Source organism: Pocillopora verrucosa, chromosome 5, assembly GCF_036669915.1.
Source record: "Pocillopora verrucosa isolate sample1 chromosome 5, ASM3666991v2, whole genome shotgun sequence".
Taxonomy (NCBI): Eukaryota; Metazoa; Cnidaria; class Anthozoa; order Scleractinia; family Pocilloporidae; genus Pocillopora; species Pocillopora verrucosa.
Window position 1 is genome coordinate 4,249,113 of NC_089316.1, and position 144,179 is coordinate 4,393,291.

Consider the following 144,179-nt stretch of genomic DNA (forward strand, 5'->3'; position numbering starts at 1 on the left):
TTTTTCTTATCGAAGTCACTCATTCTGCCGGTTGTGGTAAATATTAGGGATGTTAACGTTCCGTGTTCAATGTCCAGAATTCTCGGCTCATTATGTCGTTGTATGACAAATCCGCCTCGTTTACAAATCATGGCGTTGTCGAACGTACATACTTGTCTGCATACACTCGTGGGTACATGGAGGGAATACCATCGACTGGCCAGCCACATTGTAGTTTGACACCATTACAGAACTCCTGTTTAATCACAACACCGATGACCCTTTTACAGCTGCCAGGTCAAGCACTAGCTTAATCTTTGGTTGTGCCCTTACCCTGGTGTCTTTCAGTTTTCCTGGTCTTCGGGAACTGATTACGTTGTGTGCCGATTTACTAAGAGACTCGTCGGGTAGCTGGTGTGTTAAAGATGTTCGAGATGCTTAACGAGGTGCGTTATCACTTTGAATGATGAAGCGTACTCTCGCCTTGGATTTGCAAGGCACAGGCGCCTCCCAGGCAAATAGGAGCGCTGGATGTCCGTATCTAGCTGATTACACTTGCGTTTCGTTATCCCAGTAATTAGTCCCAGAGATATTACATTCTCCAGTGGCTCTAGAAGTTCCTGGCACTTGAGCAGTGTTGCCAGAAAGTAAGTCCATCGATGTTTTAAGCCGAAGGTGGAAACGGCATGGCATTCCTGTGGCTGCGTCCAAGCGAACTTTGCCAATTAATCTATTTCATTGACCCAATCAGGCACCTTCTTACTGACGAATTCCTCTTGATACTCTCGTGACCCTATTGCCGTGCCCCGTTGTGCCTTCCATTCTATACTGTTATTTTAACGTCCTTTTCTTTAAATACTTCCTTCACACTTTCCATCTTGTCCGGCTTTGCGATAATCCATCACTTCTTTTTGTTTGGGAAGAAGCCAAAATCTGGACCCAAGGTACTTCGCATGCCCTACTATCTCATTTATGTAAAATAACCTGTCCCACCAGCATCATTGAGGAACCGGCACTGCTTTGCTGTGGACGCCACCTGTAGACACGTGATCATAGGCTGGACGTTAAGAATAAAAAAAGCCATAGCGACCAGATCTCCCTGTATGACTCCTTCTGCTCAGTGACAAGATCTTTTTACCGCCAGTGACAAGTTAATAATTGTCTCCATGTCTTAGCCACGAACCTACCTATAACGTTTACTTTTGTGTTGTTCGTTTTTTTTTTGTTTTTTTTTTTTTTTGTAATCGGTCCTTTGATTATTACCACACTTTGATTTCGAGTGGCCTTGTCAATCTGTACTCTTCATGTTTTTTGAATCTTGACCCTTGGCTCAAGCGGGACTGATTTTTGAGTTCCTTTGTAATTTTTTTTAGATTACTTTTTATCGTTATGGGCAAACAATACAAAATGAATGAAGCCTAAAAACACATCCGCTAAGAAACTAAGATTCTTATCGATCCTACCTTTCTCTTCTTTAGAGGCAAAGCAGAAGCCCCTGATATCCTGGTTTACCCGGTAAACCAGGATATCGAGGGCTTCTGACCCGATACATGTGATGAACGTCGCTGCTCGTAGTCTTCCAGCTTCGAGTGTAAATGGAGGGTAAATTCCATGTTTGAAGTCAATTTTTGCAATTGTTTTCTAAATCTCCCAAAGATCTAGCCTTGGTGGAACTGGCACAAAGAAGCGAAGATTTGCTTCGCTGTTTGTGGCTGAGAACTGATGTTTTGCTGCTGGTATCTGCTTGCGACGTCATATTTGTTAAGGTTTGATGGCCTACCAGTTTGGTCTTTGAACCGGTTTGATGGCCTACCAGCTCTACAGCACATAATTCTTCTAGGTCACGATATCTAGCAACACACTCCTACCATTTCAAAACCCTCTTACAATTTGGAGGGGAAACAACGTAAGAGGCATAATTTTATCTTTATTTTTATTTTAAATTTAAAGTCAAGGTTAAAATTCTGCATTGGATGTCTTACCTTCATAGTATATCACAAATACCTTTTTCAGGTTTTCTTCAAACTAGAAAATGTAACTTGCTACTGGTGTCCACACCCGATTACAAACGGTTATAATGTAAATGAAGAAATGTAATCAGTGGGTATACCACTTGACAGCTTTGCTTAATAATTATTCTAACATAAATAACGTTTACTTTGTTTTATATAGATTGTCGTTTTATCGTAGAATTGAAACTTGCAACGCGCATTCAAGAGCGATGATCACAATCTGTGGATCAAATGCACAGAGGAGAGGACTCTTAGAGAGCCTTTTTGAGAGACTCAAATAAATGATATCTGCCTGCCTGAGTTTTCTTGTTGTCTCTCCTCCTTTCTTGTACATTCATCGAAAATGAGTACTTTTAATGGGCTTTAATTCATACGCTAAGTAGTACAGGTTTCACCGGTGATTACTTTTGTCCTTTAGAGTCTTAAAAAACAATTCACAATGAGATAACTTTTCGACTTATTTTTGATGCTGGGATAAATTAGTAACCTGCGTACTTAAAATGTGACCGAAAGTTGCTTTGATTTGTCTAGCAGTGGCTAAAAACTTTGTGATGTTGACCCCTCGAGTAGATGAAGGCGCATCTTATTAGGAAAAAACAGGTTTTTGCCCTACTTTGCATATTGCTTTTCGCTAAAACTATCATTTTCGCGAGACGACTGTGTTATCTGAAGTCAAGCATTCTTAGCCAATTCCGCCGGTTGTGGTAAATATTAGGGGTGTAAATGTTCCATGTTCAGTGTCGAGAACTGTCCTTGATTACTGTCGCTTCCTCTCATTCTCATAATTACCATAGATATTTTGTGGCTCTAGGTTCTTCCAGGACATGGTGTTTGGTTGGAAAAACCCTGACGTCAAAGAATGCCCATCGTTGGTGCTCGCAGAATCCATGTGCAAGAATGACCAGCCTTGTGCTTTGTTAGCTCCTCTGTTCAGTTGTTCTCAGCTGATGTCTTGAAGGACGGGTTCGCCTTTAACATCGTTGCATACCGCACTTAAGAGTTCAGGGTCCAGGTCTCTCAGCTCATTATGTCGTTGTACGAAATCATGGTGTGGTCTAACGTAAAGACTTTCCCGCATACACACGTGGACATGAGGAGGGAATATCATGGACTGGCCAGTCATATTGTAGTTTGACAGCATTACGGAACTCCCGTTTAATCTGGCTGATTACAATTGCGTTCCGTTATTGCAACAATAAGTAAAAGAGATATTGCATTCTCCAGTGGCTTTAGTAGATCCTGGTTCTGAGGAGGTAAGTCGACAGATATTTTAAGCCGAAGGTGAAAGCAGCATAGCATGACTGTGCCTCTTTTCTGAGCGAACTTTGCCAATTAAACTACCTCGCTCACCCAATCAGACACCTCACTGATGTAATCCTCCTGATACTCCCGTGAGCTTATCGCCGCGACCAGATGTATCTTCGCTTTCACTCCTATGTTAATGACCGTTTCCTTAAATACTTCTTTCACACTCTCTTACGTGTTCGGCTTTGCGATAATCCAGCGCTCTTTGCCGTTTGAGAAGTAGCCAAAGTCTGGACCCAGGGTACTCAACATGTCTCACTATCTCTTCATCTCTGTAGTAGAGCCCGTCCCACCTGCATCATCGGTGAACGAGCACTGCTTCGCTGTGGACGTTACCTGTAGACTCGTGATAAGAGGTTGGATGCTTAAAGCACAAAAAGCCATTGATAGCTATCCGATCTCCCTGTGTGATAATTTCTGCTCAATTACAGGATCTCTTTACCGCTAATGATAAGTTAATAATTGTCTCTACGTCTTAGTCACGAAAGTACTTACAATGTTTACCTCTGTTTTTATGATTTTGTAATCGTTCCTTTGAGCATCAACAACGTGCATATAAACGCTGAGTTAGCATTCCTTTAAAGTAGTTTTCCCATTGATTTCGAGTGGTCTTGTCAACCCTGACCTCTTGAAGTTCTGTAGATGGATACCGATAAAGGACAAGAGTGGAAAATTTAAAAAAAATGACACAAAACGTCTCAATAGTTATATCAAAAATTATAAACAGCGTGTTAAATTGAGCAGGTGCGAACCAGAACGCTATGTCCAGGTTTATAATGCCAGGTATAGTCATGATTTAAAATAAAAACTACGTTTAAAATAATTTGCTTCGGACTTCAAAAGAGATGATTAAAAGAAAACCGGCATGTTCGTCTCCTGATTAGACTTCGTGAAGCAAAATTTGCATGCCTTACAGTCAGTGATATGTACTCTGTGGCTATGAACTCTTAAGCGGTAGATGGGTGGGGTTGGTAGTCTATAGTCAGCCGCTGTGGCTTTGTCTATTTGTTAGGTCGTATTGTAGCGTCTGCTAACGGAGGTGCTTGAGGCTCGTCTAGAGCGGCTTGGATGGATGACTGCTGGAAGATCATCTTTTGTATCAGGAAAGCCATCCAAGGCTGGCTCACAAATTTCTCTCTCTGAGTATCATTGAGTTGGTGATCCGGAACGGAAAGGAAATGGTTGGTATGAATGCGATCGACCACTTGTTCTGCGCGGGTAAGCTCCCAGTCCTTCATGAAAGCTCTCGATAGATAGCCGGCCGGCAGCATCCTTTTCCTACGCTTGTAGCTTATCTCGTAGTCATACTGCTGAAGTGGTAACAAGGCACTCTAGCTTCTTGGGTGCTGATGCTAAGGGCTTCTGCACAATAAAGACCAGGGCTTTTTGATCAGTCCGCAGGATGACTTTCTTAACGAACACATATTGGTGGTTATGCTCCGTGCCAAGGCCGGGAACAAAAATTACTTCTCGATCTTAGAGTACTTCCTCTCTGCCAACGGGAGTGTCACTAGTTCACCATGCCGCATTAGTAAAAAGTCAAGTCTATTCTTGGACGTATCTTCTTGGCCCTCTGCTGGGTCACCCTTTCTGAAGTACTTGAGTTCTGCCCCTTTTTTTAACAGCGTCTTTGATCTCTTCGAAGGCATCTCTCTGGTCATGAGTCCAGATCCACTTACATTCTTACATGTCAGTCCGCTCTACTACGACTGAAATTTGTTTAGCGCTCGAAAATTGTGTTCGTCTTGCCAAGCAGTAATTATTCCACATCTGGAAGACTGTATCGATGCTACCTTTCTCTTCCTTGGAGGTAAAGGTTAAACCAGAGTGTATATATCGAGGGCTTCTGACGCGATGTATGTGATGGGAGACACTACTCGATAGATGTCCAGCTTCGAGTGTAAATCGAGGGTAAACTCCATGTTTGACAGGTTTGATGGCCTACTAGCCTAAAAACGCATGGTTCTACAAGGTCACGATATCTTGCACCACAGTCCTATCATTACAAGACCCTCCTACAATTTGGGAGGAAAAACAACAAAACATGCGTAATGTTATGCAAGTCGAGGTTCATACATTGGATGTTTTTCGATCATAGCATATTATAAAAATCCTATTCGGATTTTCTTTAACTGAGAAATTGAAACTTGCGACCGGTATCTGCACTTAATTACAAGCAGATGTATTGAAAATGAAGAAGATGCGACTAATGGGTACATCTCTCGACAGCGTCGCATAATCAGCATTCCAGCATAAATAAATTTTACCTTGTTTTATACAGACTGTCTTTTTATCGCAGAATTGAAACTTGCAACCCGCATTCAGAAGTGATGGTCACATCCTCTGGACCAAAATTAATGCACAATGAATAAGACTCTTAGAGAGCCTTAACGAGAGACTCGAATAAATGATATAGTGCCTGAGTTTTCTTTTCATCCATCGAAATCAAGGACGATTGAACGACACAACGAGACGCACTTCCCTTTGGGTAGTAAAAATAGGCCTCTAAGGGCTATTCACCCACTTCCCCCTTTTCCAAACTAACGCTCCAAAGAAAATAAGGCTGAGAAGTGCTTGAATGGATGACTGTATAAATTATTAAAGATTAATTTGATTTTATTGGGGTCAATAATCACCAAGTAATTAAAAACTACATCCTCCCTGCATGTAAGATGGATTCCGATCTCAGCTTTTTATAGTGGGGGCTGATGGGTCTATCAAGACTAATGTATCAAGCAATAATACAAATCTGTGACTTTAACGACACAGTCTAATTATTATAAAGCCTTGAATGTCACTAATTGTCCCTGAAATTATCTGTTTACGTTCTATTGTCTTCCTTTTAAAATGTCAGCAGGATTAAAACTAAGAAGAATAGTCCTTACTTTTTACTTTACATATATTTTAGTTTAATATTGGGGACATATGAAACAGGTCTATAAAAAGTCAGAAGACAAACTATGTGCCTCCACTTATGAAAGTTAAGTACAGGAACTGTGTATGCCAGAAATTTCTTATTTTTTAATGTTCTAATATCCTAACAAAGTCATATTCTACAAGAACCGATGTCTTCTTGTCCTTTTTTTACATAAAGAAACCTAAGGTAGCATTACGAATAATAATATGGCTCAAAACTAATTGAAACTTGTTAGTTTTTTTTTTAATTTTTAAGCACTGAGAACAACTGAGTGCTTTACACATTGTAAAGCTGGAAAAGTGAGATAACATCTCTTCGCAAGAAGGTTCAACTTGAATGTTAGAATAAATTTGTGACTTGCATAAGTTAAATTCGACCTGACCAGTTGTCTTATTTTGTGTTGCTTCATTGATGGTCTATTGTTTATTTTTCTTTACCTAACAAACGTATACTTTATGGCAGATTTAAAATCAAGCGCAACAAGAAGAAACTTTCTCCTCTGAAGGCATTCTTTACAAACAGAAGAAAGAGTCCGAACTTACAGGTAGTACAGCTTGGTATTGTTACTGAATATGCCTGATGGTAATTCCTTCAACTGATTGTTGCTTATATTCCTGCCAAGAATAGATAGAGGGTGGTATTTCACGATGTATTCAACAATTACGTTGAATTGAAGGGTTATCCGGTAATGCTGTATTTCCTTGCATGTTATGATATGATAACTATCTTGCCCTGTGCGAGATGGATCTTAGGCATTCTTTACAAAAAGAAGAAAGGGTCCTAACTTACAGGAGGGACAGCTTGGTATTGTTACTGAATATGCCTGATGGTAATTCCTTCAACTGGTTGTTGCTAATATCCCTGCCGAGAATTGGTAGAGGGTGGTGTTCATTACCATGTATTCGATAATTACATTAAATCAAAGGGTGCATCCGGTAATGCTGTACTTTCGTGTGAGCTTTGATAGGGGGGCTCAAACAAATCTATGTAATCATTTCTTTTCTAACCAGAACTGTAAGTGAGCTCGATCCATTTTCACGTTAGGTATTTTTTCTTTATTTTTAGAGACTGGGCCTTAATTCTTAGATTTGGGAGCTCTATGTAAACCCAGAGCCTGAAGGAGGGGGAGGGGGCATTGGTTAAATACCCATTAACACTAAAAAAGCAGGGGTGGGGGGGATTTCGCAATCTCTAGCGGTGAGGCTCCCCAAATTAAGAAGAATTTATCGGGTAATTATTATTGTCCGGGTGAAAGTGGTGCTTCGAAGGATTGTGTTCGGAACCAATTCCAACGTTTCGATAAGTCCAGCGGAGGTTATCCTAATGGTCGAGTAAAGAAATATTGTCAGTCGACAACTATCCTTCGCAGGACTACCCCCATCCGGACGATCAGGCCACAAGACCACACGTCAGTCCGTGTCATTGACACAGTGACTGAAATAATGAGTTCAGGTACACTTCAGGTGTTCATGTAAAGGTTGGGCGAAGCTAGTCATGATTTTTGGGAGCTAGAAAGACTCAACATTACAACCGCAGATTACTCGGGGAGGAGTCCTTTAGTTCACTGTTACTCAAATTCCTATCAAGAATCATTACAAACGTGTCTGACACAAATAACAAATAGTCTTGGCTTACAGCCACTCCAGCTGGGTATAATTACTGAAGATTCCTTGGGGTAAGTCCCTCAGCTTGTTGTTTCTTAAGTGCCTATCAAGATAACGTTAGAACGTGTAAAGTACATGCTGAATACAACCGTTACGATATGTGTGCTGCAACCGTTGTTGAAATCGAGAGTTAAGACTTAAAATGAGTTTAGATTCTTCGTTAGCGTGGCTTGACAGCTAATTACACTCTTTGATCAACCCGATAAAGCAAATCCTTCATTTCCCACTTTGTTATTAAACTACACGCTGTGTTTATAACTGTTTAATTACACTCACAATTTTGACAAAGCAGGCGGAAATTTCCATGCAATTGAATTAAAGCTTTTTCCACGGCAATTCACACTAACGATAGTTTGGTGGAGGACGTCACATTCGCAAGAGCCTGGGCACTCTAAAATGAGGCAAGAAATGATTGGCCGTTAAAATTCGTCAACAAAGGCTTCAAATTTGTAAGACTTAAGTCAGTTGTTTGGGCAACGAAGAATATTTCACTTTGATAGAACATTACTGTAAAATCACAATTACCAAGATTAAACGAACACTTCAGAGTTACGATGTAAATTAACTGATCATGAGTCAAAGATGAAAACTGGATTGAAAACACGAACTTCAGGTACACTCTATGCAGGCGCCAAAATCGACAAACTGGTAAAGTAACTTCACTTGGAATAGAAACAAGTTTACGCGTACAAATGTGAATTTTCTTTGGTTATCATCATATACGCCTTCCCCTTCACCAGATAACTATCATACCAATAATTAACATTCAAACCTAAAAACAGCATACAAATTAAATTAAAGGGATATAGAAAGATCACTTTTGAAAGGTCAAATAAGATCCAACCACCAAAGTAGCTTAAACGTTTTTGGGGTGGTTAGAATTTTGAGCAAATGAAAAAGTACAGGTTTAGATAATACAATTATACAAAGTACTGATATACCTCAACAAAACAATAATACCTCACCTTCAATTCTGAGGCTGATGTTTCTTCTTAATACCTCTCCATCTCTTCTTACCTCGCAGCTGTAATTTACGTTGTCTTCTGAAGTTACTTGAAGCTGAAATGTTATGCTGGTACTATTTTGAACAGTGACACCATCTTTTCTCCATACAATGTATGGAGCTGGCGCACCTTTTACTGGGCACCACAGTTTAGAGGTTCTGTTCAAAAATACATACTGCGTATTTGTAGCTTGATCCAACGTAGGATTGACTATATTAGATTTCAAAGAAAAAAGGAAAAAAATTGTTGGAATTATTATGGTGTATGTATGCAGAAAACCTTAGAAACAGTTCGGGAGGATAATTCGTATACATGCACATCAAAAAATATTATAACTCTGACACAATTCAGTGTTCAGGCCAAAGTAACATACGGATTCTATTTGTATCCTTCCCCTTTCTTTGTCTCCGCCTGTCTGTCTGTGGATTTAAGGATACGGTAGACCTTCGAGTGCCAACTTGCCTGTTTCATTGATGGATCTGGCGGTATAGAGTACGTCGAAGTTATAGAGATCTGTCCGGATAAATTTCAACCACATGTATCGTCCACTGGATCTCACTACTCCAGTTCCGTAATCTCCACAGAATTCACCAAGAAGATTGGTTGACTGACTACTGCCATCACGAATTTCAAGATTAAATCCCCCTAGACATAGTAGTGGAAAGCCGCTGCGTATTGTAAAGTTTAGTTCCACATAATTTCCCCGTGAAACTGAGAAAAATTTTTTCCCGTCAAACTCCTGGACTCGTTTCCAATCTTGTGCACGTGCTTGCTTATCATGCTCAATCAAACCTGCAATAACTGCAACGAGTCAATTAGTCTGGTTGCAACAAAAACAGTTGATAGTTATTATGAAGAAATTATAAATGATACATTAAGACCAAGAAAAAAGACAGTGGCTTGCAAAAAAAGCTGAGCTCTGTCTTGCGAGCACAATTACTCCATTTATTGAATTTTAGACCATTAAACAAATCCTAAATAAAAATATACTTTACTTTATTTTATACTCCGCGCAGGAGAGAGTGAAGTAATACCACAAATCGACTTCTGCTCCAGCTGGGACAAAACGAATGATGATTTCAAACATTCGAGTTAAATTAAATCTTAAAAAAATCCATTTATTACCCCGCAGAGGTTATCCTAGCTTGACAGAAACAAAACAAACAAAAGCTAAATGAAGAAATAAGCACAGACATTGTGTGAAGTAACTAGCTCGATAACACAACATAAATTGTCGGTCAGGGCTAGGGCTCACCAAGCTTGGAGTATAGCCACTGCACCAAAGAGTCTCCGATTCCAAATGGAAAAAGTGCCAGCGATTTAGAATTAAGACCGTTAATCTAGTTTCCTTGTGAAAAAAAGTGTATCGAGGATAGAGAAAAGTTGGTTTATCACTGGTTTTCAAATTCATTTTATTGGAACTATTTCATTGAATTTTAATTTGAGTTAATTTTGTTGAACTTGAAAGAGATTGAAATCTCATAAAAATTAGTGCACCAGCAAAATATGCAAGAGATCCTTATTTCAACCTCAGATGAGACAATCTTGACGTCTTGGACAATTTGTAACAAAGAAAGCGCCCATTTCACATGCACAGTTTTTAAACCTAAAAGTTGCATGATACATTCTTTCAGCAGATGCCGTCTTCGTTCATCCTCTAACTCTTCAGTACCCTCCTTCGTCGAATATCCCACTCATTATCTCTGTTTCCTTCCCAGTGGCGCCCACCCCACCCATGGAGCCTCCCCTCCTTCATAATTAGAAAAAAAGAATGAGAAAGCTTAAAATTTTTAGATAATGGTTGTAAACAGCCAAGGCGCTTACAGAAAACAAGGATGAAACTCCACTTGGCCATTGAAGATACCATCACAATGTTGTGTGCTCTAGAAGTAAAGTTCATATGCTTAATTTTTCCTTATTCACTGTAAGCTTACATCAAGCCAACAGATATTTGTAAACAAAATACATGTAGACACAATGAAATGCAATAATTGTATTCAAATAGAAAATTATGTTTATGTATGCTTTTATCTTCGACGAAATTGATTGACATTTTCTTTTCTATAGACCATTACTTCACCTGAGTTTTGGAAATCATTGCTAGTGTGAGAGCCAACTCTAGAAAAAAGTGTATTGAAAAGAAGCCGAATCTCTTGTTCGGTCCATTACGTAGTTTGGGACCAGGATTGAAAACAACAAGATCATTTATTATACGGTTTATTCTGGATAGTCCATAAATGATGAATCTTGTTTTTCTCGACAACTATTTCCTGAAAAAAACATGTTGATATGTTTAGAGAGTTAACTCTTTTTTAAATCTGAAATTGAGGTAATGTACTTTGGTTACTGAGGCTGATGTCATCTAATATCAGCATAAAAAAATATTAATTCTTGGAACCCTTATGACTGATGGATGACTTTTCTGCATTCAGAATCTAAATAGAAATTGAATTCGAATGCTTTCTTTTTTTAAGCTTTAAATATTTCATGGTAAAGGAGAAAAAAGTCCCTGTCTATGGTCAGCAAAAGCCAACAAGAAAGATTAATAAACCGGTTGTAAAATCTTTTGTTGGACTAAGAATTCCAAAATAGGAACACGAAATAAAAAGAAAAAATAATTGAAAGAGCAGCTTTGTGAATATAAGTTTTTGTCTTGTTTTGACGCGTGGAGTGATATATGTATCTAAGGAAGCTGTAGGATTAGGCTTTGCATTGCATGCTGGGTTAAAGGTCGGCCATCTTGAATAAACCTCGTGCTAGCTTGTGTTTACTCGGAATCTCCTTTCTTCTTCGTCTGATACTACAGAAGCCATATGTATTCACCTTATAAGAAAGCAATTTTTATATTAACTTCATCTATATAGAGTCGGCAATTTTCGAATAAAAATCGCTATTTCCTTTTTATTTTGATCATAGACAGGTAGTAAAATAATCCTTTATTCACTGTAATTACTAAAAATATTTACAAAATAATGATAAAATCTATAAAAATCGAAAAATACATGAAAATGTCAAATAAAAATTTAAGAACAACTAACGAATACACGCTTCGTTTACGTTTACTTCTTGAACTTTGAATAAGAAGATAATTGGAAAAAAAAGTAATAATAGTAATGTGAAGAATATTAAAAGTTTTAATCCTAAAAAATCTTGGTAGTTCGCTATCGATTCCAAAGCCCCTACTAATCCTAAATGTGAGGAATAGTAAAAGGTAGTAAAAGCTTGTTCCACTTTGATTCCCTATCACTATTCTTGTCTTTTTTAAAAAAAAAATGACCTCACATACACGTACAAAATTTTGTAGAGGGGATAATTATTCTTCCTTTCCTTCCTTAGCCAAAATATCTTGGAAAAGAGTCCATTCAAAGTATCTCGATAAGTTCATATTATCAGGTTTAAATTACGCAGTCCATCAACATGCACCCGAAATGAATCAGTCTCTCAATTCTCGCTTACAGACTACTTAACAATCCAATAAAATAAGAAATAGGAATTCCAATGTCATCACAGAGCTTAGTTATAATTCAGTTACGAGATGAGTCATTGATAAACTTATTGCTAATTCATGGCGACCGATAAAAATATTCCATACTATATTTGGCGCTTTTCATCCTCTAAACATGAAATATAAAGGTGATTTTTATTCTTTTGGAAAAGCTGAACAAAATCCCGACCGCTGCGCAAAGTAAATATTATGTTCATGCATTTTTAATGTAAGGAAGAAAGAATGTACAGATTTTTTGGAATTTTCCTTCCCACAAAGAAAGTGCTTCTCGTTTCCCTTGGGGTGTTCTCCAACCTCTTCGGCAAGAATACTGATGACGCATTTAGAGTTTTGGAGGAAATAAATTGAAATCCACGCGCTGTAAATAGTTATCCTTTTATCCGTCACTCAACTGATAATTTTACAAGCTTCCTACTTCCTGTTTGTGCTCTGATGTCATTTGAATTTTTCATTTGATCGAGTTGATCGTTTTCCAAAATTCTCAACACCATTTTTCTTCACAATATAACGATGTTGGTAGAGGGAAATGAGATTTCGATGAATTGAATGAAGTGCTTTCATGAATTGATTCAAGTTTTAATCATTTTGTCGTGTACTGGTTTTAACAGGGCGTAAAATGCACATCTAGAGCATAACTCACAGATACTATGGTTATAAACTGAAAGGGATCGAGTTGATTTTGCAGTGGAAAAAGATTTTAGACATATTAGAAACTATATTGCGGTAAAGCACGTAGCATATTCATCAACAGGATCGACATCTGTACTGACTGTGTACATGTAGTTATCTTGCAATAAAAAAGAAAGGCTCACCACCTTTAGATAAAAAGAGCTCGTAATAGAATAACTAGGTCCTTCATTGTTTTAAAATTTATCTTAAATTCGAAAACCGTCACTATTCGTTCTTTTTGGCAAAAGAACGGCTATTGCTATTTAAACAACAGATGTTTCAATATCTGTATAAATATACTAGTTATATTTTGCATAATTTATGGCGCGAACGTCGCGAGAAACTATTTAAAAGACAGGTTTAGTGTTTTTTAATCTTTAGATGAAGAAAAGCCGCAGAAATGTTAGGTTTGCGATTTTGTGGTTTAACAGGTCTCGTTCTTATCAAAGTAAATCTGTTCAATATCGTCATATATTGAAGATAGAAGGAGAAATTGCGCTTTTATCACTCTACTGCAAAAATTGGTAGACAGTGCATCATCAAAGAACTGACAGAAAAAAGATCTGTAGGCGTCGCGCGCTTTCTATACCACGTAAAAGGATAATTATTTCAGCAATTTTTCAATTTCTCATCAGGACAGATTTTGAACAAGGCTTCTAGAAAGACTCCACAAAATCGAAGAGTTGTAAATTTTTTTTAAGATTATGTCCGTTACTCTGTGAATATAACTGTTTATCGTTCACAAACTGACTTCTTCCTGTCTTTTTTCTCATATGCCATTTGACTTTCAAATTAACGTTTGATTAACTTACAAGGAATATGTTTCCCTTTCAGTAAAACTCGCATCTCTATTGTAAAATACCACTACATAACATACATTCTTGTTTATTATTTCGGGGATAATACTACTATTTGTGTTTTTCGAAGAATTAAGACTCTTTTCTACGTCGATCAATTAGTTAATTAATATGTTTAACTTTTTTCGTGTCCTTTGTTGCTCAAAAAAGGCGGAAAATGCACCTAACAATAACATAAAAATCACAAAAATGGAGAAAAAGAAACTAAAATGACCGAATTACAGAACTTCAGAAGCTAGAATAGTTTAAGATAAATATTGTGGTAACAAACAGAAAAAAATAATTTCATCGAAAGGATCGCCATCTGTCAACATCTAGAAAGCTTATTTCCTATCAACAAAAAACATCTCTCTACTTTCAAATCTAACTTTTGTACCGTATAGTGAGCGAGAGAGATGAATTAAACTATTATGAAACAAGAACAGAAAGAAACGAAGCGCTTATGTTTAGTACCTGAATGTTGATTGTCCCTTTACTCTTGTCGAGAACGATTTCTTTATAATTAATGATTAATGTTATAAATTGTCACACAATGTAACGAAATACTGGACTGATTGTAACGCGAATAGGAAGATTTCGTGACATGATATTTCACAACGTTGTAAACAAAGTTCAGCACTGATTTGCATGCGTACAGTGAACTAAATAAGGGAAAGAAAAGTGTAATTGTGAAATTGCAACTAAAATAGGGTATATTACAGTACTTTGGGATTGGGAATTTACTGAACTCGTGATTGTGGGAAAATTACTTTATTTCGCAACTAGAACTGTAAAACGAAGTAGCACTGAATTGTAAGAGAGATTGGTATTAGATCGTTAGAGTGTTAGTATGTTCAGATTGTCAGGAGTGATGGAAGAAAATAAACGCGTTTAGAAAACAAAGAAGTATACAGTCCTCTTGATTCCGCGACAACTCTGAAAGAATCTGATCGCGTTTATCCGCATAAGCAGAAGATAATTAATTCACACAAGGGTAAAGGGTTTTACAGCTGTTTTAACTGTTGTTTTTAACAAATTAAGTTTTAAATAGACAAAAATTTCCATCACGTAATTTTCTAAGTCCACGTCTACCTCAAAAGAGGAACTGAAATAAGGTATATTCGTTTTTTTTTTCTTTTCCCTTTTCTCTTTGAGCAGTTTTAATAACTTATTTATATAATGTTGCAATGAACTGAATAAACTGACTAAATTATATGACTAACGTTACTCTTCATCGGCAACCAACGCTTTTATTATTTTATAACAGTATTTGACTTTCGAATCCAAATTATGCCAAATGTTTTACCCTTAATACATTTTTTTTTTATTTTCATGAACACTGACTTACTTTTTTGAACCGAGAATCCAAAACTACGGATCTCATCTCAAAAGCATTTTCATTTTCTTCTTTCATCAACTTCTCGAAAACGAAACTTATTTCCGCGATATAATGTCCCTGGATTGAAAATGACCCGTCAGTGGAAAGATAAATATGTTATTTACCGACTGGGAGGTTCTTAGAGTTTAAATCTCCGTTAGAGGGCAGGATTTTTTTAAGTTTTCACCACAAGGACCTTCCTCAGCCGGTTGATAGTTTACCATCACTTTCTCTTTTTTTCTCAGTTCGTGAAGGGGGGGAATTTTACAATTTTGTGATCTGATCGGTTCTAGGAGCGGGCAGTCCCGCTTCTTCCCTTACCGCCCAACCCCCCCCCCCCCCTCCTCTCACACACCCACACACGCTCACAGCGGGTGATATCCGTCAGGTGATGAGTTGTGTTATATGAAGATATCCATTTTTCGCCAGCGGGGGACAGCGTGTTTAAAGCCTTTCTCATAGATCACTACTACTAGGGTTGACCTTACAAATGACTTATGTAAAGTTTTGCTCCTCAAATCATTTTCGTTGTTTGCGTAAAATTGGTTTCCAAACAAATTTGTTATCGCAAATATATCATTGATTGGGTTATAACTCTTGACACGCGGTCTAAACACCATAGGTATTTTTCACTCCTTTGCAAAATGACTTGGAGAGGTATTTATTGGCATTTTAATTAATAATTCTCACGTTCAGTCATTTAATGCCTGGATTCTCCTAATTTTTTCGGTGAACAAAATTTAAGCACAGTTATGAGTTCTTCTAAACTAAACTTTCGGTAAGTTCTTTCAATTCGGGCTTCCACATCAGAAACCGAAAGAATTCAGTGAGTGAAAGCTGAATTAAATGCCCTCGTTTCTTGTAAAGTTATCTCTTCAGTTAACCATGGGAAGAGAGATAACATGAAGAAGCGCCATTACGGCGAACAAACGAACAAATTCTATTAACCGTGACATTCCACGTCATTTCGTGAATAACATTACCATTAAGTAATCGTTAATAGCAGCGGATAATACTTTCCGATAGATAATTTGACTGGTTCTTAAGAAAATGTAGAGCAATCTTCGCTGTCTAAAGTAAGTGTGAAGTGTCAAAAGCAAGCCAAGTTCGCTTTGGGTTTGCTTTACTGCGCTCTGTGATTGGTCCAGAAAACTTGCACCATCCTCTCAACCAATCAAATCTAAATTAAAAGCTGGTCGCGAATTGGTCAGTCGCGTTTGCCCGCGCTTCAGGCAACGTACTTTAACCCTTTAACTCCCTTAAGTGATTACCAAGTAACTTCTCCCTCTAGTATCCATACATTATACAGCAAACAGGTAATGAGAACACTCAGACTTATCAGGTACAATTTATTTCCTTGATTGAACACCTAATTCTCTTAATCAATTAACAAGGAAATGTGTAGTAGCTAGAGGGGAGAATTGACAATCAGATCTTGGGAGTTAAAGGGTTAATTGTCACTTTTCTCAATCACTAACCGAGTTCTGGTTTCTACGCTGATTGCTCCAGAGTGGTCAACGAACTTCAAGCGTTGGAACGTTGCGCATGGAAAGTTTCCCAAATTAGGGTACAAAATCGTGTCATAGTCAACTGATGCCGAGTAAGAGGCATACTGTGATATCATTTACGAATAACCTCAAATAAAAAGGTTCACAGTTTTATTACTTCCTTTTATTTTTCTTGCTCGACTTTGTTTCAGGCTTTGCAGATTTCTTAGATGTCTTTCTATACAGATAGTACAAAATCACTCCAGCCAGGAGCGGCCAAAATCCTATTTGCAGCAGTAACTTTGGATCGAACAGCGACTTCCTCTTAATGGACATGAGCTCGGTGGTAAAAATTAGTACAGAGTCGGCTATGTGTGAATAGAGCAAAAATTAGAAAATGTTAGGATTTGCTGTTTATTCAGTAACGTAGAATGATATTAATATCATGATTAGCAGAAAGATTTCTTTATAACCCCATACTATTCTAAGACAAATCAAAGTTGTAGTGCTAAAGGCAAAATATTGTTTCTGCCATTATTTTCTTTCTCCATAAACTATCTGTATAATGAAGAATGGGGCTCTGCAGAAATCTTGCAAAGAGAGCAAAAAGGAAAGGCTTCTTAACCATTCCCATCTGTGTTATAACAAGAAATTCAAAAGAAATTTTTTTCCTATTTGGCTATTACCACATATCCAACAGATATCTTGTTCATGATTGGTCAATGACTCATGCCCAATAAAATAGGTTATAGATTGCAACACAAGATTTACATATTACATGTGCTCAGAATTAAAGACAAACAAAAAATGCTAAGTTCTAAATATTTCAAAAAACTTTAAACTTGGTTGAAATGTCATAATTATTTTATCAAATTGCCATTACAAAGAAAATATGAGCATTTTCCAACTTGTTGGAAATTTCTTATTTTAAGTAATGTGTGCTGAGGACAAACAAAGAGATTTGAAAAATGAATTTTTTTGATAATATAGTAAATCAGAAACTCATACGAACCAATTCTGCATTTAATATAATTATATTATTGAAATGTTTTGGTCATCCAAGTTCAATTAAGAAAACTTCCCAAATATCACCTGTGTCATAAATTAGGACTTGCGCTTGCGTTCAGACCATTTTCTGTACTTATACATGTAGGCCCCCTTAGTTCCTCCATGGTCATTGTTACAATCAATATTTACTTACAAGGAATAACATTCTGAATTCCACGAGCTCCATACCCTAGGTGAGGAGGGATGATCAATTTTCTTTTTTCACTGCAAAAGAGAAAAAGCAGAATCATAGTCTATTGAAAAATATCAGCCTGAGCACCGCTTCTGTAAACTTGTTTGAGGGAGCCACAAAAATGATCAACCAAAAGGGTTTTTAACTTATTTGTAGAGAATAAACAATGCGAAAAGGGGGATGGGAAAGGCAGTTAAGACAGTAAGGGGCTTTGAAGTCCAGAGGGAGTTTTACTTTTAAGTAACTCTTAAAAGAGTTGCCATGCCAATGTTGTTGTCAGTTATGCTTGCAAATAGCTTATTTCAAATGAATAGAACTTGGAAAATAGTATAAATCCATGGGCACAATTTTTTGCACCCCAACTTGTCACTTAGAAGTAAAATTTTAAGCAGGTATTTTTTTTTCAGTTGAGGAAATCCTGCTAAGCTAAGCCCCACTTTAGAAGAAGTACCCTCCTCGATAGCACTAATTGCTGATTACAAAAATCTGCTCATGATGAAAATATTTGACCTTGTTGTTGTTTTTTATCATATACTGTAGTATGTATAGATGGTATATTTGGACCCAACATATTGACCAGCTCCCAGTTGGCTTGTTAGCTCAGTTGGTGGAGTGCTACACCAGAGGCGCAGAGGTCATGGGTTCAAATCCCATACGGGCCTGAAATTTTTTTCAGGTCCTATTTTTAACTACTCGTTTCAGTAGTGTTCTCAGCTGCGAGGATCTCTTACATTTGTTTCTTCACCACAGTGCAAATAAATGAATTTCACATATCTAAAATCATTATACATACTGTAGTATTTCTAAAACTTACCCTATGCACATTCCTTTTATACCCATCTCCCAACCTGTAAAAAAAAATTACAGAAATAGGTGAAAAAGTTAAGGTGGCTATTACTTGTAAAGTGGTGAACTTTCTGTCACTGCGGTTCACATAAAATCACAATTCGGGAAATCTTAACAACTCTAAAAGGGCTTTAACTGGGAGCTTTTAAAAAAAGTATTACCAACCAGGCAAAAGAAGAACTCATGTTGGAAGTCATTATTATTCATCACCTGGATGGTTTATTTGGACCCAACATATTGACCAGCTCCCAGTTGGCTTGTTAGCTCAGTTGGTAGAGCACTGCACTGGTATCACAGAGGTCATGGGTTCAAATCCCATACAGGCCTGAATTTTTCTCAGGTCCCATTTTCAACTACTAGTTCAGTAGTGTTCTTAGCTGCAAGGATCTCCTAAATCTGTTTCTTCATCACAGTGCAAATATATGAATTTCATATATCTAAAATCACTATACAGTAATTATTTCTTTTGGTTTTTATTTTCAATGATGCTCAGTCTACATTAGATATCACAAAAGGTAACCTCATATAATCAAATTCACCAGAACACTTGACTGAGGACAGTGGTTCCTTTCTAGTCTAGCTTTTAATGTTTCCTCCTTATAATTTTTATACGTCACTATGTATGTATACATGACCAACAAAATGTCACACAGTTGTAAGTAAAACTTTAGTAGCTAAATAATTCACATATTGTGAGTCAAGAGAATATTTCATTTACGTGAAATGAAGAATTGGGATATCTTCGCATCTCTAAAATGGTTTTAACTAAGAGCTTTTAAAAAATAATCAGAAACCAGATAGTAAAAGAAGTCAAAATATTGCAATTAACCAAGTTTAATTTTATGGTTTCACTTCAAGTTTCTATGTGATTGGTCATGCAAGAACACTTGCTCCATATTCTCAACAAATCAGATTTTAAAAAAAAAACCAATTGCCAGTCAAATGCTCACTTGAGTGTTCTCATGCTTTATATATTGCTGCTAAACTGTGTTCTCATCAGCTCATGATTTTAAATTTTTTATTTTTTTTGCTATAGAGCGCAGTTGACTGATAACTTTGGCTTAATGGCTTTATGAATCCAAAACTAAATCACCCTCAGATAGCATTGCAAAATAATCAACAAGGCCTGGAGCGAGTTACCTTTTATAACTTTCCCTTTTCCCAACTGGAACTCAAGTGGCTCCCTTCCTTTTGCCAGGGATGAGTCAAACATTTGTCCATTTTCCAGTGTACCCTAAAAGAGTTTATTGTCAAATTAAGGAAATTCAAACATTTGTGATAGCCACATCTTTAATAAGAATTGAGAAGAGGTTTTTACTTTTTGTTGTTGTTTACTTTGTGTTGTTGTTGTTGTTTTTTTAATTTCATTTTGGCAGTTTATTTTTGTCTTTTTGTTTAGACAGTCTAATTTCAAATGATAATAGAAAGCTAAAGGGAGAGGATGCCAAAATCTATTTATTAATAACAGCTTGGCACCCAGGTGATTAAAACAATTTTGGTTCAAATTTCGGTATCCGGTTAGATCGCTCCATGGTTAGATCGCTCCAAGTCAGATCGCTCCATACCGCAGTCAGATCGCTCCACTCGAAAGTTAGTTCGCTCCATCAAATAAGTTATTTCGCTCCATACATAAGTTACTTCGCTCCATGTAGAAACCTAATACACTAACTTACTTCTGATCTACTTCTGATGATGTGTATTGCGTCTTGCGATCGGTTGAACTACCGATGTTGGAACAAGTGTTTCAGTGTGTAATGAACGTAGAAAACTAATAACCTAACTTACTTCTGATCTTTGTAGTTTATAGTTGATGATGTTGCTTGCGATCAAGTTGCTGAAATATAAAGTGATCGACGATTCGTTCACTTGAACCCACCAAAGCGAATTACCAATGATGAAATAAGTGTTTCAGTGTGTAATAAATGATGAAATTTCCCTTATCCTTCTGTCTTTTATCAACCTTCCACGTTAGTTTTCTTCATGGAGCGAAGTAACTTATGTATGGAGCGAAGTAACTTATTTGATGGAACGAACTAACTTGCGAGTGGAGCGATCTGACTTCGGTATGGAGCGATCTGACTTGGAGCGATCTAACCATGGAGCGATCTAACCGTAAACCCAAATTTCCAGTGTACCCTTCAAGAGTGTATTGTCAAATTAAGGAAATTAAAACATTTGTGATAGCCACATCTTGAATAAGAATTGAGATCAGGTTTTTACTTTTTGTTGTTGTTTACTTTTTGTTGTTGTTGTTGTTGTTTTTATTTTGGCAGTTATTTTTGTCTTTTTGTTTAGGCAGTCTAATTTAAAATGATAACAGAAAGCTAAAGGGAGAGGATGCCAAATTCTATTTATTGATAACATGTTGGCACCCAAGTGATTAAAACAATTTTGGTTCAAATTTCTGGCTTGAAAAATGTAAGGATGTGAGAACATCCTTTCCTTAGGAATTCACTGTAATGCTTTCAAGTAAGAAGCAGACAACATGAAAGTCATATATGTACATACTGTATAGTGAACAGACACAATGTCGCCATTATCTGCTTTGTCCTCACAGGTAGCAGGCTTGTACTGGAATAGAAAGATCATATGATTTTATATAGAATACTTCATGAAAAGTCTGTCCATATGGTAATTATGCACAAGTCAGCAGTTAAAATATTCAAGGACTGAGATTTCTGATATAAAACCAAACAAGTATACAGACAGATAATGATCACATATTTACTAGCTCTACTAGAAGCTTCTAAACTGAAAAAGAATTAAAAACTCCAAATTTCATCTAGTAGATTAATTAGTCTTCATTTTTGCATTCTTTCCTGATTAGTGTGCAAATTTCTATAATTTAAGAAATTAAATAACTGCATTCTGTGCAAACCCTAGAGGGAATTTAAGTTAATTAATTTGATTTTGCCCCCTCACTTAATTATATTTACAATACTCATCTAATTTAACACAATTTACTTGATTATGTCCATTGCCCACCACTTTCCAAATTTGGCAGTAAAATAGTTCATTGAAAAGAACACCAAAAGCCATCACAAAGCAGAGGATATTCAGATTACTGTGCAGACCATCTTTTCTAATGCTAAAAGTATATAGTGGCCCAAGCTTTTTTTTGTTTACAACTATTTTGAGAATATTCTTAACAAAATTGTTGTGTCACTCATATTCTACTGAGTTTCAACAACATACTTTGAATGAAAATTCTAGTAAATGTTTTAATGAGACTGTAGGAATTTCCCTTCTCAACTCCATTTTGTTTGTCTTAATTCAACAATATATACACAGTCAGGTATTTGAACTACTCTTCAGAAATGCACAAATCATACTTTTTCTCTAATATATATTACAATTAAAATCTTGTGCTTATTGGATTGGTACATGTATTAATACAATTCATTGTTACATTGTATGAGTTACATTGTATGAATCACATGTGAACCAGTTGCACCCATCTATTGAAGAACAGTCTACAGATTTCTAATAAGATCTATGCTTTTAAGTCCTTACAAATTATATTTCATGTAAACTAGAAGATCAAAGCCATGGTATTAACCTAATCACTGCTGCCAGGAGACGAAATTTGTAATAAATTATTAATTTCTAGCATCACTTTAGACCACCTGTCGTGACACTCCTTCTCAAATAGCCCAGACTATTACATGTAGTGTGCATGTATTTGAACAAAAAAAGCAAAAATGTTGATAGTTATTTGATTTTCCACTTTTTTTCCATGAGGAGCGCTTGAAAAAATATTATTTTGAATATCGATGAAACAAATACCGCGATAAAGGACAAAAAAAAAAATAGCGCGTGATATTTTAGTATCTTTCGCCCGCGAAGGACTAATGTCGTTCACATTGGTACCACAGAAGTGTTATCAACTGGCATACACAATACATATCAACAGTTTAATCGATATTCCAACAACAACCTTTACCTTAGCCTCTTTTGGCTAACAAACGAATATGGATTTTTTTTCAGTATAACATATTTTGCTATAAAGTCCACCCAAAGTCCTCCCGTACGTACCGTACGTATGCAAAGTTTAAAAACTTAAGCTTCTAATTTTCTCGACTGCATAACAAAATCCGCGCGGGTAGGTTATCGCGACAAATTTCGTGAATTTTCCCTCAAATAATACCAATTTCACAGACTTTATAAATGCTCGCTTTTTTTTTCTTCGAAGAAAGATAAAATCCAAATTCAAAATTGCAGAAATTAGCACCCGATCGATCACAAAGAAATACTACCAGTAATTTAAGCGCAAGAAGCTTGTCTGAGATTTTAATCTCTTCACATACCTCAACAATAGTTTATAGATCCTTTTTCTTTTTGGCTTCAGCAGCATACCCACATGAAAAAAAAGAGTACCACAGAACAACAATCTTAAGTTGTTCTTCATTGGAGATCATTATCCAACTTACGCGATCTATGAGTGAAATGGAATGTAGGCCGTAATCTAATCGTGGCAAGCGGAGGCAGGCGCACTCTTCTTTCACCTCGAGAAAGCCTGGGAATGAACCTCAACTCAATATGGCGGACGAAGAGAGCCCAGAAGAATCGGAGAAAAAGATTGACTCTCTGTCGCATCCAGAAGTGATGGTTCTCTTTGGTGAAAAAATTTGGGGAACATAGTGGAAGATCCACTCCTTATATATATATAATTTTATATGCCTTTTAATAAACTTTCAGCTGTAGTTGTCATCCAAAATGCGACAGTGCATCACTTAAAGAAGGCAATGCAAAGACACATCTTACTTAAACTCTCCAGGGAAGGAGGTCTGCATATTGTCTCTTGGTAAGTGGATAAGGAATCAAATAATGTCAAGTTTACATAGTATGGTTTTACATAGTTTTATATTTCTGATTGATGTAATCAGATGGCCCCTATACACTGTACTTGCAAAATCAACATATCAGTCCACTGCATTGTGAGATTGATACATATTTATGTTTTCAGCCATGAAAATTTGATACTGAATCAAACAATATAACCTGATATTCATTAATTCGACCATTAGCCGACCATTAAGGACCTGTCTTCTTATTAGCTTTCTGCTTGAAAACTTGTCAATATTCATAGTACAACACTCAAGGTGGTAGAGGGTTAGATATTAACTTTAACTGTTCAACTTATACACAAATCTAATACGTCAATAGAGATGATGGAATTGAAATGCTTACTATCAAATAGCATAACAGCTGATCAGTAACAAAGTAGACCTTTAAGGGAATAATTAATGAGTATCGAAATACTCCAATGACAGCAAGCTATAATCCACCAATAATTACAAACCAAGTTGCTACAAATAGTGACATATCAACTTTCGACCTCAACACCTGATGAAGGTGTTGATGGATTAAATAGATGTTGATCTATCAATTAGCCTGACTCTGACATCATGAGACAAACAGTTTAATGTTTGTTTACCAGTACACAAATCATAATGTAATATAATTTTGTAAATAAAAACTAATAGGAAGTACATTTGGAAAACTTATTGGTTGTCATTTGAAGGATAGAAGCTAACAGAGAATCATCAACCTCTCACATAGTAAGTCAACAGTAGATGTAGTTATGTAGAATTAAACAGTATAATAGTTTGACCCTTTTACCCCTTAGACTGACCAACATCTAATTTCTCCTTACAGTATCACCCCTGAATCAAACATTAAGGTCATGAGAATTAAAAAATGATCAACAAATACCAGAGCTCTTGATTGTTAAGCAAAATCTCCATGTCAGCACCGTAGGAAATGTATAGAAAACAGCAAGGAGAATATGCACACTGATCTTTGGGTGTAAAGGGTTAATTATCTGGGTGAAGGGCTCCTCTGCCTTTTTACCTTCCACTTTTCTTATTTTTAAGTTACAGCCATTGAATGTATGGTGGTAAGATGGTGACAACTTTGCTTTCCATAGTTTCATGTCTTTGCATCCATTTTGTTATTAACTTCCTTTGATAACTGCAAGGCGATTTTCAATGATAAATAATAGATCTTATATTCATCTGGTGGTGTTAGACTCCTTATAAAAGTTAATGTACTTCTTTTCTTTGCAGAAGTCTGTAAGGAAAATGAAACTCACAAGATTCTACCTGAGGCAAAACATAGAACCCTTGGGCAGTTTATGCATTTGCATTGGTAGTCTCCCAGTTGGCCTTGACACAAGCAAATACAAAATTTTGATTGGCAACATTCTAGGAGAAAGTAAGTTATGTTTTGTGTGTTTTTTAGATGCTTCTAAACAAGTACCTTTGTTTTACGAGGGGCTAATGTACATTTCCTGAGTCATCATTTCCCTGACCAACTGCCATGTCCATTCAGCTATTTAAGAGTGACAGTGACCCTGGTAACAAGATTGACAACACCTTGGCGAACTAATATTTTACGTATTAAAATACTCAAAGGGAGGCTTTTGGTTGTTCTCATATTTTTTCTTGTAATTGTTTTGTAGCCATGGAATTTTGTGAGGTGAAAAGTGTGTTTTCAAGTTGTGGTGAGTTACTAGTAATCCAAGAGCTCAGTTAATGTATCTAATAATTAAGACACATTATTATACCACTGGCAGTGCCCATGGGAAATATTAAGCGAATTCTGTGTTCTTTCTGTAGAGCATTTCCTAGAAGTACTTTAAAAAACAGATGAACTGAAAAAGACTGACTGGAATCAAGATTTCTGTTTCTTGCATATCGGTATTCTCTTCCTACAGTTAAGGAGTTGTGCCTATTTTGATTTTTTTGTTATTCCCTATAGCCTGGACTGTTCCCCCTTGGAAGCCAACCCCTTCTAGTACTGGTAAACTCCAAAAGTGGTGGCGGTCAGGGGGCAGACGTGTTCACAGCTTTCCAGAGACTGCTTAACCCTAATCAAGTGTACAGCCTCTTAGAGGGAGGCCCATTATCAGGGTATGTTAAACTCGCTCCCCCTCCATATCGAGACGAATTCCCACCCGAATTTGTTGAGGTTACACGGAAGTTGTTTACTTAGTAAGAACTATCTCCTTAGACTCATGTGTCCACGAGAATTGACCGAGGCCGAGCTAATCAAGCCATAGTGCAGATATGGGTGGGTGCAGAATCTTTCCAGTGCAGATTGCACCCTTTAAAGGGCGATACCCATATTTACATGAGATAACCCAATGTCTCCCCCCCAAGCCTCGCTTTCAAGATGAAACAAGCAAGGAAGTGGTAAAGATTGATGTAAATTTTTTAGTCCAAAAAAGGCATGGCGGTTAGTTTTCCTTATGTGACGTCGTCCTGCAGAAGAGCGATTTATATTTTGTTGTATAGGTTGCTTCCCAAATTAATCATTTACAGCTATTCTATACTCAAAACTATTAGCCTTGTCTTCTTCTCTCAGCTTTGTCCCATCATCTTTAAATCTCTGAATATCTAAAATATGAATCGATTTTTATCTTTGCTTCAGAGTTTATGCTTTCAGATCTATTTCTGATTTTCGTGTCTTGATCTGTGGTGGTGATGGCACAGTTGGCTGGGTGCTGTCATGTTTGGATGATGTTGTTCAAGAGATAAAGTGTAAGCTACCTGCATCAGCAGTTCTTCCTCTTGGCATTGGTAAGTGGATTTTTTACAAAGTATTCGTGTTCCCCACGATTTAAAGAAAATTTATTTCCAGAGTCAAAAGTACCTTTGTACGTTTTGTTTTTCTGCGATATGTCATAGATTTCAAGACTCGTTCGACAAACTTGGTCAATGAGATGGAAATCTGAAACTAATCATGACTTAGTCATTCGTGTTTTCTAAGCGATAGAGACCCTGGAAAGTCATGCAGATTTTCCCTTTTTAGGCCTGAAAAGTTTGTAGTATTTGAAAGTAAATCAAGTAGTATTGATAACTGAAAGTCTAGAACTCTATACGGTAATTATATGCATTTTCAAGTTACGATTAATAGCAGAGGTTTAAATTAGTAGAAATACCGTTATAGCGTATTTTGAAAAGCTGCCGTTCGGGTGTTGTAGCAAAGTGAAAAGAGAATGGGTGGGAAATTAAACGAGACTCTCGTATGAATGAATCTCTTTCGTGATTTCTATAGTAACAAGAGAGTTAGTGGGAAATTGAATGAGATTCCCAGCTTATATGTATTCATCTCTCTCGTGATTTCCATAGTAGCTAGAAAATGAGTGGTAGATTGAACGAGATTCTCAACTTACAGGTAATGATCTCTCTCGTGTTCTCCATTGGGGAGGTGGTTACTCTGGTGGCGGGAGTCCTGCAGGGCGTGAAATTGCGCCTGATACAGGCGCCAGTGCGACTAAATTTTTAACTTTGGCGGCCAAATCCTGAAAGTTAGTCGCCAAATTGGCGACTAGAACGTTTCATCATAACTTTACCAAGAGAGATAGTGAATTAAAAAGATTTGCAAAGATAAATCCGCGGCAAACTTCCTCGTTAAGTTTGTTTCCAAAACGTAGCACATGCATCACGATCGATAACTAGACGCCATCTTGGATTTAGATGAGCCTGAACGTTGTATATCATCCATCCTAGTGTCCACTTTGTAGCACGTTAAAGATCTTTTCCCTAACTCAATTTTGGAGGGTCTATCTAGAACGCTGACAGCGTAAAGAAAGATTTTGTTTGTCTTTGAAAATGGCGACCAACTTTTTTTTAATTGGCTACCACTTTGAAGAATTTAGGAGCCAAGTGACTATCAGAAAAAAAAGTTAATTTCACACCCTGGTCCTGTATCGCTTCTCATGGCCGTTGATCAGGCACACGAAGTGTTTCTTGATAGATGGTGTGTCATGTTTGATTCAGCGGACACTAACGACAGTGCGCTTGGCTCGATAGGAGGAAGAGAAGACGATCCTAGTATTTTTACCATGAATAATTACTTTGGCATCGGAATTGGAGCTGAGCTTTGTTTAGATTTTCATCTTCAGAGGGAGGAAGAACCAGATAAATTCCATAGCAGGTGAGGATACAAAGGATTCAATTTACAGGTTACAAAATTAGTCATAGTGCCTTCGATTGAAGAAAAAGAGTGTTGATTGCGAAAGCCATTGGATGGTAACAAAGGTTCCATTGTCTTCTGAGATGTACTGTTGTTTCATCTTTACTGCGTTTAATGTACTCAAACTCAGGATAAATTTTAACCTCCGTTGAAAGCTCTTTTGAAAAGGGATAGGTTGAAAAAAACCCCGACTTTGTGTTTTGCAATTTATTGTTAGTGCGACTCTGTTGAATCTCTAATTCCCCCCTTTTTTTTTTTTTTTGGGTTTCTTTTTGTTTCAGGCTTCATAATAAAGCTTTTTACTTTAGAGCAGGTATCAAGAAAATGGTCAAAGGCTACTCGCGGACATTTACTCAAGAGGTCGAAATCGAGGTGATTAATCTGTAGAACGATGGTATTGAATGGCTGATCACAATAAAAGGGGTGTACCGCTGACTATAAGACCTCTTATTGCCTTTTGTTTACCCTTCAAGCGGGCTCATGTTTGGGTTTCACCATACTGCCCCTTTTCGGCCACAGCCGCCTATTTTACCATCGACAGCTGCTTATGGAAAAAGGTTATTGAAACCCCTGTAACAGAATTTACTTTCTTAGCATCGAGTGTTGGTCCAAATCATCGTCTTTCAGTTGTATTCAACTCTTAATGATTGCATGCGTATCAGTTGCACAATTTTTTATTTCATGCTCCAATCACACCTGAGCGTTTTGTTTTGGCGTTTGCGGTGCTTGTTTGCCTTTCGTCCTCTTTAACTTTCCAGGGACCAGTATCTTATTTACTTCCTTTTCGCTGCAGATTGATGGCAAAAAACTTGACTTACCAACACTAGAAGGAATTGTAATTCTGAACATAGGCAGGTAAGTAAAAGCTTGAAATCGAGGTCAATCAAGTTAATTCGAATTAACTTTGCAGTGGTTAGATTTTCAATTTAATTGCAAGAAAATTGCTGCACATCGGCTTCAACAAGTAATTTTTAGCTGCACAGTTTTTATGCCCGGTGAAAGTATGATTCGTGTAGGTCAACATTATTTGTTTCATATAATTATGATCTGATTCCTTTACGGGAACGAAAAACCTTTTAAAATTTGTCTCACTCACATCACGTGGCTTCGCAGCAGTCCCCAACTATTATCTGGGAGGCCCGGGTTCGATTCTAGTCAAAGTCTGAATTTTTAAGGCTTCTTTTCTGAGATTACTTTGATAGCAGCTGACCTGCGATTATCAATTCATTACTTGTAAAGTCTTTTATTCTTTTGTATAAATTTTGCGCTTTAACTTTTTTTAAAATTTGTTTTCCGTCCAGTTGGGGAGCAGGCACAGTTGCATGGGGACCAGACAAAGAAGATGTATGTAGTACTTCATGAATTTAGTGGTGATATCTGCTCATATTCTTAGCACCAAACAACTGATAAAATAACCATGACATGTTGTCCCTAGAAGATGAGGTCTGGAAAAGACTCAAAGATTCAGCGCATTAGCTATAAAGAAGTCAATAAGTACGAAGAGTAGAATTGTCCAAACCGCCAATAGCGCGGGAAGTAGCAAATGACCAAACCACTGTTGGTTTTAGTTTTGCCCGTGATTGGTTCGGAGAGTGGCTTGAATTATCTGGACCAATCGCAAAGCAAAGTTAAACGAAATAAATGCAATCCCGGATTCCTTTTCCACGCACAATTGAAATTGCTTGAATATTTTTGCAGGGTCATTCCCCAGCTTGTCACTGTGACGGTCTTGTCGAGGTGGTTGGACTTCAGGGAGTAATGCACTTAGTGAGTCAGAATCACCACCATCTTTACCCTTCACATCCTAACGTCAGCAGGCATATGCACCATACTGTTCTCTCCAATCTGCTCCGCGTATTTTTTTCTATAATTGCCACAATTTTTGTATCCTGCCTTTTCCTTTCTTCTTAAGTATTTGCATAGGAAACGTTTTTATTTAGCAATAAAAATGGTGCATTAGTTCTTAATTAAAACGAATTCTTTATTATAAGGGTCAGATTCAAAGTGGAATCAGGACTGGTATTCGGCTAGCACAGGGAGCCCAGGTATAGATGTCTGGTTGTAATACAGTAAATAACATAATGAAGCCATAAGTTGATTATCCTCGTACTATTCTCTTGTAATTTCTGTTTTTCACGTTACTATGTTCCCACCAGTGGCGTAGCGTCATTTTTTTCTGCATATTTACTTTATAAAATCAGTTGATAAAAAAAACTATCATGTAATACCACCCCTTCCCTTCCCCCCTCCCCCTCCCCCTCCCCCCCACACCGACGCAGAACCACAATTTCTTTAGAAATTTGCCCTCTTCGCTCATCCGCTTCAATGCTTTTTTTTTAATTGATGACAGTTATTTTTACTTTATTACAGATCAACATCAAATTAAAATCAGAGATGCCCGTACAAATAGATGGTGAACCTTGGATGCAGCCTCCTGGTAATGTGATTGTACGGCCCATACTAACACAGGTATTTACAGAAAACTGTGTAACGACGCTGTAAAAGATTACCGTTTGGGGAAAATGAAAGGCTTGTGATTGGACTCGCATATCTCAGTGTTAAAAATGCACCTAGAACATTTCGAAAAATCAACTTAGTTCTATCTTTTTACCTGAGAAACTTTTTATTATTTTTTTTTTGTCAACATTTGCATCCAAGAATTCAATAAAACATTTATAACCGGACGACTTTGGTTCGGAATTCTTTGGAGAATTAAGAAAATTTCGCTAGAACCCAAACGGCCATCGAACACTTCTAGAAATTTCATCGTAAGTTCACTCATTTTTTTCTTTAGGCGCTGATGCTATCGAAGAGGAAGGTTAAAGTAAAAAACAAAAGAAGACCCACAAGTTCGTCTCGCCCTCCTGCAAGCCCCAGCGCAACAAGAACTATTTTTTATGATGATTAAACACTTACCCCGGGCTTATGGCAGCTTAATTAGAAACCATACTGGATATTTTTTCCAACTCTGATTTATACTTAACTTGGTAATCTTGTAAAGTTTCATCCAGTTAAGTATTGCTTTAGCCGAGAAAATGTAATTCGAAATTGTAAAGGAAATTACTGTCATTTGCATCGCTTTGGGTATACGCTGTATTGTAAACAGTGCAGACTAAAATTCCATCTTTATAGTGCGTTAAATTGAACCAAATGTGAAACTCTACCAGTACGAAATGCATGCTGGTTGAGAAATCACACGAACATCACGTGCTCGTCATATAGGCTGAAACAAGGAGAGCGGCTCAGTCCTCACCATTCGAACCTCTTCAGTGTACATTACCATTCGTGCTATTGGAGTCAATTTCTAACACCGGCCATGATTTGTTTATCGAAGTGGTATATACTGATTCTGAAGTAGTCTCGGCCACATTCTGTCTCTCCCCGTTCCGCCCGTAAATGCGCAGAGGCGTTGTAGTAGACGCTACGTGCTAACGAACCAAACTCGTAACCTGGTATTCCATAGTCGTATGTAGGAAAAAAAGGGTGGCGCGAGATTTCTAGACGAATCACAGTTTATTAAAGATTTCATGCTTAAGAAAAAAGTGAGAAGAATACGATTAACTAACGCAATTTCAGATAGGAATGAAAACACTTGAGAGTCGACGATACGCGTACCCTGGTGTTCCACAATCGTATATCACAGGTGCGAACTAAAATGTTGAAATCTCTGTCTCGAGGTGAAGTTGAAAGCTTAGCTTGTCCCGTCAATGGAGTTTTTACAGAAGACACCGGTGAATTTGAGGATAATATAAGTTCGAGTATATTCCAAAAGAATGTTGTATTTGTAATTATATGTAAAAAGTGGTTTAACTGCGGAAGAATTCATTAACAAGCTAATATGCATGAACGCCTTCTATTGATTTACCTTTTCTCCATATGTTTCATTTTATAAAATGATCAGTTCATGTAGATGTGATCCGCGTGAATTAAATTTGTGAGAAAACCTTTTTTTTCGTCGTTAAAGGCATAGCTGGTGATAGGCTCACGGTAAAAGGAGAGAAGAATAAAAGAGAGCGAGCAAAAATCGGCGAGGTTCTGGGAAGGTATGACACCTTCCTCCATTCTAATTCGATTTTACTCTCACTTACCCCAAGTTTATGCTCGTCCTCACTGTGTCAGGCTTCCAGAGGCAAGGTTAGCTGTGTAGCACGAGGAAGAGTGTAGAATGGAAGGGAAGATTTTCCGGTTTGCTTCTAGTGGGTTGTACAGACGTTAAGTTATTTAAGTTAAGTTAGTTCCATTCAGGTTTGTGGCTCGATTTACTCAGGTTTAACTGAAGGCCTCTTTCAAGTGTGGTCATAATTAGCTGTGTATCTCTACATGTTACACCTTCGAGTCCTTCACTGGAAATGTAAATTTGGAGTGCAAATTCTAGTCCCCTAGTAAATTTAACCGCAATGGCAAATTATTGAGTTTCTTAAGTTATCTCAGCGGTTGACAAGAAGGAAATATCACAAGCAGTCACTAAGGACAAAAATTCATGAAGAGTCAACGCCCTAAAAGGCAGAACAAAGGGTGGTGCGAGATTTCTAAACCAATCACAGTGCAGTAAAGATGTGATATCTGAGGTTTTTTTAAATACTAACCGTCGCTCCCACCCACCCTTGGTGGAAGTCTTTGGATAGAAAATGAAAAGCTTAAAAATGTTTCCTAACCTCCCGGAAATATATATTTGTTACGCCTTATTTTACATGGGGGAGGGGGGGGGGGTAACCAAAAACCCTCAAGAGAGTCGCGTCAAGGAGATACATTATGGTGTCAAAAGAAAACGGTTCAGCTTTTTGGAAAAATTCAAACTGAATAATTCATTAAAACAAAAAGTTCAAGATTATGAGAGATACAGAAAGCAATTTTGTATCAGTTTACTTGTCACAGGTCATTGTGGTACATAATCCACACTGTGGATGAACCTGAAGCATGACTTAGATACCTTTATAGAGTAAATTGAGAACGGACTCATGTGTAAGGTCTTAAAGATGTTTTATTAAAGTCTTCGTTAACGTTTTACAGTAGATCTTGAACCCCTGTTCGTAACTCTGTGTTAATTCCCTCAAAAAGCCACTCACACATTCAAGTTATTCTTACTGTAGAAGCCATGTTGAAGATCACGTTTGAAGAAAGATATAAATAAAATACCACATACTACAATGAACTAGAATTCTCGTTGTGAGTTAAATAAAATCTAGAAATGGGCTACAAATTAGACTTAAAAACACTACTAAATATCTTAGTTAGTGGTATTTAAGACCCTTTTCCTTTTTTCCTTTTTTTGGTTTTCAGGCTAATGTGAATAATAATGACGAATTATGTAAAGAAGCACGCTTCAGCTATGACAGAGGTCACTAATGACTATAATTCTCGCAAACGAACTATAAAAGCCCCAAGACATGACCTATTTAAATCATTTTCATTCTACAAAATCTCTAACAAACGAATTCTGACCTAGTCTATTTTCCTCGAACAATTCTAAACTTAGTCTGCATGCAAAGCACTTACAAGCTTGTTGTGGAAGTGAACTATTCAGATTGTTGTCGTACCACTTAATATCCTATTTTAAGGAATTTGCATTCATAAAGAACGTAGTAACATGGCGAACATAGACGTCACTCTACCTTTTAGCTATCATTATGCTCTCATACGAGTTATAAAAATTCTAGAAATGAGCTACTCAGGTCATTCAATATATTGTTAAATCTCTAATGCATGACGTCTTATCCAGTAACTGTTTCTCTTTTTTTCTGTGACATTTTGACCTTTTTTTTTCAACTAGAGATACTGAGGAAATTAAGCAACTCGACTCGTACTCTGAATACTCGCTGGACGAGTTGTGGTAATGTTCGAACTATTCAGATTATTGTTGTACCGCCTAATGTCTACTAACTGTGGAAATCTTAACCGCAAGTCTAAGTTCTTTGATATAATATCCAACCCAAAAGTACCGTCACTTTAACTCCTTATGACTTTAATGCTCGCGGATGAGTTCTAACATGTTAAGAAATGAACTATTTAGTTTACCAGCGTATCATCAAATATCTATTAAGTGGACGTGTTCGACCCATGCATTTGTCTAAGTTTTTCTTGTCAAATTTCAGATTATTTTTCGTGTTTAAACAAAACCTAGAAATGAGCTATCTAAATAGTTGTTATACAGATAAATCTCTGATAATTCTTATTCAAGCCCCTTAGTGTTCTATTATTATCACATTATTTGCTCTTTTCTATATGAGGAACTCTAAAAGAAAGTTCTTCAGGGACATCAAATCCCCTCTAAACTAAGAGTAAACTCCGAATAAACCCAACAATTTCCATGGAAATGAACTTACACATTACTTTTAAAACCAGAGGCATTCCTAATCAAAACATTTACTCAGCTATATTGTAATTAATGATGGAAAGATCAGCATGCAGAATAGAATATCTTATCACACTAGGAGCATAGCCAGCTTTTCGAATTGTCGTGGGCCTATACCCTAAGAAAGTTCAATTTTTGTTTCAAAATTTGCACGAGTGATGTGATAAAAGTTAAGAGGTACAGGACTCTAGGCTGGCTACACCCCTGATATTGTTGTGTTCCGTCTTGAGCCATCCGACTTAACTGCGGTGTAGCAATCATGGTCTTTAGAAATACGCTAAAACTAACAGGCTAAAAGTGTCAGGTAGATGTACATGTTACAAAAAGAAACAAACAAGAAAACCAAAAACGGTCAAAACAAAACAAAAGGAAGATGGACTGATAGATAGAGTGTAAGGTATACAATGATTAGCTCGGACAACAAAGTTGCTAAGTATTGTTAACATTAGATCTAAGAAAAAGAAATTACACGCCCACTCAGATATAGCTCAATATGTTCTACTTCAACTATACCTTGTTACCATACAATGATAAGTTCAGACAACAAAGCTACTGAGTATTGTTAACATTAAATCTAAGAAAAAGAAATTACACGCCCACTCAAATATAGCGCAATATGTTCCACTCCAACTATATCTTGTTACCATACAATGATAAGTTCAGAAAGCAAAGTTACTGAGTATTGATAACATTAAATCTAAGAAAAAGAAATTAAAGACTAAGATGTTACCATAGACAGTATGTATTGATTACTAGAATTATTTTTCTCCATTTCCTTGAAATGTTTTAGTTTTTCTCTAGCCCTCGCGGTCTCCATACTAATGGCAATGTTTTTGGCTCTTGGAAACTGTTAGAGGCAAAGGAAAAAGCACGCTTATCAGTGAACGCAAAATTAACTTATCGATTAGTTGTTTGTTTGATCTACGGACCCGAAATTCAGTCAGTCAAGCGTTGAATGTTTGCATGTCTGTATTGAAGTGTTTTGCAGCCATAATCTAATTCAGTTAGTTATAATCATGCCCAATGGCCAGGTGGAGAGTCCAGCAGACAGTCGGGCAGACAATCAGCCCATCTGTGAGTCAGCCAGTGGTCATAGCTCAGGTTGTCAATTCAATTTGACGGCTTACCGGCCAGTTGCACAGATAGTCGGGTGACCAGACTGTCAATCAGGAAGCTGGTCAGTGCATTAAGGACAGAAGGCAAATTTGAATACACAAGCATATACAAAGAGAGCACTCATCAGTGCAGCGTATTAGCCACCCAGAAGTTTTTTTTTTTTAAGTTATACTTTTTCAAATCATAATCAAGCAGAGAAAAAATTGATTAGTTTGAAAATGTTTTGATAGCCTTACTGCCAACAATGAATGGGCTGCCTGAAAAAATTTCCAAGTGACTTTGAAAAAGACAAGCAGTATATTATAGCTACAACAAATCAGACTTCATCTCCTTCATCTCCAATAACTTCAACAATTAAAATTGCAGTGAAATCTCTAATTTGAAACTGATTTAGTTAGCCAAGGAGTAAAAAAATTTAGGATAGAGTTACGCTTGTGAATGGCATCAAAAAAGTCACTTTTGATTCAGAATATAGATCGGGTTCAACAAACTGATAGTTAAAGTAATCATGAGTCAACTATACATGCATACACACCGTAACACATCAAAGATTTTCACTCTAAATCTCAATATTACACTTATTCTGATTGGATACAGGTAACAAAAAAAAACTACCTTCTTTAGAGGGATTTGTTTTCCGCACCCCTTTAGTCAGCGGTATTCAGTATTAAAGCAGACGTAATAAGCATTTACCTTGAAAGTACTAAAGCGGCCTGGTATCAAACACGTCTTCTTCCCCTGGACGGAACACGAAAAGAGATAGAAATGCAACGCGCTCATTTTTTATCAAGCGATGCAGTACTAAATTGCACAAGTACAGAAAACAAAGCTGCCACTTATTACAGCTCATTTAATTTTGCTTGCTTGTGTTGAAGTGTTTTGAAACCTGAGGTACACAACATCAAAGTCATTATTTCCATTCAATGAGTTGTGGTAAGTGGCGGTTCTGTTTTCTGTATCTGGGCAAATTATTATTGTATCGCTTAAAAAACAAACAAACATGTAAAACGGCTCAATAAATTCATAAATGTAGGATTTTAGCATTGTATAAAAAGCTATGGCTCTTCGTTACGAGGAGGTATAATAATACTCAAGTGGTGTGTTTTTTTCCTCAATGTAATCAACTCCTGATGTGAATCGCGACCCTTCGACAGAGCACTTCAAGTGATCTTCAGCCAATTGAGTGGACTGATTATGCGTCACCTTATAAAGCATGTGTGGACCAATCTGAGTTTATCTCTTCTGATTTATGAAAAATGTTACCTTCCTCTACGACATCCATGTCAGGCTCATGCATCTCCTCTTCTTCTTCAGCTTTTCTAGCTTCTTTGAAAAAAGATTTATTTGATACAATGTAAGTTAGTATACAGTCATTAAATTTTGTTTTTGTACTTAGGAATTAAAATCATAAATGTTTCACCAATTTCAACACTAGAATTTTTCCAGTGACTACCAAGGGAAAACAGATGTTTTAATTACTCATAAAATGCCTTACTCTCTTGAGTGACCAATCAAAAACCATTATCTCTTTTACCTTTGTTACTGGGTACTGAAATCTCTTCAATTTCCACGTGCTCCTCAGATTCAACAGCTGTGTGAAATCAGATTCATTGTTAAAATTCATAAGGTTAGACAACGCAGCCCATTGCCCGCTATCAAGTCAGAAAATTAGCCTTGTTGCTACTTACACTGTACGGTGGAATAAATGAGACCCATGTGGGACAAATGTTCAGTTCCTAAAAAGCAATTCATTGTTTTTACCTTCCTCAGTTGTCTTTTTAGGTTCATGCTTACTTCCTCCTTCTTCACCTGCACACAAATATTAAAGATATCTTGACATTATGGAAAGTAAAGTATTGTGCTCACTGAAATCCGCAACAATCGCCTTATTCTTCAACTATTATCAGAAGCTATAAGTAACACTGAAGATGAGTGTCCATCATTAAAAAGGTTCTTGTATGTAGCTTAACCTTCGATCACTTCTGATAATTTTTTTAAAACCTTTCATAGGGTAAATTGCAATTGGAACTAGTGGTTCCTTAAAACTGGGCGATTCTCAACATCAAAAACTTCTGTTAGTGTGTAGAGACACTCCTACTTACAGAAAATGTCAACTATTACCTTCTCTTTGTGTTCTTCGTCGATACTGGCTCGCGATGATGAACAGTGATTGCATTAAAGAATACCATCCATTTAAATAAACCGCAAGTTATTCCGGAAAGGCTCAAACGTTAATAACGCAAATAACAGCAAACTTTCCGACAGGACTTCTTTGATTGCATAGACCCGTTAGGTTTAGTAACTGAGGAAGGGTTTTGTGCCTTACGGGAAGTAGTGGCCAAAAAGCTGCTCTCGTTCATTTTTTGATGAGACAGACTTAGAATCTGTGATTTGATTGGTGATTACGTGTTAATATGATAACCCTAATCTTATTGGTTTGACATACAAAACCATGCAATCAAGTATACCAAGTGCGCCAGCTTGTTAGCACCAGCCACCTTTCGCTGTTTAGTAGAGTTATGACATTTCTTAAAAAAAAATGAAAATTGAAAAGGTGTTTACCTTCCACAGTCTTTGCAGAGGCTGGTCTGATGTCGAAATCATCCTCATAATCTGTTTTAAGGAACAAATAGAGTAAAACATGACATAATGCTCATGGTTCATGTTTTATTCTGAAATAAATTTCTTTACAAATGTATTTTACGTACGTAAGATTTTCATATATATATTCAAGTATTCATTGATTGATGAAATATCACTGACTTACAAAGCTCACATTTAAATCTCCAAGTTAATTAGTGCGCATGAAAATGGTAGCCGGAATAATACCTCTGCCAAAGACAGTCGGTTAAGACGCATTACCTTTCTTCATTTTGGCGATTCTTATGATCGGTTGTAAAGTGCAATATGCAGTTGAAGTCACCTTGTATAACTGTGATTTTTGCAGTATTTCTTTTGTAAATAGAGCGGTTGTCTATGCCTTCTTTTGATATTTATTTCATAAATAATTTTTACCTGAGGAAGATGGATTCGCATCCCCCTCACAGGCTTGTTCAATCTCTGCCAACAGAGCAAAGAGTTATCTTTAAGTTATTTTTCATATAATATAACTGAAAACTGGAAACAACGAATAATCATTGTCAATATATACGTATCATTCATTTACTATAACCACATCATATGGGGGACGATGGTATCTTCCTTCCATACTGGAATACTACATACTTTGGCACATTACAGTTTACTAACGTAAAGGAATGGTGATATCATGAGTGGAGGTGTTGAAAGTGCATAAGGCAATTTATCACCAGAATATCTGGAGGTAACTTATCAATCAAAAGTAATCCAACCTAATTAAATTACATTTGTGTCATACGATAAACCCTTCCTTGATCTCTCCTTTCTCAAAGTGCACCTACAGCAACTATCAGAGCAGAAAAAGAATACTGTGGTTTCTGGGCATCTTATTTGAAAGAGCTCATATTTGATAGATTAATTAATTAGACTATACACACCTGGCAAGAGAGTTGAATTACAAAGTCAATTACAACATTGTCTTTGGCATAAAAAATTCTACACTTATTTACTGACCTGGCTGGGGAGCAGGCAATTCAGGGGCTTCCACTTCTGGGATTTCGATCTGTGCTATTAATTGCATTTCAATCTGTTCTCCTAGGGGGGAGAAAAATAAAAAAAGGAATTAAGTACAGAAAAGAGAAAGGAAAGAAAAGTATCGCACATAGAACCCTACAGAGGTGTAGAGAAGATATGTGATTAGATTGAGAAGCACTATATTTTTTACCCTCCTCGACGTTAGCATGTTCATCCCCATTTCCAATCTGTCCCTGCTGATCATTTTCTGCTTCTTTGATATAAAAAGGAACACCAATAAAAAAATAATGGTCATTGTCAGGTTTATCCAAAGGGAAAAAAAACGCTCAGACAAACAATTCAGAATGGATCGTCATCTAATAATTTCAGACAGAGGTATAGTGATTCAGATTTTGAGAATTGTTTGTAGAATGAGGTTTTGCTAGCACCTTATTTTAAAAATTTGTCGCAAACGGCACCTATTAGTCTCAATGTTCCTGATGGTTAGTATCTCTAAAGCTGTGTATTAAAGAAAATCGAACTGAAATCATGATTTCTAAACGTGTCGTTGCCTTCATTAAACTTGATGATTTATTACATTGATCCCCTCTCTATTTAGAATCATTCTGGTTTTCTCCTCTACGTCTGCTACAACTTTACATATTGTCAGTTTCACCTTTGTGGTTTCAATAATTTGCTCAGTTTCTTATTCGAAAAAATTAAAAAATACATGAGTTTTCTACGATTTCATACGAGTTCCATCCTCTCCCCCTTGAAAGCCTTATGAGTAAAAATGACATATGATACTTAAAGAAAACTGGGTTGCTAATACTCAATTTGGTGAAACTTAAAGTTTGTTCATTTCAAGGTTTGGAATACAATTATTGTTATCATGGTATTTTTCAATGGAGCTTAAAACTGTACCTTCTTGATTTTGTCCTCTGCTGAAAATTGATCGAACATTGGACCACAGCTTCCTCAGTTTTGCTTTCAACACAGGCTGAACCTAGACATTCAAAATATATTGAATAGTTTACGTAAAGACTTTCAAGTAACGTATTTAGAAGTAACGTTGGTCTCTATGGTTAAAGTTAACGGTGGAGAAGCTAAAACAATCTGTCCGATCATTTACTTTTTCATGCTTCTTTTGTATGTCAATCGTTACAATTACAAAATTAAGTTGCCAGCCTGCTCTGACACGAAACCAAATTTGAACATAACGGTAGGTGCTATTCCAAAGTAACCAAAAAAGAAACGTTACCTGTGGAGTAGAAAGCGTATACAGCAATGGGTTGATAGCTGAATTGATCGGCAGAGCGAACACTGCAATCCACACTGCCAGATCACCAGGAGGATCAAATGTTTTCTCGACGTGGGACCGGATGCCGATAGCAATGATTGGCATCCAACACAAGAAATCTGTCAGAATAATGAAGAAGACTCTTTTGGCAAGTGCTCTTTCTCTTTTAGCTTGTGCACTTTGTGCTCTTGCTCGTATTTCACGAATAGTTCCATGTGCACCAAGCCGTCTGCTTGACGACCATGATTTCCATAAGATGGCAACGTAAGCAACCGTGATGAAGATGAATAGGGAAAAATTCAAAACGATAAAAATGGAAGTGGAGTATTCCCAGCCTTCTTGTAATTCAGGGGAAAGCTGCAGGGGCAGGCACACTACATTATTGCCATAGTACCACTCGCTGAAATAGTGCATTCCAGACAAGGGAAGGAATGCCATAACGCCTCCCACCAGCCAGATAACTACGCACATTAGACAGGTCTGCCTTGGGGTAATTTTTGCAAAGGTGTAAGGAAACACGATGTTCTTGAGTCTGTCCAATGCGATCAGAGAAATCATCATCACTGACACTTCACTTGAAAAGACAGACATGGCACCATTGAAATGGCAAAACCAACCGGTGCGCCACTCATAGTCATGCAGGTAGTATTCCCCTGACCATTGCAGGTCTTTTATGCCTATAATGATTAGGTATATACCCATGATACCGTCAGATACACCCAGATTCACCAACATGATAGACTGGACCACATTGTTATCAGGGTAGAAATACTGCCACCCAACTACGAATAAAGACCCTAGCAACGAGAGAAGACCGACAATCCAAAGAGTTCTCCTTGGAGCATGGTGGCGGAACATGGAGTGGCAGCTTGCGAAATTGTCATTGAAGGAGTATTCGCAATCAGCATCCTGCCTGAAAAGATCGAGATGGCAGCACATCAGGTTGGTGTCCAATGTTCTAGAATTCGAAAAAAGAAGAAAAAAAAGAAGAAATAACACTATTATTGCATCGTTGAAATACCTTAATGATCATTAATTGATTAATAACATAGACTATTATTAAAATAATTGTTTGAAGGGGCGAGTGAAGGAAAGGATCGTCATGGAATCTTACACTCTGATGATGTGCGTCAAATGCTTGAAAAAGCCTTTGGGGAGCTCGGCCATCAGGTTGTAATGCATGAACCTGTGATTTAAAATAATCATAATGTGAATTTTAAGTTGGTTTATATTATGAATAACCTAAAAAAGCGAATTTCAATAATAAGATTCATTAAGTTAATGTTAATGTTCAAATTGACTGTCCAAATAGACAAAATCAGGAACCCTAGCTGAGGATCTTCAGTACGGACCTTAGCTTGATGTTTTCTCAAAGATTCTTTCAAAAGTAGTCATTTAGCCTTAGATAAGTCTCGTCTTGCTTTCTTGGAAATTTTTGATGGCTACTGATTTTATGGACGTGGCAGCCCATTCGGTTGAGGTTTTTCGCTGTACAAAAGCCTCTTTCCGGACTCTTCCAGGGAAAAATTCCTTTAGTATATTTATGTTATTTTCCAAAATTACTTTGCACGAGTCTTTTCCTTGACAAAACGAAATTAAAAGAATGTTATCTGATTTCAATATATGCAACTAAGTTTAGTTGCCTAGATAAACATCTGTCATTTGCAGTAAACTTACAACATTCGCAATTCGTGGGCGTAGTTGAAAGTCGTGCTGGTAACGTTTTGGATCCTATTGCCGAAGATATTCCTGAAACGAAGAACTTAACTATTTACAACTAACACCAAAACGGGGACTTGCAGCAGTCACATTCCTCATTCTAATAAATTCTCATGGAATTTCAGTTAAGACTACATAGATCTCCACAATGTTTGTTTCCGCTTTTTCATAATATCCACCTAGGTGCACAAAAAGTATGTTATATAAAGGCACATTTTTAGTGCAATATAAATTTAAAAAACGTTGCTTTGTTGAGGAAGATAACTGGCACCACCTCTGTTCTACATCGTGGTAAATTTGTAGACAAAAATCTCAGGTTTTGAACGCTGATATCATATTCATTCTATCACTTCAAATATTCTGGAATGTTTTGTATGTGATTAACTGTACTTACAGAGATCTGAGCTTTTTAACGCCCTTGAAAATTTTATCAGGCAGAGCCTCGATTTTGTTCTCCGAGAGATATCTTAAACAAAGGAAACAGACAAGGAAATAAATATTAAAGTACAGTAACATAATATGATTGGGTAAGGCAAATTTTATTTGAGCAATGACGGAGTTAACAGTAAAATAATATTACTGTATACGGTTTGAGATTCAGGTCATTATGGAAAATGGTTTAAACTCTAAATGCACTTACAAATCTAATAGCTCCACCAAGCCCTGGAACTGATCTTCATGAAGCTTCTCAATTTTGTTGTACTCCAGTTTCCTGGAGAAAGCATGATGGGAATTTTAGATTGAAATATGCTCATGTGGTAGCGATATCTTTAGCTCTACTTTTTTTTAAGTAAAATCTGTGGTTAAGGCAGGGAATGGCAACGTTTTCCAGTAAAATAGCTCCCAATCTTTATATCGTAATGATCAAAGAACACACTAGACATATTTATGATGATCTCAAGATTAAGCGCGAAAACTCTCAAGTTCACTCTCTGTTACAAATTATAAAATTAGTGCTGTAGTGTATTGCGTTACCTAAGCGTTACTATAGTCACGCTATATCCTGTAAAACACGATCGGTACATGATTGTAAAAGTACATTCCTGTGTAAAAGTAGTATTACTGATTCCTAGTATTGTATTGTGAATATAGCTTGTTGATTCTTTAATAAAATTCAGTTGAGCAATAGCAATGAAAGGAGTAACTTGACTGAGTCTAGACGACACAACATACTGGCGACGAGGATTAAAAGCCAATAACGCAACGCCGCATAACTTCAAAATCGCCGATATCGTATTTTGCGCAAACATGAAGCCAGCAAAGTTAGATTCTCAATTTCACCCGGCTAAGCATGTTATCATTCAGTCCCAGGGGAGAGACACTTTTACCTTGGTCAACGCAGCAACTGGTACCACTCTTATTCGAAATGCAAAATACTTGAAGCGCGCACCCACAAATGAGAATGAAGAAATCGTAGATACTAGCAACGACGAACAAAGTAATGGGTCTAGTAGTTCTAGTGATTCAGCGAATGTTGAATCTAGTGAGACCATTCACAAACATTCTGATGCTTGTATGGAAAGTGATCATTCCGATGATCAAGCCTCTCAGAATAAAGGCAATGTCACGACTAGGTCCGGACGTGTAGTGAAGTCTACACAAGATAACGAGAACTTCGTATATTATTAGCTGATTAAAATAGTTTAAAAAGATAATCTTTAATTAACTTTGAAATAGAAACCTTTGAACTTTGTCCGGGAAGGATGTAGTGTATTGCGTTACCTAAGCGTTACTATAGTCACGCTATATCCTGTAAGACACGATCGGTACATGATTGTAAAAGTACATTCCTATGTAAAAGTAGTATTACTGATTCCTAGTATTGTATTGTGAATATAGCTTGTTGATTCTTTAATAAAATTCAGTTGAGCAAAAGCAATGAAAGGAGTAACTTGACTGAGTCGAGACGACACAACAAGTGCCAGGGTAGTTTGATCTGGCAATATAACAAATTCTGAGATATTGTCAACTCGAATATAAAGGAAACTAAAAAACCTTTGCCTTCAAGGAGTAAATTACAATGTAAGTTGTCTTTTACTAAGAAGCTATTATAGTCACCAAGTGCTGTTATTTTCAAGAAAATCCTTTAAAACAATTTTTAATATTTTGGGCCGATATCAATCTTACTTACAGAAATTTTACCGCTACAATGTTTCTGAAAGCATACGCTGGCAGATTTTCAAGTTCATTGTTTGATAAATCCCTGAAAACAATTATTACACAGTTACAAAGATTTCGCTTATGTTAGAGCTACCAACTGAAATCTGGGAATCGTTAAGGTTGCTATTTAAACAGAAGCTATTAAATTCTTACACCACAAAGTAACTTCACATTACTAACCAAAGCACAAGAAATACATAAGATAGCATCGTCTACTTCAATTAAGATTTGCAAATACGAGCTGGAAAACTTCATGATGTTTCAACTATGATGGCTGTGCTTTTAAAAAAATATATTTTAAGAATGATCATTTGGTTTTGTCCAATTATCTCCTTGGTTAAATAGCTAACTCACTTACAGATATGTCAGCTTGGAAAGGCTGTTAAAAAGTCCGTCTGGTAGACTCTTCAACTTGTTATTTGACAGATAGCTGATAGGAATGACGAAACAAGAAAATGCATTTTCATTAAGTCTGCAAACTGAAATTTATAGGTAAAAATACATGAAGATTCTGGTCATCAGAAACAACCAAAGAACAAAGAGCAGTACGTAGTGATACACATGCAATGTTTTGTCTTATAGTACAGAGAATATTCAAGATTCACTTCATTCATTTAGTTCGGTCAATATTATGACGAAAAGCAATTGAAGGCCGCTGAAGACTTGAGATCTGCGTGCATACTGAATTCTTTTCCCCAACACTGGCAATGGCTGCCTCTCTTGGATCAATAATGAAATCATTAAGCTCGTTATCTAAGAGAGAAAGATAACCCATAAAAACAACTCTGATATTCATAACATTGTGACGATAGGTTTTCGCTCGCTAACCGGAAAACTGAACCTTCGCGGACGGCACAATAACAACTGGGGGAAATAACTCTGTAGAGACGACTTGGCAGCGAGAACGGAAACTCGTCACGATTTCCTGGTACACGGAGATCTACTTCGAGCGAGCTTATACGGACGTCAAGGATAAGACAATCTTTGGTCCCACAGTACTTTTATTCTAGGTCAGGCCATACTCTAGGTTGTAATCATCGAAGCTGTACAAGGTACTTGCTTAAGAAGTAACTGGTGTGAAGTGCTATTGTTACACAAATCGCAATATTTGAATAAGGACACAAAGGAGCGGAAAAAGTCTCTTTGAAGTTAAACGAAAACTACTTAAATATTCCATCTGTTTCTACGACGGAAAGAATCTCAAAAATTAAAAAGACGGATGCAATAAACTCTAGGCCATTAAAGTAGGAAACCTAGGTGCGATTTTACAGCTCTGATATAGAAAACAATACCTATCTTAATTGCAGTAGCGCAGCTCAAGAAATAAAAAAACGGAAAAGCAATTAAAAGTTTCTGCTTATTTATGCAAGGTTGGTTTGGAAACCATCGCAAAAAAAGAAATTAAATTTACGCGTTTAAACTCAGCTGCTATCTACCATGAAAACCAATGTTTCCAGAAAGACCATCAACACCCACATTTACTTAAAGAAAACCATGTAATAAATAACAAAAGTGCCGACAAGCAGGTGCATATGATGAAAGCGAGTAACAACAAAAATCTATTCTAAAAGCTACTGTGGTTTTTATGCATTTTTTGATTTATTAAAATGAAAGGACTTGAAATGATTAAATGTGAAAGTTTACGAATAAATATGTACCGAATAACACACACAGGAAAATCAGTAAATTTTCCCGTAACAACATGCATGAATTTCATTGTTGTATGTATGATCGTTGTCACTCAAATGTCAGTTCAGCAGCAAACACAAAATTCCAGATGGTTCAATTTTAAAATGTGTTACAAGTGCAGATGGGAAGATTTTATAATCTGCAACTGGAAAAATTTTCTATATGCTCTAATTAGTGAAAGGGAAGAAAAGTATGATACTACCAGAATCTGTGTTAAAATACACTAGCTGTGATTTAACAAAAGAAAGGAAAATTTTACTAAGTGTTGGAACACTTTATGTAGTCATTGAGTTAAAACAAGGGAAAGCTTGGAATGAAAAAACTTACAGTTCTTTCAAGTTTTTTAGATCTTGGAATAAATTAGGAGGAAATTCCGTGAAGTTGTTGTCTTGCAACCATCTGTGTTGAATTAAAAAAAAAATATGTGACCTGTATATAAATATGTTTAGTTTTATTAAAACAGTTATTTACTGACTTGTCTTTTGATCACTGAGGGGAAGGGAAGAAAAGAGAAAGGAAAAAAGTTAATTTGAAAAACAAGTATAGACAAGGCGGTAAGAGAGGGGAATGCTGCTGCGTTACAAAAACAGTTTTCCCTCCACAACAGTATTGATATATTAACTTACAGTTCCTCTAGCATTGTCAAGTTTTTGAAGGCAGTTCCATTCAACCCTCTCATGTCGTTGTCATTCAGGCGTCTGCGTTATTTACCATATTAAACTGACAATTAGTTTAAAGATCCACTAGAAGTTTATCTGCTTAGATAGGGGTACTACTGAAACCTTTCAGGGCTGTTGTCGAAGACAGTTACGGTTGTTTTGACTTGTGAGCAAAAGTCGGCATCACTGTCATTGAGCGAAGAGTTGTTTGTGCTAACTTAACCCTTAACTCATTTTACAACATAAGATTATAATTAAATTTGACATAGATATGGAAATTTGTTAATGATGGTAATCGCAATGATCTTTTTATTTAATGAAGGCACTTCTTGGTGCCTTTTATACAGAGGATAGAATCTCATAAACGGTTAGTCCTGGACAAAGATCCAGAAAGTAACAGTCGATATGTGATCTTCATGATATTTCATACTAATTCTTGATTTACAAAGCGAAACGAATAATCTGATAAATTTAATAAAACAAGGACAGCAACAATAAGGAGTAAGAGGCCAGTACAACTGTTGTGCAACTGGTCTGAGATTATAGTTCTTAGTCTGCAGGTGCGAAAGTTGACTAGTAGTGTTAATTACTATTTTGTACTTAAACAGCTACATATTATGAATGAAATATTTGCAAATTTTGTCAATCTTATTAACGCTTACATTGCATCACTAAGAATCTAGGAGCGCGGATCAGACAGAAAAAAATGAGGTTACTTACAGAAACCTTAGCTGTGTGTTCTTGTCAAAGATTCCTGGAGGTAGGTGGTGCAATTGCATTTCAGACAAGTACCTATGAATTCGACGAAAATTTAGCACACTAAATAAAGGCCAGAGCTGGGATGCATATAAAGTAATAAACCAGATGACTAGTGGAATAAACTCAGTTTTGAAATGCAGCTTGAGGATTTTGTAGACAACTCAAAATGATTGTTACTGAGATTTTACCGTGAAATTGAAATAGTGCAGCTATTTACATGTATTTTAATATTCTCACTTGTCAAGACGAGCAAGGTTTTGTCTGTCGTGCTTATCCTAACTCAGTTATGTACCCTTTGACGGAGAAACAAGCTACTCATAAGGCCTCAGAAACAATCCCCCAACCACATCGTTCTTAGGCCACCTTTCGGGCTTTTTCCCATGATAGATGAATTGAAGCAGGCTTTCTTTTTTTTTGGCGGTTCTTCTTACGATAATTTGTGGTTCCCAATCTGTTGCTCCAAAAACATATAGAAAAGTTATCTTTCCTGATTCTCGAATGCACCATCGTATTTTCCCCTTCACATGATTCCAAAAGTTCTTGCGATATCTTGTCTTGTATTTTGATCCTATTTTCTTAAAAATAAGTTTTATTTTGACCTGCAGATGAAAATCAAGTACAGAACTGATCTTCGCAGGCGCAGTTGTGAAATTGCACCTTACCTGCGGGGATCGCTGCATTGATTGATTTTCATCCGCAAAATTCATTTCATCAAAAATATGATAATATTCCTCTGCGGGAACGAAGAGAAGCTCAGTTGGTTGAAGCACCCCACTTGTTTTGGGGAGGCACAGGTTTGAATCCTGTTGAAGCCTGGATTTTTCTTCGGGCTTCTCAGTTTTTGCAATTGTGTAAAATACAGGTCAACTACGAGGATCATTTTTCAATTTATTTTATTTTATACTCTTTTCTCAAAGCCTTCCTTAAGTCGTCATATGATCTGTTAATATCAGCGTATAATCATAATATCAGAGTGAATTTTTTCTTTTTTTTCAAGCTAAAAGTGGTTCCCAAACATTTCACGTAACAGTGAGTTAGTGTGTTTTAAATTACAAAGACAAATATTGTTTGATGTCCCTTAATAGAGGAAATATTAACTTACAGCCAAATCAATTTAATATTTGTAGCGAAAATTTCAGATGGCAAACTCTTCAACGGGTTATCAGACAAGTCTCTAAAAGATAAAAAAACCAAAAAAATTAGAAATGCAACTTTAACTTGTTAATAGTGGCCTTGTTTAAGCCGTCAGTTTGGCATTGTCAAGTAAAACATCTATATGCATAAAAAATTTTGTCTTTTTTTAGAATTTTCTAAAGGCTTGCTTTTTCCTCTTTCAGTTGCTTTTAAGTGACTTTGTAAGATGTCACCTTGCTTTCCATCTCCGCCAGATTAAGTTCGAGAACCCCCCGATTATCTCCATCTAGATGAATTGGTTGGTTCATGATCAGTTGTTTCTTGATGAGATTGATTTCCGGCTGGATATTTTGGACCTCAGAAATAATTCCACTTTTCGACGGAGCCTTCGGTTGCCCGGTGCCACGCACAAATTTCTCGTGGTCCTTGTTCACACTTTTAGGTCCTACCTGAGCGTTTTCAACTATCGTTGTACTTCTTGAAGTTCATTAGACTTATTGCGTAGAGAATCTCTGTCTATCTATGGGCGATTTCTTGAAAATTGCCAGGTGTTACAAAGAGAGAGAGTGGGCCTTACTTGGTATTGCCACTGTGGGTTTGTCTAGCTCTTTAGTCTTATTTTTGCAACAAGGAAGCCTTCCAAGATTGTTCAAGCTCTGAAGTGCTGAGGGACAATTCGTCTCTTTCTCCCTCTGGATTTCATTGAGTTCGTGGTCTGAAAAAGGAAGGAAGTGATAGGCATGAAAGCGTTCGACCTTTACTTCTGCGGACCAACGCTCGCAGTCCTCTATGTAAGCTCTTGACAAAGTGTTGGCTGTCAGTACACCATTCCTAGGCTTGTAGCGTATCTTGTAGTCATACTGCTGAAGTCGCGACAAAAGCAGTCCGCAGGATGACTTTCTTACCGAACACATATAGGTGGTTACGCTGTATACCAAGGACCCGGGCAAAAAAATTCCTTCTCGATCTTTGAGCACTTCCTCACTGCCAACGGGAGTGCCCCACTTCTAGATGTCACTGGTTGACCATGCCCCATTAGTAAAAAGCTAAGCTTGTCCTTGGACACATCTCCTTAGTCCTCTAAGTAAAGTAAAGTTGCTATATGTCTTGCTGAGAATTTGCCACGCCACCATTAGCGTTAGCAGCCCGACATATCAGAAAAGACAGGGTAAACAGAGCTTTAAAAAGGAGTTGATGGCCTACCATCTCAAAACACATGGTTCTACCAAGTCACGATAGGACTCTTAGAGAGCCTTACTGAGAGACTCGAATAAATGTTATGAGTTTTCTTGTTGTTCTCCAGGCCTTGTAAATTCATAGAAAATAGACACCTTTCATGCGCTTTACTTTGTACGCGAACTAATACAGGTTTAACTGGTAAGTAGTTTTGACCTCTAGAGGCTTCAGTTAAAAACCGGTCACATTGAGAACATTTTTTACGCTATTATCAATTAGTAACCTGCGTACTTAAAATGTGACCAGACTTTGTTTTGATTTGTCACATAGCAGCCTTGAGACTTTGTCATGTTGCTGCATTGATGTTTTTTGGTTTATCTTCCGGCCTAAGTAACGAACTTTTCCTTGTCAGCACATTCAAAATCAGGCTCGATTGAACGAGACAACGAGACGCCCTTTCCCTTAAGTAGCAAAAGTTGGCCTCTGGTGGGCATTCACTACCCCCTTTTCCCAACTCGACGGTCTTAAGGGAATCAGGCTGAGAATTGCTTGAATGAATTACCATATATTAATCATTAATGATTAATCAGATTTTATTAGGGTAAATAATCACTAAGTAATTAAAAACTATATTACTCCATCATATAAGATAGATTACAAGCTTAGCATTTTTTCTTCGGAGCTGAAGAGTCATCAAGACTGATGTATCTTACATTAATATAAATCTGTGACTTTGGGGACAAAGTCTATATATTTTAGTGCCTTAAACGTCACTAACTGTCCCTGAAATTATCTCTTCATGTACTCTTCTTCCTTTTAAAAAATTAGTAGGATTAAGTCTGGGAAGAATGGTCTTCACTTTTGACCAACAGATATTTTAGTTCGTTATTTGGGACGTATGAAACAGCTCTATAAAACGTTCGTAGACAAAATAAGAGCGTCCACTTATTGAATTTAAACAACACATGTCCAACTTGGAAACTCATTGCGATGGCTTAAACCTAAATAACTTTGAACAGCGAATTCCTATAGAAACTACATGGCAAATATTAACGAATGACTAAATGATACTAAACGAACTAGATACTTATTTATATTTTGAGGTCTCTTCTTGTGCAAGTTTAACACCATAAGTGTCACTAGCAAGTACTTATGACTCTCATATGACAAAGATAAAGAAATAGGTAAATTAAGGAGTGCTCCACTGAACATTGACCTGACCCTGCTTCGATTTATTGCATGGAGTTTAGAGATCGACGCTGTGTAATGATGCTTCATTGAATAGATTTCTTTCTCTGGTCTACTTGGTTTTCTTTAAAATGAGCTATGCCACTTTTTTGACCGAGGAAGCTTACCATTAAAAAACTTGTAAAAGGCGAAACTTAGAAGTGTAGTATTTGACAAGGAGATTGTGTAAAAAAAAAATAAAATAAAATAAAAATAAATAAAAACCCAGAGATAGAAAGGAATTTTCGTTCAGAGCACTAACTTCAGGACATACTAACTTTAAAATAGACGTCATAAGTTTTCTTTGATATTTTGCAGAACGACCAAATTAAAAGATCCAAAAAATTTAAAGATTCGTAAAGTAGTGTTCAGCAGAAGTGAGGACAGGGACGTAACACGGGGGTAGGAGGGTGGTGTCTGAGGATGCACTTAACCCACACCCATACCCAATTTTACTTGCAGAGGAAATAAATAACATGTTTACGAAAATTAAACATTCTTACTTCGTAGCTGATATTTATTTGGAGCCAAGACAACGCTGTTGGTATCTGCTGGTTTTTTTTTCCACCAATGCGCAATGGATTTGACGCGTTCCTTAGACAAAAATAAAACAGAGTCCAAACTTACATATATTCAAGCTCGGTGTTGCTAATGATAATGCCTGATGGTAATTTCCTCAACTGGTTGCTTTCCAACAACCTACCAAAAGTAATAGAAAGAGGGTGTCGGGTGTTAAAATGTCGTATTTTTCTTAATTTTCTTATCTTCTAACAAAATCACATGTCCAAGAACCGATGTCTTCTTTTCAGAATAGATAAGGAGACCTAGGGTAGCGTTACGAATTAAAATCTGGCTCAAAACCAATTGAGACTTCTTGTTTTTTTTAAGCACTAAAATCAACTGAATGCCTTACATATGCCTTTTCTCCTTCCTTTCATTGCCCAGCGATGCAATACGTAAGGCTTGTATTTCAGAATAGTCTTCATCATGAACCAGGCGACATCGATTGCAAGGAGGGGAGGGTAATATACCGCGACACAAATTTTCTGGATAGTTTTGTTTTAGTTTACATACACAGTGTCTTCAGCACAAGTGATAACGCCATGTTCAAACTTATTTCAAATTGTTAAAAATTACAAATTGTTTTCCACTGAGACTCTTACAAACTTTTCTTAGATAACTACAGTTTACAATCTTTATCCACGTGATGCCACGTGAGGGAGCCCGTGAAGAGAGTGGTGTTCAAGGTTAGAAATCAACATTTTAAGCATATTAATGGAAAGCGGAAAAATTATGCCTCAGAGAAAGATTGAATAATGTATGTTACGAGTGACAAAGGACTGTTGTCGGTCGCAGCGGACTGTTGTAGAAAAGAGAGATGGAGAAATCTTTGTCAGTCACCCAAAGCCAAATGTTTGTCATCTCACCTATTAATCGACCGAACGCCGACAGATCGCAGCACGGTTATTTGTATCGAAATATCTGTTTCAGTAAAAATTGTTTTGTTTTAGGTGTTGATAAAACTTTCTTAAGTACTGTCTGGTCATATCTGTTTTGATATAATCCTACGTGTCGCAAAAACATTTGAACAGCATCACATAAGAGGCTTCATGAGGTTTGAAGATACGCTCGCTTTGTACCCCAAAATTAAGTCATTTCACCATATTAGGGCAGTGGGAAGCAAAAGTGTGAATAAGCACTAGAAATATTGCATTCTCCAGTGGCTCTAATCGATCCTGGATGTCGGGCAGTGTTCCTAGAAAGTAAGTCCAGCGATGTTCAAGCCGAAGGTGAAAGGCGTGGCATGCCTTTGGTTATATCTGAGGAAACTCTACGAATTGAACTATTTCACTGACCAAATCAGACACCTTCTCATTGACGAATTCCTCTCGTGAGGCGATCGCCGCTCTTTAATGGTTCTTCCCTTCCATTGTCATATTAATTTCTGTGTCCTTAAATATTTCTTTCACACTTTCTTTCTTGTCCCAGCACTTCTTGGCGTTTAAGAAGTAGCCAAAATCTGGACCCAGGGTACTCAACATGTTCCACCATCTCTTGATTTCTGTAGTGGAGCCTGCCCCACCCGCATCATTGGCGAACCAGCACTGCTTTGCTGTGGACCTCACCTGTAGACTCCTGGATAGAGGCTGGATGCTAAGAGCACAAAGGGCCGTAGCGATCGGATCTCCCTTTGTGGTCCCTTCTTCTCAGAGGCGGGATCTCTTAACCGCCAGCGATAAGTTAGTAATTGTCACTACGTATTAGTCTCGAACGTACTTAAAATGTTTACTTATGTTTTTATTGATTTTGTAATGGGTCCTTTGAGCATCACCATGCGTATATAAAAGCTGAGTTAGCATCCTTTTAGAGAAGTTTTCTTTTTGATTTCGAGTGGCCTTTTTTGAGTGACGTTTTTTGACTCTCAACCCTTAGCCCACCTTCGTTATTTTGTTGAGGTTACGTTTAATAGTTATGGGCAAAAAATACAAGAGAACATATATTTTTTCATGTTCTACCTGAGGTCCTGGAACATACCCGCTAACAAACGTTTTGTGCTAATGTTACTTTTTAAAGAGTGGGACAATTTAAAATAATAACACAAAATGTCTCAACAGTTTTATTTGAAATAATGCCCGTAAGACACAGCGACAAAATGATTGCGCATGCTTCATTACTTGTGCCTTTTGAGCGTTTAGGGCTACCATTCTTATTCCTTTGCAAACAAAGCTGACGCTGGTTTTCCACCAAAAAAACAAACTTTTGCGCCAGGGATTTGGCCACCGAACAGGCGATGACGTAAAGAAGCGCTAAAGCCGGTGACACACCTGGCGATTTTATGCGCCGATCACGGTGATCGGCGAAAGTCGCCAATTGTGCTCGGTGCGGCGATTGCGATATTCGCCAATCCCCGCGATCGGGGTATAAAATCGCCGATATCTGGCATGTCAGAAGAACGTATGGCATCTTATTTTTCATTAAGTGTGGTTGCTTCGTAGGTTTAAAGCTGCCCGTATCCCAAAGTTTACTTGATCAGAAATACAATTGGTAGTGGGCCTGAACCTTCAAAGGAAACAGGAAAAGAAAAAACCCTTGAAAGTCTTCACGTGGAAACACTGTCGTGATGAGTGTATATAGGCATTATTACTACTAAGCCCTAAGCCCTCGGAAAAAAAGACGCTTTAACCCTTTAACTCCCATGAATGACCAAGACAGAATTTCTCTTCAATATATCCTTACAATATCAAGTACACATGTGATGAGAATAGAGAAAAAGATGATTTAGTAGATTATTAGTCGACCCAATGCCAAATTCTCCGCACTAACATCATAAGGATTTGTGGCAGACAGTAGAGAGAGTTAATGATGAGATCTTGCGAGCGAAAGGGTTAAAAACACTTGAAAGCTAGGGATTGTTGAGAAAATCTTTCTTACTTCATAAAAAAAATATCTTATGATTGATTATGGGCCGCTTACAAAATCTATCATTGACGGGAAAATAGTATGGGCTTTCTCATATTTCAAGGAGACGTCAAATGGGAGAACTTAAACATAGTTTGAATTCTGTTGAAAGGTAAATAATATCAGGGTCATTATGTCATTAGTTAAAGTATGATGATCGTTTCAATTTAATTTTCATCTCAGGAAACTAACGAATAAAAACGTTTAGCGCTTCAGCCAGCAAAAGAGGCTCGCAGAATCTCTGTGTGCTGATAGTATGTGCTGTGAGAGCTCTCCTAGTGCCCCTTGTTGTAACGTCACGGATTCTTCGTCTCGGTGTCAAATTTCGTAGGGAAAATAATGAAATATATTAGCAATGTTAGCAGTCCAAAATATCAGAGGGGACATGGTAAACACGGCTTTGATCAGGTTTCCTGGCCTGCCAGTTCAAACCAATAGGGTCTACTAGGCCACGTGACCTCACACCACAGGCTTACTATTACATCCATCTTCTCACAGAAAATGGTAAAAAGGCACAATTTTAACACTTTTGAAGAAGCTTAAATTTAAAAAAACTTACTGGGAATCTTTCGTACGAGTAAAGTCAGGCTCTATGTATTCATTGTTTCCCATTTTTTTAGATTTTGGGCGGTCTGCAGTCAGCCATTCGAATATACTTATGCATAGTCCTGCAAGTAACTTGATGGCTTTTACAACCGTCGAGATCTAGTGTCTCCGGCTTCCACTTCTTGGGGCTTGCCAGGTGTTGCAACTTAGGAAAAGCCTAATTTCCCACGGTCACAGCAGAATAAAAGAGCCGTAATTAGTGTCATTTTATTATATGGGAACCGTAATGAATATCATTGTATCACTAATACCGATGAAGAACAACTGTAGCTGCAGTTTAAGCTGTCTCCAGCATAAGTACCGTTATCACAAACACACAACTTTAGCTTACAGAGGATCTTACTTGAAGGGTTAATAATCTTTCGGGACATATAAAACAGCTCTATAAAAATATAAATAACATTCTTTGCAGTGGCCCTCTCATTTCTAAAAAGTTTTAAAGAAATATAGAAAGATACTTCCTAGCTCTATGAATCTTTGCGCTGATGATGCATCTGCTGGTCGCTCCATTTTGACTGTTGCCTCCGATCCATTGTTCTTCATCACATGTCCAATGAATAGCACTTCAATGTCCAATGAGTGGCAATTTCATTTGAATTCGAACCTCTCCTTTTTCAGCTAGATGAATTTTGCTCCACAACACTCGTGTTCTATTATCACTGAAATTTGTGTAGCGGTAGAAATTGTGTTCTTCTTGCCTACGCAGTAATTATTCTACATCTTTACGACTTTCCATGGCGGAAAAGGGTAAACCAGAGTGGATGTCGATGGCTTCTGTCCCAATACATGTGATCTCCTGGAAGACCTGGCCTAGAAATGGAACAGTAGAAGTGAAGATTTGCCGCGGTGTTTGAGGCTTAGAACTGATGCGCTACTGCTGCTATCTGGTTGGAACGTCATATTTTTCACTGTCATATTTGTCACCATTTCTCTGTCCAAAGTCAGCTTAAATTCGTGCTTTATGTCTTGCTGAGAACTTCCCATGCCCTCAAATGATGTCACGCCTAGCTTTTCTTGTTGTCCCCCAGGTCCCCAGGTCTCATGCATCCATCGAAAATAGGCACCTTTCATGGGCTTCCCGTATGTAGGTCTCACCGGTTAGCACTATTGACCTTTGCGTCCTTAAAAACCGGTCACATTGAGCTAAATACTTAAAATTTGACCTGAAGTTGCTTTGATTTGTCACATAATGGCTTGAGACTTTGTAATCTCGCTGCATTGATGGTCTTTTGTTTATCTTCCGGCGTAACTAACAAACTCATCCTTGTCAGAGTATGTAAAATCAAGCACGAATGAACGAGACAACGAGACGCCCTTTCCTTTGGAAAGCAAAAATAGGCCTGTAGTGGCCCATCCATGCTTCAAGGCCGAGAAGTGCTCAATGGATTACTATAAATTAATCATTAATGATTGATCAGATTTCATTTCGGTAAATAATCACCAAGTAATCAAAACTACAGACTTCCTGCATATGAGATAAGTTCCAAGCTTACCATTTATATTAGGGGCTGGCGGGTGTATTAAGACTGATGTATCAAACAATGATACAAATCTGTGACTTTGGTGGCAAAGCCTTATTATTCTGATGTCATAAATGTCGCTATCTGTCCCTAAAATTATCTGATTATGTCCTCTTCTCTTGCTTTTTAACAGTAAGTAGGATGAAAACTACAAAGAAGAGTCTCAACTCTATGACTTACTGATATTTTAGTTATTTATTTAATACGTATGAAACAGCTCTATGACAAGTTATTAGACAAACTATGCGCTTCCACTTATGGAAGTTAAACAACACGTGTTCAACTTGGAAACTCGTCTCGATGGTTTAAACCTTCGGACTTCGAATTCCTATAGTAAATACATGCCGAATATGAACGAATGTCTAAATCGTAATAAACAAACTAACTACTTGATAACATTGGAACGCCCCTCCCTTTGCAAATGAAACACTATAAATGTCACTACCTGTATTTTTTACTTTCATTTCACAAAGATAAAGCAATAGGTAAATTAAGAAGTGTCCTAATGATTATTGACCTGACTCTGTTTCGATTTGTTGCCTGGAGATCGACGCTGTATGATGTTCCTTCACTGTATAGATTTCTTTCTCTGGTTTACTAGATTTTCTTTTCGACGAGCTACGCCACTGTTTGACCAAAGAAGCTTATCATGGGAAAACTTTTAAAAGGCGAGACTTGGGAGTGTAGTCTTTGACAAAGAGATTACGCAATATAATAAACTACGATAAGAAAGGAAATTGTTTTTTAAAACACTAACTTCAGAACACATTAACTTCGGAATACACTTCACAAGTTTTCTTCGATAATTTATAGAGTGAGCAAAATATGAAGATATATAAATGGGAATGGTATGTAGTGTTCAGCAGAAGAGAGGAGAGGGATGTAGCACAGGGGCAGGAGGGTTTAGTCAAAGGGTGCATTTGACTTACACCACTACTCCATTGTACGTGCAGGGTAAAAAAATTTCATGTTTACAAGAATAAAACATTCCTCCTTCGTAGCTGATTTCATTTGGAGCTAAGACAACGCTGCTCGTATCTGTTGTTATTTTTATCAATGCGCGATGGATTTAACGCGTTCCTTACATAAATAAGACAGACTCCAAACTTACAGCGATCTCAGCTTTGTGTTGTTACTGAAAATACCTGATGGTAGTTTCTTCAACTGGTTGTTGTTCAAAAACCTAACAAAAGTAATATAAAGGGGTTTTAATTACGTTGTGCTTATCAACATGGTACGGGCAACGTGTATGCTCGAAACTGATGTATAATTTAGAGTTATAATCTGCTAACAAAGTCATATCGTCTAAGGCCCGATGTCTTCTGTCCGGTTTTACATATAGAAACCTAACATTGCACACTGTCATTTAGAGCAGTCCTCATTATAATCCAGGCGACATTGATTGCAGGAAGGGGGAGTTTAAGAAATACCAAGACACAAATTGTCTAAATAGCTTTTTTTCAACTTTACATACACATTGTACTCACTTGTACCAGCACAAATGATAACGCCATGTTTAAACCCTTTTTTGCTAATCAAACTCTAGATTGGCGCGGTGTGATGTTCCTTCATTGTATAGATTTCTTTCTCTGGTTTAATAGATTTTCTTTTCGACCAGCTACGCCACTGTTTGACCAAAGAAGCTTATCATGGGAAAACTTTTAAAAGGCGAAACTTGGGAGTGCAGTCTTTGACCAAGAGATTATACAATATAATAAACTACGATTAGAAAGGAAATTGTTTTTGAAAACACTAACTTCAGAACACATTAACTTCGGAATGCACTTCACAAGTTTTCTTTGATAATTTATAAAGTGAGCAAAATTTGAAGATATATACATGCGAATGGTATATAGTGTTCAGCAGAAGTGAGGATGGGGATGTAGCACAGGGGGCAGGAATGTGGAGTCAAAGGGTGCATTTGACCTACACCACTACTCCATTGTACTTGCAGGGGAATAAATCTCCATGTTCACAAAAATGAAACATTCCTGCTTCGTAGCTGATTTCATTTGGAGCTAAGACTTCGCTGCTCGTATCTGTTGTTATTTTTATCAATGCGCGATGGATTTAACGCGTTCCTTACATAAATAAGACAGACTCAAAACTTACAGCCATCTCAGCTTGGTGTTGTTACTGAAAATACCTGATGGTAATTTCTTCAACTGGTTGTTGTGCAACCTCCTACCAAAAGTAACAGAAAGGGGTTTTAATTACGTTGTGCTTATCAACATGGTGGGGGCACCGTGTATGCTCGTAAATGACGTATAATTTAGTTATAATCTGCTAATAAAGTCATATTGTCTGATAACCGATGTCTTCTGTCCAGTTTTACATATAGAGGCCTAAGATTGCACACTGTCATTTAGAGCAGTCCTCATTATAATCCAGGCGACATTGATTGCAGGGAGGGGAAGTTAAAGAAATACCAAGACACAAATGGCCTGAATAGTTTTTTTCAACTTTACATACACAGTGTCTTCACTTGTACCAGCACAAATGATAACGCCATGTTTAAACCCTTTTTTGCTAATCAAACTCTAGATTGGCGCGGTGTGATGTTCCTTCATTGTATAGATTTCTTTCTCTGGTTTAATAGATTTTCTTTTCGGCAAGCTACGCCACTGTTTGACCAAAGAAGCTTATCATGGGAAAACTTTTAAAAGGCGAAACTTGGGAGTGCAGTCTTTGACCAAGAGATTATACAATATAATAAACTGTGATTAGAAAGGAAATTGTTTTTGAAAACACTAACTTCAGAACACATTAACTTCGGAATGCACTTCACAAGTTTTCTTTGATAATTTATATAGCGAGCAAAATACGAAGATATATAAATGGGAATGGTATGTAGTGTTCAGCAGAAGTGAGGGGAGAGTGTAGCACAGGGGATAGGAGGGTGGAGTCAGAGGGTGCATTTGACCTACACCACTGATCCATTGTACGTGCAGGGTAAAATAATTGAAATTGGTAAAAAAAAAAACCTGGTTGTTGTCCAAAAGCCTACCAAAAGTAATAGGGAGGGGTTTTGATTACATTGTGCTAGTCAACATGGTGCAGGCCCCGTGAATGCTCGAAAATGACAATTTTTTAGAATTATAATCTGCTGACAAAGTCACATTGTCTAAAAACCGATGTCTTTTGCCCAGTTTTACATATTGAGATCTAAGGTTACACACTGTCATTTAGAGCATTCTTACAAGCTAGGCGACGTTGATTGCAGGGAGGGGGAGTTTAACATACCAAGACACAAATTGTCCGAATAATTTTTTTTAACTTTAGATACACAGTGTCCTCCCTGTGATTTTTATCTCTCAAAGGATGGATTTGTCATTGAAAGACTCCAAAAAATGATGTTATGCCTGAGTTTTCTTCTTGTCTCTCTAGGCCTCCCGCACTTATCGAAATAAGCACCTTTCTCCACTTTACAGTGAACATTTAGTTCTTTCACTGGTATGTACTTGGGACTCTTAGATCCTCATGAACTTGTCAGATTGAATCAACTCTTGGGCGCAACAAGGTGCAACTGGGATGCTAGGATAAATTAGTAACCTGCGTACTTTAAATATGACAGGACTTTTTTTTTTATATGTCACAGGGTTAGAGACTTTTTGATGTCACTCCATTGATGGTCTATCGTTTATCTACGGCGTAACTAACAAACTCATCCTTGTCAGCAGATTAAAAAACAAAGCACAATTGAACGACACAACGAAGCACCCTTCTTTTCGGGTGGCAAAAAATAGGCCTCTAGTAGTGACCATCTCCCCCCCCTCCCCCTTCTCCCCCCTTTTCATAGAATGTTCATTAACTCTTTTTCTTTCCCTGGCGTTGCATTTTATCTTTTCTTGCCTCATTAAATCCTATCAAATCGAAATTTATCGCATTTCAAAGAAAAGGCAGCCGGTGTTAAGGTTACCAAACAAGGGCCCATTTTGGGGAAAAAAGCAACCATAGCAATAATAACAATGATGATGATTACAAAGATACAATTATGGTACTACTTTCGAGTACTATCATATTTTGTTTCGTGTTAAATGTCGAGAGCTGTCCTTAAGTAGTGGTGCTTCTTCTTATTCTCATGCATATCTGTGGGTTTTTTGTGGCTCTAGGCTCTTATAGGACTCGGCATTTGGGTGGCAAACCCTGACATCAAAGAATTCCGATCATTAGTGCTCGCAGAGTCCACATGCATGAGTGACCAGCCTTGTGCTTTGTTACATCCTCTGTTCAGCTGTAATATCATCCACTGGCCAGTGATGTTGTAGTTTGACAGCAGCACGGAACTCCTGTTTAATCAGGTTGGCGCCCAATTCTCGGAAAGGAAGTATTTCCAGCCTTTTCCAGGTACTTGGTCAAGCACTCTCTCGATCTTTTGTGGTTTTCCTGGTCTTTCGAAAGTGACTACGTTCTGTTCCGACTTACTACGAGACTCCCCTGTTAGCTGTTGTGATTGAAATGTTTGAGATACTTAACGAGGTGCGTTGACACTTTGACTGATGAAGCGTACTTCCGGCTTGGATTTGCAAGGCACAGGCGCCTCCAAGGCGAACATTAGAGCTAGCATGGTCGTAGCCAGCTGATTAAACTTGCGTTTCGATATTCCAGGAATAAATCTCAGAGTTCTTGCTTTCTCCAGTGGCTCTAGTAGATCCTGATGCCTCGGGCAGTGTTACCAGAAAGTGTGTCCACCGATTTTTTTAAGCCCGAGATGGAAACGGCATAGCATGACTGTGACTGTGGCTGCGTCTGAGCGAACTCCGCCAATTACCCTACTTCACTGACCCAATCAGACACCTCACTGACGAAATCCTCTTGCTACTTTCGTAAGCCTATGGCCGCGCCTCGTTGTGCCTTCCACTCTATTCATTTCTGTAGTATAACCTGTCCCACCAGCATCATTGGGGAACTACGTCTGCTTTGCCGCAGACGCCACCTGTAGACACATGATCATAGGCTGGACGGTAAGAACAAAAAGAGCCACAGCGATCAGATCTCCCTGCGTGGTCCCTTCTTCTCAGTGACAGGATCTTTTTACCGCCAATAATAATTTAATAACTGTCTTCACGTCTTAGCCACGAACGTACCTCTAACGTTTAATTCCAGTTTTTTTTTGTTTTTGTTTTTGTCATCGGTCCTTTGAGCATCGCCACGCGCATATAAAAGTTGATTCAGCATCCCTTTCAAGTAATTTTCCCTTTGATTTCGAGTGGCCTTGACAACCAGGACCTCTTGATGTTTTTTGACTCTTGACCCTTGGCTCAAGCGAGACCGATATGTAAGTACCTTTGTAAGTTTGTTTTTAGGACTTTTTCTACAGTTATGGGCAAACATTACAAAGGAACATATCTCCTTCATGTTCTACATGAGGCCCTAAAACACACCCGCTAACAGACTGATTTGTTGAAGATGCGATGTTTTCCCTTCGTGTTTCATATTAATGCCTTAAATAGATTATAAAGCTGCCCAAAAATGCAGAACTTGAACATTAGGAGTGAAGATTTGCTGCGATGATTGTGGCTTGGAACTGATGCATTTCTGGTGCTATCTGCTCTCATTTGTCTAGATTCTGTCGCTGTGTCTAGGCCTAAAGTCAGCTTAAATTCGACTGAAACAGAGATTTAACTAGAGCTTCACTTCAATAATTATGTGTGGAGAAGTGCAATTATGATCCCAGTATTTCTCAGATTATACGGAGGAAGTCGTTCCTTTCAATGAAATTGGACTTTAAATATTCTAAACTATTTATATTTTGACGTCTCTTCATGTGCAAGTTAAACAACATAAGTGTCACTAGCAAGTACTTATGACTCTCATATCACAAAGATAAAGAAATAGGTAAATTAAGGAGTGCTCCACTGAACATTGCCCTGACCCTGTTTCGATTTGTTGCATGGAGTTTAGAGATCGACACTGTGTAATGATGCTTCATTGAATAGATTTGTTTCTCTGGTCTACTTGGTTGTCTTTAAAATGAGCTATGCCACTTTTTTGACCGAGGAAGCTTAGTATACCATTAGAAAACTTATAAAAGGCGAAACTTAGAAGTGTAGTATTTTACAAGGAGATTGTGTAAAGAAAAAAAATAAAAAACCAGAGATAGAAAGGAATTTTCGTTCAGAGCACTGACTTCAGAACATACTAACTTTAAAATAGACGTCATGATAATTGATAATTTTCAGAACGAGCAAAATTAAAAGATCTAAAAAATTTAAAGATTCGTAAAGTAGAGTTCAGCAGAAGTGAGGACAGGGATGTAACATGGGGGTTGGAGGGTGGTGTCTGAGGATGCACTTGACCCACACCCATACCCCATTTTACTTGCAGAGGAAATAAATTACATGTTCACGAAAATTAAACATTCCTACTTCGTAGCTGATATTTATTTGGAGCCAAGATAACGCTGCTCCTATCTGCTGGTTTTTTTTTTCACCAATGCGCAATGGATTTGACGCGTTCCTTAGACAAAAATAAAACAGAGTCCAAACTTACAAATATTGAAGCTCGGTGTTGCTACTGAAAATGCCTGATGGTAATTTCCTCAACTGGTTGCTGTCCAACAACCTACCAAACGTAATAGAAAGAGGGTGTCGGGTGTTGAAAATGTCGTATTTTTCTTAACTTTCTTATCTTCTAACAAAATCACATGTCCAAAAACCAATGTCTTCTTTTCAGAAATAGATAAGGAGGCCTAGGGTAGCGTTACGAATTAAAATCTGGCTCAAAACTAATTGAGACTTCTTGTTTTCTAAGCACTAAAAACAACTGAATGCCTTACATATGCCTTTTCTCCCTCCTTTCATTGCCCAGCAATGCAATACGTAAGGCTTGTATTTCAGAATAGTCTTCATCATGAACCAGGCGACATCGATTGCAGGGAGGGGAGGGTAATATACCGCGACACAAATTATCTGGATAGTTTTTGTTTAAGTTTACATACACAGTGTCTTCAGCACAAGTGATAACGCCATGTTCAAACTTATTTCAAATTGTTAAAAATTTCAAATTGTTTTCCACTGAGACTCTTACAAACTTTTCTTAGATAATTACAGTTTACAATCTTTATCCACGAGATGCCACTTGAGGAAGCCCGTGAAGAGAGTGGTGTTCAAGGTTAGAAACCAAAATTTTAAGCATATTAGTGGAAAAGCGCAAAACGTATGCCTCAGAGAAAGATTGAATAATGTATGTTACGAGTGACGAAGGATTGTTGTCGGTCGCGGCGGACTGTTGTAGAAAAGAGAGATGGAGAAATCTTTGTCAGTCACCCAAAGCCAAATGTTTGTCACGTCACCTATTTATCGACCGAACGCCGACAGATCGCAGCACGGTTATTTGTATCGAAATATCTGTTTCAGTAAAAATTGTTTTGTTTTAGGTGTTGATAAAACTTTCTTAGGTACTGTCCGGTCATATCTGTTTTGATATAATCCTACGTGTCGCAAAAATATTTGAACAGCATCACATAAGAGGCTTCATGAGGTTTGAAGATACACTCGTTTTGTACCCCAAAATTAAGTCATTTCACCATATTAGGGCACTGGGAAGCAAAAGTGTAAATAAGCACCAGAAATATTGCATTCTCCAGTGGCTCTAATAGATCCTGGATGTCGGGCAGTGTTCTTAGAAAGTAAGTCCAGCGATGTTCAAGCCGAAGGTGAAAGGCGTGGCATGCCTTTGGTTATATCTGAGGAAACTCTACGAATTGAACTATTTCACTGACCAAATCAGACACCTTCTCATTGACGAATTCCTCTCGTGAGCCGATCGCCGCTCTTTAATGGTTCTTCCCTTCCATTGTCATATTTATGTCTGTGTCCTTAAATATTTCTTTCACACTTTCTTTCTTGTCCCAGCACTTCTTGGCGTTTAAGAAGTAGCCAAAATCTGGACTCAGGGTACTCAACATGTTCCACCATCTCTTGATTTCTGTAGTGGAGCCTGCCCCACCTGCATCATTGGCGAACCAGCACTGCTTTGCTGTGGACCTCACCTATAGACTCCTGGATAGAGGCTGGATGCTAAGAGCACAAAGGGCCGTAGCGATCGGGTCTCCCTTTGTGGTCCCTTCTTCTCAGTGGCGGGATCTCTTAACCGCCAGCGATAAGTTAGTAATTGTCACTACGTATTAGTCTCGAACGTACTTATAATGTTTACTTATGTTTTTATTGATTTTGTAATGGGTCCTTTGAGCATCACCATGCGTATATAAAAGCCGAGTTAGCATCCTTTTAGAGAAGTTTTCTTTTTGATTTCGAGTGGCCTTTTTTGAGTGACGTTTTTTGACTCTTAACCCTTGGCCCACCTTCGTTATTTTGTTGAGGTAACGTTTGATAGTTATGGGCAAAAAATACAAGAGAACATACATTTTTTCATGTTCTACCTGAGGTCCTGGAAAATACCCGCTAACAAACTTATTGTGCTAATGTTACTCTTTAAAGAGTGGGACAATTTAAAATAATAACACAAAATGTCTCAACAGTTTTATTTGAAATAATGCCCGTAAGACACAGCGACAAAATGACTGCACATGCTTCATTACTTGTGCCTTTTGAGCGTTTAGGGCTACCATTTTATTCCTTTGCAAACAAAGCTGACGCTGGTTTTCCACCAAAAAAACAAACTTTTTCGCCAGGGATTTGGCCACCGAACAGGCGATGACGTAAAGAAGCGCTAAAGCCGGTGACACACCTGGCGATTTTATACGCCGATCACGGTGATCGGCGAAAATCGCCAATTGTGCTCGGTGCGGCGATTGCGATATTCGCCAATCCCCGCGATCGGGGTATAAAATCGCCGATATCTGACATGCCAGATATCGGTGATTTAATTCGCCGGCATTCGCTAAGTCTGCCCGTTCCCCCGATTTTCTCGCCTTTTTACTCTGGGAATCGGCAGTAAAATTAACCAATCAAGTTGGGCGATATTATCACATGATTTTTCAAAATGGCGGAAGGCATCGAAAATTGTTTCTGAACCGAAGAAAAAGAGGTAAATTTGACCACATTGTGGTCAAAAAAGCCATGCTTATTTGGTGTAACGTCGAGTGACTACGGTAATCGTCTCAAGAAAGACTCTGCGTTTCAATAAATCCATGTCTTTGACCTTACTTTTCCATTGTCCCACTTTTAAGAACGCTTCCTGGAGCACTTTGGGTGCAAAATTATGGCAGCAGCCAACAATTTTTTCGCTTCGCTGTCGCCATTCTGTTTGTTTATATTGGTTCGCACAATTTTCAAACGTCAGCCTATGGAACCTAGGATGAAGCGCCACATTGTCGCGATCGGCGAAAAAAATCGCCAAGTGTGTCCGCAGCTATCTGTGGCGATCAAATTGGCTGCAATTGGCGCATAAAATCCCAAGGTGTGTCGCCGGCTTAAGGCAAAAGGTGCTACGAACTTTGTAGCCATATTAAGGATGCTCTACTTCGGTTGATAAATCCACACCTACTTCTGCAACATCTTTTTATTTTGTGACGTAGAAGGTTTTAAGGTTTTAAAAGGTTTTAGTAACGTAGACGGAAACTTTCCTGAAATCGGTAGTCTTGTCTGTTTTGGTTTGGGTTTATCCTTGTGAAATGAAAACAGACAATGGGAATTTAAAAAATGCCGCCATTTTGCCTCGATAATTATACTATGTAAATATTGTCGTTCCTATTCCTTTACGCGCGTAAAATTTCTCGTGTGTTACAAGCATGTACACTCATTTATCCGCTTTGTGTACACCGCGTGTTCATTTGAGCATGCGCAAATGAAAATGCTATGCTTTGGTTTAACAGGTAATTTGGTGTCATCAACTGACTTCAAAACATAAGTCGGCCCCCGTAGAGGGTAAAGCCTTTACACTCTTTACGGTGGCCAATTTACGTGTTCAACTCAGTTGTTAACACGAAATTACCCTGTTATACTTTCCCACCAACGCAGCACCACAGTTTCTTTAGAAACTTACCCCCTTTATTCGTGTTTAGGTTTATATTGCCAGCTATTGTCATGATAATTATAAAATATGTATCCTGTTTAAAAAAATCTGTCTGAGACTTTAAAAGAGATGATTAAAAGGGAACCGGCATGTTATTCTTCCTTTCAGGCTTTATGAAGCATAATTTGCATGCTTTATAGTCAGTGATATATACTCTGTGTTTTTGAACTCTCGAGTGATGGATAGGTGAGGACTAGGCACATTATTTCCTCTTGGAGACGAATAACGTCAAAGATAGTGGTCCACAGTGAAGAAACCATGTTGAATATAGCTGGTTCTATATTATTTTTCAAAATATTTGAAATGAAAATACCCGAGGTTGTTTAACCACAAAATCTCCACAAAAAATTCTCTCGGTATCAATTTTTTTACACCTTTCTAATCCTGTTAATAGCCAAGAAGCCCTCACATCTTATTTTTCATTAAGTGTGGTCGCTTCGTAGGTTTAAAGCTGCCCATATCCCAAAGTTTACTTGATCAGAAATACAATTGGTAGTGGGCCTGAACCTTCAAAGGAAACAGGACTTCACGTGCAAACACTGTCGTGATGAGTGTATATAGGCATTATTACCACTAAGCCTTAAGCCCTCGGAAAAAAAGACGCTATAACCCTTTAACTCCCATGAATGACCAAGACAGAATTTCTCTTCAATATATCCTTACAATATCAAGTACACATGTGATGAGAATAGAGAAAAAGATGATTTAGTAGATTATTAGTCGATCCAATGCCAAATTCTCCGCACTAACATCTTAAGGATTTATGGCAGACAGTAGAGAGAGTTAATGATGAGATCTTGCGAGCGAAAGGGTTAAAAACACTTGAAAGCTGGGGATTGTTGATAAGATCTTTCTTACTTCATAAAAAAATATCTTATGATTGATTATGGGCCGCTTACAAAATCTATCATTGACGGAAAAATAGTATGGGCTTTCTCATATTTCAAGGAGACGTCAAATGCGAGAACTTAAACATAGTTTGAATTCTGTTGAAAGGTAAATAATATCAGGGTCATTATGTCATTAGTTAAAGTATGATGGTCGTTTCAATTTAATTTTCATCTCAGGAAGCTAACGAATAAAAACGTTTCGCGCCTCAGCCAGCAAATGAGGCTCGCAGAATCTCTGTGTGCTGATAGTATGTGCTGTGAGAGCTCTTCTAGTGCCCCTTGTTGTAACGTCACGGATTCTTCGTCTCGGTGTCAAAATTTCGTAGGGGAAATAATGAAATATATTAGCAATGTTAGCAGTCCAAAATATCAGAGGGGACATGGTAAACACGGCTTTGATCAGGTTTCCTGGCCTGCCAGTTCAAACCAATAGGGTCTACTAGGCCACGTGACCTCACACCACAGGCTTACTATTACATCCATCTTCTCACAGAAAATGGTAAAAAGACACAATTTTAACACTTTTGAAGAGGCTTAAATTTAAAGAAACTTACTGTGAATCTTTCTAACGAGTAAAGTCAGGCTCTATTTGTTCAATGTTTCCCTTTTTTTAGATTTTGGGTGGTCTGCAGTCAGCCATTCGAATATACTTATGCATAGTCCTGCAAGTAACTTGATGGCTTTTACAACCGTCGAGATCTAGTGTCTCCGGCTTCCACTACTTGGGGCTTGCCAGGTGTTGCAGCTTAGGAAAAGCCTAATTTCCCACGGTCACAGCAGAATAAAATAGCCGCAAGTAGTGTGTCATTTTCTTACATTGGAACCGCAATGAATATCATTGTATCACTATTACCGATGAAGAACAACTGTAGCTGCAGTTTAAGCTGTCTCCAGCATAAGTACCGTTATCACAAACACACAACTTTAGCTTACAGAGGATCTTACTTGAAGGGTTAATAATCTTTCGGAACATATAAAACAGCTCTAGAAAAATATAAATAACATTCTTTGCAGTGGCCCTCTCATTTCTAAAAAGTTTTAAAGAAATATAGAAAGATACCTCCTAGCCCTATAAATCTTTGCGCTGCTGATGCATCTGCTGGTCGCTCCATTTTGACTGTTGCCTCCTATCCATTGTCCTTCATCACATGTCCAATGAATGGCACTTCGTTTCATTTGAATTCGAACCTCTCCTTTTTCAGCTAGATGAATTTTGCTCCACGACACTCCTATTCTATTATGACTGAAATTTGTGTAGCGGTAGAAAATTGTGTTCTTCTTGCCTACGCAGTAATTATTCTACATCTCTACGACTTTCCATGACGAAAAAGGGTAAACCAGAGTGGATGTCGATGGCTTCTGTCCCGATACATGTGAGCTCCTGGAAGACCTGGCCTAGAAATGGAACAGTAGAAGTGAAGATTTGCCGCGTTGTTTGAGGCTTACAACTGATGCGCTACTGCTGCTATCTGGTTGGAACGTCATATTTTTCACTGTCATATTTGTCACCATTTCTCTGTCCAAAATCAGCTTAAATTCGGCTCAAACACAGTTTAAAATGTGCTTTATGTCTTGCTGAGAACTTCCCATGCCCTCCAATGATGTCACGCCTAACTTTTCTTGTTGTCCACCAGGTCTCATGCATCCATCGAAAATAGGCACCTTTCATGGGCTTCCCGTACGTAGGTCTCACCGGTTAGCACTATTGACCTTTGCGTCCTTAAAAACCGGTCACATTAAGCTAAGTACTTAAAATTTGACCTGAAGTTGCTTTGATTTGTCACATAATGGCTTGAGACTTTGTAATCTCGCTGCATTGATGGTCTTTTGTTTATCTTCCGGCGTAACTAACGAACTCATCCTTGTCAGAGTATGTAAAATCAAGCACGAATGAACGAGACGCCCTTTCCTTTGGAAAGCAAAAATAGGCCTGTAGTGGCCCATCCCTGCTTCATGGGCGAGAAGCGCTCAATGGATTACTATAAATTAATCATTAATGATTGATCAGATTTCATTTCGGTAAATAATCACCAAGTAATCAAAACTACAGACTTCCTGCATATGAGATAAGTTCCAAGCTTACTAGTTATATTAGGGGCTGGCGGGTGTATTAAGACTGATGTATCAAACAATGATACAAATCTGTGACTTTGGCGGCAAAGCCTTATTACTCTGATGTCATGAATGTCGCTATCTGTCCCTAAAATTATCTGATTATGTCCTCTTCTCTTGCTTTTTAACAGTAAGTAGGATGAAAACTACAAAATAGAGTCTTAACTCTATGACTTACAGATATTTTAGTTAATTATTTAGCACGTATGAAACAGCTCTATGACAAGTTATTAGACAAACTATGCGCTTCCACTCATGGAAGTTAAACAACACATGTTCAACTTGGAAACTCGTCACGATGGTTTAAACCTTCGGACTTCGAATTCCTATAGTAAATACATGCCGAATATGAACGAATGTCTAAATCGTAATAAACAAACTAACTACTTGATAACATTTGAACGCCCCTCCCTGTGCAAATGAAACACTATAAATGTCACTACCGGTATTTTTGACTTTCATTTCACAAAGATAAAGCAATAGGTTAATTAAGGAGTGTCCTAGGGATTATTGACCTGAATCTGTTTCGATTTGTTGCCTGGAGATTGACGCTGTATGATGTTCCTTCACTGTATAGATTTCTTTCTCTGGTTTACTAGATTTTCTTTTCGACGAGCTATGCCACTGTTTGACCAAAGAAGCTTATCATGGGAAAACTTTTAAAAGGCGAAACTTGGGAGTGTAGTCTTTGACAAAGAGATTATACAATATAATAAACTACGACTAAAAAGGAAATTGTTTTTGAAAACACTAACTTCAGAACACATTAACTTCGGAATACACTTCACAAGTTTTCTTTGATAATTTATAAAGCGAGCAAAATATGAAGATATATAAATGAGAATGGTATGTAGATCTCAGATGGGTGTTGTTGCTGAAAATGCCTGATGGTAATTTCTTCAATTGGTTGTTGCCCAACAGCCTACCAAAAGCAATAGGGAAGGGTTTTGATTACATTGTGCTTGTAAACATGGTGCAGGCCCCGTATTTGCTCGAAAATGACATTTTTTTAGAATTATAATCTGCTGACAAAGTCACATTGTCTAAAAACCGATGTCATCTGCCCAGTTTTACATATTGAGACCTAAGATTACACACTGTCATTACTGTCATTTAGAGCAGTCCTTATTACAAGCCAGGTGACGTTGATTGCAGGGGGAGGGGGGGGGGGGGTTAGTTTAACATACCAAGACACAAATTGTCTGAATAATTATTTTTTTTAACTTTACATACACAATGTCCTCCCTGTGATTTTTATCTCTCAAAGGATGGATTTGTTATTGAGAGACTCCAAAAAATTATGTTATGCCTTAGTTTTGTTCTTGTCTCACCAGGCCTCGTACAGTTATCGAAAATAAGCACCTTTCTTCACCTTACATTGAACGTTAAGTTCTACACTTTTCACTGGTGAGTACTGGTGACTCTTAGATCCTCATAAACTTGTCAGATTGAATCAACTCTTGGACGCAACAAGGTTTAACTGGGATGCTAGGATAAATTAGTAAACTACCTACTTTAAATATGACAGGACTTTGTTTTGATATGTCACATAGAGGTTAAAGACTTTGTGATGTCACTCCATTGATGGTCTATCGTTTATCTGTGGAGTAACTAACAAACTCATCCTTTTTAGCAGATTCAAAACCAAGCGCAATTGAACGACACAATGAAGCGCCCTTCTCTTCGGGTGGCAAAAAAATAGGACTCTAGTAGTGGCCATCTCCCCCCCCCCTCCACCCCCCTTTTCATAGAATGTTCTTTAACTCTTTTTCTTTCCCTGACGTTGCATCTTATCTTTTTTTGCCTTATTAAATCCTATCAAATCGAAATTTATCGCATTTCAGTGAGAAAGCAGCCGGTGTAGAGTATGAGTGTTAAGGTTACCAAACAAGGGCCCATTTTGTGGAAAAAAAAAAGCAATCATAGCAATAATAACAATGATAATGATGACAAAGATACAATTATGATACTGCTTTCGAGTACTATCATATTTTATTTTATCGAAGTCACTCTTCCTGCCGGTGGTGGTAAATATGAGGGATGTTAATGTTTCGTGTTAAGTGTCGAGAACTGTCCTTGATTAGTGGTGCTTCTTCTTATTATCATGTATATCTGTGGGTTTTTTGAGGCTCTAGGCTCTTATAGGACTCGGCATTTGGGTGGCAAACCCTGACATCAAAGAATGCCGATAATTGGTGCTCGCAGAGTCCACGTGCATGAATGACCAGCCTTGTGCTTTCTTAGATGCTCTGTTCAGTTGTAATATCATCCACTGGCCAGTGATATTGTACAGCAGCACGGAACTCCTGTTTAATCAGGTTGGCGCCCAATTCTCGGAAAGGAAGTTATGTCAGCTTTTTCCAGCTACTTGGTTAAGCACTCGCCTGATCTTTTGTGGTTCTCCTGGTCTTTCGAAAGTGACTACGTTCTGTGCCGACTTACTAAGAGACTCACCTGTTAGCTGTTGTGTTTGAAATGTTTGAGATACTTAACGAGATGCGTTGACACTTTGACTGATGAAGCGTACTTCCGGCTTGGATTTGCAAGGCACAGGCGCCTCCAAGGCGAACATTAGAGCTAGCATGGTCGTAGCCAGCTGATTACACTTGCGTTTCGATATTCCAGGAATAAGTCTCAGAGTTGTTGCTTTCTCCAGTGGCACTAGTAGATCCTGATGCCTCGGGCAGTGTTGCCAGAAAGTGCGTCCACCGATGTTTTAAGCCCGAGATGGAAATGGCATAGCATGCCTGTGTCTGTGTCTGAGCGAACTCCACCAATTACCCTACTTCACTGACCCAATCAGACACCTTCTCACTGACGAATTCCTCTTGCTACTCTCGTAAGCCTATGGCCGCGCCTCGTTGTGCCTTCCATTCTATAATGTTGTTTTGATGTCCTTTTCTTTAAATACTTCCTTCACACTTTCCGTCTTGTTTGGCTTTTCGATAATCCATCACTTCTTTTTGTTTGGGAAGAAGTCAAAATCTGGACCCGGAGTACTCCGCATGCCCCACTATCTCATTTCTGTAGTATAACCTGTCCCACCAGCATCACTGGGGAACTACGTCTGCTTTGCCGCGGACGCCACCTGTAGACACGTGATCATAGGCTGGACGCTAAGAACAAAAAGAGCCACAGCGATCGGATCTCCCTACGTGGTCCCTTCTACTCAGTGACAGGATCTTTTTACCGCCAATAATAATTTAATAATTGTCTTCAAGTCTTAGCCACGAACGTACCTCTAACGTTTAATTCTAGTTTTTTTTTTTGTTTTTGTTTTTGGTCATCGGTCCTTTGAGCATCATCACGCGCATATAAAAGTTGAGTCAGCATCCCTTTCAAGTAATTTTCCCTTTGATTTCGAGTGGCCTTGACAACCAGGACCTCTTGATGTTTTTTTGACTCTTGACCCTTGGCTCAAGCGAGACCGATATGTACGTACCTTTGTAAGTTTGTTTTTAGGTCTTTCCTACAGTTATGAGCAAACATTACAAAGGATTATATCTCTTTCATGTTCTAAATGAGGCCCTGAAACACCCGCTAACAGACTCGTTTGTTTAAGATGCGATGTTTTCTTTTCGTGTTTCATATTAATGCCTTAAATAGATTATGAAGCTGCCCAAAAATGCATGTAACGGTAAGGTTATGTTCGGTCACGTAGTGTTGTCTTCATAATGTGCCAGAAAACATTGATTGCAGGGGAGGCTAGGGGTTGATTGCCGATAAAGGAAAAGAGTGGGGAATTTTAAAATAACGACACAAAATGTCTCAATTGTTCCATTTAAGATTATATGAAGCGTGTTCAATCCAGCAGGTGCAAAGGAGAACGCTACGTTCAGGTTTATACTGCCAGATATAGTCATGACCTAAAATCAAAATTATGCTAGTTTTATAAATAAAAAGTTCTAAATTATCTAGTTTTTTTAAGAGTTCAAAAGAGTTAATTAAAATAGAACCGGTATGTTAGTCTCCTGACCAGGCTTTATGAAGCATAATTTGCATGCGTTATAGTCACAGATCTAGTGGTCCGGCGTCCACTACTTAGGGCTTGTCCGGTGTTACAGACAGAGACTGGGCTTTGCTGGTATTGCCACTATGACTTTGCCTAGTTGTGAAAATAATATTTGAGCGTCAGTCAGCAGAGGTACTTGAGGCTTGTCTGGAGCGCCTGGGATGGATTGCCGTAAGGCGATCATCTTCTGCAGCAAAGAAGCCGTCCATATTGGTGGATACGCTCAATGCCAAGGACGGACGCCAAAAATTACTTCTCGACCTGTGAATACTTCCTGTCTGCCACCGAGAGCGCCCCACTTCTATATGTCACTGGTTGACCATGCTGCATCAGTAAAAAGCCAAACCCATCCTTGGACGCATCGTCTTGTCCCCCTGTTTGGTCGCTTTTACTAAAGTAATTGAGTACTGGTGCTTTAGAGACAGCGTCTTTGAATTCTTTGAAGGCATCTTTCTGGTAATGAGTCCATTTCCACTCAGCATTCTTGCGTAACAGGCGGCGTAGTGGCTCTTACATTCTTGAAAGGTTTTATAGGAATTTAAAAAGGTACCTCACTAGCCCTTATAATCTCTTCACTGCTGATTGTGTTCGTCTTACTTAGTAGTAATTAATCCACATCTCTAAGACTTTATCGATCCTGCCTTTCTCCTCCTTAGGGGTAAAGGGTAAACCAGGATGGATATGGAGGGCTTCTGACCCGATAAATGTGATGAAAGACGTTACTCGATAATCTTCCAGCTTCAAGTGTAAATGGAGGATAAATTCCGTGTTTCAAGTTATTCATTTCAATATTTTTCTTGATCTCCACGAAGTTCTAGCCTCGAAAGAACTTGAACATTAGAAGTGAAGATTGGCTGCGATGTTTGTGGCTTGGAACTGATGCATTGCTGCTGCTATCTGCTCACATTTGTCTAGATTCTGTTGCTGTGTCTAGGACCAAGGTCAGCTTAAATTCGGCTAAAACACAAGTTCAAAGCTGCTTCATGTCTTGCTGAGAATTTCCAAAGTCACCATGTAGCAGTAGCGGCCCGAATTAGAAAAAACAAGTGAAACAGGACTTTGAACTGGTTTGATGACCTGCCAGCTCAAAAACACATAGGGTCACTAGGTCACGATATCTCGCACTACAGTCTTACCATTGTAAGACCCTCTTACAATTTTGGAGAGAAAACGACATAACATGCATAGTTTCAAGCCAGTCGAGGTTCTTACTCTACGTTGGATGTTTTTCCGTGATGGTCTATCAAAAACCTTTTTCAGATTTTCTTTAATTGAGGAATTGTAACTTTCGACCGATATCCTCTCCTGATTATAAACAATTATATTGTAAATGAAGAGAATGTGACTAGTGGGTATACCACTCGACAGCTTGGCATAGTTATTATTCTAACATAAATAACTTATACCTTGTTTACTATAGATTGTCGTTTTATCGTACAATTCAACCTTGCAACCCGCATTCAAAAACCGTAATCATCCTCTGGAGTAAATGGGACTCTTAGAGAGCCTTATCGAGAGACTTGAATTAATGATATCGCGCCTGAGTTTTCTTGTTGTCTCTCCAGGCTCATTCGTTGGAAATAAGCACATTTCCTGCGTTTTACGTCGTAGTATTACAGGTTTCACCAGTGAGTACTTTTGACCAAAATCGGTCTGGAGATAAATTTTTTACGCAATAAGTTGTAACTCGGCTGCTAGGATAAATTAATAGCCTGCGTACTTAGAATGTGACCATAATTTATAAGCTTGGCGACAAATTTCAATCATTGGTATACCTTAAATGTTACTGACTGTCCCTCAAATTATCTGTTTATGTCCTCGTTTCTTCCTTTCACAAATTCAGTAGGCCTGGAGTAAAACTACTGAAAATACTCTTTAATTTTTTACTTACAGCTCTAGCAGGTTGATATTGTTATTGAATATTTCTTTTGGCAAGTCCTCCAACTGGTTGTTCCTCAAATTCCTTTCAGCAAAAGACGACAGTTAGTGTTTGTAACAAGTATTCAGCTGAGTTATCAATCTAAACGCATTATCATTATCATCAATATTTTGACCACCTAGAGTTGTTTTGGGTAGGCACCGAACAAATCCATTTCTAAATCTCGCCCTTCGTTTGCAGATGTCTATAACAACATTCATCTATGATCTCTTCAATTACATCCTTCCTAGGAGGAATCCCGATAAACTTAATTGATTCCCTTTTTACCATTTGCGACTAATTTGTGGTAGGACTGCTAAGGAAAAGGCTAATTTTTCATGGTCACGGAAGAATAAAAGAGCCGCAAATAGCGTGAAATTTAACAACACTATAACTACAGCCATCTTTGAAAATAGGCTTCTGAGCTCTGAAGCTGATAAATTTTCACAGAATTACTGAATTTGTAATTAAGTGCCGCTCCCGCTAAGAGCGGTCCTCCCTGCTTCCCGTCGGAAAAAAGTTTTCTTTTATTTTTTATCCATGAAAAGGGTTTAGGGCACATGTTTCAAAAATAGTTTAGTTGTTCTCCAATTCTCTTTTTTTGCGTCGCCACAAGCCAAAAATGATTTTTGGCCAGACCACCCCTGTGGACAGCGATCGAAAGTGTAAATTTCAAAGATTTTGTCCAGCGCGCAGCAACTGCAACAATGCAGCTCACGGGATTCTATCTTGCTACAAGTTACAAGGTGTATTCATTTAGTTCACAGACAAAATATGGAAACTTCAGCTGAAATATTTTTCATACCAGCGTGATCAGAGGAGACCCTTCTCTTCAAACTTAATTTGCATATCAAAAACTCACTACTTTGTACGAAAGAATTCTCAAAATGCAGACGTTAATCGGGCTGAAAAAGCATATCAGTGCATAGTTTATACACCAATGAGGTCACAAATTGCCCCAAACCCGCGGGTATATCTCCAGCTTCCATCCACCAACTTCTTAAAAACAACGCAAACCATGTGTATGCTCAACTGCGCTCGTGTCAAAGATCATTTGCATGACTCTTAGAATTGACCAAGATCTCCTTTTGACCGTTCAAACTTCGTTCGTTTATCTTCTACGTTGAGGATTTAAGGTTTTCACAGCAACTGAAAGGAGATTAGATGTCGAGTTGTCCTAAATCGTTGCATAAACGTGATCGGTCGTAACGCTTGCGCGCTTGCGTGACTTACAAAGTAGACAAGGGTGATCGGAACGCGCCTTCTCGAATTTACATTGAAATATCAGGTCATGAACTACGCACAGTGTGGAGAAGATCAAAATTAAAGAATAAACCTTGGTACTCTGGTCATAACAGACATATCACGTTGCTTAAAAAATCTTTGCTTCTTCTGATGCGAATCAACATTGATACGAAACGTCATAACAATGGTGGTGACTATTGCGTCCAGTCACAAAAATAACTCAGTCTGATTTTCTAATTAAATAACATTAAGCGGATTTGGACCGGTGGGTCCATATCCGCCAGCGGATACTACATTTACTACATTTACTATATTTCTAGTGTCCTCTAAGGTGTTCTGGTGTTTAGAACATACCACTAACTGTTTTATTTTTTCCAAATCAGGGCTGAAATACCCAAAGCCACTCCAATCTTTGCTTTCCGTGAATCAAGTAAACATTTAAACGATAAAATTCTCATTAAAATGTAAAATTCTTCAGTCCATTTGAATAACTTTCGATTCTAATTCGTTACATTAACTAATTTTGGTTCCAACTTGTAGAACCGGCGAAACAGGTCGTATGACAAAGAGAAAAGTTTGCACAATCACGTCACGCAACACATCAAGTTGGGTTTGTCCAGTTGATTTTGATGGTCGCAGGGAAATGTCGAGTTTGTCGCTCAAAACCGTTGTGGTCCATAAATGCGTAACATCACTAATGACGGAAACAAATTTGCAGAAAGGAAGGTTAGTTCATCGGGTTCCGTATACTAAATCTCGGGAGAAACTCAAAGAATTGTTTCGGAGTGTATGCGTGTTGTTTTGTAAATGTAAACACTGCAATCTATTTTAACTTGTTTTTGTGTCCTTTTAAGCAAAGCGATATGTCTGTTATGACCAGAGTGCCAAGTTTTATTCTTTAATTTTGATCTTCTCCACACTGTGCGTAGTTCATGACCTGATATTTCAATGTAAATTATCGAGAAGGCGCCTTCCGATCACCTTTGTCTACTTTGTAAGTCACGCAAGCCTGCAAGCGTTACGACCGATCCCGTTTACGCAACGATTTAGGACAACTCGACATCTAATCTCCTTTCAGTTGCTGTGTAAACCTTAAATCCTCAACGTAGAAGATAAACGAACGAAGTTTGAACGGTCAAAGGGAGATCTTGGTCAATTCTAAGAGTCATGCAAATGATCTTTGACACGAGCGCAATTGAACAAACACATGGTTTGCGTTGTTTTTAAGAAGTTGGTGGATGGAAGCTAGAGATATACCCGCGGGTTTGGGGCAATTTGTGACCTCATTGGTGTATAAACTATGCACTGATATGCTTTTTCAGCCCGATTAACGTCTGCATTTTGAGAATTCTTTCGTACAAAGTAGTGAGTTTTTGATATGCAAATTAAGTTTGAAGAGAAGGGTCTCCTCTGATCACGCTGGTATGAGAAATATTTCAGCTGAAGTTTCCATATTTTGTCTGTGAACTAAATGAATACACCTTGTAACTTGTAGCAAGATAGAATCCCGTGAGCTGCATTGTTGCAGTTGCTGCGCGCTGGACAAAATCTTTGAAATTTACACTTTCGATCGCTGTCCACAGGGGTGGTCTGGCCAAAAATCATTTTTGGCTTGTGGCGACGCAAAAAAAGAGAATTGGAGAACAACTAAACTATTTTTGAATCATGTGCCCTAAACCCTTTTCATGGATAAAAAATAAAAGAAAACTTTTTTCCGACGGGAAGTTGAGAGGACCGCTCTTAGGGAGAGTGGCACTTAAGACCGATAAGGAACAATCGTTACTGCGGTTTAAGTTGTCTCCAGCATTAGTACCATTATCGCAAAGACAGAACTTTGGCTTACAGAGGATCTTACTTGAAGGGTTAATAATCTTTTGGGACGCATGAAACAGCTCTATAAAAATCTAAAGAACAATTCTGGACTGAAAACGAGTACTTCCACTTTGTTTTAAAGCTTTTCGTATTTTGCCTAATGGTCGTATTGAGACTTGGTTCATTATCCACTGACAGTTCGTAAGCGCAAAGCGGTAAACTCCTATAGTTGATTATTTGATAGCGGTACGCATAGAATGTTCTTTAACTCTTTTTCTTTCCCTGACGTTGCATTTTATCTTTTCTTGCCTTATGAAATCCCATCAAATCGAATATTGATCGCATCTCAATGACAGGAAGCTGGTGAATATTCTGAGTGGTAAAGATACCTAGCAAAGGCCCATTTTGATAATAACTAAAAAAAATTTAAAATCAGTGTCAAATAAATGATACAACCACAGCTATGACAACAGTGGTAATGATAACAATGATATTCATAATAGCAGTTATGATACTACTTTCGAGTACAATCATATTTTATTCTTATCGAAGTCACTCATTCTGCCGGTTGTGGTAAATATTGGGGGTGTTAAGGTTCCGTGTTCAATGTCGAGAACTCTCAGCTAATTTGTCGTTGTATGACAAATCCGCCTCGTTTACAAATCATGGTGTTGTCTAACGTACAGACTTGTCCGCATACACTCTTGGATACGTGGAGGGAATATCATCGACTGGCCAGCCACATTGTAGTTTGACAGCATTACAGAACTCCTATTTAATCAAATTGGAGCCCATTTCTCGGAGAGGAAGTACTGTCAGCCACACCGATGACCCTTTTTCAGCTGCTAGGTCAAGCACTAGCTTAATCTTTGGTTGTGCCCTTACCCTGGTATCTTTGAGTTTTCCTGGTTTTCGGGAACTGATTACGTTGTGTGCCGACTTACTAAGAGACTCGTCGAGTAGCTGGTGTGTTAAAGATGTTTGAGATGCTTGACGAGGTGCGTTATCACTTTGACTGATGAAGCGTACTCCCGCCTTGGATTTGCAAGGCACAGGCGCCTCCCAGGCAAATAGGGGCGCTGGATGTCCGTATCTAGCTGATTACACTTGCGTTTCGTTATCCCAGTAATTAGTCATCATTGGGGAACCGGCACTGCTTTGCCGTGGACGCCACCTGTAGACACGTGATCATAGGCTGGACGTTAAGAATAAAAAGAGCCATAGCGACCAGATCTCCCTGTGTGACCCCTTCTGCTCAGTGAGAAGATCGTTTTACCGCCAGTGATAAGTTAATAATTGTCTTCATGTCTTAGCCACGAACGTACCTATAACGTTTACTTTTGTGTTGGTTTTTTTTTTGTTTTTGTAATCGGTTCTTTGAGTATTACCACACTTTGATTTCGAGTGGCCTTGTCAACCTGTACTCTTCATGTTTTTTGAATCTTGACCCTTGGCTCAAGCGGGACTGATTTTTGAGCTCCTTTGTAATTTTTTTTTTAGATTACTTTTTATCGTTATGGGCAAACAATACAAAACAACATATCTCTTTCATGTTCTGAATGAAGCCTAAAAACACATCCGCTAAGAAACTAAGATTCTTATCGATCCTACCTTTCTCTTCTTTAGAGGCAAAGCAGAAGCCCCTAATATCCTGGTTTACCGGGTAAACCAGGATATCGAGGGCTTCTGACCCGATACATGTGATGAACGTCGCTGCTCGTAGTCTTCCAGCTTCGAGTGTAAATGGAGGGTAAATTCCATGTTTGAAGTCAATTTTTTCAATTTTTTTTCTAAATCTCCGCAAAGATCTAGCCTCGGAGGAACTGGCACAAAGAAGTGAAGATTTGCTTCGCTGTTTGTGACTGAGAACTGATGCGCTGCTGCTGCTATCTGCTTGCGACGTCATATTTGTTAAGGTTTGATGGCCTACCAGTTTAGTCTTTGAACCGGTTTGATGGCCTACCAGCTCTACAGCACATAATTCTTCTAGGTCACGATATCTAGCAACACACTCATACCATTACAAAACCCTCTTACAATTTGGAGGGGAAACAATGTAAGAGGCATAATTTTATCTTTATTTTTATTTGAAATTTAAAGTCAAGGTTCATATTTTGCATTGGATGTCTTACCTTAATAGTATATCACAAATACCTTTTTCAGGTTTTCTTCAAACTAGAAAATGTAACTTGCGACCGGTGTCCACACCCGATTACAAACAGTTATAATGTAAATGAAGAAATGTAATCAGTGGGTATACCACTTGACAGCTTTGCTTAATAATTATTCTACCATAAATAACTTTTACTTTGTTTTATATAGATTGTCGTTTTATCGTAGAATTGAAACTGGCAACGCGCATTCAAGAGCGATGATCACAATCTGTGGATCAAATGCACAGAGGAGAAGACTCTTAGAGAGCCTTTTTGAGAGACTCAAATAAATGATATCTGCCTGCCTGAGTTTTCTTGTTGTCTCTCCTCCTTTCTTGTACATTCATCGAAAATAAGTACTTTTAATGGGCTTTAATTCATACGCTAAGTAGTACAGGTTTCACCGGTGTTTACTTTTGTCCTTTAGAGTCTTAAAAAACCATTCACAATGAGATAACTTTTCGACTTATTTTTGATGCTGGGATAGATTAGTAACCTGCGTACTTAAAATGTGACCGAACGTTGCTTTGATTTGTCTCGCAGTGGCTAAAAACTTTGTGATGTTGCTTCATTGATGGTCTTTTCCAGTCAGTGTTTATCTTCGGCGTAACTAACAAACTCAGCTCAAACTCAAAGGTCTTTCCAAGCTTTTTTATTCAGCAGGTATGTACTGTGATTTAATATTGATCTTTATTTAAAAAAAATTAATAAATAAAGCCATATTTGGCTAGAAATTGAATCCATGTTTAAAATAACTACGGTTAAAAAAATCGATTAAAAGCTGATGAAATCTAAAATTTCGGAGTCGACTTCCTTCTCTCTGTTGTCTGGACGTCAAAATCAGCTTTCTTTGCATCGCAAGCGACTCTTCTCGTTAATCTTGACCCCTCGAGTAGATGAAGGCGCATTTTATTAGGAAAAAACAGGTTTTTGCCCTACTTTGCATATTGCTTTTCGCTAAAACTATCATTTTCGCGAGACGACTGTGTTATCTGAAGTCAAGCATCCTTAGCCAATTCCGCCGGTTGTGGTAAATATTAGAGGTGTAAATGTTCCATGTTCAGTGTCGAGAACTGTCCTTGATTACTGTCGCTTCCTCTCATTCTCATACTTACCATAGATATTTTGAGGCTCTAGGCTCTTCCAGGACATGGTATTTGGTTGGAAAAACCCTGATGTCAAAGAATGCCCATCGTTGGTGCTCGCAGAATCCATGTGCAAGAATGACCAGCCTTGTGCTTTGTTAGCTCCTCTGTTCAGTTGTTCTCAGCTAATGTCTTGAAGGACGGGTTCGCCTTTAACATCGTTGCATACCGCACTTAAGAGTTCAGGGCCCAGGTCTCTCAGCTCATTATGTCGTTGTACGAAATCATGGCGTTGTCTAACGTAAAGACTTTCCCGCATACACACGTGGACATGAGGAGGGAATATCATGGACTGGCCAGTCATATTGTAGTTTGACAGCATTACGGAAGTCCCGTTTAATCTGGCTGATTACAATTGCGTTCCGTTATTGCAACAATAAGTAGTGGAGATATTGCATTCTCCAGTGGCTTTAGTAGATCCTGGTTCTGAGGAGGGAAGTCGACGGATATTTTAAGCCGAAGGCGAAAGCAGCATAGCATGACTGTGCCTTTTTTCTGAGCGAACTTTGCCAATTAAACTACCTCGCTCACCCAATCAGACACCTCACTGATGTAATCCTCCTGATACTCCCGTGAACTTATCGCCGCGACCAGATGTATCTTCGCTTTCACTCATGTTAATGACCGTTTCCTTAAATACTTCTTTCACACTCTCTTACTTGTTCGGCTTTGCGATAATCCAGCGCTCTTTGCCGTTTGAGAAGTAGCCAAAGTCTGGACCCAAGGTACTCAACATGGCTCACTATCTCTTCATCTCTGTAGCAGTGCCTGTCCCACCTGCATCATCGGCGAACGAGCACTGCTTTGCTGTGGACGTTACCTGTAGACTCGTGATAAGAGGTTGGATGCTTAAAGTACAAAAAGCCATAGCTATCCGATCTCCCTGTGTGGTACTTTCTGCTCAATTACAGGATCTCTTTACCGCTAATAATATGTTAATAACTGTCTCTACGTCTTAGTCACGAAATTACTTACAATGTTTACCTCTGTTTTTATGATTTTGTAATCGTTCCTTTGAGCATCAACAACGTGCATATAAAAGCCGAGTTAGCATTCCTTTAAAGTAGTTTTCCCATTGATTTCGAGTGGTCTTGTCAACCCTGACCTCTTGAAGTTCTGTAGATGGTTACCGATAAAGGACAAGAGTGGAAAATTTTAAAAAAATGACACAAAATGTCTCAATAGTTATATCAAAAATTATAAACAGCGTGTTAAATTGAGCAGGTGCGAACTAGAACGCTATGTCCAGGTTTATAATGCCAGGTATAGTCATGATTTAAAATAAAAACTACGTTTAAAATAATTTGCTTCGGACTTCAAAAGAGATGATTAAAAGAAAACCGGCATGTTCGTCTCCTGATTAGGCTTCGTGAAGCAAAATTTGCATGCCTTACAGTCAGTGATATGTACTCTGTGGCTATGAACTCTTAAGCGGTAGACGGGTGGGGTTGGTGGTCTATAGTCAGCATAGTCCTGCAAGTAACTTGACGGCTTTGACAACCGTCCAGATCTAATGGTCTGGTCTCCATTGCTTGGAGCTTGTCAGGTGTTACAGAAGTGACTGGCCAGTTCTTGGTTTTGCCGCCGTGGCTTTGTTTAGTTGTTAGGTCATATTGTAGCGTCTGCTAACGGAGGTGCTTGAGGCTCGTCTAGAGCGGCTCGGATGGATGACTGCTGGAAGATCATCTTTTGTATCAGGAAAGCCATCCAAGGTTGTGTTTTTTAGCCTCTGTAGAGTTGGCTCACAAATTTCTCTCTCTGAGTTTCATTGAGTTGGTGATCCGGAACGGAAAGGAAATGGTTGGTATGAATGTGATCGACCACTTGTTCTGCGCGGGTAAGCTCCCAGTCCTTCATGAAAACTCTCGATAGATAGCCGGCCGGCAGCATCCTTTTCCTACGCTTGTAGCTTATCTCGTAGTCATACTGCTGAAGTGGTAACAAGGCACTCTACTTGGGTGCTGATGCTAAGGGCTTCTGCATAATAAAGACCAGGGCTTTTTGATCAGTCCGCAGGATGACTTTCTTAACGAACACATATTGGTGATTATGCTCCGTGCCAAGGCCGGGAACAAAAATTACTTGTCGATCTTAGAGTACTTCCTCTTTGCCAACGGGAGCGTCACTGGTTCACCATGCCGCATTAGTAAAAAGTCAAGTCTATTCTTGAACGTATCTCCTTGGCCCTCTGTTGGGTCACCCTTTCTGAAGTACTTGAGTTCTGCCGCTTTTTTTAACAGCGTCTTTGATCTCTTCGAAGGCATCTCTCTGGTCATGAGTCCAGATACACTTACATTCTTACATGTCAGTCCGCTCTACTAAGACTGAAATTTGTTTAACGCTCGAAAATTGTGTTCGTCTTGCCAAACAGTAATTATTCCACATCTGGAAGACTGTATCGATCCTACCTTTCTCTTCCTTGGAGGTAAAGGTTAAACCAGAGTGTTTATATCGAGGGCTTCTGACGCGATGTATGTGATGGGAGACGCTACTCGACAGATGTCCAGCTTCGAGTGTAAATCGAGGGTAAATTTCATGTTTGACAGGTTTGATGGCCTACTAGCCTAAAAACACATGGTTCTACAAGGTCACGATATCTTGCACCACAGTCCTATCATTACAAGACCCTCCTACAATTTGGGAGGAAAAACAACAAAACATGCATAACTTTATGCAAGTCGAGGTTCATATATTGGATGTTTTTCGATCATAGCATATTATAAAAATCCTATTCGGATTTTCTTTAACTGAGAAATTGAAACTTGCGACCGGTATCTACACTTGATTACAAGCAGATGTATTGAAAATGAAGAAGATGCGACTAATGGGTACATCTCTCGACAGCGTCGCATAATCAGCATTCCAGCATAAATAAAGTTTACCTTGTTTTATACAGATTGTCTTTTTATCGCAGAATTGAAACTTGCAACCCGCATTCAGAAGTGATGGTCACATCCTCTGGACCAAAATTAATGCACAATGAATAAGACTCTTAGAGAGCCTTAATGAGAGACTCGAATAAATGATATAGTGCCTGAGTTTTCTTTTCATCCATCGAAATCAAGGACGATTGAACGACACAACGAGACGCACTTCCCTTTGGGTAGTAAAAATAGGCCTCTAAGGGCTATTCCCCCACTTCCCCCTTTTCCCAACTCAACGCTTCAAAGAAAATAAGGCTGAGAAGTGCTTGAATGGATGACTGTATAAATTATTAAAGATTAATTTGATTTTATTGGGGTGAGTAATCACCAAGTAATTAAAAACTACATCCTCCCTGCATGTAAGATAGATTCCGAGCTCAGCTTTTTATAACGGGGGCTGACGGGTCTATCAAGACTAATGTATCAAGCAATAATACAAATCTGTGACTTTAGCGACACAGTCTAATTATTATAAAGCCTTGAATGCCACTTATTGTCCCTGAAATTATCTGTTTACGTCCTATTGTCTTCCTTTTAAAATGTCAGCAGGATTAAAACTAAGAAGAATAGTCCTTTTTACTTTACATATATTTTAGTTTAATATTGGGGACGTATGAAACAGGTCTATAAAAAGTCAGAAGACAAACTATGTGCCTCCACTTATGAAAGTTAAGTGCAGGAACTATGTATGTTAGAAATTTCTTATTTATTAATGTTCTATCCTAACAAAGTCATATTCTACAAGAACCGATGTCTTCTTTTCCGTTTTTTACATAAAGAAACCTAAGGTAGCATTACGAATTATAATATGGCTCAAAACTAATTGAAACTTGTTGGTTTTTTTAATTTTTAAGCACTGAGAACAACTAAGTGCTTTACACATTTTGTTATAAAGCTGGAAAAGTGAGATAACATCACTTCGCCACAAGGTTCAACTTGAATGTTAGAATAAATTTGTGACTTGCATACGTTAAATTCGACCTGACCAGTTGTCTTATTTTGTGTTGCTTCATTGATGGTCTATTGTTTATTTTTCTTTACCTAAAAAACGTATACTTTATAGCAGATTTAAAATCAGGTGCAACAAGAAGAAAGTTTCTCCTCTGAAGGCATTCTTTACAAACGGAAGAAAGAGTCCCAACTTACAGGGCGTTCAGCTTGGTATTGTCACTGAGAAGGCCTGATGGTAATTCCTTCAACTGGTTGTTGCCTATATCCCTGCCAAGAATTGATAGAAGGTGGTGTTTTTTTGTTACGATGTATTCAACAATTACGTTGAATTGAAGGGTGTATCCGATAATGCTGTATTTCCTTGCATGCTTTGATATGATATCTATCTTGCCCTGTGCGAGATGGATATTAGGCATTCTTTACAAAAAGGAAGAAAGGGTCCTAACTTACAGGAGGGACAGCTTGGTATTGTTACTGAATATGCCTGATGGTAATTCCTTCAACTGGTTGTTGCTAATATCCCTGCCGAGAATTGGTAGAGGGTAGTGTTCATTACCATGTATTCGATAATTACATTAAATCAAAGGGTGCATCCGGTAATGCTGTACTTTCGTGTGAGCTTTGATAGGGGGGCTCAAACAAATCTATGTAATCATTTCTTTTCTATCAGCTATGAATACAGCCTATTTTGTGCTTAACCAGAATTGTAAGCGTACAGCTTGGTATTGTCACTGAATATGCCTGATGGTAATTCCTTCAACTGGTTGTTGCCTATATTCCTGCCAAGAATTGATAGGAGGTGGTGTTTTTTTGTTACGATGTATTCAACAATTACGTTGAATTGAAGGGTGTATCCGATAATGCTGTATTTCCTTGCATGCTTTGATATGATATCTATCTTGCCCTGTGCGAGATGGATATTAGGCATTCTTTACAAAAAGAAGAAAGGGTCCTAACTTACAGGGCGGACAGCTTGGTATTGTTACTGAATATGCCTGATGGTAATTCCTTCAACTGGTTGTTGTTAATATCCCTGCCGAGAATTGGTAGAGGGTGGTGTTCATTACCATGTATTCGATAATTACATTAAATCAAAGGGTGCATCCGGTAATGCTGTACTTTCGTGTGAGCTTTGATAGGGGGGCTCAAACAATTCTATGTGATCATTTATTTTCTATCAGCTATGAATATAGCCTATCTTGTGCTTAACCAGAACTGTAAGTGAGCTCGTTCCATTTTCACGTTAAGTATTTTTTCTTTATTTTTGGAGACTGTGCCTTAATTCTTAGATTGGGAGCTCTATGTAAACCCAGAGCCTGAAGGAGGGGGAGGGGGCATTGATTAAATACCCATTAACACTAAAAAAGCAGGGGTGGGGGGATTTCGCAATCTCTAGAGGGGAGGCTCCCCAAATTAAGAAGAATTTATCGGGTAATTATTATTGTCCGGGTGAAAGTGGTGCTTCGAAGGATTGTGTTCGGAACCAATTCCGACGTTTCGATAAGTCCAGCGGAGGTTATCCTAAGGGTCGAGTAAAGAAATATTGTCAGTCGACAACTATCCTTCGCAGGACTACCCCCATCCGGACGATCAGGCCACAAGATCACACGTCAGTCCGTGTCACTGACACAGTGACTGAAATAATGAGTTCAGGTACACTTCAGGTGTTCATGTAAAGGTTGGGCGAAGCTAGTCATGATTTTTGGGAGCTAGAAAGACTCAACATTACAACCGCAGATTACTCGGGGAGGAGTCCTTTAGTTCACTGTTACTCAAATTCCTATCAAGAATCATTACAAACGTGTCTGACACAAATAACAAATAGTCTTGGCTTACAGCCACTCCAGCTGGGTATAATTACTGAAGATTCCTTGGGGCAAGTCCCTCAGCTTGTTGTTTCTTAAGTGCCTATCAAGATAACGTTAGAACGTGTAAAAAGTACATGCTGAGTACAACCGTTACGATATGTGTGCTGCAACCGTTGTTGAAATCGAGAGTTAAGACTTAAAATGAGTTTAGATTCTTCGTTAGCGTGGCTTGACAGCTAATTACACTCTTTGATCAACCCGATAAAGCAAATCCTTCATTTCCCACTTTGTTATTAAACTACACGCTGTGTTTATAACTGTTTAATTACACTCACAATTTTGACATAGCAAGCGGAAATTTCCATGCAATTGAATTAAAGCTTTTTCCACGGCAATTCACACTAACGATAGTTTGGTGGAGGACGTCACACTCGCAAGAGCCTGGGCACTCTAAAATGAGGCAAGAAATGATTGGCCGTTAAAATTCGTCAACAAAGGCTTCAAATTTGTAAGACTTAAGTCAGTTGTTTGGGCAACGAAGAATATTTCACTTTGATAGAACATTACTGTAAAATCACAATTACCAAGATTAAACGAACACTTCAGAGTTACGATGTAAATTAACTGATCATGAGTCAAAGATGAAAACTGGATTGAAAACACGAACTTCAGGTACACTCTATGCAGGCGCCAAAATCGACAAACTGTTAAAGTAACTTTACTTGGAATAGAAACAAGTTTAAGCGTACAAATGTGAATTTCCTTTGGTTATCATCATATACGCCTTCCCCTTCACGAGATAACTATCATACAAATAATTAGCATTCAAACCTAAAAACAACATACAAATTAAATAAAAGGGATATGGAAAGATCACTTTTGAAAGGTCAAATAAGATCCAACCACCAAAGTAGCTTAAACGTTTTCGGGGTGGTTAGAATTTTGAGCAAATGAAAAAGTACAGGTTTAGATAATCCAATTATACAAAGTACTGATATACTTCAACAAAACAATAATACCTCACCTTCAATTCTGAGGCTGATGTTTCTTCTTAATACCTCTCCATCTCTTCTTACCTCGCAGCTATAATTCACGTTGTCTTCTATCTGAAGTTACTTGAAGCGGAAATGTTATGCTGGTACTATTTTGAACAGTGACACCATCTTTTCTCCATACAATGTATGGAGCTGGCGCACCTTTCACTGGGCACCACAGTTTAGAGGTTCTGTTCAAAAATACATACTGCGTATTTGCAGCTTGATCCAACGTAGGATTGACTATATTAGATTTCAAAGAAAAAAGGAAGATAATTGTTGGAATTATAATGGTGTATGTATGCAGAAAACCTTAGAAACAGTTCGGGAGGATAATTCCTATACATGCACATCAAAAAATATTCTAACTCTGACACAATTCAGTGTTCAGGCCAAAGTAACATACGGATTCTATTTGTATCCCTCCCCTTTCTTTGTCTCCGCCTGTCTGTCTGTGGATTTAAGGATACGGTAGACCTTCGAGTGCCAACTTTTTATTTTTTTATGTTTTAATTTTGTTTTTCATGTCAAACTAAGCATTAGTGATTTCACTATAATTTCCAAGAACATTTTGGTGAGATATTGAAATGCGGGCGAAATCTCTGTTATCCGTCTGCGTTTAAAACTAGCATGTGAATGGAGAAAAATGAAAGTAAAAAGAAGCCTGGCTTTCAGCAAAAGAAGTAAAGAAATTCGTCGCGGAATGACAAAATAATCTCACAAAGTGGATAAAACCTTGTAGTTTTGGAAATTTTCATTTCTTCGTGCTGCGCTCGAGACCAGACGAAAAACATTTTTTTCTACTTCTTTACCAAGCTCAAAACCTACCACTTCTCTTACTCTATTAACTAAAAGTCTACTTGTTTCTGGAATTTAAAATTAGTAATAGATATATATCTATATGCATATATATATAGGTATATATTGATTAATTGAAAGAAACATCATGCCTGTTTCATTGATGGATCTGGCGGTATAGAATACGTCGAAGTTATAGAGATCTGCCCGGATAAATTTCAACCACATGTATCGTCCACTGGATCTCACTACTCCAGTTCCGTAATCTCCACAGAATTCACCAAGAAGATTGGTTGACTGACTACTGCCATCACGAATTTCAAGATTAAATCCCCATAGACATAGTAGTGGAAAGTCGCTGCGTATTGTAAAGTTTAGTTCCACATAATTTCCCCGTGAAACTGAGAGAAATTTTTTCCCGTCAAACTCCTGGACTCGTTTCCAATCTTGTGCACGTGCTTGCTTATCATACTCAATAAAACCTGCAATAACTGCAACGAGTCAATTAGTCTGGTTGCAACAAAAACAGTTGATAGTTATTATGAAGAAATTATAAATGATACATTAAGACCAAGAAAAAAGACAGTGGCTTGCAAAAAAGCTGAGCTCTGTCTTGCGAGCACAATTACTCCATTTATTGAATTTTAGACCATTAAACAAATCCTAAATAAAAATATACTTTACTTTATTTTTTACTCCGCGCAGGAGAGAGTGAAGTAATACCACAAATCGACTTCTGCTCCAGCTGGGACAAAACGAATGACGATTTCAAACATTCGAGTTAAATTAAATCTTAAAAAAATTCATTTATTACCCCGCAGAGGTTATCCTAGCTTGACAGAAACAAAACAAACAAAAGCTAAATGAAGAAATAAGCACAGACATTGTGTGAAGTAACCAGCTCAATAACACAACATAAATTGTCGGTCAGGGCTAGGGCTCACCAAGCTTGGAGTATAGCCACTGCACCAAAGAGTCTCCGATTCCAAATGGAAAAAGTGCCAGCGATTTAGAATTAAGACCGTAAATCTAGTTTCCTTGTGAAAAAAAGTGTATCGAGGATAGAGAAAAGTTGGTTTCTCACTGGTTTTCAAATAAATTTCATTGGAACTATTTTATTGAATTTTAATTTGAGTTAATTTTGTTGAACTTGAAAGAGATTGAAATCTCATAAAAATTAGTGCACCAGCAAAATATGCAAGAGATCCTTATTTCAACCTCAGATGAGACAATCTTGACGCCTTGGACAATTTGTAACAAAGAAAGCGCCCATTTCACATGCATAGTTTTTAAACCTAAAAGTTGCATGATACATTCTTTCAGCAGGTGCCGTCTTCGTTCATCCTCTAACTCTTCAGTACCCTCCTCCGTCGAATATCCCACTCATTATCTCTGTTCCCTTCCCAGTGGCGCCCACCCCACCCATGGAGCCTCCCCTCCTTCATAATTAGAAAAAAAGAATGAGAAAGCTTAAAATTCTTAGATAATGGTTGTAAACAGCCAAGGCGCTTACAGAAAACAAGGATGAAACTCCACTTGGCCATTGAAGATACCATCACAATGTTGTGTGCTCTAGAAGTAAAGTTCATATGCTTAATTTTTCCTTATTCATTGTAAGCTTACATCAAACCAACAGAGATTTGTAAACAAAATACATGTAGACACAATGAAATGCAATAATTGTATTCAAATAGAAGATTATGTTTATGTATGCTTTTATCTTCGACGAAATTGATTGACATTTTCTTTTCTATAGACCATTGCTCGGTCCATTACGTAGTTTGGGACCAAGATTGAAAACAACAAGATCATTTATTATACGGTTTATTCTGGATAGTCCATAAATGATGAATCTTGTTCTTCTCGACACCTATTTCCTGAAAAAAACATGTTGATATGTTGAGAGAGTTAACTCTTTTTTAAATCTGAAATTGAGATAATGTACTTTGGTTACTGAGGCTGATGTCATCTAATATCAGCATAAAAAAATATTAATTCTTGGAACACTTATGACTGATGGATGACTTTTCTGCATTCAGAATCTAAATAGAAATTGAATTCGAGCGCTGTCTTTTTTAAAGCTTTCAATATTTTATTGTAAAGGGGGAAAAAGTCCCTGTCTACCAGTTGTAATAAACCAATTGTAAAATCTTTTGTTGGACTAAGAATTCCAAAATAGGAACACGAAATAAAAAGAAAAAATAATTGAAAGAGCAGCTTTGTGAATATAAGTTTTTTTCTTGTTTTAACGCGTAGAGTAATATATGTATCTAAGGAAGCTGTAGGATTAGGCTCTGAATTGCCTGCTGGGTTAAAGGTCGGCCATCTTGAATAAACCTCGTGCTAGCTTGTGTTTACTCGAACTCCTTTCTTTTTTTTTTAAATGGCCTTAAATACGCGCACGAAATTTTGTAGAGCGGATAATTATTCTTCTTTTCCTTCCTTAGCCAAAATATCTTGGAAAAGAGGCCATTCAAAGTACCTCGATAAGTTCATATTATCAGGTTTAATTTACGCAGTCCATCAACATGCACCCGAAATGAATCAGTCTCTCAATTCTCGCTTACAGACTACTTAACAACCCAATAAAATAAGAAATAGGAATTCTAATGCGATCACTGAGCTTAGTTAGAATTCAGTTACGAGATGAATCATTGATAAACTTATTGCTAATTCATGGCGACCGATAAAAATATTCCATACTATATTTGGCGCTTTTCATCCTCTAAACAAGAAATAGGTGATTTTTATTCCTTTGGAAAAGCTGAACAAGATCCCGACCGTTGCGCAAAGTAAATATTATGTTCATGCATTTTTAATGTAAAGAAGAAAGAATGTACAAATTTTTTGGAATTTTCCTTCCTTCAAAGAAGGTACTTCTCTTTTCCAGTGTTCTCCAACCTCTTCGGCAAGAATATTGATGATACATTTAGAATTTTGGAGGAAATAAATTGAAATCCTCGCGCTGTGAATAGTTATCCTTTTATCCATCACTCAGCTGATAATTTTATAAGCTTCCTGCTTTTTGTTTGTGCTCTGATGTCATTTGAATTTTTCATTCGATCGAGTTGATTGTTTTCCAAAATTCTCAACACCATTTTTCTTGACAATATAACGATGTTGGTAGAGGGAAACGAGATTTCGATGAGTTGAATGAAGAGTTATCATAAATTAATTTAAATTTTACTCATTTTGTTGTGTACTGGTTTTGACAGGGCGTAAAATGCACTCTACAGCATAACTCACTGATACAATGGTAATAAACTGAAAGGAATCGAGTTGAATTTGCAGTGGAAAATATTTTAGACATATTAGAAACTATATTGTGGTAAAGCACGTAGCATATTCATCAACAGGATCGACATCTGTACTGACTGTGTACATGTAGTTATCTTGCAATAAAAAAGGAAGGCTCGCCACCTTTAGATAAAAGAGCTCGTAATAGAATAACTGGGTCCTTCATTGTTTTAAAATTTATCTAAGATTCGAAAACCGTCACTATTCGTTCTTTTTGGCAAGAGAACGGCTATTGCTATTTAAACAACAGATGTTTCAATATCTATATAAATATACTAGTTATATTTTGCATAATTTATGGTGCGAACGTCGCGAGAAACTATTTAAAAGTGTTTTTTAATCTTTAGATGAAGAAAAGCCGCAGAAATGTTAGGTTTGCGATTTTGTGGTTTAATCGGTCTCGTTCTTCTCAAAGTAAATCTGCTTAATATCAACATATATTGAAGATAGAAGGAGAAATTGCGCTTTTATCACTCTACTGCAATAATTGGTAGACAGTGCATCATCAAAGAACTGACAGAAAAAAGATCTGTAGGCGTTGCGCGCTTTCTATACCACGTAAAAGGATAATTGATTCAGCAATTTTTCAATTTCTCATCAGGACAGATTTTGAACAAGGCTTCTAGAAGGACTCCACAAAATCGAAGAGTTGTAAATTTTTTTTAAGACTATGTCCGTTACTCTGTGAATATAACTGTTTATCGTTCACAAACTGACTTCTTCCTGTCTTTTTTCTCATGTGCCATTTGACTTTCAAATTAACGTTTGAATAACTTACAAGGAATATGTTTCCCTTTCGGTAAAACTCGCATCTCTATTGTAAAATACCATTACAAAACATACATTCTTGTTTATTATTTCGGGGATAATACTACTATTTGTGTTTTTCGAAGAATTAAGACTCTTTTCTACGTCGATCAATTAGTTAATTAATATGTTTAACTTTTTTCTTGTCCTTTGTTGCTCAAAAAAGGCGGAAAATGCACCTAACGATAACATAAAAATCGCAAAAATGGAGAAAAAGAAACTAAAATGATCGAATTACAGAAGTTCAGAAGCTAGAATAGTTTAGGATAAATATTGTGGTAATAAACAGAAAAAAATAATTTCATCGAAAGGATCGCCATCTGTCAACATCTAGGAAGCTTATTTCCTATCAACAAAAAACATCTCTCTACTTTCAAATCTAACTTTTGTACCGTATAGTGAGCGAGAGAGATGAATTAAACTATTATGAAATAAGAACAGAAAGAAACGAAATTCTTATGTTTAGTACCTGAATGCTGATTTCCCTTTACTCTGTAAGAATCTGATCGCGTTTATCCGCATAAGCAGAAGATAATTAATTCACACAAGGGTAAAGGGTTTTACAGCTGTTTTAACTGTTGTTTTTAATAAATTAAGTTTTAAATAAACAAAAATTTCCATCACGTAATTTTCTAAGTCCACGTCTACCTCAAAAGAGGAACTGAAATAAGGTATATTTGTTTCTTTTTTCTTTTCCCTTTTCTCTTTGAGCAGTTTTAAAAACTAATTTATATAATGTTGCAATGAACTGAATAAACTGACTAAATTATATGACTAACGTGACTATTCATCGGCAAACAACGCTTTTATTATTTCATAACAGTATTTGACTTTCAAATCCAAATTATGCCAAATTTTTTACCCAAAATACATTTTCTTTCTTTATTTTCATGAACACTGACTTACTTTTTTGAACCGAGAATCCAAAACTACGGATCTCATCTCAAGCATTTTCATTTTCTTCTTTTATCAACTTCTCGAAAACGAAACTTATTTCCGCGATATAATGTCCCTGGATTGAAAATGACCCGTCATTGGAAAGATAAATATGTTATTTACCGACTGGGAGGTTCTTAGAGTTTAAATCTCCGTTAGAGGGCAGGGTTTTCAAGTTTACCCCACAAGGATCTTCTTCAGCCGGTTGATAGTTTACCATCACTTTCTCCTTTTTTCTCAGTTCGTGAAGGGGGGGGGGGTATTTTACAATTTTCTGATCTGATCGGTTCTAGGAGCGGGCAGTCCCGCTTCTTCCCTTACCGCCCAACCCCCCCCCCCCCTCCTCCCACACACCCACACACGCTCACAGCGGGTGATATCTGTCAGGTGATGAGTTGTGTTATATGTAGATATCCATTTTTTGCCAGCGGGGGCCTTTCTCATAGATCGCTACTACTAGGGTTGACCTTACAAATGACTTATGTAAAGTTTTACTTCTCAAATCATTTTCGTTGTTTGCGTAAAATTGGTTTCCAAACAAATTTGCTATCGCAAATATATCATTGATTGGGTTATAACTCTTGACACGCGGTCTAAACACCATAGGTATTTTTCACTCCTTTGCAAAATGACTTGGAGAGGTATTTATTGGCATTTTAATTAATAATTCTCACGTTCAGTCATTTAATGCCTGGATTCTCCTAATTTTTTCGGTGAACAAAATTTAAGCATAGTTATGAGTTCTTCCAAACTAAACTTTTGGTAAGTTCTTTCAATTGGGGCTTCCACATCAGAAACCGAAAGAATTCAGGGAGCGAAAGCTGAATTAAATCCCCTCGTTTCTTGTAAAGTTATCTCTTCAGTTAACCATGGGAAGAGAGATAAGATGTAGAAGCGCCATTACGAGCAAACGAACAAATTCTACTAACCGTGACTTTCCATGTCATTTAGTGAGTGGCATTACCTTTGAATAATCGTAAATAGAGGCGGACAATACTTTTCGATAGATTATTTGACTGGTTCTTAAGAAAATATCGATGTAGAGTAATCTTTCGGTGTCTAAAGTAAGTGTGAAGTATCAAAAGCAAGCCAAGTTCGCTTTGGGTTTGCTTTACTGCGCTCTGTGATTGGTCCAGAAAACTTGCACCATCCTCTCAACCAATCAAATCTAAATTAAAAGCTAGTCGCGAATTGGTCAGTCGCGTTTGCCCGCGCTTCAGGCAATGTACTTTAACCTTTTAACTCCCTGAAGTGATTACCAAGTAACTTCTCCCTCTAGTATCCATATATTATACAGCAAACAGGTAATGAGAACACTCAGACTCATCAGGTACAATTTATTTCCTTGATTAAACACCTAATTCTCGTAATCAATTAACAAGGAAATGTGTAGTAGCTAGAGGGGTGAATTGACAATCAGATCTTGGGAGTTAAAGGGTTAATTGTCACCTTTATCAATCACTAACCGAGGTCTGGTTTCTATGCTGATTACTCCAGAGTGGTCAACAAATTTTTAAGCGTTGCGCATGGAAAGTTTCCAAAATTAGGGTACAAAATCGTGTCAAAATCAACTGATGATAGTTCCTCCATGGTCATTTTTACAATCAACATTTACTTACGAGGAATAACATTCTGAATTCCACGAGCTCTGTACCCTAGGTGAGGAGGGATGATCAATTTTCTTTTTTCACTGAAAAGAGAAAAAGTAGAATCGAGGACTGTTTAAAAATATCAGCCTGAGCACCGCTTCTTTAAACTCATTTGAGGAAGCCACAAAAATGATCAACCAAAAGGGTTTTTGAATTTATTTGTAAAGAATAAACAATGTGAAAAGAGAAATGAGAAAGGCAGTTAAGACAGTAAGGGGCTATGAAGCCCAAAGGGAGTTTTACTTAAAAGTTGCCATGCCAATCTTGTTGTCAGCTATGTTTGCAAATAGCTTATTTCAAATTAATAGAACTTGGAAAATAGTATCAATCCATGCGCACAATTTTTTGCACCCCAACTTGTCGCTTAGAAGTAAAATTTTAAGCAGGTATTTTTTTTTTCACTTGAGGAAATCCTGCTAAGCTAAGACCCACTTTAGAAGAAGTCCATTCCTCAATGGTACTAATTGCTAATGACAAAACCCTGCTCATGATGAAAATATTTGACCTTATTGTTGTTTTTTATCACATACTGTAGTATGTATAGCACTTGGATGGTATATTTGGACCCAACATATTAACCAGCTCTCAGTTGGTAGAGCACTGCACTGGTATCACAGAGGTCATGGGTTCAAATCCAGTGCGAGCCTGAAATTTTTTCCAGGTCCTATTTTTAACTACTTGTTTGTTTTTTAGATGGGGCTAATGTACGTTTCCTGAGTCCTCGTTCCCCTGACCATCTGCCATGTCCATTTAAGAGTGACAGTGACCCTGGTAACAAGATTGACGACACCTTGGCGACCTAATATTTTACGCAATAAAATACTCAAAGGGAGGCTTTTGGTTGTTCTCATATTTTTTCTTGTAATTGTTTTGTAGCCATGGAATTTTTTGAGGTGAAAAGTGTGTTTTCAAGTTGTGGTGAGTTACTAGTAATCCTAGAGCTCAGTTCATGTATCTAATAATTAAGACACATTATTATATCACTGGCAGTGCCCATGGGAAGTATAAAGCGAATTCTGTGTTCTTTCTGTAGAGCATTTCCTAGAAGTACTTTAAAAAACAGATGAACTGAAAAAGACTGACTGGAATCAAGATTTCTGTTTCTTGCATATCGGTATTCTCTTCCTACAGTTAAGGAGTTATGCCTATTTTGATTTTTTTTGTTATTCCCTATAGCCTGGACTGTTCCCCCCTGAAAGCCAACTCCTTCTAGTACTGGTAAACTCCAAAAGTGGTGGCGGTCAGGGGGCAGACATGTTCACAGCTTTCCAGAGACTGCTCAACCCTAATCAAGTGTACAGCCTCTTAGAGGGAGGCCCATTATCAGGGTATGTTAAACTCGCTCCCCCTACATATCGAGACGAATTCCCACCTGAATTTGTTGAGGTTACACGGAAGTTGTTTACTTAGTAAGAACTATCTCCTTAGACTCTTGTGTCCACGAGAATTGACCGAGGCCAAGCTAATCAAGCCATAGTGCAGATATGGGTGGGTGCAGAATCTTTCCAGTGCAGATTGCGCCCTTTAAAGAGCGATACCCATATTTACATGAGATAACCCAATGTCTCCCCCCCCAAGCCTCGCTTTCAAGGTGGAACAAGCAAGGAAGTGGTAAAGATTGATGTAAAATTTTTAGTCCAAAAAAGGCATGGCGGTTAGTTTTCCTTATATGACGTCGTCCTGCAGAAGAGCGATTTATATTTTGTTGTATAGGTTGCTTCCCAGATTAATCATTTACAGCTATTCTATACTCAAAACTATAAGCTTTGTCTTCTTCTGTCAGCTTTGTCCCATCGTCTTTAAATCTCTGAATATCTAAAATATGAATCGATTTTTATCTTTGTTTCAGAGTTTATGCTTTCAGATCTATTTCTGATTTTCGTGTCTTGATCTGTGGTGGTGATGGCACAGTTGGCTGGGTGCTGTCATGTTTGGATGATGTTGTTCAAGAGATAAAGTGTAAGCTCCCTGCATCAGTAGTTCTTCCTCTTGGCATTGGTAAGTGGATTTTTTCCAAAGTATTCGTGTTCCCCACGATTTACAGAAAATTTGTTTCCAGAGTCAAAAGTACCTTTGTACGTTTTGTTTTTCTGCGATATGTCATAGATTTCAAGACTCGTTCGACAAACTTGGTCAATGAGATGGAAATCTGAAACTAATCATGACTTAGTCATTCGTGTTTTCTAAGCGATAGAGACCATGGAAAGTCATGCAGATTTTCCCTTTTTAGGCCTGAAAAGTTCGTAGTATTTGAAAGTAAATCAAGTAGTATTGATTACTGAAAGTCTGGAACTCTATACGGTAATTATATGCATTTTCAAGTTACGATTAATAGCAGAGGTTTCAATTAGTAGAAATACCGTTATAGCGTATTTTGAAAAGCTGCTGTTCGGGTGTTGTAGCAAAGTGAAAAGAGAACGGGTGGGAAATTGAACGAGGCTCTCGTATGAATGAATCTCTCTCGTGATTTCTATAGTAACAAGAGAGTTAGTGGGAAATTGAATGAGATTCCCAGCTTATATGTATTCATCTCTCTCGTGATTTCCATAGTAGCTAGAAAATGAGTGGGAGATTGAACGAGATTCTCAACTTACAGGTAATGATCTCTCTCGTGTTCTCCATTGGGGAGGTGGTTACTCTGGTGGCGAGAGTCCTGTATCGCTTCTCATGGCCGTTGATCAGGCACACGAAGTGTTTCTTGATAGATGGTGTGTCATGTTTGATTCAGCGGACACTAACGACAGTGCGCTTGGCTCGATGGGAGAAAGAGAAGACGATCCTAGTATTTTTACCATGAATAATTACTTTGGCATCGGAATTGGAGCTGAGCTTTGTTTAGATTTTCATCTTCAGAGGGAGGAAAAACCAGATAAATTCCATAGCAGGTGAGGATACATAGGATTCAATTTACAGGTTTGAAGATTGAAGAAAAAGAGTGTTGATTGCGAAAGCCATTGGATGATAACAAAGGTTCCATAGTCTTCTGAGATGTACTTTTGTTTCATCTTTACTGCGTTTAATGTACTCAAACTCCGGATAAATTTTAACCTCCGTTGAAAGCTCTTTTGAAAAGGGATAGGTTGAAAAAACCCCGACTTTGTGTTTTGCAATTTATTGTTGGTGCGACTCTGTTGAATCTTTAATTCCCCCTTTTTTTTTGGTTTCTTTTGTTTCAGGCTTCATAACAAAGGCGTTTACTTTAGAGCAGGTATAAAGAAAATGGTCAAAGGCTACTCGCGGACATTTACTCAAGAGGTCGAAATAGAGGTGATTAATCTGTAGAACGATGGTATTGAATGGCTGATCACAATAAAAGGGGTGTTATTGCCTTTTGTTTACCCTGCAAGCGGGCTCATGTTTGGGTTTCACCATACTGCCCCTTTTCGGCCACAGCCGCCTATTTTACCATCGACAGCTGCTTATGGAAAAAGGTTATTGAAACCCCTGTATCAGAATTAACTTTCTTAGCATCGAGTGTTGGTCCAAATCATCATCGTCTGTCAGTTGTATTCAACTCTTAATGATTGCATGCGTATCAGTTGCACAATTTTTTATTTCATGCTCCAATCACACCTGAGCGTTTTGTTTTGGCGTTCTGCGGTGCTTGTTTGCCTTTCGTCCTCTTTAACTTTCTAGGGACCAGTATCTTATTTACTTCCTTTTCGCTGCAGATTGATGGCAAAAAACTTGACTTACCAACACTAGAAGGAATTGTAATTCCGAACATAGGCAGGTAAGTAAAAGCTTGAAATTGAGGCCGATCAAATTAATTCGAATTAACTTTGCAGTGGTTAGATTTTCAATTTAATTGCAAGAAAATCGCTGCACATCGGCTTCAACAAGTAATTTTAAGCTGCACAGTTTTTATGCCCGGTGAAAGTATGATTCGTGTAGGTCAACATTATTTGTTTTATATAATTGTGATCTGATTCCTTTACGGGAACGAACAACCTTTTAAAATTTGTCTTACTCATATCACGCGGCTTTGCAGCAGTCCCCAACTATTATGTGGGAGGCCCGGGTTCGATTCTAGTCAAAGTCTGAATTTTTAAGGCTTCTTTTCTGAGATTACTTTGATAGCAGCTGACCTGCGATTATCAATTCATTACTTGTAAAGTCTTTTATTCTTTTGTATAAATTTTGCGCTTTAACTTTTTTTTTTAATTTGTTTTCCGGCCAGTTGGGGAGCAGGCACAGATGCATGGGGACCAGACAAAGAAGATGTATGTAGTACTTCATGAATTTAGTGGTGATATCTGCTCATATTCTTAGCACCAAACAACTGATAAAATAACCATGACATGTTGTCCCTGGAAGATGAGGTCTGGAAAAGACTCTAAGATTCAGCGCATTAGCTATAAAGAAGCCAATAAGTGCGAAGAGTAGAATTGTCCAAACCGCCAATAGCGCGGGAAGTAGCAAATGACCAAACCACTGTTAGTTTTAGTTATGCCCGTGATTGGTTCAGAGAGTGGCTTGAATTATCTGGACCAATCGCAAAGCGAAGTTAAACGAAATAAATGCAATCCTGGATTCCTTTTCCACACACAATTGAAATTGCTTGAATCTTTTTGCAGGGTCATTCCCCAGCTTGTCACTGTGACGGTCTTGTTGAGATGGTTGGACTTCAGGGAGTAATGCACCTAGTGAGTCAGAATCACCACCATCTTTACCCTTCACACCCTAGCATCAGCAGGCATATGCACCATACTGTTCTCTCCAATCTGCTCCGCGTATTTTTTTCTACTAACTGCCACAATTTTTGTATCCTGCCTTTTCCTTTCTTCTTAAGTATTTGCACAGGAAACGTTTTTATTTAGCAATAAAAATGGTGCCTTAGTTCGTAATTGAGATGAATTCTTTATTAAAAGGGTCAGATTCAAAGTGGAATCAGGACTGGTATTCGGCTAGCACAGGGAGCCCAGGTATAGATGTCTGGTTGTAATCCAGTAAATAACATAATGAAGCCATAAGTTGATTATCCTCGTACTATTCTCTTATTATTTCTGTTTTTCACGTTAATATGTTCCCACCAGTGGCGTAGCGTCATTTTTTTTCTGCATATTTACTTTATAAAATCAGTTGATAAAAAACTATCATGTAATACCACCCCTTCCCTTCCCTTCCCCCCTCCCCTCCCCCCCACACCGACGCAGAACCACAATTTCTTTAGAAATTTACCCACCTCGTTCATCCGCTTCAATGCTTTTTTTTTAATTGATGACAATTATTTTTACTTCATTACAGATCAACATCAAATTAAAATCAGAGATGCCCGTACAAATAGATGATGAACCTTGGATGCAGCCTCCTGGTAATGTGATTGTACGGCCCATACTAACACAGGTATTTACAGAAAACTGTGTAACGACGCTGTAAAAGATTACCGTTTGGGGAAAATGAAAGGCTTGTGATTGGAATCGCATATCTCAGTGTTAAAAATGCACCTAGAACATTTCGAAAAATCAATTTAGTTCTATCTTTTTACCTGAGAAACTTTTTATTATTATTTTTTTTGTCAACATTTGCATCCAAGAATTCAATAAAACATTTATAACCGGACGACTTTGGTTCAGAAGTCTTTGGAGAATTAAGAAAATTTCGCTAGAACCCAAACGACCATCGAACACTTCTAGAAATTTCATCGTAAGTTCACTTATTTTTTTCTTTAGGCGCTGATGCTATCGAAGAGGAAGGTTAAAATAAAAAACAAAAGAAGACCCACAAGTTCGTCTCGCCCTCCTGCAAGCCCCAGCGCAACAAGAACTATTTTTTATGATGATTAAACACTTACCCCGGGCTTATGGCAGCTTAATTAGAAACCATACTGGATATTTTTTCCAGCTCTGATTTATACTTAACTTGGTAATCTTGTAAAGTTTCATCCAGTTAAGTATTGCTTTAGCCGAGAAAATCTAATTCGAAATTGTAAAGGAAATTACGCTTTGGGTATACGCTGTATTGTAAACAGTGCAGACTAAAATTCCATCTTTATAGTGCGTTAAATTGAACCAATTGTGAAACTCTACCAGCACGAAATGCATGCTGGTTGAGAAATCACACGAACATCACGCGCTCGTCATATAGGCTGAAACAAGGAGAGCGGCTCAGTCCTCACCATTCGAACCTCTTCAGTGTACATTACCATTCGTGCTATTGGAGTCAATTTCTATCACCGGCCATGATTTGTTTATCGAAGTGGTATATAATGATTCTGAACTAGTCTCGGCCACATTCTATCTTTCCCCGTTCCGCCCGTAAACGCGCAAAGGCGTTGTAGTAGACGCTACGTGCTAACGAACCAAACTCGTAACCTGGTATTCCATAGTCGTATGTAGGAAAAAAAGGGTGGCGCGAGATTTCTAGACGAATCACAGTTTATTAAAGATTTCATGCTTAAGAAAAAAGTGAGAAGAATACGATTTACTAACGCAATTTCAGATAGGAATGAAAACACTTGAGAGTCGACGATACGCTTACCCTGGTGTTCCACAATCGTATATCAAAGGTGCGAACTAAATCGTTGAAATCTCTGTCTCGAGGTGGAGTTGAAAACTCAGCTTGTCCCGTCAATGGAGTTTTTACAGAAGACACCGGTGAATTTGAAGATAATATAAGTTCGAGTATATTTCAAAAGAATGTTGTATTTGTAATTATATGTAAAAAGTGGTTTAACTGCAGAAATATTCATTAACAAGCTAATATGCATGAACGCCTTCTATTGATTTACCTTTTCTCCATATGTTTCATTTTATAAAATGATCAGTTCATGTAGATGTGATCCGCGTGAATTAAATTTGTGAGAAAACCTTTTTTTTCGTCGTTAAAGGCATAGCTGGTGATAGGCTCGCGGTAAGAGGAGAGAAGAGTAAAAGAGAGCGAGCAAAAATCGGCGAGGTTCTGGGAAGGTATGACACCTTCCTTCATTCTAATTCGATTTTACTCTCACTTACCCCACGTTTATGCTCGTCCTCACTGTGTCAGGCTTCCAGAGGCAAGGTTAGCTGTGTAGCACGAGGAAGAGTGTAGAATGGAAGGGAAGATTTTCCGGTTTGCTTCTAGTGGGTTGTACAGACGTTAAGTTATTTAAGTTAAGTTAGTTTCACTCAGGTTTGTGGCTCGATTTACTCAGGTTTAACTGAAGGTCTCTTTCAAGTGTGGTCATAGTTAGCTGTGTATCTCTACATGTTACACCTTCGAGTCCTTCACTGGAAATATAACTTTGGAGCGCAAATTCTAGTCCCCCAATAAATTTAACCGCAGTGGCAAATTATTGAATTTCTTAAGTTCGCTCAGCGGTTGACAAGAAGGAAATATCACAAGCAGTCACTATGGACTAAAATTCATGACGAGTCAACACCCTAAAAGGCAGAACAAAGGGTGGTGCGAGACTTCTAAACCAATCACAGTGCAGTAAAGATTTCATATCTGAGGGTTTTTTAAATGCTTACCGTTACTCCCACCCACCCTTGGTGGAAGTCTTGGGATAGAAACGTAAAGCTTAAAAATGTTTCCTAACCTCCCGGAAATATATATTTGTTACCCCTTTTTTTTACATCGGGTATAACCAAAAACCCCCAAGAGAGTCGCGTCAAGAAGATACATTATGGTTTTAAAAGAAAACAGCTCAGTTTCTGGGAAAAATTCAGACTGAATAACTCATTAAAACGAAAAGTTCAACATTATGAGAGATACAGAAAGCAATTTTGTATCAGTTTACTTGTCACAGGTCATTGTGGCACATAATCCACACTGCGGATGAACCCGAAGCGTGACTTAGAAACCTTGACAGGGTAAACTGAGAACGGACTCATGTGTAAGGTCATAAAGATGTTTTATTGAAGTCTTCGTTAACGTTTTATAGTAGATCTGGAACCCTTCTTCGTAACTCGGTGTGACTTCCCTCAAAAAGCCACTCACACATTCAAGTTATTTTTACTGTAGAAGCCATGTTAATGATCACGTTTCAACAAAGTTAAAAAAAATACCACATACTACAATGAACTAGAATTCTCGTTGTGAGTTAAAAAAATCTAGAAATGGGCTACAAAATTAGATTTAAAAACACTACTAAATATCTAAGTTTGTGGTATTCTTAGACCTTTTTTCTTTTTTTGTCGATTTTCAGGTTAATGTTAATAATAATGTAAATTATGTAAAGAGGCAGGCTTCAGCCATGACAGAGGTCACTAATGACTATAATTCTCGCAAACGAGTTATAAAAACTCTAAGACAGGACCTACTTAAATTATTTTCATTCTGTAAAAACCTCTAACAAACGAACTCTGACCTTGTTTATTTCCTCTAACAATTCTAAACGTAGTTTGCATGCAAAGTACTCGCAAGCTTGTTGTGGAAGTGAACTATCAGATTGTTGTTGTACCAATTAATATCCTATATCTGACTTGTTACTCGTTACCACAACATCTTTCTAATTTCTTTTTTAAGGAATTTGCGTTCATAAAGAACGTAGTAACATAACGAAAATAGACGTCACTCTACCTTTTAGCTATCATTATGCTCTCATACGAGTTATAAAAATTCTAGAAATAAGCTAGTTAGGTCATTCAATATATTGTTAAATCTCTAATGCATGACGTCTTATCCAGTAATTGTTTCTCTTTTTTTGTGTGACATTTTTACCTTTTTTTTTTTCAACTAGAGATACTAACGAAATTAAACAACTCGACACGTACTCTGAATACTTGCCGGACGAGTGGTAGTAATGTTCGAACTATTCAGATTGTTACTGTACCGCCTAATGTCTACTAGCTGCGGAAATCTTAACCGCAAGTCTAAGTTCTTTGATTTAATATACAACCCACAATTAACGTCACTTTAACTCCTTACGACTTTAATGCTCGCGGATTAGTTCTAAAATGTTAAGAAATGAACTATTTAGATTACCAGCGTACCATCAAATATCTAGTAAGTGGACGTCCTCAACCCGTGCATTTGTCTAAGTTTTTTTTGTCAAATTTTAGATGATTTTTCGTGTTTAAACAAAACCTAGAAATGAATTATCTAAATAGTTGTTGTGCAGATTAATATCTGATAATTCTTTTTAAAGCTCGTTAGTTTTCTATTTTTATCACATTATTAACCTTCTATGCTCTTTTCCATATTAGGAACTCTACAAGAAAGTTCTTCTGGGACATCAAATCCCCTCTAAACTATGAGTAAACTCCGAATAAACTTAACATTTTCCATGGAAATAAACTTACACATTACTTTTAAAACCAGTGAGGTATTCCTTATCAAAACATTTACTCAGCTATATTTTATTTCATGATGGAAAGATCAGCATGCAGAATAGAATATCTTATCACATCAGGACTATAGCCAGCTTTTCGACTTGCCGTGGGCTTATACCCTGAGAAAGTTCAATTTTTGTTTCAAAATTTGCAAGAGTGATATGATAAAATTTAAAGGTACAGGACTCTAGGCTGGCTACACCCCTGATATTGTTGTGCTCCGTTTTGAGCCATCCGACTTAACTGCAGTGCAGCAATCATGGTCTTTAGAAATACGCTAAAACTAACAGACTTAAAGTGTCAGGTAGATGTACATGTTACAAAAACAAACAAACAAACAAACCAAAAACGGGAAAAAAAAAGCAAAAGAAAGATGAACTACCACTACACGCCTACTCAGATATAGCACAATATGTTCCACTCCAACTATACTTAATTACCATAATATACCATAATTACCATAACTATACTTAATTATTAATTATTGTTAAAATTAAATCTAAAAAAAAGGGATTAAAAGCAGATTTTTTTTACTAAGATGTTACCATACGACCATACGTATTGATTACTAGAATTGTTTTTTCCCTTTTCTTTAAACACTTTCAGTTTTTCTCTAGCACTCGCGGTCTCCATACTAATGGCAATGTCTTTGGCTCTTGTAGACTGTCAGACGCAAAAGAAAAAAGCATGCTAATCAATGAATGCAAAAGTTAATTATCGATTAGTTGTTTGTTTGATATACTGACCCGACAATCAGCCAGTCTAGCATTAAATGTTTACATGTCTGCATTGAAGTGTATTGCAGCCATAATATAATCTAGTTAGTAATAACCATGCCCACTGGCCGGGTGGAGAGTCCGGAAAACAGTCAGGCAGATAATCAGCCCATCTGTCAGTCAGCCAGTAGTCATAGCTCAGGTAGTCAATTCAATTTGACGGCTTACCGGCCAGTTAGTCAGAAAGTCAAGTGACCAGACTGTCAGTGAGTAAGCTGGTCAGTGCTTTAAGGACAGAAGGCAGATATGAATATACAAGCATATACAGAGAGAGCACTCATCAGTGCGGCGTACTTGCCACCCAGAAGTTTTTTTTTTATTATAATTTTTCAAATCATACGTCAACAAGAGCAGAGAAAAAAATTGATCAATTTGAAAATGTTTTGGTACCCTTTCTGCCAACAATGAAGGGCATAGCTGAAAAAAATTCGCAAGTGACTTTGAAAAAATAAAAACAGTATATTATAGCAATAAAAAATCAGACTTCCTTCTTCATCTCCAATAACTTCAATCATTACAGTTGCAGTGAAATCTCAAATTTGAAATTGGTTTGAATTAGCCAAGGACTTAAAAAATTTAGCGTAGAGTTCACCCTACATCTCAAATATTACACGTATTCTATAAGATTAGAAAGATGCATGTAACAAAAAAAAAACATTTTCTTTAGAGGGATTTGTTTTCCACAACCCTTTAGTCCGCGGTATTCAGTATTAAAGCAGACGTAATAAGCATTTACCTTGGTTCGAAAACAAAGAACTAAAGTCTGGTATCAAACACCTCTTCTTCCCCTGGATGGAATACGAAAAGAGATTGAAATACAATGCGCTCATTTTCTTTTAAGCGATACAATAATAATTTTCACAAACACAGAAAAGAGGGCTGCCACTTATCAAAGCTCATTAAATTTTTTCATGTCTGTGTTGAAGTGTTTTGAAAACTGAGGTACACAACATCAAAGTAACCATGTCCATTCAATGAGATGGGGTAAGAGGCGGCTATGTTTTCTGTATCTGGGCAAATTATTACTGTATCCATAAAAAACCCAAACAAACAAACTAGTAAAACGGCTTCATAAATTCATAAATGTTGGATTTTAGCATTGTATCAAAAGTTATGGCTCTTCGTTACGAGGAGGTATAATAATGCCCAAGTGGTGTGGTTTTTTTTGTTTTTTCTCAATGAAGTCACCTCCCGATATGAACCACGACCTTTCGACTAAGCACTTCAAGTGATCTTCAGTCAATTGAGTAGACTGATTATGCATCACCTTATAAAGCATGTGTGGACCAATTTGAATTTATCTCTTCTGATTTATAAAAAAATGTTACCTTCCTCTGCGACATCCATGTCAGGCTCAGGCGCCTTCACTTCTTCTTCACCTTTTTTAGCTCCTTTAGAAAATGATTTATTTGATACGAAAAAAGTTAGTATACAGTCATTAAATTTTGTGTTTTTACTTAGAAGTTAAAATCATTAATGGTTAGTGACCAATCAAAACCCATTATCTCCTTTACCTTTGTTACTGGGCACCGAAATCTCTTCAACCTCCACCTGCTCCTCAGATTTACCAGCTGTGTGAAATCAGATTTATTATTAAAAGTTACGTTAGTTACATTTACAACGCAACTAAGTCTTAAGTCTTTGACGACAACAAACTTTCCAATAAGAGTTTTTTAAATTCATCTACCCATTAGGTTTAGTAACTGAGAAAGGGTTTTGTACCTTACCGGAAATAGAGACCGACAAGCTGCTCTCGTAAATTTTTTCATGTGACAGACTTAGAATCGTGATTTGATTGGTGATTAAGCGTTAACATGATAACCCCAGTCTTATTGGTGTGACATACAAAACCAAGCAATCAAGTATACCAAGTGCGCCAGCTTGATAGCACCAGCCACAATTCGCTGTTTTTTTTAGAGTTATGAAATTTCCGAAAAAAAATGAAATGAAAATTGAAAAGGCGTTTACCTTCCACAGTCTTTGTAGTGGCTGGTCTGATGTCAAAACCCTCCTGATAATCTGTTTTAAGGAACAAGTAGAGTAAAATGTTTCATGATACTTATGGTTCATGCGTTATTCTGCAATAAATATCTCTACAAATTTTATTTTAGGTACGTCAGAATTTCAGATGTATTCAATTATTTATTGATTTATGAAATAACACCCAATTACAAAGCTCACATTTAAATCTGAAAGTTAATTTGGGCGCATGAAAATAGTTGCTGAAATAATATCCCTGCCAAATATAGTTGTTAAGACGCATTACCTTTTTTCATTTTGGCGATTCCTATGACCGTTTGTAAAAAGCAATTTGCAGTTGAAGTCACATTGGGCAACTGTGACTTTTGCAGTACTAGTACTTCTCTTAAATCAAGCGGTTGTCTACGCCTTCTTGATATATTTCTTTCATAAATAAATTTTTACCTGAGGAAGATGGATTCGCATCCCCTCCACAGGCTTGTTCAATTGCTGTCAACAGAGCAAAGAATTATCATTAAGTTATTTTTCATACAATATAAGTGAAAACTGGAAACAATGAAAGATCATTTTCAATATATATGTATTATTTATTAACTACAACCGTGTCATATGGGAGACGATGGTATCTTCCGTCCATAATACACTGTACAGGTTACCAATGTAAAGGAATGGGAATCTCATGAGTGGAGGTCTTAAAAAAGTGCATATGGCAATTTAACAGCAGAATGTCTGGAGGTAACTTATCAACCAAAAGTAATATAACCTAATTTCGTCACATTATTGTCATATGGGAAACCATTCCTTAATCTATCCTATCTCAAAATGTACCTACACAAATTATCAGAGCAGAAAAGGAATGCTATGGTTTCTATAGGTATTTCAATTTGAGAGAACTAATATTTGCTAGGTTAATTGATTAAACTATACATACCTGCCAAGAGAGTTGGATTGCAAAGTCAATTACAGCTTTATCGTTAGCATCAAAACTCTTATATTTCTTAACTGACCTGGTTGCGGTACAGGCAATTCAGGGGCTTCCACTTCTGGGGTTTCGTTGTATTCTAATACCTGCATTTCAATTTGCTCTCCTACGGGAAAGAAAATAAAAAACAGGAATTAAGCATCTATCCTTTCTTAAAATGCACCTACAGAAATTATCAGAGCAGAAAAGGAATGCTATGGTTTCTATAGGTATTTCAATTTGAGAGAACTAATATTTGTTAGGTTAATTGATTAAACTATACATACCTGCCAAGAGTTTTGGATTGCAAAGTCAATTAAAGCTTTATCGTTAGCATCAAAACTCTTATATTTCTTAACTGACCTGGTTGCGGTGCAGGCAATTCAGGGGCTTCCACTTCTGGGATTTCGTTGTGTTCCAATACCTGCATTTCAATTTGCTCTCCTACGGTAAAGGAAATGAAAAAAGAAATCAAGTATAGAAAAGAGAAAGGAAAGAAAAGTATCATACAGAGAACCCTACAAAGGCGTGAAGAAGATATTTCGTATGTGACTACACTAAGAAGCACTCTATTTTTACCCTCTTCGACGTTAGCATGTTCATCTCCATTTCCAATCTGTCCCTGCTGATCATTATCTGCTTCTTTCATATGAAAAAGTAACACCAATTTAAAACTGAATAGCCATTGTCAGGTTTATATAAAAAAAGCATTCTACAATTCAGAATCTTAACCTTATGATTTAAGACAGAAGTATAGCAATCCATACTTTGAGAATTGTTTGCAGAATGAGTTTTGACTGGCATGCTATTTTAAAAATCTATCGCAAATGGCATCCATTTGTCTCAATGTTCCCTAATAGTTTAGTTTTAGAGACACTAACCTTCAAAAATCGAACTGAAAGCATGATTTCCACCATTAAAATTGATGATTTAATACATTGATGCCCTCTCTATTTAGGATCACTCTTCCTTCTCTTTTACGTATGCTACAACTTTACATATTGTAAGTTGTACATTTGTGGTTTCAATAATTTGCTCAGTTTCTTTTTCGAAAAAAAAAATACATGTGTTTTCTACGATTTCATGCCAGTTCTATCCTATTCCCCCTCGAAAGCCTTGGAGTAAAAATCACATAAGTAACCTAAAGAAAACTGGGTTGCTCATACTCAATTTGATAAAAGTTAAAGTTTCTTCATTTCAAGGTTTGAAATATAATTATTGTTATCGTGGTATTTTTCAATGGAACTTAAAACTGTACCTTCTTGATTTTGTCCTCTGCTGAAAATAGATCGAACATTGGACCACAACATCCTCAGTTTTGCTTTCAACACAGGCTGAACCTAGACATTCAAAATATATTGAATAGTTTACGTTAAGACTTTCAAGTAACGTATTTAGAAGTCACGTTGGTTTCTATGGCTAAAGTCAACGGCGGAGAAGCTAAAAAAATCTGTCCGATCATTTACTTTTTCATGCTTGTTTTGTATGTCAATCGTTACAATTACAAAATTGAGTTGCCAGCCTGCTCTGACCCGAAACCAAATGTGAACATAACGGTAGGTGCTATTCCAAAGTAACAAAAAAGAGAAACATGTTACCTGTGGAGTAGAAAGCGTATACAGCAATGGGTTGATGGCTGAATTTATCGGCAGAGCGAACACTGCAATCCACACTGCCAGATCACCAGGTGGATCAAATGTTTTCTCGACGTGGGAACGGATGCCGATAGCAATGATTGGCATCCAACACAAGAAATCGGTCAGAATAATGAAGAAGACTCTTTTGGCAAGTACTCTTTCTCTTTTGGCCTGAGCACTTTGTGCTCTTGCTCGTATTTCACGAACAGTTCCATGTGCACCAAGCTGTCTGCTTGACGACCATGATTTCCACAAGATGGCAATATAAGCAACCATGATGAAGATGAATAGGGAAAAATTCAAAACGATAAAGATGGAAGTGGAGTATTCCCAGCCTTCTTGTAATTCAGGGGAAAGCTGCAGGGGCAGGCACACTACATTATTGCCGTAATACCTCTCACTGAAATAGTGCATTCCGGACAAGGGAAGGAATGCCATAACGCCTCCCACCAGCCAGATAACTACGCACATTATACGGGTCTGCCTTGGGGTAATTTTTGCAAAGGTGTAAGGAAACACGATGTTCTTGAGTCTGTCCAATGCGATCAGAGAAATCATCATCACTGACACTTCACTTGAAAAGACAGACATGGCACCATTGAAATGGCAAAACCACCCGGTGCGCCACTCATAGTCATGCAGATAGTATTCCCCTGACCATTGCAGGTCTTTTATACCTATAATGATAAGGTATATCCCCATGATGCCGTCAGATACACCTAGATTCACCAACATGATAGACTGGACCACATTGTTATCAGGGTAGAAATACTGCCACCCAACTACGAATAAAGACCCTAACAACGAGAGCAGACCGACAATCCAAAGAGTTCTCCTTGGAGCATGGTGGCGGAACATGGAGTGGCAGCTTGCAAAGTTATCATTGAAGACATATTCGCAATCAGCATCCTGCCTAAAAAGATCGAGATGGCAGCACATCAGGTTGGTGTCCAAGGTTCTAAAATTCAAAAAAAGAAGAAGAAGAAGAAAAAGAAGAAATATTAGTTCATTATTGCATCTTTGAAAGCCATTAATAATCATTAATTGATAAATACCATAGACTATTGTTAAAATGATTGTTTGAAGGTGTGAGTGAAGGAAAGGATCGTTATGGAGTCTTACACTCTGATGATGTGCGTCAAGTGCCTGAAAAAGCCTTTGGGGAGCTCAGCCATCAGGTTGTAATGCATGAACCTGTAATTTCAAATAATCATGATGTGAACTTTAAGTTGGTTTATATCATAATTAACCGAACACAATGATTCCCTCCAAAAAATGAATTTTCAAGAATAAGATTCATCAAGCTAATGTAATGTTAAAAAAAACTGTCCAAAAGGACAAAATAAAGAACCCTAACTGAGGATTTTTATTACAGACCCTAGCTTGATATTTTCTCAAAGATTTTTCAAATCTGAACATTAAGCCCAAGATAGGTCTCATCATGCTTTCTTGGAAACTTTTGATGGCTACTGATTTTATGAACGTGGCAGCCCATTCGGTTGAGTTCGTTCGCTGTATAAAAGACTCTTTCCGGACTCATCCAGGGAAATATTGCTCTGGTGTGTCAAAGTTATTTTCAAAAACTACCATTTACGAGTCTTTTCTTTGCTTACAACAAAATCAAAAGAATACTCGCCCACAAGTTATCCGATTTCAATATCTGCAACAAAGTTTAGTTGCCTAGATAAACATCTGTCATTCTCAGTAAACTTACAAAAATCGCAATTCGTGGGCATAGTTGAAAGTCGAGCTGGTAACGTTTTGTATCCTATTGCCGAAGATATTGCTGAAACGAAGTACGTAACCAATTACAGTTAGGTCCTAAACGGGGACTTGCAGTGGCCATATTCCTTGTCCTAATAGATTTACATGGACTTTTCGTTAAAACTAAACAGATCTCCAAAATTTTTCTTTTTGTTTCTATGATATCCACCTTTGTTTATATTAAAAGGCACATTTTTAGTGCAACATGAAATTGAACAACATTGCTTCGTTGAACAAGGTAACTTTCAGCATATCTGTCCTACATCATGTTAAATTTTTGGACTAAAATCTCAGATTTTGAACGCTTATATTATATTCATTCCATCACTTCAAATATTGTAGAATTCTTTTGTGCGTGATTATCTGTACTCACAGAGCTTTGAGGTTTTTGACGCCCTTGAAAATTTTGTCAGGCAGAGCCTCGATTTTGTTCTCTGAGAGATATCTTAAATAGGTGGAATGGATAATGAAATAAATTTTAAAATACATTAACATAACATGATTGGGTAAGGCAACTTTTATTAAAGCTATAATGGAGTTAACATTAAAATAATATTACTGTGTACAGTGTGCGATTCAGATCATCATGAAGAAAGATTTTGAGGTCTAAGTGTACTTACAAATCGAACAGCTCCACCAAGCCCTGGAACTGATCTTCATGAAGTTTCTCAATTTTGTTGTAGTCCATTTTCCTGAAGAGAGCATCATGGGCAGTTTAGACTGAAATTAGCTCATGTGGGAGTGATATTTTTAAATCTGCTTTTTAAAGGTAACTTCTGTAGTTAAGGCAGGGGATGGCGATGTTTTCCAGTAAAATAGCTCCCAGTCTTTATATCTTAATCTTCAAAGAACACATTATTTGTTTATTCCAAGTTTATTCCCATGGGCCTCGAACGAGGAATGTTGTTTAAAGCTGAAGTTGAAAAAAAATCCTTATTGGTTCGCTTCCTGTTACAAATTACAACATTAGTGCCAGGGTAGTTTGATCCTGCAATACAACAAATTCTTAGATATTGTCAACTCGGATAACAAAGAAAAAAAAACCTTGAAACCTTCCAGAGGTAAATTATAAAGTAAGTTGTCATTAACTAGGAAGCTTTTATAGTCATTAAGTGCTTTTATATTCAAGAAAATCCTATAACAATAATTAATAATTTTTTTTTGCCAATATTTATCTTACTTACAGAAATTCTACCGCTGTAATGTTCCTGAAAATATACGGTGGCAGATTTCCAATTTCATTGTTTGACAAATCCCTGAAAACAATTATTACCACAGCTAAAAAGATTTCGCTTATGATGGAACTACCAAACTCTCAGAAAATGTTTTTTACTGGTGCATTTGCTTTCCCTTTTCATTTTATTTCCCCTAAATCTCTCAGACATATTCCCAGAAAAAAGGTTAATGTTTTAAATTCCAGCTCAAGAAGACCCTAGCAAATTATCTTTGCTAAGAACGCTACGATACACAAATGTTTAATTTTTTAAGGGAAAACATTAAATGAAACATGTTTCATTTGTACAAAATTGAAAAACGGGTAAATCAAGGAAATGTCATTCCCCGACTTTTTTGGGGGGAAACCTCAATAACACAAAAACCGTAAAACAAACAAGCCGAAAAAAAGGTAAAAAAACAAAACAAACCTGCGGCATAGAGATGAAATCCAAATGCAAAATTACTTTTCCGTTACAACTACTATCATCATCATCATCATCATCATTATTATTACTATTATTATCATTATCATCATCAGCCGTTAGTTACTAGCTTATCATATTTTGAAAGAAGGTACTTTATCCTGCAAAAAAACAAATCTGGGAGTTGCTAAGGTTTCTATTTAAACAGAAGCTTTTGAACTTTTATACCTCCTAGTACCTTAACATTACTAATCAAAGCACAACAACCACATAAAATAGCATCCTCTAATTCAACTGACCAGATTAACAAATATAAGCTGGAAAAGTCATGATTTTTTAGCTGTGACGGCTATGCTTTTGTAAACAATATTTTAAAAATGATCATTTGGTTCTTCACAATTATCTCCTTGGTTGAATTGCTATTTCACTCACAGATGTGTCAACTTGGAAAGGCTGTTAAAAAGTCCGTCTGGTAGAATTTTCAACTTGTTATTTGACAGAAAGCTGGTTGGAATGACGAGACAAAAAAAAAGCATTTTCATTAAGTCTGCGATCTGAAATTTCCAAGTTAAAATACATAAAGATAGCGAAAGATGTTTTTCGTCTTGTCACGAATGTAGGATAAAGAAAAAATTATCTACGGTGACGCTCTCGACATTCCTGGTCCTAGCAGTATGCAGGACGCGTGTCATAGACTTCGTAATAGACCTCGCCCACCGTAGAGTCTCTGTGGCTCAGTATAGAGCTCTGAAGGTCTGATTTTCAATTCCTCATAGGGACTCAGAAGTTTTTCTTTGTCCCACGCTCGTGACAAGACGAAAAACATCTTTCTCTATTTCTTTACTGAGATCCAAACTTACCATCTCTCTCATTCTATTTATCGTACATAAAGTTTCTAGTCATCAGAACCAACCAAAGGGCAACATGTAGTCATATATATACATGCAATGTTTGTCTTATAATACAGAGAATATTCAAGAGTCACTTCATTCATTTAGTTTGGTCAATATCTATAACGAGAAAAGCAATTATAGGCCACTGATAACTTGAAATTTGCGTATTCACTGAACTCTTTTCCCCAACATAGACGATGGCTGCCTCTCGTGTATCAATGAAGAGATCATTAAGCTCGTGATCTAAAAAAATATTCCAACATGGTTCAAAACAGAGATAGATGTCCCATGAAAACAACTCTGATATTCATAACATGCATGAGTTTCCTTAATTTATGTATGATCGTTGTCACTGAAACTGTAACTTCAGCAACAAAAACATAATATAGGATGATTCAATTTTCATTTATGTGTTATCGGTGCAGATGGGACGATTTAAATCACTTTCTTGTTATATGCTTTGATTAGTTAAAGGAAAGAAAATTACGATACTAGCAGGATCTGTGTAAAAATATATAAGCAATCACGAGCTGTAATTTTACAAAAGAGAGGGAAAATTTTATTAGTCTTGGGACACTCTACGCAGTTATTGAGTTAAAAAAAGGGGAAAACTTGAATTAACTTACAGCACGCTCAGATTTTTTAGATCTTGGAATAAATCAGGAGGCAATTGAGTGAAGTTGTTGTCTTGCAACCATCTGTGTTGTAATTTGAAAAAAAATATGATCTGTATGCAAAATCTATTTAGTTTTATTGAAACATTTATTTACCGCCTTGTCTTATGATCACTGACGGGAAGGGAAAAAAAGAGGAAAGAAAAAAATGAAATGGAAAAACAAGTATAGACAGGGCAGTAGGAGAGGGGAATGCTGCTGCGTTATGAAACAGTTTTTCTTTGATAGCTGTATAATTTGATCCACAGCAAAGAAAATAGTCATATATTACCTCTGACTATACAATATAACGTAATGGGATGCAGTGCAATACGAAGAGATACGATTCAGCATATTACCTTATCAATAACACAATAAAAACTTAACCAATCGACTAATGTTCCCAAACTCGATGCAGTGCTATAAAATCATTATCTGCCTCTGTTTTATTTTCACAACATGATTCAGCAGATCACGATATGTCCTGATCCAGCCAAAGCAGTTAGTAAATTTTATCATCCATAATTTTGTTTTTAGGATAAGGAATTCTTTCCACAACAGTATTGATACATTTACTTACAGTTCCTCTAGCCATTTCAGGTTTTTGAAGACACTTCCATTCAATGCTTTCATGTCGTTGTCATTCAGACGTCTGCGTTATTTACCATATAAAACTGATCAATATTTCTAAGATGCACAAGAAGTTTATCTGTTTAGGTAGCAGTATTACTGAAACCTTTTTTTAACTTGTTCAGGACAGTTAGGGATGTTTTGAAATGTGAGCAAAAGTCGGCATCGCCGTCATCGCGTGAAGGGTTGCTTGTGCTAGCTTCACACGTTATACGCGTCTTACAACATAATTCCATTTGACATATATATGGAAATTTGTTAATGATGGAAACTTGAATACTCTTTTTATTTCATGAAGGCACTTCTTGATGCCTTTTATACAGAGGATAAATCTCATAAACGGTTATTCCTGGACAAAGATCCAGAACGCAACAGTCGATATGTGATCTTCATGATATTTGATATTAATTCTTAATTTGCGAAGCGAAACGAATAATCTGGTAAATTTAATAAAACAACGACAACGACAAAAAGCAGTTGGAGGCCTGTAGAACTGTTGTGCAGCTGGTCTGAGATTAGAGTTCTTATTCTGCAGGTGCGAAAGTTGACTAGTAGTGTTAATTAAAGGTGAATTTATTTTGTACTTAAATAGCTACATATTACGAATGAAATATTTGCAAATTTTGTCAATTTTATTAACGCTTATATTGCATCACTAAGAATCTAGGAGAGCGGATCAGACAGAAAAAAATGAGGTTACTTACAGACTCCTTAGCTGTGTGTTCTTGTCAAAGATTCCTGGAGGTAGGTGGTGCAATTGCATTTCAGACAAGAACCTATGAATTCGACGAGAATTTAGCACGCTATATAAAGGCCAGAGCTGGGATGCATATAAAGTAATGAATCAGATGACTAGTGGAATAAACTCAGTTTTGAAATGCAGCTTGAGGATTGTGTAGACAACTCAAAATGATTATTATTGAGATTTTACCGTGAAATCAAAATGGTACAGCCATGTACATATGTTTTAATATTCTCACTTGTCAAGACGAGCAAGGTTTTGTCTGTCGTGCTTATCCTAACTCAGTTATGTACCCTTTGACGGAGAAACAAGCTACTCGTAAGGCCTCGAAAACAATCCTCCAGCTACATCGGTCTTAGGCCACCTTTCGGGCCTTTTCCCATGATAGATGAACTGAAAGAGGCTTTCTTTTTTTGGCGGTTCATCTTACGATAATTTGTGGTTCCCCGTTTCCTTTCCGAATCTGTTGCTCCGAAAACATATAGAAAGGTTATCTTTCTGATTCTCGAATACACCATCGTATTTTCCTCCTTACATGATTCCGAAAGTTCTTGCGATATCTTGTCTTGTATTTTGATCCTATTTTCTTAAGAAATAAGTTTCATTTTGACCTGCAGATGAAAATCAAGTACAAAACTGATCTTCGCAGGCGCGGTTGTGCAATTGTACCTTACCTGCAACGATTATTGCTTTGCTTGATTTTCATCCGCAAAATTTATTTCATCAAAAAATATGATAATATTCCTCTACGGGATAGAAGAACCCTCCAAAATGTGCCCTGATCTCAACGAGTGGTGTCTTAGCTCAGTTGGTTGAGGCACCTCACTAGGTTTGGGGAGGCACGGGTTTGAATCTTGTTGAAGCCTGAATCTTTGCTCGGGCTTCTCAGTTTTTGCAATTGTATGAAGTCTCGGTCAACTTCGAGGATCATTGTCCAATTTATTTTATTTTATACTCTTTCCTTAAAGCCTTTCTAATGTCGTCATATGATCTGTCAGTCTTAGCGTATAATCATAATATCAGAGTGAAATTTTTCTTGTTTTTCAAACTAAAAGTGGTACCCAAACATTTATAAACACGTAATAGTGGGTTAGTGTGTTTTAAAATACAAAGACAAATATTGTTTGATGTCCCTTAATAGAGGAAAAATTAACTTACAGCCAAGTCAATTTAGTATTTGTAGCGAAAATGTCAGATGGCAAACTCTTCAACGGGTTATCAGACAAGTACCTGAAAGATAAAAAACAAAAAAATTAGAAGTGCAACTTGAACTTATTAATAGTGGCCTTGTTTACGCCGTCAGTTTGGCATTGTCAAGTAAGACATCTATATGCATAAAGAAATTTTTTATACTGATATAAAGAATAAAAAAAATAAATGGTTATCCGGTAAAACGCTCTTAACATAAATCGCCTCCTTTACATGTCAGAATGTGTCACTTAATTTACGTGAAAGACCTTTACGTTTACTCACGGTCAATCCTCGTGGAATTACAAGATTATGATTATAAATATAGACACTGACACGGAGTCTACCAAGTAAGAACGTCGTACTTCTACCTTCTGTACTTCTAAAAGATTAAAATATAGCAAGTCATAATACAGATTTGCAAGGATGCCGTGCTACAGATATAATGAAAGGAGAACTGACTAAAAAATTGGGAAGGTTTATGAAAGTTTAAATTCTGTCAGCGATGACGCTTGACGCAAGTGGCGACCTAAGCTATTTCACAACACTGCATTGCCGTAACTAGAGCTTCACTTCAAAAATTCTGAGAGGAGAAGTGCAATTATGATTCCAGTATTTCTCAGATTATAAGAAGTAACTCGTTCCTTTCAATGAAATTGGACTTTAAATATTCTAAAGGCTTGCTTTTTCCTTTTTTCAATTGTTTTTAAGTGGCTTTGTAATATGTCAATTTGCTTTCCATCTCCGCCAGTTTGAGTTCGAGAACCCCTCGATTATGTCCATCTAAATGAATTGGTTGGTTCATGATCAGTTGATTCTCGATGAGATTGATTTCCGACCGGACATTTTGGACCTCAGAAATAATTCCACTTTTCGACGAAGCTTTCGGTTACGCGGTTGCCCGGTGCCACGCACAAATTTCTCGTGGTCCTTGTTCACACTTTTAGATCCCATCTGAGCGTTTTCAACTGTCGTCGTATTTCTTGAAGTCCAGTAGACTTATTGCGTACAGAATCTATGGGCGATTTCTTGAAAATTGTCAGGTGTTACAGAGAGAGACTGGGCCTTACTTGGTATTGCCACATGTGGGTTTTTGCAACAAGGAAGCCTTCCGAGATTGTGTTTTTCAAGCTCTGAAGCGCTGAGGGACAAGTCGTCTCTCTCTCTGTCCGGATGTCCTTGAATTAGTTGTCTGGAAGGTAGTGATAGGTATGTGGGCGTTCGACCTCTACTTCTGGGGGGAACGCTCACAGTCCTTTATGTAACCTCTTGATAAAGTGTTGGCTGTCAGCATACCTTTCCTAGGCTTGTAACGTATCTTGTAGTCATGCTGCTGAAGTAGCGACAAAAGCAGTCCGCAGGATGACTTTCTTACCGAACACATATAGGTGGTTACGCTGTATACCAAGGACCGGGGCAAAAAAATTCCTTCTCGATCTTTGAGCACTTCCTCACTGCCAACGGGAGTGCCCCACTTCTAGATGTCACTGGTTGACCATGCTCCATCAGTAAAAAGCTAAGCTTATCCTTGGACGCATCTCCTTAGTACTCTTTTGGGTCACTCTCGCTGAAGTACTTGACTATTGGTGCTTTGAATCTCTTGAGTTCAGATCCACTCCCATTCTTGTGTGTCAGGCGGCGTAATGGTCTCACATTTCTGAAAGGTTTTGAAGGAATTTAGGAAGGTGCCTCACTAGCCCTATAAATCTCTGCACTGCTGATACATGTGCTGTTCGCTCCATCTTGACTGTTGCATCCGATTTCCTATGCTCTGCCTTCCAATTCAATCCATTCTTTGTCATCACATGTCCAGTGACTGGCAGTTTGCTTCATTTGAATTCGAACTTATCCTTTTCCAGCTTGATGAATTTTGCTCAGCAATGGTCTTACCCTATTATGAATGAAATTTGTTTAGCGCTCGTAAATTGTGTTCGTCTTGCCTACGCGGTAATTAGTCCACGACTCTAAGACTTTATCGATCCTACCTTTCTCTTCCTTGGAGGCAAATGGTGAACCAGAGTTAATATTGACGGCTTCTGACCTGATACATGAGATGAAAGACGCTACTCGGTACTGCGAGTGTAAATTGAGTGTAAATTGAGTGTAAATTCCATGTTTGAAGCCAATTTTTCCAATTATTTTCCAGATCCACAAAAAGATCTAGCCTCAGAAGAACTGGTAAACAGAAGTGAAGATTTGCTGCAGTGTTTGAGGCTTAGAACTAATGCGCCGCAGCTGCTATCTGCTTGGGACGTCATATTTGTCTAGGTTCTGTCACCGTGTCTCGGTTTAAAGTCAGCTTAAATTCGACTAAAACACAAGTTAAAAGTTGCTATATGTCTTGCTGAGAATTTGCCACGCCACCATTAGCGTTAGCAGCCCGACATATCGGAAAAGACAGGGTAAACAGAACTTTAAAAAAGAGTTGATGGCCTACCATCTCAAAACACATAGTTCTACCAGGTCACGATAGGACTCTTAAAGAGACTTACTGAGAGACTCGAATAAATGTTATGAGTTTTCTTGTTGTTCTCCAGGCCTTGTACATTCATAAAAAACAGGCACCTTTCATGCGCTTTACTTTTTACGCGAACTAATACAGGTTTAACTGGTAAGTAGTTTTGACCTCTAGAGGCTTCAGTTAAAAACCGGTCACATCGAGAACATTTTTTACGGAACGAGGAGTAACTCGGATGCTATTATCAATTAGTAACCTGTGTACTTAAAATGTGACCAGACTTTGCTTTGATTTGTCACATAGCAGCCTTGAGACTTTGTCATGTTACTGCATTGATGTTTTTTTGTTTATCTTCCGGCCTAAGTAACCAACTTTTCCTTACACATTCAAAATCAAGCTCGATTCAACGAGACAACGAGGCGCCCTTTCCTTAAAATAGCAAAAATTGGCCTCTGGTGGCCATTCACTACCCCCTTTTCCCAACTCGACGGTCTAAAGGGAATCAGGCTGAGAAGTGCTTGAATGAATTACTATATATTAATAATTAATGATTGATCAGATTTTATCAGGGTAAATATTCACCAAGTAATTAAAAATTATATTACTCCTTCATATAAGATAGATTCCAAGCTTAGCTTTTTTTATTCGGAGCTGAAGAGTCATCAAGACTGATGTATCATACATTAATATGAATCTGTGACTTTGGCGACAAAGTCTATATATTTTAATGCCTTAAATGTCACTAACTGTCCCTGAAATTATGTGTTTATGTACTCTTGCTTCCTTTCGACTTATTGATATTTTAGTTTGTTATTTGGGACATATGAAACAGCTATATAACAAGTTAGTAAAAAAATTATACGCGTCCACTTATTGAAGTTAAGCAACACATGTTCAACTTGGAAACTCATCGCGATGGCTTTAACCTGAAAAACTTCGAACTTCGAATTCCTATAGAAACTGCATGCCAAATATAAAGAAATGACTACATGATAATAAACAAATTAGATACTTCATAATATTTTGACGCTCCTTCCTGTGCAAGTTAAACACCATAAGTGTCACTAACAAGTACCTATAACCTTCATGCCACAAAGATAAAGAAATAGGTAAATTAAGAAGTGCCCCACTGATTATTGACCTTACCCTGTATCAATTTGTCGCATGGAGTTTAGAGATCGACGCTGTGTAGTGTTCCTTCATTGTATAGATTTCTTTATCTGATTTTCTGGATTTTCTTTAAATGAGCTATGGCATTCTGTGACTAAGGAAGCTTATCACGGGAAAACTTGTAAGAAGGCGAAACTTAGAAGTGAAGTATTTGACAAGGAGATTGTGTAAAAACAAAAACAAAAAAAACTACGGATAGAGAGGAAATTCTCGTTCAAAGCACTAAATTCAGAGCAAACTAACTTTGAAATAGACGTCAGAAGTTTTCTTTGATAATTTGTAGAAGGAGAAAATTTTTTAAAGATTTATAAATGGGAATGGCGTGATGTGCTCAGCAAAAGTGAGGAAGGGATATAGCACAAGGGTAGGAGGGAAGTGTCTATGGGTGTATTTGACTCACACCCCTACCCCATTTTACTTGCCGCGGAAATAAATTCCATGTTCACGAAAATAGAAAATTCATACTTCGTAGCAGATTTCATTTGGAGCCAAGTCAACTCTGCTCGTATCTATTGTTATTTTTTACCAATGCGCGATGGATTTGAGGCGTTCCTTACACACAAATGAAACAGAATCCAAACTTACATCCATTCCAGCTGGGTGTTGCTACTGAAAATGCTTGATGGTAATTTCTTCAACTGGTTGCTGTCCAATAACCTAACAAAAGTAACAGAAAGGGGCTGGTGGGTGTTGAAAATGTCGTATTTTTCTTAATTTTCTGATCTTCTAACAAAGTCACATGTCCAAGAACCGATATCTTTTTTTTTAGTTATAGATAAAGAAACCTAAGGTAGCATTACGAATCATAATCTAGCTCAAAACTAATTGACTTGGTTTCTTTTTGTTAAGCACTGAAACAACTGAATGCCTTACATATGCCTTTTTTCCCTTCTTTCATTACCCAGCGATGTAATACACAAGGCTTGTCATTCAGAATAGTCTTCATCATGAGCCAGGCGACATCGATTGCAGGGAGGTGACGGTAATATATATATATATATATATATATATATATAAATAAATATATATCCGTATACCACGAAACAAATTATCTGGATAGTTTTGTTTTAGTTTACATACACGGTGTCTTCAGCACAAGTGATAACGCCATGTTCAAACTTATTGCAAAATGTTAAGGGGTTTTCCACTAACTGAAACAAGACTCTTACTGAGACTCTTACAAACTTTTCTTATATAGTTATAGCTTACAATCTTTATCCACGTGATGCCACGTGTGGAAAGCCCGTGAAGAGAGTGGTGTTCAAGGTTAGAAACCAACATTTTAAGCATATTAATGGAAAGCGGAAAAATTATGCCTCAGAGAAAGATTGAATAATGTATGTTACGAGTGACAAAGGACTGTTGTCGGTCGCGGCGGACTGTTGTAGAAAAGAGAGATGGAGAAATCTTTGTCAGTCAGCCAAAGCCAAATGTTTGTCATCTCACCTATTAATCGACCGAACGCCGACAGATCGCAGCACGGTTATTTGTATCGAAATATCTGTTTCAATAAAAATTGTTTTGTTTTAGGTGTTGATAAAACTTTCTTAAGTACTGTCTGGTCATATCTGTTTTGATATAATCCTACGTGTCGCAAAAACATTTGAACAGCATCACATAAGAGGCTTCATGAGGTTTGAAGATACGCTCGTTTTGTACCCTAAAATTAAGTCATTTCAGCATATTAGGGCACTGGGAAGCAAAAGTGTGAATAAGCACTAGAAATATTGCATTCTCCAGTGGCTCTAATAGATCCTGGATGTCGGGCAGTGTTCTTAGAAAGTAAGTCCAGCGATGTTTCAAGCCGAAGGTGAAAGGCGTGGCATGCCTTTCGTTAAACTCTACGAATTGAACTATTTCAGTGACCAAATCAGACACCTTCTCATTGACGAATTCCTCTCGTGAGCCGATCGCCGCTCTTTAATGGTTCTTCCCTTCCATTGTCATATTAATGTCTGTGTCCTTAGATATTTCTTTCACACTTTCTTTCTTGTCCCGCTTTGCGATAATCCAGCACTTCTTGGCGTTTAAGAAGTAGCCAAAATCTAGACCCAGGTTACTCAACATGTCCCACCATCTCTTGATTTCTGTAGTGGAGCCTGCCCCACCCGCATCATTGGCGAACCAGCACTGCTTTGCTGTGGACCTCACCTGTAGATTCGTGCATAGAGGCTGGATGCTAAGAGCACAAAGGACCGTAGCGATCGGATCTCCCTTTGTGGTCCCTTCTTCTCAGTGGCGGGATCTCTTAACCGCCAGCAATAAGTTAGCAATTGTCACTACGTATTAGTCTCGAACGTACTTATAATGTTTACTTATGTTTTATTGATTTTGTAATGGGTCCTTTGAGCATCACCATGCGTATAGAAAAGCTGAGTTAGCATCCTTTTAGGGAAGTTTTCCTTTTGATTTCGAGTGGCCTACCATTCTTATTCCTTTGCAAACAAAGCTGACGCTGGTTTTCCACCAAAACAACAAACTTTTTCGCCAGGGATTTGGCCACCGAGGAGGCGATGACCAGGTGTGCCCGGTGCGGCGATTGCGATTTTCGCCAATCCCCGCTATCGGGATATAAAATCGCCGATATCTGGCATGTCAGATATCGGCGATTAAATTCGCCGGCATTCGCTAAGTCGGCCCGTTCCCGCGATTTTCTCGCCTTTCCTCTGGGAGTCGGCAGGGAAATTAACCAGTCAAGTTAGGCGATATCATCACATGATTTTTCAAAATGGCGGAATGCATCGAAAATTGTTTCTGAACCGAACAAAAAGAGGTAAAAAGAGGTAAACTTGACCACACTGTGGTCAGAAAAGCCATGCCTATTTGGTGTAACGTCGAGCGACTACGGTAATCGTCTCAAGAAAGACTCTGCGTTTCAATAAATCCATGTCTTTGATCATACTTTTCCATTGTCCCACTTTTAAGAACGCTTCCTGGAGCGCATTGGGTGCAAAATTATGGCAGCAGCCAACGATTTTTTCGCTTTGCTGTCGCCATTCTGTTTGTTTATATTGGTTCGCGCAATTTTTAAACGTCAGCCTATGGAACCTGGGATGAAGTGCCACATTGTCGCGATCGGCAAAAAAAATCGCCAAGTGTGTCCGCAGCTATCTGTGGCGATCAAATTGGCTGCAATAAAATCCCAAGGTGTGTCGCCGGCTTAAGGCAAAAGGTACTACGAACTTTGTAGCCATATTAAGGATGCTATACTTCGGTTGATAAATCCACACCTGCTTCTGCAACATATTTTTATATTGTGACGTAGAAGGTTTTAAGGTTTTAGAAGGTTTTAGTGACGCAGACGGAAACTTTCCCGAAAACGATAGTCTTGTCTGTTTTGGTTTGGGTTTATCCTCGTGAAATGAAAACAGACAATGGGAATTTAAAAAATGCCACCATTTTGCCTCGATAGTTATGCTATGTAAATATTGTCATTCCTATTCCTTTACGCGCGTAAAATTTCTCGTGTGTTACAAGCATGTACACTCATTTATCCGTTTTGTCTACACCGTGTGTTCATTTGAGCATGCGTGAATGAAAACGCTATGCTTTGGTTTAACAGGTAATTTGGTGTTATCAACTGACTTCAAAACATAAGCTGGCCCCTGTAGAGGGTAAATCCTTTACAATCTTTACGGTGGCCAATTAACGTGTTCAACTCAGTTGTTAACACTAAATTACCCTGTTATACTTTCCCACCAACGCAGCACCACAGTTTCTTTAGAAACTTACCCCCTTTATTCGTGTTTAGGTTTATATTGCCAGCTATTGTCATGATAATTATAAAATATGTATCCTATTTAAAAAAATTTGTCTGAGACTTTAAAAGAGGTGATTAAAAGGGAACCGGCATGTTATTCTTCCTTTCAGGCTTTATGAAGCATAATTTGCATGCTTTATAGTCAGTGATATATACTCTGTGGTTTTGAACTCTCGAGTGATGGATAGGTGAGGACTAGGCACATTATTTCCTCTTGGTGACGAATAACGTCAAAGATAGTGGTCCACGGTGAAGAAACCATGTTGAATATAGCTGGTTCTATATTATTTTTCAAAATATTTGAAATGAAAATACCCGAGGTTGTTTAACCACAAAATCTCCACAAAACATTCTCTTGGTGTCAATCTTTTTACACCTTTCTAATCCTGTTAATAGCCAAGAAGCCCTCACATATTGAAGAAACTTCTCGGAAAAAAAAGCTCAGTAGAAGGACGTATGGCATCTTATTTTTCATTTAGTGCGGTCGCTTCGTAGGTTTAAAGCTGCCAGTATCCCAAAGTTTACTTGATCAGAAATACAATTGGTAGTGGGCCTGAACCTTCAAAGGAAACAGGAAAAGAAAAAACCCTTGAAAGTCTTCACGTGCAAACACTGTCGTGATGAGTGTATATAGGCATTATTACCACTAAGCCTTAAGCCCTCGGAAAAAAAGACGCTTTAACCCTTTAACTCCCATGAATGACCAAGACAGAATTTCTCTTCAAAATATCCTTACAATATCAAGTACATATGTGATGAGAATAGAGAAAAAGATGATTTAGTAGATTATTAGTCGATCCAGTGCCAAATTCTCCGCACTAACATCTTAAGGATTTATGGCAGACAGTAGGGAGAGTTAATGATGAGATCTTGCGAGCGAAAGGGATAAAAACACTTGAAAGCTAGAGATTGTTGATAAGATCTTTCTTACTTCATAAAAAAAAATATCTTATGATTGATTATGGGCCGCTTACATAATCTATCATTGACGGAAAAATACTATGGGCTTTCTCATATTTCAAGGAGACATCGAATGTGAGAACTTAAACACAGTTTGAATTCTGTTGAACGGTAAATAATATCAGGGTCATTATGTCATTAGTTAAAGTATGATGGTCGTTTCAATTTAATTTTCATCTCAGGAAGCTAACGAATAAAAACGTTTCGCGCCTCAGCCAACAAAAGAGGCTCGCAGAATCTCTGTGTGCTGATAGTATGTGCTGTGAGAGCTCTTCTAGTGCCCCTTGTTGTAACGTCACGGAATCTTCGTCTCGGTGTCAAAATTTCGTAGGGAAAATAATGAAATTTATTAGCAATGTTAGCAGTCCAAAATATCAGAGGGGACATGGTAAACACGGCTTTGATCAGGTTTCCTGGCCTGCAAGTTCAAACCAATAGGGTCTACTAGGCCACGTGACCTCACACCACAGGCTTACTATTACATCCATCCTCTCACAGAAAATGGTAAAAAGACACAGTTTTAACACTTTTGAAGAGGCTTAAATTTAAAGAAACTTACCGTGAATCTTTCGTACGAGTAAAGTCAGGCTCTATGTGTTCAATGTTTCCCTTTTTTTTAGATTTTGGGTGGTCTGCAGTCAGCCATTCGAATATACTTATGCATAGTCCTGCAAGTAACTTGATGGCTTTTACAACCGTCGAGATCTAGTGTCTCCGGCTTCCACTACTTGGGGCTTGCCAGGTGTTGCAGCTTAGGAAAAGCCTAATTTCCCACGGTCACAGCAGAATAAATTAGCCGCAAGTAGTGTGTCATTTTATTCTATTGGAACCGCAATGAATATCATTGTATCACTATCACCGATGAAGAACAACTGTAGCTGCAGTTTAAGCTGTCTCCAGCATAAGTACCGTTATCACAAACACACAACTTTAGCTTACAGAGGATCTTACTTGAAGGGTTAATAATCTTTCGGAACATATAAAACAGCTCTATAAAAATACAAATAACATTCTTTGCAGTGGCCCTCTCATTTCTAAAAAGTTTTAAAGCAATATAGAAAGATACCTCCTAGCCCTATAAATCTTTGCGCTGCTGATGCATCTGCTGGTCGCTCCATTTTGACTGTTGCCTCCGATCCATTGTTCTTCATCACATGTCCAATGAATGGTACTTCGTTTCATTTGAATTCGAACCTCTCCTTTTTCAGCTAGATGAATTTTGCTCCACAACACTCCTGTTCTATTATGACTGAAATTTGTGTAGCGGTAGAAAATTGTGTTCTTCTTGCCTACACAGTAATTATTCTACATCTCTACGACTTTCCATGGCGGAAAAGGGTAAACCAGAGTGGATGTCGATGGCTTCTGTCCCGATACATGTGAGCACCTGGAAGACCTGGCCTAGAAATGGAACAGTAGAAGTGAAGATTTGCCGCGGTGTTTGAGGCTTAGAACTGATGCGCTACTGCTGCTATCTGGTTGGAACGTCATACTTTTCACTGTCATATTTGTCACCATTTCTCTGTCCAAAATCAGCTTAAATTCGGCTCAAACATAGTTTAAAATGTGCTTTATGTCTTGGTGAGAACTTCCCATGCCCTCAAATGATGTCACGCCTAGCTTTTCTTGTTGTCCACCAGGTCTCATGCATCCATCGAAGATAGGCACCTTTCATGGGCTTCCCATACGTAGGTCTCACCGGTTAGCACTATTGACCTTTGCGTCCTTAAAAACCGGTCACATCGAGCTAAATACTTAAAATTTGACCTGAAGTTGCTTTGATTTGTCACATAGTGGCTTGGGACTTTGTAATCTCGCTGCATTGATGGTCTTTTGTTTATCTTCCGGCGTAACTAACGAACTCATCCTTGTCAGAGTATGTAAAATCAAGCACGAATGAACGAAACAACGAGACGCCCTTTCCTTTAGAAAGCAAAAATAGGCCTGTAGTGGCCCATCCATGCTTCAAGGCCGAGAAGTGCTCAATGGATTACTATAAATTAATCATTAATGATTGATCAGATTTCATTTAGGTAAATAATCACCAAGTAATCAAAACTACAGACTTCCTGCATATGAGATAAGTTCCAAGCTTACCATTTATATCAGGGGCTGGCGGGTGTATTAAGACTGATGTATCAAACAATGATACAAATCTGTGACTTTGGTGGCAAAGCCTTATTATTCTGATGTCATAAATGTCGCTATCTGTCCCTAAAATTATCTGATTATGTCCTCTTCTCTTGCTTTTTAACAGTAAGTAGGATGAAAACTACAAAGAAGAGTCTCAACTCTTTGACTTACAGATATTTTAGTTAGTTATTTAGTACGTATGAAACAGCTCTATGACAAGTTATTAGACAAACTATGCGCTTCCACTTAAATTAAAATTAAATTAAACAAATTAAACAACACATGTTCAACTTGGAAACTCGTCACGATGGTTTAAACCTTCGGACTTCGAATTCCTATAGTAAATACATGCCGAATATGAACGAATGTCTAAATCGTAATAAACAAACTAACGACTTGATAACATTTGAACGCCCTCCCTGTGCAAATGAAACACTATAGATGTCACTACCGGTATTTTTGACTTTCATTTCACAAAGATAAAGCAATAGGTAAATTAAGGAGTGTCCTAGGGATTATTGACCTGACTCTGTTTCGATTTGTTGCCTGGAGATCGACGCTGTATGATGTTCCTTCACTGTATAGATTTCGTTCTCTGGTTTACTAGATTTTCTTTTCGACGAGCTATGCCACTGTTTGACCAAAGAAGCTTATCATGGGAAAACTATTAAAAGGCGAAACTTGGGAGTGTAGTCTTTGACCAAGAGATTATACAATATAATAAACTACGATTAGAAAGGAAATTGTTTTTGAAAATACTAACTTCAGAACACATTAACTTCGGAATACACTTCACAAGTTTTCTTCGATAATTTATAGAGTGAACAAAATATGAAGATATATAAATGGGAATGGTATATAGTGTTCAGCAGAAGAGAGGAGAGGGATGTAGCACAGGGGCAGGAGGGTTTAGTCAAAGGATGCATTTGACTTACACCATTACTCCATTGTATGTGCAGGGTAAAAAAATTTCATTTTTACAAGAATAAAACATTCCTCCTTCGTAGCTGATTTCATTTGGAGCTAAGACAACGCTGCTCTTATCTATTGTTATTTTTATCAATGCGCGATGGATTTAACGCGTTCCTTACATAAATAAGACAGACTCCAAACTTACAGCGATCTCAGCTTGGTGTTGTTACTGAAAATACCTGATGGTAAATTCTTCAACTGGTTGTTGTTCAACCGCCTACCAAAAGTAATATAAAGGGGTTTTAATTACATTGTGCTTATCAACATGGTGCGGGCACCGTGTATGCTCGAGAATGACGTATAATTTAGAGTTATAATCTGCTAACAAAGTCATATTGTCTGATGACCCATGTCTTCTGTCCAGTTTTATATATAGAGACCTAACATTGCACACTGTCATTTAGAGCAGTCCTCATTATAATCCAGGCGACATTGATTGCAGGGAAGGGGAGTTTAAGAAATACCAAGACACAAATTGTCTGAATAGTTTTTTCAACTTTTCATACACATTGTATTCACTTGTACCAGCACAAATGATAACGCCATGTTTAAACTTATTTCGCTAATCAAACTCTGGATTGACGCGGTGTGATGTTCCTTCATTGTACAGATTTCTTTCTCTGGTTTATTAGATTTTCTTTTCGACAAGCTACGCCATTGTTTGACCAAAGAAGCTTATCATGGGGAAACTTTTAAAAGGCGAAACTTGGGAGTGCAGTCTTTGACCAAGAGATTATACAATATAATAAACTACGATTAAAAAGGAAATTTTTTTTGAAAATACTAACTTCAGAACACATTAACTTCGGAATACACTTCACAAGTTTTCTTTGATGATTTATAAAGCGAGCAAAATATGAAGATATGTTAATGGGAATGGTATATAGTGTTCAGCAGAAGTAAGTGGAGAGTGTAGCACAGGAGATAGGAGGGATGAGTCAGAGGGTGCGTTTGAGCTAAACTACTACTCCATTGTGCGTGCAGGGTAAAATAATTCCATGTTTACAAAAATAAAACATTCCTGCTGCGTAGCTGATTTCTTTTGGAGCTAAGACAACGCTGCTCGTATCTGTTGTTATTTTTATCAATGCGCGATGGATTTAACGCGTTCCTTACATAAATAAGACAGACTCCAAACTTACAGCAACATCAGCTTGGTGTTGTTACTGAAAATACCTGATGGTAATTTCTTCAACTGGTTGCTGTTCAACCACCTACCAAAAGTAATATAAAGGGGTTTTAATTACGTTGTGCTTACCAACATGATGCGGGCACCGTGTATGCTCGAAACTGACGTATAATTTAGAGTTATAATCTGCTAACAAAGTCATATTGTCTGATGACCCGTTTTCTTCTGTCCGGTTTTACATATAGAGACCTAACATTGCACACTGTCATTTAGAGCAATCCTCATTATAATCGACATTGATTGCAGGGAGGGGGAGTTTAAGAAATACCAAGAAACAAATCGCCTGAATAGTTTTTTCAACTTTACATACACATTGTATTCACTTGTACCAGCACAAATGATAACGCCATGTTTAAACTTATTTCGCTAATCAAACTCCAGATCGACGCGGTGTGATGTTTCTTCTTTATTGTACAGATTTCTTTCTCTGGTTTACTAAATCTTCTTTTCGACAAGCTACGCCATTGTTTGACCAAAGAAGCTTATCATGGGAAAGCTTTTAAAAGGCGACACTTGGGAGTGCAGTCTTTGACAAAGAGATTATACAATATAATAAACTACGATTAGAAAGGAAATTGTTTTTGAAAACACTAACTTCAGAACACATTAACTTCGGAATACACTTCACAAGTTTTCTTTGATGATTTATAAAGCGAGCAAAATATATAGATATATAAATGGGAATGGTACGTAGTGTTCAGCAGAAGTGAGGGGAGAGTGTAGCACAGGGGATAGGAGGGTGGAGTCAGAGGGTGCATTTGATCTACACCATTACTCCATTGTACGTGCAGGGTAAAAAAATTCGATGTTTACAAAAATAAAACATTCCTGCTGCGTAACTGATTTCATTTGGAGCTAAGACATCGTTGGTCATATCATATCATGGTATTTTTAGCAATGCGCGATAGATTTAACGCGTTCCTTACACAAATGAGACAGACTCCAAAACTTACAGCCATATCAGATGGGTGTTGTTGCTGAAAATGCCCGATGGTAATTTTTTCAACTGGTTGTTATCCAACGCCCTACCAAAAGTAATAGGGAGGGGTTTTGATTACATTGTGCTTGTAAACATGGTGCAGGCCCCGTGTTTGCACGAAAATGACATTTTTTTTTAGAACCATAATCTGCTGAAAAAGTCACATTGTCTAAAAACCGATGTCCTCTGCCCGGTTTACATATTGAGACCTAAGATTACACACTGTCATTTAGAGCAGTCCTTATCACAAGCCAGGTGACGTTGATTCCAGGGGGGGGGGGGGAGTTTAACATAACAAAACACAAATTGTCTGAATAATTTTTTTTTAACTTTACATACACAGTGTCCTCCCTGTGATTTTTATCTCTCAAACGATGGATTTGTTATTGAGAGACTCCAAAAATTGATGTTATGCCTTAGTTTTCTTCTTGTCTCTCCAGACCTCGTACAGTTATCGAAAATAAGTACCTTTCTTCACCTTACATTAAACGTTAAGTTCTATACTTTTCACTGGTGAGTACTTGTGACTCTTAGATCCTCATAAACTTGTCAGATTGAATCAACTCTTGGACGCACCAAGGTTCAACTGGGATGCTAGGATAAATTAGTAACCTGCCTACTTTAAATTTGACAGGACTTTGGTTTGATATGTCACATAGAGGTTAAAGACTTTGTGATATCACTCCATTGATGGTGTATCGTTTATCTACGGCGTAATTAACAAACTCATCCTTTTTAGCAGATTCAAAACCAAGCACAATTGAACGACACAACAAGGCGCCCTTCTTAATGGGAATGGTATATAGTGTTCAGCAGAAGTGAGGGGAGAGTGTAGCACAGGGGATAAGAGGGTGGCGCCTTTAATAGTGGCCACCTTCCCCCCCTCCTCCTCCCCCCTTTTCATAGAATGTTCTTTAACTCTTTTCCTTTCCTTGAACTTGCATTTTATCTTTTCTTGCCTCATTAAATCCTATCAAATCGAAATTTATCGCATTTCAGTGACAAGGCAGCCGGTGTAGAGTCTGAGTGTTAAGGTTACCAAACAAGGGCCTATTTTGTGGGAAAAAAAAAGCAACCATAGCTATAATAACAATGATAATGGTGACAAAGATACAATTATGACACTACTTTCGAGTACTATTATATTTTATTCTTATCGAAGTCACTCTTTCTGCCGGTTGTGGTAAATATGAGGGACGTTAATGTTTCGTGTTAAATGTCGAGAACTGTCCTTGATTAGTGGTGCTTCTTCTTATTCTCATGCATATCTGTGGGTCTTTTGTGACTCTAGGCTCTTATAGGACTCGGCTTTTGGGTGGCAAACCCTGACATCAAAGAATGCCGATCGTTGGTGCTCGCAGAGTCCACGTGCATGAATGACCAGCCTTGTGCTTTGTTAGATCCTCTGTTCAGCTGTAATATCATCCACTGGCCAGTGATATTGTAGTTTGACAGCAACACGGAACTCCTGTTTAATCAGGTTGACGCCAAATTCTTGGAGAGGAAGTATTTTCAGCCTTTTCCAGCTATTTGGTAAAGCACTCGCCTGACCTTTTGTGGTTCTCCTGGTCTTTCGAAAGTGACGGCGTTTTGTGCGGACTTACTAAGAGACTCGCCTGTTAGCTGTTGTGTTTGAAATGTTTGAGATACTTAACGAGGTGCGTTGACACTTTGACTGATGAAGCGTACTTCTGGCTTGGATTTGCAAGGCACAGGCGCCTCCAAGGCGAACATTAGAGCTAGCATGGTCGTTGCCAGCTGATTGCACTTGCGTTTCGATATTCCAGGAATAAGTCTCAGAGTTCTTGCTTTCTCCAGTGGCTGTAATAGATACTGATGCCTCGGGCAGTGTTACCAGAAAGTGTGTCCACCGATGTCACCACGGCATAGCATGCCTGTGGCTGTGTCTGAGCGAACTCCGCCAACTACCCTACTTCACTGACCCAATCAGACACCTTCTCACTGAAGAAATCCTATTGCTACTCTCGTAAGCCTATGGCTGCGCCTCGTTGTGCCTTCCATTCTATATTGTTGTTTTAATATCCTTTTCTTTAAATACTTCCTTCACACTTTCCGTCTTGCTTGGCTTTTCGATAATCCATCACTTCTTTTTGTTTGGGAAGAAGCCAAAATCTGGACCCAGAGTACTCCACATGCACTGATATCTCATTTCTGTAGTATAACCTGTCCCACCAGCATCATTGGGGAACTACGTCTGCTTTGCCGCGGACGCCACCTGTAGACACATGATCATAGGCTGGACGGTAAGAACAAAAAGAGCCACAGCGATCGGATCTCCCTGCGTGGTCCCTTCTACTCAGTGACAGGATCTTTTTACCGCCAATAATAATTTAATAATTGTCTTCAAGTCTTAGCCACGAACGTACCTCTAGCGTTTAATTCTAGTTTTTTTCGTTTTTGTTTTTGTCATCGGTCCTTTGAGCATCACAACGCGCATATAAAAGTTGAGTCAGCATCCCTTTCAGATAATTTTCCCTTTGATTTCGAGTGGCCTTGACAACCTGGACCTCTTGATGTTTTTTGACTCTTGACCCTTGGCTCAAGCGATACCGATATGTAAGTACCTTTGTAAGTTTGTTTTTAGGTCTTTTTCTACAGTTATGTGCAAACATTATAAAGGAACATATATCTTTCATGTTCTACATGAGGCCCTAAAAAAACACCCGCTAACAGACTCGTTTGTTTGAGATGCGATGTTTTCTCTTCGTGTTTAACATTGACGCCTTAAATAGATTATAAAGCTGCCCAAAAATTAATGTTACGGGTAAGATTATGTTCGGTCATGTAGTGTTGTCTTCATGTGCCCGAAAACATTGATTGCTGGGGAGGCTAGGGGTTGATTACCGATAAAGGAAAAGAATGGGAAATTTTAAAATAATGACAAAATGTCTCAACTGTTCCATTTAAAATTATATGACGCATCTTCAATCCAACAGGTGCGAAGAAGAACGCTACGTTCAGGTTTATACTGCCAGTTATTGTCATGACCTAAAATCAAAATTTTGTGCAAAATAATCTAGTTTTTTTTAAGAGTTCAAAGAGCTGGGAAAAAGAGAACCGATGTGTTAGCCTCCTGATCAGGCTTTATGAAGCATAATTTGCATGCCTTATGGTCACTGATCAGATCTAGTGGTCTGACTTCCACTACTTAGAGCTTGTCTCGTGTTACAGACAGACGCATCTTCTTGTCTCCCTGTTGGGTCACTCTTACTAAAGTAATTGAGTACTGGTGCTTTAGAAACAGGGTCTTTGAATTCTTTGAAGGCATCTTTCTACTCATGAGTCTAGATCCACTAAGCATTCTTGCGTAAAAGGAAGCGTAGTGGCTCTTACATTCTTGAAAGGTTTGATACGAATTTGAAAAAGTACCTCACTAGCCCTAATAATCTCTGCACTTTTGATCGTGTTCGTCTTACTTAGCAGTAATTAATCCACATCTCTATCAAGTTATTCATTTCAATATTTTTCTAGATCTCCACGAATTTCTAGCCTCGAAAGAACTTGAACATTAGAAGTGAAGTTTTGCTCCGATGTTTGTTACTTGGGACTGATGCATTGCTGCTGCTATCTGCTAGCCACGTCATATTTGTCTAGATTCTGTCGCTGTGTTTAGGTCCAAAGTCACCTTAAATTCGACTGAAACACAGGTTAAAGCTGCTTTCATGTAGCGTTAGCGGCCCGAATTATTAGAAAAAACAATGTAAACAGGACTTTGAACCGGTTTGATGGCCTACCAGCTCAAAAACACATAAGGTCACTAGCTTACGATATCTCGCACTACAGTCTTACCATTGTAAGACCCTCTCACAATTTTGGAGGGAAAACGACATAACATGCATAGTTTTAAGCAATTCGAGGTTCTTACTCTGCATTGGATGTTTTTCCGTGATAATATATCAAAAACCTTTTTTCAGATTTCCTTTAATTGAGAAATTGTAACTTTCGACCGATATCCTCTCCTGATTATAAACAATTATATTGTAAATTAAGAGAATGTGACTAGTGGGTATACCACTCGACAGCTTCGCATAGTTATTATTCCAACACAAATAACTCATACCTTGTTTAATATAGATTGTCTTTTTATCGTACAATTCAACCTCGCAACCCCCATTCAAAAGCGATAATCACATCCTCTGGCGTAAATTAAATGCACAGTCAATAGGACTCTTAGAGAGCCTTATCGAGAGACTTGAATAGATTATATCGTGCCTGAGTTTTCTTGTTGTCTCTCCAGGCTCATTCGTTGTAAACAAGCACATTTCATACTCTTCACTTTTTTACTTACAGCTCTATTAGGTTGATATTGTTACTGAATATGTCTTTTGGCAAGTCCACCAACTGGTTGTTGTGCAAGTACCTGTCAGCAAAAGACGACAGTTAGTGTTTGTAGCAAGTATTCAGCTGCTTTATCAATCTAAACGCAATATCATTATCATCAATATTTTGACTAGCTAGAGTTTTTTTGGTAAGCACCGAACAAATCCATTTCTAAACTTGCTCTTCGTTTGCTGATGCCTATAGCAAAATTCATCTATGATTTCTTCAATTCCATCCTTCCTAGGAGGAACCCCGATAAACTTAATTGACTTCCTTTTTACCATTTGCCACTAATTTGTGGCAGGACTGCTAAGGAAAAGGCTAATTTCCCATGGTCACGGCAGAATAAAAGAGCTGCAAATAGTGTGTAATTTTACAACATTAGAATAGCAGCCATCTTTGAAAATAGGCTTCTGAGCTCTGAAGCTGATAAAGTTTCACAGAAATATTAATTTATTATTAAAACCGATAAGGAACAATCGTAACTGCAGTTTAAATTGTCTCCAGCATTAGTACCATTATTGCTAACACAGAACTTTGGCTTACGAAGGATCTTACTTAAAGGGTTAATAATCTTTAAGGACGCATGAAACAGCTCTATAAAAATCTGAAGAACATTTCTGGACTCAAACCGAGTACTTCCAATTTGTTCTAGAGCATTTTCGTATTTTTCCTAATGGTCGTATTGAGACTTGGTTCATAATCCACCGACAGCTCGTAAGCGCAAAGCGGTAAACTCTTATAGTTAATTATTTGATAGCGGTACGCATAGAATGTTCTTTAACTCTTTTTCTTTCCCTGACGTTGCATTTTATCTTTTCTTTCTTTATGAAATCCCATCAAATCGAATATTGATCGCATCTCAATGACAGGAAGCTGGTGAATATTCTGAGCGGTAAAGATACCTAGCAAAGGCCCATTTTGATAATAAATGAAAAAAATTTAAAATCAGTGTCAAATAAATGATACAACAACAGCTATGACAACAGTGGCAATGATAACTGATATTCATAATAGCAGTTATGATACTACTTTCGAGTACAATCATATCTTACTCTTATCGAAGTCACTCATTCTGACGGTTGTGGTAAATATTGGGGATGTTAAGGTTCCGTGTTCAATGTCGAGAACTCTCAGCTAATTATGTCTTTGTATGACAAATCCGCCTCGTTTACAAATCATGGTGTTGTCTAACGTACAGACTTGTCCGCATACACTCTTGGATACGTGGAGGGAATATCATCGACTGGCCAGCCACATTGTAGTTTAACAGCATTACAGAACTCCTGTTTAATCAAATTGGAGCCCATTTCTCGGAGAGGAAGTAATGTCAGCCACACCGATGACCCTTTTTCAGCTGCCGGGTCAAGCACTAGCTTAATCTTTGGTTGTGCCCTTACGTTGGTGTCTTTGAGTTTTCCTGGTCTTTTGCAACTGATTACGTTGTGTGCCGACTACTAAGAGACTCGTCTGGTAGCTGTTGTGATGCGACGTCATATTTGTTAAGGTTTGATGGCCTACCAGTTTGGTCTTTGAACCGGTTTGATGGCCTACCAGCTCTACTGCACATAATTCTTCTAGGTCACGATATCTAGCAACACACTCCTACCATTACAAAACCCTCTTACAATTTGGAGGGGAAACAACGTAAGAGGCATAATTTTATCTTTATTTTTATTTTAAATTTAAAGTCAAGGTTCATATTCTGCATTGGATGTCTTACCTTGATAGTATATCACAAATACCTTTTTCAGGTTTTCTTCAAACTAGAAAATGTAACTTGCGACCAGTGTCCACACCCGATTACAAACAGTTATAATGTAAATGAAGAAATGTAATCAGTGGGTATACCACTTGACAGCTTTGCTTAATAATTATTCTAACATAAATAACGTTTACTTTGTTTTATATAGATTGTCGTTTTATCGTAGTATTGAAACTTGCAACGCGCATTGAAGAGCGATGATCACAATCTGTGGATCAAATGCACAAAGGAGAGGACTCTTAGAGAGCCTTTTTGAGAGACTCAAATAAATGATATCTGCCTGCCTGAGTTTTCTTGTTGTCTCTCCTCCTTTCTTGTACATTCATCGAAAATAAGTACTTTTAATGGGCTTTAATTCATATGCTAAGTAGTACAGGTTTCACCGGTGATTACTTTTGTCCTTCAGAGTCTTAAAAAACCATTCACAATGAGATAACTTTCCGACTTATTTTTGATGCTGGGATAAATTAGTAACCTGCGTACTTAAAATGTGACCGAACGTTGCTTTGATTTGTCTCGCAGTGGCTAAAAACTTTGTGATGTTGCTTCATTGATGGTCTTTTCCAGTCGGTGTTTATCTTCGGCGTAACTAACAAACTCAGCTCAAACTCAAAGGTCTTTCCAAGCTATATATATCCAGCAGGTATGTACTGCGATTTAATACTGATCTTTATTTAAAAAAATTAATAAAATAAAGCCATATTTGGCTAGAAATTGAATTCATGTTTAAAATAACTATGGTTAAAAAAATCGATTAAAAGCTGAGTCGACTTCCTTCTCTCTGTTGTCTGGACGTCAAAATCAGCTTTCTTTGCATCGCAAGCGACTCTTCTCGTTAATCTTGACCCCTCGAGTAGATGAAGGCGCATCTTATTCGGAAAAAACAGGTTTTTGCCCTACTTTGCATATTGCTTTTCGCTGAAACTATCATTTTCGCGAGACGACTGTGTTATCTGAAGTCAAGCATTCTTAGCCAATTCCGCCGGTTGTGGTAAATATTAGAGGTGTAAATGTTCCATGTTCAGTGTCGAGAACTGTCCTTGATTACTGTCGCTTCCTCTCATTCTCATACTTACCATAGATATTTTGTGGCTCTAGGCTCTTCCAGGACATGGTATTTGGTTGGAAAAACCCTGACGTCAAAGAATGCCCATCGTTGGTGCTCGCAGAATCCACATGCAAGAATGACCAGCCTTGTCCTTTGTTAGCTCCTCTGTTCAGTTGTTCTCAGCTGATGTCTTGAAGGACGGGTTCGCCTTTAACATCGTTGCATATCGCACTTAAGAGTTCAGGGTCCAGGTCTCTCCGCTCATTATGTCGTTGTACGAAATCATGGCGTGGTCTAACGTAAAGACTTTTCCGCATACACACGTGGACATGAGGAGGGAATATCATGGACTGGCCAGTCATGTTGTAGTTTGACAGCATTACGGAACTCCCGTTTAATCTGGCTGATTACAATTGCGTTCCGTTATTGCAACAATAAGTAGTAGAGATATTGCATTCTCCAGTGGCTTTAGTAGATCCTGGTTCTGCGGAGGTAAGTCGACGGATATTTTAAGCCGAAGGTGAAAGCAGCATAGCATGACTGTGCCTCTTTTCTGAGCGAACTTTGCCAATTAAACTACCTCGCTCATCCAATCAGACACCTCACTGATTTAATCCTCCTGATACTCCCGTGAGCTTATCGCCGCGACCAGATGTATCTTCGCTTTCACTCATGTTAATGACCGTTTCCTTAAATACTTCTTTCACACTCTCTTACTTGTTCGGCTTTGCGGTAATCCAGCGCTCCTTGCCGTTTGAGAAGTAGCCAAAGTCTGGACCCAGGGTACTCAACATGTCTCACTATCTCTTCATCTCTGTAGTAGAGCCTGTCCCACCTGTATCATCGGCGAACGAGCACTGCTTTGCTGTGGACGTTACCTGTAGACTCGTGATAAGAGGTTGGATGCTTAAAGCACAAAAAGCCATAGCGATCCGATCTCCCTGTGTGGTACTTTCTGCTCAATGACAGGATCTCTTTACCGCTAATGATAAGTTAATAATTGTCTCTACGTCTTAGTCACGAAAGTAATTACAATGTTTACCTCTGTTTTTATGATTTTGTAATCGTTCCTTTGAGCATCAACAACGCGCATGTAAAAACTGAGTTAGCATTCCTTTAAAGTAGTTTTCCCATTGATTTCGAGTGGTCTTGTCAACCCTGACCTCTTGAAGTTCTGTAGATGGTTACCGATAAAGGACGAGAGTGGGAAATTAAAAAAAAAGACACAAAACGTCTTAATAGTAATATCAAAAATTATAAACAACGTGTTAAATTGAGCAGGCGCGAACTAGAACGCTATGTCCAGGTTTATAATCCCAGGTATAGTCATAAAAACTACGTTTAAAATAACTTGCTTTGGACTTTAAAAGAGATGATTAAAAGAAAACCGGCATGTTCGTCTCCATGCTTTACGGTCAGTGATATGTACTCTGTGGCTATGAACTCTCAAGCGGTAGATGGGTGGGGTTGGTGGTCTATAGTCAGCATAGTCCTGCGAGTAACTTGACGGCTTTGACAACCGTCCAGATCTAATGGTCTGGTCTCCAATGCGTGGAGCTTGTCAGGTGTTACAGAAAGTGACTGGCCAGTTCTTGGTTTTGCCGCTGTTGCTTTGTCTACATGTTAGGTCATATTGTAGCGTCTGCTAACGGAGGTGCTTGAGGCTCGTCTAGAGCGGCTCGGATGGATGACTGCTGGAAGATCATCTTTTATATCAGGGAAGCCATCCAAGGTTGTGATTTTTAGCCTCTGTAGAGTTAGCTCACAAATTTCTCTCTCTGGGTTTCATTGAGTTGGTGATCCGGAACGGAAAGGAAATGGTTGGTATGAATGCGATCGACACTTGCTCTGCGCGGGTAAGCTCCCAGTCCTTCATGAAAGCTCTCGATAGATAGATAACCGGCCGGCAGCATCCTTTTCCTACGCCTGTAGCTTATCTCGTAGTCATACTGCTGAAGTGGTAACAAGGCACTCTAGCTTCTTGGGTGCTGATACTAAGGGCTTCTGCATAATAAAGACCAGGGCTTTTTGATCAGTCTGCAGGATGACTTTCTTAACGAACACATATTGGTGGTTATGCTCCGTGCCAAGGCCGGGAACAAAAATTACTTCTCGATCTTAGAGTACTTCCTCTCTGCCAACGGGAGTGTCACTGGTTCACCATGCCGCATTAGTAAAAAGTCAAGTCTATTCTTGGACGTATCTCCTTAGCCCTCAGTTGGGTCACCCTTTCTGAAGTACTTGAGTTCTGCCGCTTTTTTTAACAGCGTGTTTGATCTCTTCGAAGGCATCTCTCTGGTCAGGAGTCCAGATCCACTTACATTCTTACATGTCAGTCCGCTCTACTAAGACTGAAATTTGTTTAGCGCTCGAAAATTGTGTTCGTCTTGCCAAGCAGTAATTATTCCACATCTCGAAGACTGTATCGATCCTACCTTTCTCTTGGAGGTAAAGGTTAAACCAGAGTGTACATATCGAGGGCTTCTGACGCGATGTATGCGATGGGAGACACTACTCGATAGATGTCCAGCTTCGAGTGTAAATCGAGGGTAAAATCCATGTTTGACAGGTTTGATGGCCGACTAGCCTAAAAACACATGGTTCTACAAGGTCACGATATCTTGCACCACAGTCCTATCATTACAAGACCCTCCTACAATTTGGGAGGAAAAACAACAAAACATGCATAATTTTAATGCAAGTCGAGGTTCATACATTGGATGTTTTTCGATCATAGCATATTATAAAAATCCTATTCGGATTTTCTTTAACTGAGAAATTGAAATTTGCGACCGGTATCTGCACTTGATTACAAACAGATGTATTGAAAATGAAGGAGATGCGACTAATGGGTACATCTCTCGACAGCGTCGCATAATCAGCATTCCAGCATAAAAAAGTTTTGTGACGATAGGTTTTCTCGCCCAAACTGGAAGACTGAATCTTCGCGGACGGGACAATAGCAACTGGGGGAAATAACTCTGTAGAGTCGACTCGGCAGCGAGAACGGAAACTCGTCACGATTTCCTGGTACAAGGAGATCTACTTCGAGCGAGCTTATACGGACGTCAAGGATAAGACAATCTTTGGTTCCACAGTACTTTTATTCTAGTTTAGGCCATCAAGCGACATGACCTCCAGCATACTCTAGTTTGTAATCATCAAAGCTGTACGAGGTACTTGCTTAAGAAGTAACTGGTGTGAACTGCTATTGTTATCCAAATCGCAATATTTGAATAAGGACACAAAGGAGCGGAAAAAGTCTCATTGAAGTTTAACGAAAACTACTTAAATACTCCATCTGTTTCTACGACGGAAAGAATCTCAAAATTAAAAAGACGGATGCAATAAACTCTATGCCATTAAAGTAGGAAACCTAGGTGCGAATTTACAGCTCTGGTATAGAAAACAATACCTATCTTAATTGTAGTAGCGCAGCTCAGGAAATAAAAAACGGAAAAGCAATTAAAAGTTTCTGCTTATTTATGCAAGATTGGTTTGGAGACCATCGCATGAAAAGAAATTAGATTTACGCGTATAAACTCAGCTGCTATCTACCATGAAAACCATTGTTTCCAGAAAGACCATTAAAACTTACATTTACCTAAAAAACCATGTAATAAATGACAAAAGTGCCGACAAGCAGGAGCATATGATGAAAGCGAGTAACAACAAAAATCTATTCAAAAGCTACTGTGGTTTTTATGCATTTTTTTGATTTATTAAAATGAAAGGACTTGAAATGATTAAATGTGAAAGTTTACGAATAAATATGTACCGAATAACACACACGGGAAAATCAGTAAATTTTCCCGTAACAGTTTACCTTGTTTTATACAGATTGTCTTTTTATCGCAGAATTGAAACTTGCAACCCGCATTCAGAAGTGATGGTCACATCCTCTGGACCAAAATTAATGCACGATGAATAAGACTCTTAGAGAGCCTTAATGAGAGACTCGAATAAATGATATCGTGCCTGAGTTTTCTTTTCATCCATCGAAATCAAGGACGATTGAACGACACAACGAGACGCACTTCCCTTTGGGTAGTAAAAATAGGCCTCTAAGGGCTATTCCCCCACTTCCCTCTTTTCCCAACTCAACGCTCCAAAGAAAATAAGGCTGAGAAGTGCTTGAATAGATGACTGTATAAATTATTAAAGATTAATTTGATTTTATTGGGGTGAATAATCACCAAGTAATTAAAAACTACATCCTCCCTGAATGTAAGATGGATTCCGAGCTCAGCTTTTTATAGCGGGGGCTGACGGGTCTATCAAGACTAATGTATCAAGCAATAATACAAATCTGTGACTTTGGCGACACAGTCTAATTATTATAAAGCCTTGAATGCCACTAATTGTCCCTGAAGTTATCTGTTTACGTTCTATTGTCTTCCTTTTAAAATGTCAGCAGGATTAAAACTAAGAAGAATAGTTCTTACTTTTTACTTTAGATATATTTTAGTTTAATATTGGGGAGGTATGAAACAGGTCTATAAAAAGTCAGAAGACAAACTATGTGCCCCCACTTATGAAAGTTAAGTGCAGGAACTGTGTATGCTAGAAATTTCTTATTTTTTAATGTTCTAATATCCTAACAAAGTCACATTCTACAAGAATCGATGTCGTCTTTTCCGTTTTTTACATGAAGAAACCTAAGGTAGCATTACGAATTATAATATGGCTCAAAACTAATTGAAACTTGTTGGTTTTTTAATTTTTAAGCACTGAGAACAACTAAGTGCTTTACACATTGTAAAGCTGGAAAAGTGAGATAACATCTGTTCGCAAGAAGGTTCAACTTGAATGTTAGAATAAATTTATGACTTGTATAAGTTAAATTCGACCTGACCAGTTGTCTTATTTTGTGTTGCTTCATTAATGGTCTATTGTTTATTTTTCTTTACCTAACAAACGTATACTTTACAGCAGATTTAAAATCAAGCGCAACAAGAAGAAACTTTCTCCTCTGAAGGCATTCTTTACAAACAGAAGAGTCCGAACTTACAGGCCGTACAGCTTGGTATTGTTACTGAATATGCCTGATGGTAATTCCTTCAACTGATTGTTCCTTATATTCCTGCCAAGAATAGATAGAGGGTGGTGTTTCACGATTTATTCAACAATTACGTCGAATTGAAGGGTGTATATGATATCTATCTTGCCCTGTGCGAGATGGATCTTAGGCATTCTTTACAAAAAGAAGAAAGGGTCCTAACTTACAGGATGGACAGCTTGGTATTGTTACTGAATATGCCTGATGGTAATTCCTTCAACTGGTTGTTGCTAATATCCCTGCCGAGAATTGGTAGAGGGTGGTGTTCATTACCATGTATTCGATAATTACATTAAATCAAAGGGTGCATCCGGTAATGCTATACTTTCGTGTGAGCTTTGATAGGGGGGCTCAAACAAATCTATGTAATCATTTCTTTTCTATCAGCTATGAATATAGCCTATTTTGTGCTTAACCAGAACTGTAAGTGAGCTCGTTCCATTTTCACGTTAGGTATTTTTTCTTTATTT

The 144,179-nt window shown here is 37.9% G+C and overlaps 6 protein-coding genes across 6 annotated transcripts; 3 read left to right on the forward strand and 3 right to left on the reverse strand.

Moving 5' to 3' along the window:
• Window positions 1-15,780: 15,780 nt before the first annotated feature.
• Window positions 15,781-23,292, reverse strand: LOC136281315 (uncharacterized). The gene is made up of 6 exons (XM_066167773.1): window positions 23,150-23,292; window positions 21,351-21,413; window positions 19,983-20,076; window positions 18,811-18,844; window positions 17,958-18,028; window positions 15,781-17,124 (listed from the first exon to the last, which is right to left on the reverse strand). The coding sequence occupies exons 3-6, from the start codon at window positions 20,053-20,055 to the stop codon at window positions 16,931-16,933; spliced, it is 372 nt and encodes a 123-aa protein (XP_066023870.1). The 5' UTR covers window positions 20,056-20,076; window positions 21,351-21,413; window positions 23,150-23,292; the 3' UTR covers window positions 15,781-16,930.
• A 73-nt stretch (window positions 23,293-23,365) lies between these two features.
• Window positions 23,366-25,429, forward strand: LOC136281143 (uncharacterized). The gene is made up of 4 exons (XM_066167359.1): window positions 23,366-23,646; window positions 24,367-24,403; window positions 24,911-25,058; window positions 25,306-25,429. Exons 1-4 carry the CDS (start codon window positions 23,519-23,521, stop codon window positions 25,377-25,379), a joined length of 387 nt encoding a protein of 128 aa, XP_066023456.1. The 5' UTR covers window positions 23,366-23,518; the 3' UTR covers window positions 25,380-25,429.
• Window positions 25,425-29,875, forward strand: LOC136281164 (diacylglycerol kinase theta-like). The gene is made up of 9 exons (XM_066167394.1): window positions 25,425-25,463; window positions 25,605-25,756; window positions 26,277-26,425; window positions 27,662-27,785; window positions 28,106-28,196; window positions 28,618-28,679; window positions 29,126-29,168; window positions 29,523-29,591; window positions 29,816-29,875. The coding sequence occupies exons 1-9, from the start codon at window positions 25,425-25,427 to the stop codon at window positions 29,873-29,875; spliced, it is 789 nt and encodes a 262-aa protein (XP_066023491.1).
• A 6,256-nt stretch (window positions 29,876-36,131) lies between these two features.
• Window positions 36,132-41,350, reverse strand: LOC136281165 (G-protein coupled receptor GRL101-like). Its single transcript, XM_066167395.1, has 11 exons — window positions 41,298-41,350; window positions 40,016-41,141; window positions 39,808-39,889; window positions 39,095-39,157; window positions 38,884-38,964; window positions 38,308-38,352; window positions 37,855-37,905; window positions 37,054-37,101; window positions 36,827-36,883; window positions 36,556-36,618; window positions 36,132-36,178 (listed from the first exon to the last, which is right to left on the reverse strand). The coding sequence occupies exons 1-11, from the start codon at window positions 41,348-41,350 to the stop codon at window positions 36,132-36,134; spliced, it is 1,716 nt and encodes a 571-aa protein (XP_066023492.1).
• A 1,800-nt stretch (window positions 41,351-43,150) lies between these two features.
• LOC136281166 (diacylglycerol kinase theta-like) lies at window positions 43,151-101,546 on the forward strand. The gene is made up of 13 exons (XM_066167396.1): window positions 43,151-43,460; window positions 96,454-96,531; window positions 96,637-96,689; window positions 96,937-97,088; window positions 97,610-97,758; window positions 98,357-98,645; window positions 98,937-99,027; window positions 99,432-99,493; window positions 99,941-99,983; window positions 100,338-100,406; window positions 100,632-100,685; window positions 101,008-101,106; window positions 101,433-101,546. Exons 1-13 carry the CDS (start codon window positions 43,151-43,153, stop codon window positions 101,544-101,546), a joined length of 1,563 nt encoding a protein of 520 aa, XP_066023493.1.
• Window positions 101,547-106,546: 5,000 nt separating this feature from the next.
• LOC136280644 (G-protein coupled receptor GRL101-like) lies at window positions 106,547-111,543 on the reverse strand. Its single transcript, XM_066166276.1, has 11 exons — window positions 111,491-111,543; window positions 110,330-111,326; window positions 109,990-110,071; window positions 109,311-109,373; window positions 109,095-109,175; window positions 108,778-108,858; window positions 108,215-108,259; window positions 107,759-107,809; window positions 107,305-107,361; window positions 107,119-107,181; window positions 106,547-106,578 (listed from the first exon to the last, which is right to left on the reverse strand). The coding sequence occupies exons 1-11, from the start codon at window positions 111,541-111,543 to the stop codon at window positions 106,547-106,549; spliced, it is 1,605 nt and encodes a 534-aa protein (XP_066022373.1).
• Between the last annotated feature and the right edge of the window lie 32,636 nt (window positions 111,544-144,179).

Excerpts from the sequence above, each read along its gene's own strand:
- LOC136281164 (XM_066167394.1), top strand. The coding sequence starts at position 25,425 with ATGGGAAATATTAAGCGAATTCTGTGTTCTTTCTGTAGA. Across the intron at positions 27,786-28,105 it reads CCAGATAAATTCCATAGCAG|GCTTCATAATAAAGCTTTTT; the intron begins GTGAGGATACAA and ends TTTTTGTTTCAG. Across the intron at positions 29,592-29,815 it reads TTCAGGGAGTAATGCACTTA|GGTCAGATTCAAAGTGGAAT; the intron begins GTGAGTCAGAAT and ends CTTTATTATAAG.
- LOC136281315 (XM_066167773.1), bottom strand. The coding sequence starts at position 20,055 with ATGTTTGACTCATCCCTGGCAAAAGGAAGGGAGCCACTTGAGTTCCAG. Across the intron at positions 18,845-19,982 it reads AAAAGGGAAAGTTATAAAAG|GTTGGGAGATGGGTATAAAA; the intron begins GTAACTCGCTCC and ends TTTTTTTTACAG. Across the intron at positions 17,125-17,957 it reads AATTCAGAATGTTATTCCTT|CCGACTCTGTACTAATTTTT; the intron begins GTAAGTAAATAT and ends ATTCACACATAG.
- LOC136280644 (XM_066166276.1), bottom strand. The coding sequence starts at position 111,543 with ATGGCTGAGCTCCCCAAAGGCTTTTTCAGGCACTTGACGCACATCATC. Across the intron at positions 109,374-109,989 it reads CAGAGGACAAAATCAAGAAG|AAGCAGATAATGATCAGCAG; the intron begins GTACAGTTTTAA and ends TTCATATGAAAG. Across the intron at positions 107,810-108,214 it reads TGCGAATCCATCTTCCTCAG|ATTATCAGGAGGGTTTTGAC; the intron begins GTAAAAATTTAT and ends TCCTTAAAACAG.
- LOC136281165 (XM_066167395.1), bottom strand. The coding sequence starts at position 41,350 with ATGGCCGAGCTCCCCAAAGGCTTTTTCAAGCATTTGACGCACATCATC. Across the intron at positions 39,890-40,015 it reads TACAAAAGAAGCATGAAAAA|GTTCAGCCTGTGTTGAAAGC; the intron begins GTAAATGATCGG and ends TTGAATGTCTAG. Across the intron at positions 38,965-39,094 it reads ACATGCTAACGTCGAGGAGG|GAGAACAGATTGAAATGCAA; the intron begins GTAAAAAATATA and ends TCTCCCCCCTAG.
- LOC136281166 (XM_066167396.1), top strand. The coding sequence starts at position 43,151 with ATGAAGCCAGCAAAGTTAGATTCTCAATTTCACCCGGCTAAGCATGTT. Across the intron at positions 99,984-100,337 it reads GGGGACCAGACAAAGAAGAT|GGTCATTCCCCAGCTTGTCA; the intron begins GTATGTAGTACT and ends ATCTTTTTGCAG. Across the intron at positions 100,407-100,631 it reads TTCAGGGAGTAATGCACCTA|GGTCAGATTCAAAGTGGAAT; the intron begins GTGAGTCAGAAT and ends CTTTATTAAAAG.
- LOC136281143 (XM_066167359.1), top strand. The coding sequence starts at position 23,519 with ATGCCTTTTAATAAACTTTCAGCTGTAGTTGTCATCCAAAATGCGACA. Across the intron at positions 23,647-24,366 it reads GGTCTGCATATTGTCTCTTG|GATAGAAGCTAACAGAGAAT; the intron begins GTAAGTGGATAA and ends TGTCATTTGAAG. Across the intron at positions 25,059-25,305 it reads TGGCAACATTCTAGGAGAAA|CCATGGAATTTTGTGAGGTG; the intron begins GTAAGTTATGTT and ends ATTGTTTTGTAG.